General features: G+C 39.0%; 7 protein-coding genes across 17 annotated transcripts; 4 read left to right on the top strand and 3 right to left on the bottom strand.

The window, feature by feature from the left end:
• The first annotated feature begins 3,532 nt into the window (after positions 1-3,532).
• Positions 3,533-14,063, top strand: LOC306891236 (interleukin-6 receptor subunit beta). Of its 2 annotated transcripts, none has more exons than XM_079451323.1 (16): positions 3,533-3,619; positions 3,741-3,782; positions 4,000-4,056; positions 4,678-4,783; positions 4,882-5,045; positions 5,192-5,334; positions 7,655-7,790; positions 7,929-8,026; positions 8,427-8,628; positions 9,155-9,340; positions 9,645-9,773; positions 10,377-10,523; positions 11,914-12,057; positions 12,314-12,407; positions 12,514-12,595; positions 12,959-14,063. In XM_079451323.1, exons 1-16 carry the CDS (start codon positions 3,583-3,585, stop codon positions 13,502-13,504), a joined length of 2,313 nt encoding a protein of 770 aa, XP_079307449.1. In that variant the 5' UTR covers positions 3,533-3,582; the 3' UTR covers positions 13,505-14,063. The 2 variants fall into 2 exon arrangements, with proteins under 2 accessions (XP_079307449.1, XP_079307450.1); XM_079451324.1 differs by having other exon boundaries at positions 3,569-3,619; positions 7,658-7,790.
• A 4,954-nt stretch (positions 14,064-19,017) lies between these two features.
• On the bottom strand, positions 19,018-39,359 carry srek1 (splicing regulatory glutamine/lysine-rich protein 1). Of its 6 annotated transcripts, none has more exons than XM_079448235.1 (12): positions 38,867-39,359; positions 37,979-38,112; positions 32,045-32,160; positions 31,264-31,428; positions 28,414-28,592; positions 28,167-28,297; positions 27,981-28,080; positions 27,605-27,715; positions 27,393-27,524; positions 27,245-27,307; positions 27,048-27,162; positions 19,018-20,419 (listed from the first exon to the last, which is right to left on the bottom strand). In XM_079448235.1, exons 1-12 carry the CDS (start codon positions 38,983-38,985, stop codon positions 20,249-20,251), a joined length of 1,536 nt encoding a protein of 511 aa, XP_079304361.1. In that variant the 5' UTR covers positions 38,986-39,359; the 3' UTR covers positions 19,018-20,248. The 6 variants fall into 6 exon arrangements, with proteins under 6 accessions (XP_079304361.1, XP_079304362.1, XP_079304366.1 ...); XM_079448236.1 differs by having other exon boundaries at positions 19,018-20,404; XM_079448240.1 differs by lacking the exons at positions 37,979-38,112; positions 38,867-39,359 and adding exons at positions 32,637-32,765; positions 34,022-34,398 and having other exon boundaries at positions 19,018-20,404.
• Positions 39,360-40,723: 1,364 nt separating this feature from the next.
• Positions 40,724-53,236, top strand: tmc2a (transmembrane channel-like 2a; the record flags this gene model as incomplete). Its single annotated transcript, XM_079451360.1, has 20 exons — positions 40,724-40,760; positions 40,883-40,921; positions 41,294-41,645; positions 42,170-42,319; positions 42,463-42,553; positions 42,766-42,847; positions 42,979-43,085; positions 43,460-43,558; positions 43,897-44,039; positions 45,026-45,173; positions 45,357-45,545; positions 45,679-45,858; positions 45,976-46,134; positions 46,254-46,382; positions 46,477-46,544; positions 50,849-51,088; positions 51,255-51,380; positions 51,453-51,531; positions 52,168-52,291; positions 52,426-53,236. 20 exons carry the CDS (start codon positions 40,724-40,726, stop codon positions 52,617-52,619), a joined length of 2,736 nt encoding a protein of 911 aa, XP_079307486.1. The 3' UTR covers positions 52,620-53,236.
• A 353-nt stretch (positions 53,237-53,589) lies between these two features.
• Positions 53,590-64,742, top strand: LOC306890588 (annexin A6-like). The gene is made up of 24 exons (XM_079450421.1): positions 53,590-53,818; positions 53,984-54,095; positions 54,683-54,777; positions 55,071-55,184; positions 55,284-55,374; positions 55,461-55,540; positions 55,646-55,702; positions 58,229-58,322; positions 58,411-58,506; positions 59,007-59,065; positions 59,183-59,305; positions 59,429-59,471; positions 60,041-60,138; positions 60,321-60,429; positions 60,773-60,867; positions 60,993-61,106; positions 61,518-61,608; positions 61,699-61,778; positions 61,863-61,919; positions 62,123-62,216; positions 62,294-62,389; positions 62,662-62,720; positions 62,879-63,001; positions 64,005-64,742. Exons 1-24 carry the CDS (start codon positions 53,765-53,767, stop codon positions 64,059-64,061), a joined length of 2,091 nt encoding a protein of 696 aa, XP_079306547.1. The 5' UTR covers positions 53,590-53,764; the 3' UTR covers positions 64,062-64,742.
• A 400-nt stretch (positions 64,743-65,142) lies between these two features.
• Positions 65,143-91,859, top strand: pcsk5a (proprotein convertase subtilisin/kexin type 5a; the record flags this gene model as incomplete). The annotated part of the gene is made up of 37 exons (XM_079450411.1): positions 65,143-65,280; positions 66,419-66,523; positions 66,755-66,868; positions 66,963-67,097; positions 68,000-68,076; positions 68,192-68,280; positions 68,449-68,621; positions 69,881-70,093; positions 70,179-70,279; positions 70,394-70,497; positions 70,641-70,758; positions 70,898-71,086; positions 72,908-73,044; positions 73,289-73,408; positions 73,515-73,617; positions 73,699-73,889; positions 74,117-74,201; positions 74,300-74,403; positions 74,628-74,766; positions 74,850-74,965; positions 75,049-75,151; positions 75,564-75,700; positions 76,077-76,277; positions 76,491-76,559; positions 76,655-76,697; positions 80,626-80,768; positions 82,347-82,547; positions 82,893-82,976; positions 83,442-83,640; positions 84,014-84,228; positions 84,451-84,693; positions 84,971-85,204; positions 86,036-86,210; positions 89,792-90,009; positions 90,430-90,530; positions 90,787-90,982; positions 91,381-91,859. Exons 1-37 carry the CDS (start codon positions 65,182-65,184, stop codon positions 91,857-91,859), a joined length of 5,553 nt encoding a protein of 1,850 aa, XP_079306537.1. The 5' UTR covers positions 65,143-65,181.
• Positions 91,860-92,838: 979 nt separating this feature from the next.
• prune2 (prune homolog 2 with BCH domain) lies at positions 92,839-101,842 on the bottom strand (the record flags this gene model as incomplete). Of its 5 annotated transcripts, none has more annotated exons than XM_079483619.1 (12): positions 101,790-101,842; positions 97,482-97,595; positions 97,142-97,218; positions 96,733-96,933; positions 96,476-96,652; positions 96,016-96,118; positions 95,808-95,939; positions 95,532-95,618; positions 95,344-95,442; positions 94,775-94,813; positions 94,612-94,659; positions 92,839-94,234 (listed from the first exon to the last, which is right to left on the bottom strand). In XM_079483619.1, exons 3-12 carry the CDS (start codon positions 97,194-97,196, stop codon positions 94,207-94,209), a joined length of 969 nt encoding a protein of 322 aa, XP_079339745.1. In that variant the 5' UTR covers positions 97,197-97,218; positions 97,482-97,595; positions 101,790-101,842. The 5 variants fall into 5 exon arrangements, with proteins under 5 accessions (XP_079339745.1, XP_079339744.1, XP_079339747.1 ...); XM_079483618.1 differs by lacking the exon at positions 101,790-101,842 and adding an exon at positions 100,333-100,578; XM_079483621.1 differs by lacking the exons at positions 97,482-97,595; positions 101,790-101,842 and adding an exon at positions 100,333-100,578.
• A 156-nt stretch (positions 101,843-101,998) lies between these two features.
• LOC306904476 (guanine nucleotide-binding protein subunit alpha-14-like) lies at positions 101,999-109,870 on the bottom strand. Its single transcript, XM_079474416.1, has 7 exons — positions 109,610-109,870; positions 105,701-105,885; positions 104,504-104,658; positions 104,084-104,212; positions 103,884-104,013; positions 103,650-103,803; positions 101,999-103,351 (listed from the first exon to the last, which is right to left on the bottom strand). The coding sequence occupies exons 1-7, from the start codon at positions 109,728-109,730 to the stop codon at positions 103,161-103,163; spliced, it is 1,065 nt and encodes a 354-aa protein (XP_079330542.1). The 5' UTR covers positions 109,731-109,870; the 3' UTR covers positions 101,999-103,160.
• Between the last annotated feature and the right edge of the window lie 4,226 nt (positions 109,871-114,096).

Below are 114,096 nucleotides of genomic sequence, written 5' to 3'. Positions count from 1 at the left end.
TCGTATCCCTCAAATATGTTGATTGAAATGTTGTCCCAGGGCCAATTATGTTGACCCAAGAGCATCTGTCACTTGGCAAAATCAGGCAAGACTTTAGGCAGCTCTTACTTAGTAAACGCTCGTGTTTGCCTTATTTGAGGAAGGGACAAACGGTAAACGTACGTCATATGTTGCTTTCTCTGTAAATCCTCAGTGACAGTATTTTCATGTAGTCATGCAAAAAAAAACGATAAAAACTAAGAGATTATAATAAAGTTCCCGTGAACTGGAATTTACATCCAACTTTTTCAACTGAAAATTAATTGGATCTACAGTAGATACGGTATTTGTACAGTATCTGCTTACAAATGACTGGTTTACTCATATTTACAATAAGGCCTATCTCAGAGAATTTGTAACATTCTCGTTTGCACATGGTATTTTAACATAAATCGAGTACTACTAATAAAGTTATCTGTTTAAATATCTATGTTAAAAACAAAGGATGTAAATATGGAAAAATATCATTCATTCACCCAGTTACAAGTTTCCAATAAAATTATAGGTACTTATTTATTAAATACACCAGAGGGCGCTCATCTACAACAGTTATATTTATGTTTGTATGGTGGCAAAATTCGAAATTTCTGTGACGCGGATTATGTACTTTTACAGCTATTTGCAAATACCATTTTTAACACAGTGGGGTTTTTTTGTGAAAAATTTGATATTATGAAATCAATTAGCTTAAAGATCTAGCTGTTTACAGTATTTAGAAGCTAAATGAATCTCAAGGAATACATTTTTAACATTAAATACATTTTGTATGCAACAGTATGCTTTTTTAATGTTTAAAACACAAAGCAACACACATAAGACAAAGCCAAATCCCACACACTTTTATCTAAGCATCTACACCATCGTCACATTTCATGATTCATGATGAAAGAGTTGTGTGGCAGAAGTATTAATAAACATATAGGTGGGGGGTTTTAAAAGTGTGCAGTTCAGCGAGTTTCAATGTATGATCCATTTCCTGTATATGACACTTTAACTGCCCTATATATATATAGGCCTACACAAGTGTCCAGATCTACTTAAACATCAATGCTGGACAAAGCCATTGGCACATTTCCCGAAATAAATCAAAGACAAATTGTATAAAATTTGAACAATATTTTTTGCTCACCTATTTTTCTTTATAGTGAATAAGGCGTGCAAAGTGAAAAAATGTAAAGGATGTTCATGGTTTCAGTCCTTATCAAGGCAAATGATCAACACGTGGTGGGTGTTGTTCTCTCTGACTAAAAAACAGCGGTAGGAACTGGTTAGCCAATTACAAAATATGTTTTTTTAAATAGAATAATTAACGTGATCTAATTTAATTTAATAAACATTTAAAATGCACACTAAACATTTAATTTAAGTTGTGCAGTAATGGTTAGTTGAGGAAATACCTTCTGTGGATGAATGTACAGAAGAGAATATATGAAATGAAGTGTAGATGTTGTTAAGGCGTCACAAGTTTTATGTGTTTGCAATGTGTTTCCTAAGTTGGGCCTCCTAACGTTGAAGTCTTTCAAGTGTGAACATATGTCTTCCTGTGTGTATTTGAGAGAGAGAGAAAAATATTGTCAGATATGTCACAGCTCTTGACATGATGAATATGATAAGACCTAATATCGCAAAACTACCAAACCCATTGTTGTAGATTAAACAGTTTTTTCTTCTAAAACCATCCACCTCATTGTAAATATACACAATCCGTGTATAATGTAAATATACACTTTAACATAATGTCATAAGACAGTATTACATTTCAAACTGAAAAGATGTTTCCTTGAAAGACCTACAGAAAAGCTAATTTACTTGGCTTTGTCTTTTTGATATGTGTCATGTGAAACCGTGCTCTCATTTCTCAACAGTCTCAAAGACTTCGGAGTAATCTAAGAAAAGTGCTTGTTTCCTTTAAAAAAACACGTTCCCACAACACGATTTGCACTTGTAAGGCCACACTTCAACTGTGAAAACTGAGATCCTCATACATCTCGAAGGTATACGCCAAAAAATTGCTTAGAAAAATGTAATTTTAAATGTATTATTCACATACAGTGTATAACTAAACATCAATTCCGTTGAGGATTTTAGGCCACAAGTGACTGTAAGTTTAAAGACAGGCAGGGTGACATGTGAAATACAATAATAGGCATGTTAAATCTATTTTTAAATTGAAGAAGTGAAACTTATTTTTTTGCACTAGTTCTTGGCAAGTTTCAATTAATAAACTTCGAAGCACTACGGTGGCCGCACAGAACTAGATGTCATTCCGTTATTACTTCTTTGCCAACGGAGATAATGTATTTAGGGAACATGCTCCGTTTAGGGCTGCTGTAGAAACAACATGGTGAATTCCATGAGGGGGCCGCAGTGTATGCACATAGAAATAGGTCATTCCAAGGTAATACAAATATAACACTTCATTATGTAAGGTCTTCATACACCTCTGAAGACATAGTTATGTACAGTTTATTAAATAGCATTTCTGTCAATAGAGATTCCAAAAAACATCACACTGGACCATTAACTGAATTTGTCGTTAAAGTCCCTGTGAAACGAAAGTTGCTATCGCTTTTAATTTTAATTTGGATTTCCGAATGAAATTGAATTTTGGATGAGAAAATTGTTGGCGTGGCTTGTTTTTCACTGCAATTTGATTGGGGCATTTTGAAATGGAACTGGGAGCAGACTGACAGTTGAAGGGGAGGAGTTTACAGATGCTCCGCCCGATGCCTCATTCAGACCGCTATCGCTTGTCTCTTGCTACGAGGTCGTTAAGAAGGCGTTTATAGCTCTGGTTGTCCTAGAAACATTTATAAACAAAACCGTGCAGTAACAGATGCGAGATGGATGACGTGGGATCCGCTGCTGTACTCCTACTGGTAATCCTACTGGTAACTTTTAGTTGTTGTCGTGTGTTAGTGTAGTAGATATAATCTTTGGGTTTACAGATTAATAAATATGTTTAAATAATCAGCCACAGTCAGCTTGCTCTTGAGTATCAACGAACCGGCTTGCACCATTCCAATATGGCGTATAGCAGCCCTTAGAAAAGATGCTAATACGGCATCTAGTTATTTATAAATACAGTATGGGGGGGAAATGCATGTTCAGATTTTGATTAGAATTTAAAAAAGAGAATGACCCACACTGATAAGGTATTCACAATAAACAAGATTTTTTTTTATTTCACTGGGACTTTAAATCCATCCATGCTCCAATGTCCTTTATGCACTCGGGTGAGCTGTAGTCTATCCCCAAAATCTGAGTTAAACAATGGTAAAACCAAGTACTTAATCAAGGTTTTGCTTTACCGTCCATAGTTTAACCAGTGTATTTATAAATGTGGTTATACAAATGATACTTGGTCAATGGTATAGTTGCTGAAAACAAGAGAAACATATTAGGGCAATGTAGACGTACGAGAGCTAAAGTGACGCAAAACAGAACTTTCCTGAAAGGAGGGAATACCCCTCTCTGACTCTTCTGTCTGCTCGTGAGGCTCATGAGTTAATGTAGAGCAGCAGACGTTCAGAAGAGGCGACGATGCGCGAGCATTACGCTGCTTTGTTTTTTACTCTGGGTACCGTGTGTGTTAGATGTGCTTTTTACACCAGTGACTGCTACAGTAATCTGTGTTTTGTATTTTGTGTTGTTGTGTTGGTTTATTTCTTAAACTTAAAGTTGTTCATTTAATCTTTCAGGTTTGGTATCTCTCTGCACAGCGGTTCTTGAAGCGTCCCCAGGTCAGTACTAAATAACCCAAAACTAGTGCATCTGATGTACTATACTGTTTGTGTGTGTGTGAAAGAGCTTATGGCATTTATAGTCTTCAATAGAATTGTTATCTTTTGTCATTGACAAATATGTTATGTTGTTTTTTGGATGTTTTGTTATATTTCATTAAATTAGCTCATAGGTTTGTTAAATGCATGTATTGCTTTCTCATTTACTATTTTTCAGGATCCTGTGTCAGCAAAATAATGTTTCCATTGGTCCAAAACTGCACCTTCATAGAAGGTAGGACATTTCACAAGATGTTTGTGTTTTTCTCTCATATCAGTCGTCTTATGATTATTCCACTGTGGCTCTTTCAGCCTCTGAGCTGTTAGAATCTCAAATCTTGTTGTTTTTTATCTAGTTTTAGACAGATTTGATGTACATGGATGTTTTAAAAATGTTACTCAATTCTTCGTAGAAATATTCATATTGTTTATGGAGGTCGTACAGTAGTCACAAAGAGTCTTTCGAAATGGCACCTGTAAACAAACAACTCAAACGGACTCAAACTAGAAAGCAAGATGTCAGAGAAACTGGCATGGATAGATACTGATATGGTCATGAAGCAACTTGCATCTATAAAATAACCTTCTCAGAATGTTGGAGGGAGATCCTTTTTTAAATAACCCAACATAAGAGAATGTTTTGAGAACATATACTACGGTTACCAGAACGTTGCAAAATTATTTTTTTAATGACTTAAAAATAACTTAAACTGAATGTTCCCTGACAGTTATTTTTAGGTTATTTCTTGTTTTTGAATAAAAACTTGATTGATAGGGATTGAACTGTTCTCTAGAAAAAGTATTTTTAAGTGTTTTGAGATGCCATTTCTGATAAAATTTTTATCTCATGTCATAGGTGTCGATGATTTTAAATGCGTTATAAAAAAGAAATATCCTTATTACATCTGCGAGTGGAAACCTGAAGAAGATGTCTCAACTTCTTACAAAATCTGCATTAAACAGTGAGTGCACTTAAAGTCAAATTTAAAAGAGTTAGCCGGGAATGAGTGAGGAGTTGTGAAAAGACTGAATTTAACAATCCACACTATTTTCTGTGCAGGAGGTATTCCAAATGTGCAGAGGTACATCAGAAAAATAGGAATTCAGCCTCAGGTGATATCCGTGTAATAGAAACAACTGCTATGACAGCTTATATTATTGCAACACGGGAAGAGCAGAGGAGCTGTACATACAAATGCTTCAGTGGTATTCTATCACAGATGAGTACGATGACTAAGTTAATTGATAAATAATACACTTTAATATTAATAAACTGCTTCATATTTCACCTGTTGAGTTTTAACAGTAGAGTAATCAGTAATATACTGTAATTTTTTTAGTATATCTAAATCTTTTTTTGTTCAATTCAGCACTTTGTGGTCCTCCATCGGAAGTAACTTTCAAAAGAAGCTCTGGCCAAATGTCTGTTCAGGTGGACTGGGGAAATGTTAGCGAGTATATAAAGCAGTTCTTGATAAAGTACAGAGAGTTCAACTCAACAGGTTGGAAAGAGGTAAATATGAGTATCATGCAAACAAAAGGTATAACAACTGTAGCACGTTTTGCCCTTTCTGCGTCTGCTTCATTTACACTGTACAAAAATAGTAATATATAGCACTAAAAGTGTTTCTTGGCTCGTAATCATAGGGGAACACCTTTAGTGTGATATAGAACCATATTTTGGTGCTTCAGATGTTCTTCAGCGGTTCTTTGGGATGACTGAGGTGCTACATAGACGCACTGAAGAAACACGTAGGGGCTTAACAGGTTCTGTGCTATATAGCACCTTGGTCACCGCAAAGAACACCTGAACAACCACTGAAGCACCAAGATACTGTATATAGTAAGATATATAGCACCAACTTTTCGTGCTAAATAAAACAATAGTATATTGAATGTGGTTTGTTTGATGCAGCACAACGTCATAATTAAAAATGTTTATTAACAAAAAAGGTAGATGCCCTATAGTTTGAATACTGTAAGAGTGTGGGTTAGTCTATCAGATTCCAGTGAGGTCTGAGAGAACACCGTACACTGGGTGTGGTGTTGCTTTGTGGTGAAAGATCCGGGGCAATCTGTGGGTTTCCTAAAAGTAACAGAATATGCATACAAACAAAATATTTCTATTACCCAAACCAAAGTCTTTTAACCTTTAGAAAAAGGGAATAGGGCATACAGATGATGACTTTAAATGGAATGCCCCCTTGACCTTCAATATTGGTTTTTTTTGTGTCCTCTTTCATATGCATGTGTATCATTATATACATGTGTCCTCCGTAATTTACCTTGGCTATTGTTTGGCACATTCAAGATCTGGTGGAAATTTGTCCCACTATTTTAATTAAAGGCGGGGTGTCCGATTTCCCGAATTACACTTGTTTAGACAAAGTCTGGCCGAGTACCAAACAACCTTGTAGCCAATCAGCAGTATGGAGCACAGTGCACATGGCAGACATCAGTCGAGCCAAGCTCTGATGAAAGCAGAAGATGGGGTAGTGGTGTGTCATGATTCTGCCTCCTTTGGTCATGATTTTCTAGTCTAGTGGCAGGATCATGACAGCCCCACGTGTTTAATGTGGGGAGAAACATTGAATTGTTTGTTTTGGCATTCCATGCACTCTCTCTGGTTTCTTCATTGGCCCAGCCCCTCGTTTCCATTGTTATCTTCCCTTGTTAGTTCCCCTTTATAATATCCTTGTGTTTGCTGTCCTGTGCTTTTGCATTTTGCTTTGTATCCGTGCGATTTTTCCCTGAGACTACGATTCAGTGTATCCTGTCTTTGCCTTGTTTTTTATGCCTATTATTCTTTATCCTGTCCAAGACTTAGTTTAAATTAGTTATCCTGTCCTATATTTTGCACCCTCGTGAGAAGTCTCTTGTTTCTATTTTATATTCGTGCTCGTACTGTTTTTCTCCCCATCATGGGTTTTGTTATTAATATAGATTTAGTGTTTTCCCGTACAGCGTTCTACGCTGCGTTCCTGGCAGGCCCATCTATCGGCATCCGACAGAAGGACCCGGTGGTGAGGATTTTTGCTCTAGCGGGCATTCCGGCCGGCACTACTGCCAACTGTTTTCCCGTCATGCCCTCACCTCTGTTGGGTATTCCCCCAGGAACTGTCCCCCTTTGTTCGACCCCATCAAGCCTGCCCCTACCAAAAGCCCTGATAACCCTACCTGGACTTCTCATCCTCAAACTACCCTAACCAAGTAAACTTCCCCACCTGTAAACTCTGTGTTTCCCCCACCTCATCTCCTGTGTTTATTATTTTTATTGTGTAACCCCAACCTCTTTATTATTCTGTATATTCTGTATTATTCTCCATGTTTTGTTGGTTCATGTCTTTGTCCCAGTCAGTCCCATCTTGTCTGTCCCCTTGAGGAATGCCACGCTGTCGTTCCTTAAGGGGGTGTTCTGTCATGATTCTGACTCCTTTGGTCATGATTTTCTAGTCTAGTAGCAGGATCATGACAGCAACACCTGTTTAATGTGGGGAGAGCAATGGAATTGTTTGTTTGTTATTGTTGTTTTAATCATGCTCATCCTGTTTTGATTCCCATCGTGGGTTTTGTTTCTGTTATTAATAACGTTTTAGTGTCTTCCCGTACTGCTGCCTGCGCTTGGGTTCTTCCCGCCCCGTTTCGTGAGAGGGTGTGTTTGTTTTGGTGATTTGAACATTAACAACGGCTAAGAGAAATCGGACACCCCACCTTTAAGAGCAAATCTTTTTGGATAATTTCATAATTTGACTACCTGTGGAATGATACAAAGTTTAACTTTTGACAGTCAATAGAATTACAGTGGACTAACTTTGTTCTGTTTTCTTCTGTAGCAGTTATCTATAAATAACAGAGAATGTGCTATATGGAATTTGACATCTTCGCTGTACTATGAGATGCAAGTACAGTGTTCTGCCAATGAAGAGTGCTACCAGTGTCCTTTTGGTGAGCTCATCACAATCCCATGCGGTGAGTAAAAGATGAATTAAAAGTGAATTAAAAGATAAAATACAGAAAATCCCATCCCAGCTGTTGTTATATAGATCAATGCAACACAAATGACCTTGAATGTTTCATTAAACTGTGTTTACAAAATGCATTTCTCAGAACTTACAGAAACACCATCTGTCCGGCATGAGATTCAAGACCTTGTTCAAAATCCTCTCGTATCAGCAGCACAGAGAAAAGTGATTTTGGAGTGGAAGGTACTGGCATATTCCAGGGCCATTTTTCATTTTATAATCAATAACTGTTTGTTAATCACAAAATCCCAATTGTATGAGTGAAGCATTTATATTGAAATTGTATACATGTTTTTTAGCGATAAAGTTACTTTAATCATAATTCCAATTCATCCAATAGGATGTTATTTGATTATTAATTTGATAACATATGAGGTTTACCATTTTTAACTTGAACAAACTAAAGCTGCGAGAATAAAGACTGAATGTATAATTGTGCAATTAGTTGATTGCGGTGCTGGGAGGTAATGAACTAAAAGTAGGCCTACTGTGACAGAAACAACTACTACTTGTCAGTGGGTGTTGGTGTGTAGTATGACTGACAGTGTGTGAAGATCAGGAATTCTCTCGTTTATTCCTTCAGCACACAAACAGTGAGGCTGTAACTTCCTACAATGTGACAGTGAAAAAAGTAACTGGAGAGTACAGCAACTTTACAACCAAAGATTCATCCCTCACCCTTTTCCTATCTTACTCCGCATACAACATCAGGGTCAAGGGTCTCAACAGCGCTGGATCGTCCCCTGCTGCCACTATAACCATAGGGAACATGGGTGTTTGGAAAGGTATGGTTACATAGTCCCATACTATGAGTATCAAGCCACCGTAAAAAGCTGTTTTACTGTTATTCTATAGGATTTTCACATTAAAATGCTGTAAAAAAACAAAAATAGAATGCAAATGTACAGGTTGGGTGTAAGGTAACATGAGACAAATATGTAGTTTTACTGTAAACAGGCGATATTATTAAATGATATAACCATATTTTTACACATTTAAGTTACTGCAGTTTTGCAAATGTATGCATAAGGAATTCAGTAAAGGCAGCGAGAACATTACTGTGGGGTCAGCTGTGGCCTGATTGTTAGAGTTGGGCTTGTGATCAGAAGGTTGCCGGTTCTAATCTCAGTGTCAGCAGGTCATGACTGAAGTGCCCTTGAGCAAGGAACCTTACCCCTGATTGCTCTGCAGTAATGTGCCACTGTAAAAAAAACGACTTGTAAGTCGCTTTGGATAAAAGCGTCTGCCAAATGAATAAATGTAAATGTACTGTATCTGTAAGGTAAAGCTGCAGCGTTTCTTTGTTTTCAGATCGGTTTAGGCCACTCAATGTCAGCATAACCAGTAACAACAGCTTCAGTCTGTGGTGGAGCAGCTCTATTTCAAGAGTGTGTTTCTCTGTGGAGTGGTGGGCAAGCGGACAGACACCAGATTTCCGATCATTTTATGCGGACACACAGAAGACACGCAAAGACATAACGAAGATAACTGAGAGCAGTAATGTTCCTGTTATTTTTTCAAGTAGCACTATTTTATGTTTTGCTTGGCCATCTGCCCATATATTAACTGTAGCTACATCTACTGTAGTTACCTATTGTATTTATAGAATTAAAGAAACAGTTCACCTAAAGATGTGTGCTTCCTCGTTTGGTTTCAGCCTTTTTTAATGATACACAAACACGTTTTGGGTGAGTAAAAAGGCGATAAAGCAAGTACTTGCTTTGGGTGAACTATTCCTTTAAGAATCCCACCTGCTTTCCATTATAATATTATAATATGTTGGTCTTTCTTTGTGCTGAAGCTTTTCAGCCCTATACGAGATACCACTTCATCCTGCATACCAGACCATACAACGATACCTGCAACATGAAGAATGTCAATGACAGTGAATTGACCTATGGGACATCGCAAGCGTACCTCACTGAAGGAAGTCAGTGCAAACATTCATTTAACTCAAATGACTAATTTGTGAATTTCTTTGCTTGTCCAGTTTGGTTTGCTGCTGGTCAAACTGGACATGTACTTTTCGCATTAAAATACACAAACTACTAGCATGGTGTTATATTTACAATTGTACAATTTGTAAGAGACGAATGTCTCTTCTTATTAGGTAAGGAAGCACACATTTTAATGATGTGGTGTCCCCATCACCAGTTAGCAAAAAAGCCTGATTTGTCTCTTGATACTCTGTAGTACTACATCGCCATTTCTCATAAAGATACACCAGAAAGTGTAAAAAGAACATAGAAAACCCATATGTTGTCATGTACTCTGAATTTATTGGATTCATCCTTCAATAAGGTATTTTGTATATTGTCTATGTATTATGTAATCTCTGTCCGTCTTCTTTTGATTTACAGTCTTTTTTGTCCATTGCGCAAGCTGTTTCTTGTTTGCTCCTGCCTAATAAGTAGCGATCGGCTTGACATTGACTAGTTTCAAGAATAGCTGTAAACGGCACAAATGAACAAAGACGTACATTTGTCTCACATAATATTAAGCTTAAAGAAGGACTACTGTATTTGTGTTCCAGGTCCTATCAGTGCTCCTGGAAATGTGAACATTCTGAACATTACCCAGCATACGTCAGTGGTCACGTGGAGCCCTCTGTCTGAGGAGGACTTGCGTGGATTTCTGCTAGGCTACAAAATCTACTACACAGAGGACAACACTGAAGCATGTAAGTGTAAATTCTGGTATGCTACTGCCATTTAATGTACATTTCTGTGTGTCTGTTTGACAAGCTACGTGCTTAGTTGGAGCCTCCTGTAAACATGGTTAGACATGTAGGTTACACATAATCAGGACATATAAAGCGATCTATATTTATAAGATTCCGGTCGGATTCAGTATCGATGGCACAGCATTGCTTTTTAATCTCAGTCTCTCTGCAAATCCAGCAATTGACATGTGCCTTGTTTACAAAGCAATACGGTGAAATGTTTTTCCCACATGAGCTGGAATGTCTTTAGAATCAGGCGCTGCACAATATGTTGCATGTTTGTTGCTTGGTCGCTCTAAATAACATAACAGTAAAAGAAGTCCTCACTTTGGCACATATGACAAGGGGCTAGCTGCTGTAAAAATAAGTGTAAAAATAAGCACAAAAAAAACGAGACAAAAATATACCTTACAATGCCAATGGTCATATATTTTATGAGACCAAAAAATCTCAAAATCTGCAACTGACCATTTATTAAGACCCAAGTGCTGAGGCTTTTTGATCTAAGACTTAACAACAAGCATTAAAGTGCTTAATAGTGACGAACATGGCAACACAGCAAAAGAGTCTTTAGCCGAAAAATATGTCGCTACGGTTACCAGTTTGTCAATCATAGAGGTGTTGTCGTTGGTTCTGTGGAGACGAAGTTCAACCTATCAATGACTTTGCTGGGGCTGGTGTTGTCAATAACAGTTGTTATTTCAGTAACAAGGACGACTTCAGTTCTGAAACTTAAAGGATGTTCGTTTGAATACAATGAGCTTTTATATAACAAAAGCTCAGGTTAAAATTGGTTTCTTAATTCATAGTAAGTGTTTATTTGTGTATTACTATCGTTGTCATTTTTAAATAATGATGTCAAATTTCAGAAAAATTGCAAAGCGACACCCACATAGTGCTAGGCAATTGTCATGTTACGTTTGAATCATAACGTGTTCTATTGTATTTTGATCACATTGCGTCATTCACATCTGTGACAGGGTCTAGTACATGGAGATGCTATGTTGGTCACAATATCCTGTAAACAAATCTAGACCACCTGTGGGTAGAAGCGGTGATTGTTATTGATCTAGCACTAACATCATGCTAACAAGATTTAAATGTGAAGGTACACGAATATGAAAAGCCAATGTTTGAGTCACCCAGTGTTGATGTGCAAGCTGAGTAGTTTACAGATCTCAAGACTAGTGCTTCATGACTAAACTAGATCATGTAGTATTTTGAGGAAGCATGAATTAACAATAAGAAGCATGATTGTTCTTCAATTAAAATGGATCTCTACATAACAGAGTGCTTTAAAAATGTGGTTCATATTGTCTTGATAACACAAACTCTTACTTTTTGGCAGTCTACATAGTGGATCCCAGTCAAAACAGCTATGAGCTGCAGAATCTGAAGATCAACAGTGCATACAGTGTACAACTGGCTGCGTTTACTGCGGCTGGGGAAGGCGAACGCAGCGATCCCAAGCCATTTGTCACAAACCCACTGGGTAATAAACCCTTGTATCTTTGCCATGATTTTTCTTCTGCCATAAATCATTATTATAAGTCGCTCCTTATGTTTCTCGCTGGGTTTTGCAAATATCTCACCAATTAAAAGCTTGTCAAATTTGACAGTACAGCGAATTTGGACATACAAGGCTTCGGAAGGACAGCGACTCTATTTGTTTGAAATTGTCTTTGTTTAAGAGAGTAAAGTCTTAAATAGTTAAACATCTATTGACTGCATTTGTTTAATTGATACAGGATCCACAGCCTTGAACAGCATTATAGCCGGAGTCATTGCGGGAATAATCATCTTTTTACTAGCTTTTCACCTCAGCTGTCGAATTATGCAAAGGTAGACACATATGCACTCCTCTGATCTATAAGGACACTTACTAACCAAGCAATCTGTGCATATTTTCCACTAAATGTGCACAATGTATGTTATTTATTGTTTTCAGAGCCAAAAAGCTAATTTGGCCGAGTATACCAAACCCTGGGAACAGCAATGCAGTACAGAGAATCGAAATTGGCCATGAATTGGTATGCATAATAGAAATTTAAATTCTTTATAGTGATGCCATAGAATGACAATTATTGGTTTAAAATCAAAGGTTCTTAAATGTATTCTTTACAATTTTATAATATGAAGTTAAAGGTTCTTAATGAAACCATAAAGCAAAAGTTATTCTTGAATAGCATCCTTAGCACATTGTTCTATTGTACAATCTCCAAAAATACACAGTAATACATTGGTATGTTTTGGCCAAATAGAGATTCTTCGCAACAACCTCATGCTGGTATTGAATGGTGAAATAAAAGCAAGTTAGTCGATGTTAATTGGTTTTGTTTGTCAGTTAAAGCAAGGGTAACCTTTGGCCACCTTTTATTGTTTATCACCAACAGGATATCCTTGAGCCTCTCAAGAGACAGAAGATGGAGGAAAGTGAGGCGTGTGACTCGAGCATAGTGTGTGTTGTGGAGAGCAGGAAGGAGTCATCTCCTTTCAGCCTTTCTCCGACCCCTGAGGTCTTCCTCAGTGAAAATGAATGCAGCACATCCACTTTGGAGGAGACCACAGACAGCTCAACATTTGCACCCAATGAGGAGTCTGCTGAAACTGAAAACTCTGCTTTGAGTGCTTCAATGGACAATGAGAACAAAGACTCTGGAGATCTTTTTAAATCTCAAACTAACTTCAGTGTAATAGCTCCTGCCAATCCCGCTGTGGTTTTCATGAGTGATTACACCACCATGGAGTTTTTCCAGCAGGTTGCTATGACTGGGATTCAGGGTCCATCCATGCAAACAGGGAAACCAGGACTTGTTTCCGTACATCCAGGACAGGATTACGTGCGTCAGTCGTGTTTTCCAGGAAATGAACAGCCTATTGTCTCCTCGGGAGCTATTTATGTTACAGATGTCGTACACACAAATTTCACTGTTCTGTGAGGGGTTATAACATTTGCTTGATTCCCTTACATTTTGGCATGTGAATGTCAGTTAGTAGAAATTTGTCTCTGTTGACTGGAGAATGGTCTTTTGCACCAGAACATCACTTTCAACAATGGTTTTATGTTTCCTGGAAGCCATGATAATCTATACAGGTGTAAATGAACTCCAGCACATGTTGGATTTGCCAGCCAGGAAAGACAGGATTTCCTGAATGTTTGAGTTGCGGGCAATTTCTGAAGTGTTAAAGAAGAAGCGATGAAACACACAACAGCACTGGGCGCAGGGCTCGAGACAACAAAATCTATTAAGGAATGTGGAATAGTATCAAGTGTGTTTACATTTGTCCACAAATATAATAAACTGTCTATACTGTATATTTAAATGCAGTTGATAGCAGATTTTGGTTCTTAAAAAGAGGCAGAGAAGCTTTGTTATTGATTGATACTAAGACGACTGTTTAAACTCTGAATAAACCAGACCAAATTTGTACTCTGAATTTTAGTGTGTAATGACGAAATTTTGTTCACAACACAATATAAAGATAACTTAACCAGAGAATTTGCATGTCGTTTGTTCTTGTTTTAAACAGATCTAAAATGATACAGTGGTGTCTCATGCGGCGTATATACTACTGTGTTTTCCTTTAAAAACGCATTAGTTCGAAAACTCTGGGGTTGCGTTTCTGTGTAAACGGACGAAAAAGGAGGCTCTTGAATACGCTTACTGATTGCGTCGTCTGTATCATTGCGTTTTCTTCCCTTTTTTCGTTAAGCCTCAGTCATATGAGCTACCTGAAGGCGACAATGACCAACCTCGCAAGGAATGTGTAAACAACAGGCTTGCAGCACAGCTTGAAGTTAAACGTACACGAATCGTCAGGGTGACATTAAAGCAACGCTAGAGAGAGTCGAGAGCCGTATGCTTTTAAATAGCTCATTCAGTACTGTGATCTCACTGTCCAACAGTAAACAACTGTCATCAACAACCAACTTATGTATGCCCATACAACTGTTTACATTTACTGTATGTGCACATGCCCAGCGTGTCTGAATGGTCATGTGACATGGAAACGGCAGTATAAATGTTGAGTTATGCATAGAACTACTGTTCCCAGAAGGAGGGAAACGAGGTACAACACATGACTATGGGATATTGCCCTCTTGTGCCACCTATTGAAAACACCTATATTCACACCTGAAAAGGCAAATGACGCATGACGACGTGGCCAGGGATTGCCTGCCCACAGCTTAGAAATGCAGTCGCATGAGTCATTCCCTTTGTTCAGTGCAGCTTTTCGCCGAGCTTTCGACTGTGCGGGGAGTCATGTGTTTTACCTCGTTTCTCTCCTTCTGTGAACAGTAGTTATATGCAAAAATCAATGTTCCCATTCAGTCGGTTCACTCGGTACAACACATGACTATGGGACATGTATTCACGCCCCGCCAAGTCGTTGAACTAAAGTAAGGTATATCTCACGGAAGTGACGGCCCTTGGCCTGAAAACCGGTAAGTACAGATCGAGCCACTGTCGCCGCAGTGACATCCAGTTGGTTAAACCACACGAACGTGTGCAGTGATGCCCAACTGGTATCGCCCATGCGTTTCGTTGATGCCTGCATCTGCTGGCACAGAGCTCCAAATCCATGTAGTGCCGCATCTGTTTACCCAGCTGAAACCGAGCCAGGCAGCTGAGAAAAACCTTGACCCTTCGTACCTGTGTTCTGTCCGTAATATAATCTACACCAAGATATGAGATCTGCTGCTTTTGGACCAGGGAACTCTTTTCAAGAATCATTTGAAACCCCAGAGCCCTTGTCGTGGAAAGTTGTTCTTGTAGTTTCAAAAAATTGCTCTGACAAAGAGGGTCGAGGTGTCAAAAAGGTAACTTTTTTTGCACAGGCCAAACAAAGTGAGATCTTCCCAAAGCATCTGAAAATACAGTGTTCTTCAGCCCATATTTATAGTGAAACTGATGCAACTGATGTCTTCCGTTACACCAATCAGGTAAATTCCCGTTATCTCTTATTTTTAATAACCAATAACGCTGCTTCTGCCACCAAAAGATCCCAGGCAACAGGATACGCATTTAATCGTGGTTGTCGTCAACCAATAAAGAATGAGGATTTCACAAATATCTCATGTGCCCTTATTTGGACACTTTTCCGGGGACTTCCGACTAAACATGATTTATCATTGGCTTTATTAAAAATGAGCTCATGTTTGAGCAGCCTAGTGAACTCATGTTTAGCTGGCGTCCTTGGCTGGATTCGCTAAGGCTTTATTAAATTAAATGTGTCTACAAAAGTGTGTGTGATGTACGTGCAGGTGTTCAAGTATTCAAACAGTGTTTAAAAGTATTTTTTTGTAAATGATCATTAAACAGGTATACTGATTGTAACATTAAGTCATTAAATCATCTTTATAAGTCATTCGCTCACAATCATCTTAGAACAAATGTGGTTTCCTATTATATTATACTAATACTCCCACATATTCTGATGTCCCTATGAATACTTCTTAATACTAAAACAGGTAGATTATAACTCTGGTATAATACTGCACTTTGCATATGAAATACTGCACTTTGCATGTGAAAGCATCATCAAATCATCTCAAAACAACCCAGAAATTACACAATACCCTCAAATGATTAACAAGTGTCTTTAACACTGCTTGCTCTCTGTTGTCTGAGTCCAGGAGCATGTCATCCAAAAAGGTGAACACTCTTGCCCTGACGCCGCAACGGTACAAGCGCTGCCTCCACGCATTTTGTAAAATTGCATGGTGCTAGGGTCAGTCCAAACGGTGGGACTTGAAATTCGTACGCGGTCTCCTTGAAGGAAAACCTCAGACATTTTCTGTGCCACGATTGAATTGTGATGTGGAAGTATGCTATTTGTCTCAGGTCTAGAATAGACTGTACTCCCCCGCTCTTTTTCCGGAGTAGCAAGTAACAGCTGTAAAACCCCTCTTCCATGTGGAACCACTTGAAATGCTCCATTCCCGAGGAGAGCACGGATTTCCCCCAGAGCGCAGTGGAATCCTTTTTTGCGACTAATGTTATTACACCGCCGAAGCGGGGCGCAAAATCAACTGTAGATCCCCGTCATTGCTCTGGGAACCTCTGCATCCATCTGCCAACAATGCTGAGTATGAGACATCACTGCACCTTTCTCCTCCGTCGTCATGTGTCCTGACTGCGAGGTTAGTATTTAAAAAAATCTGTTTCTGGTGATAAAGCAACACATTGTATGCTGAACACAAAACAAATAAACAAAGCTAAACCCTCCCTTTTTCAGGGTCTTTTCTGCGCCAAGAGAGGAACACGGCTGCATCGAGATCGATATTCCTCTCTCACCTGCTGGTCAGACACAACTTCCCCTTCATTGCTGCAGCGGGGATCCCGCTATTCAGTGGGGGCGAGCCCCGTCTTCCAGGTCCTGCATGCTGTCTGGGCTGTGCACTCGTTCTGTGCATTCCCCAAGCATCGGGTCTTGGTGCTGTTACTGGAGCCGGTCTTTTGGCTGGTAGACTGTCGATATGGCCTCGCTCATCTCTCCCAGGCAGATTGCTTGATATGTCTGTAGAAAGAACATAGAGCTCAGAGCTCCGGCCATACATGCTTGCTCGCAGTAAACCCTGCCCAGTTACTTAAAAGCGAAGTGCCAAGGGCCCGTTGGAAGTGTGGGAGAGTTTGTTATACCCGTGTTTCTGGAGGGCGCTAGGTATGCCGCCAAGGAATGCTCCATTGGAGGGGCTGACATTAGTCCTTCTCCCTCTGCTCCTTCAAGCTCTGTGAACTTATTCGTGCCTGGCACCGGTGGAGGGGTGATGTGGGCTTCGTCCATGAAGACGTGAGCACTGCAAGACAGTCTGGGTAAAGTGGCAGGCAGGTTCTCAACACCGTTTGCATTGGGGACAGATAGAACCCTGTGAAGCGCACGTTCTTTTGCCCCACGACAACTTTTCACAAATGCAACCGTTTTAGTCGCAGTGTGCAGCCCTGACTGGGCGACAAACAATTTTTTTTTCTGTTAACGTTCTGTCTCGTTTCGTTAGGCTGCGCCCTTGTGTCCTCAAGAGGTATCGTCCTCTAAATGATGCGGTATACAGACGATTCTCAACTTGGAATTAAACGAGACGTCCTTAGTAGAACATTCTGGCAGAAAAGGAAACAGTAGTACCGCTTTGCTATGACAACACGTTGCACTCGCACACCTGTCAAATAGATGAAAATGATTTCTAAATGATTTTAAGAGGTAAAAAGTTGGTTACTTTATACCCTAAACAATGCCAAAAGAGTTAAAATTCAAAAATCACTGAACCATTATAAACTAATTTACTACATATGCCTGCTAAGATAGAAAAACGTGACAAAAATTGTAAACCGTTACATTTAAACACCACATATTTGATTGAAGGTGCAGATGCTGCAGTTTATTCAAATAACAGATGTCGACCGACGCAAAGAATTGTGAGTTATCTCTAGCAACAAAGGAAACACATTGTGTGTCCTCTGAATTCTCGTGAAAGTAGGTCGCATTAGAAGGAGGCATACGGAGTGTCCTACCTGCCTCGATTGACGTAGCTGGCTTCAAATGAGACCTCCGGAGGACGCAGCCTTCCTAAATGAGACGCAGCTTATAATTCAAGCATGTCTTCCCTCTTGAGCATCTTGTGTTCCTGTAGCTCCATCGATAAAGCATTGCCCATTTCCAAAATCACAAACCGTGACAGTACTGAATCAGATCAGTTAAAACTAAACATTTTATAGTATATGTGGCTGCAGTATGAAAACATTTCGGATATACAGTCATCAAAGTGTCTGCATATGTCAGTGTGGAAATCTTAAAACATGCCTCTAGTGCCTGGTTAGGACCACATTGATAAAAGTTGTTGGCTCTTTCAAAGCCCACCACGTCCTGGCTATGAGTCACAACAACTGCTGTAATGTTAAAAGGCATGTCAGTTATATCAAAACCAGACCCCAACATAGCTAATAGACCAAGCTGTTCCTTGAACATTCAACCACACATACAGTATATACATGTGATATATACTGTATATATTCATTTAATGTTAAGTTTAAATTATTTTTACATCCCAATTTAAAGTGTATCATACATTGGTCCTATCTACAATCTATTTGAGCACAATTTAATGTTATTCAATGTCATTCCTACTTTAAGTATGCATTTAACCTTGGCAAAATGAAGGTGCTACACAAAGACACAGAAGAGCCACTTCTGGCTTTATAGCTCCACGAGAAATCCTAGAAGAGATCCTTTAAGATCGGTTTCAGAAAAGGTGATATTAGGAACTTTTGCCTAAATGGTTCTTCGTGGAACCAAAAATGGTTCTTCTATGGTATTAATGCGAGGAACCTTTTAGCACCTTAGTGCGAACCGCACACTGTATAAGACATACAAAGATTATACTGCATTGTTACATACTGTAATAAATACTGTAAGAAATTGTACATGGTGAGAAAATACACGCTGCAGCAAAAAATCTTAGGTATATCTTTAATATCAATATTGTGTTAAGGAAATCTGTTTTATAGACGTAAAGAATGACACACCTTATAAATCAATGTCAAAGCATCAACTTCATCTTAATCATATCCCTGCTGCTAACAAGTATAGAGTTATATATAGTATATACCCACTCACTATTAGAATGAACAAAAATACTTCATATAAAAATAAATAATATTCAGAAGCTTAAATTGTAGTTGTATTGAATGAGACAGAAGTAATTGTTACTGTATTGTATTCACCAGAACAGATATATACCACATACCACATATTACTTTAGGTCTCCTTTTACTGATTTAAGCAAAATACTGTTAAAAATTAAGATAAATTATGCATTTCACACTATAATATTAAGGTGATAGCACAAGATAAATATTCTGACTTGATTTACAATGTTTTAAATATCTTGTTGCCTCACAATCTGTCTAGGCACTTTTAACATACACCGTGTATCTACACAGTTCACCATGAGTGTTCTTTCTACACATTTCACAATGCTTTTTCACGTATAAACAATAAAATAACGTTAAAACGGTTCATTTCTCAGTTCAAAATCAAAGAATAAAATAAGCCTTACTTTCTCAGGTTATTAAATTATTAATCTAAAGTTGAAGCGTGGACTGTAACATTGTTTATATGCAACACGGGATTTCTGTTTCCCGATTCACATTTCGTGTCTAAAACGACGTGGAAATTCTCTTCAAGTGACCGGCGGTTTGCGCGCAGCACTCCGAAAAGTTGAACTATTTCCATCTTGATGCGGCGCCGACGGGACTAGCAAAATGTATAAAATCGAAAACCGTCTCCACTGTATTACACGAGTAGTAAGAAAAAGCACAGTGCACACAAAAATAACTTAAAACAATAACTTTCCATTTAGGCTTAAACACATTACATGCAAATGCAAAAAATATTTTTTTAACGTGACCTCAACACACTCCTTTCAATACGCCATTGCTCTCACCATGCTAAAAATGTATACAAAACTTTACTTTTTCATCTATATGAATATCATATGACGGTTAGCATATTCACAGCAGCAAATAATGTTCTGTAAAAGTTTTAAGAAGCATACAATCACACACACCAATGAACACGAGGGAAAGCGTATTAAAAGGAGTGACAGCTGTTACAGTAAAATGCACTGATGCGCTGTCCACTACCGTTAATCACAGTTCTTGGCACTTCATGACAGTACACGAAGATCACTCGGCAGCAGAGAGGTCGTCCTCTTCTGCGTAAGTGCTCCTGTAGCTGCCGTTGTGATGAGCATGGGGAGATTTCTCATTACTGGCCATGGAGCCTGAGCCCTCAACGTCGCTGTAATACTCGTGGTCCACCTCCTCATAGCTTCTCTCCACCTGTAAGCAGGAATACTGTGAAAATGATGTGAAGTCAGATGACTAATTCAATTCAATTTTATTTATATAGCGCTTTTCACAAACTGCATTGTTCCAAAGCAGCTTTACAGGGGAAAAACGAAAATCCCAAGAAAGGGTAAAACACACTACATGGTGTTTTATATAATAAATCCAATTATTCTAGTAGATAATATCTAATGTCAGCATCTCCTGGTGGTTTATTTAGCATAATTCGCATTAAGTGAATGCTTGGCTGAAAAGATGCGTCTTTAATCTAGATTTAAATTGGGCGAGTGTGTCTGATCCTCGAATAGTGTCGGGAAGGCTATTCCAGAGTTTAGGTGCTACGTATGAGAAAGCTTGACCCCCTTTGGTGGATTTAGTTATTCTAGGTATTATCAAAAGTCGTGCGTTTAGAGATCTTAGAGAGCGTGACGGGTTGTTGTGTGATAGAAGCTCTGTTAGGTAGGTAGGGGCTAAACCCTTTAAGGCTTTATAAGTGATTAAAAGAACTTTAAAGTCAATATGATACTTAATGGGTAGCCAGTGAAGGGTTGATAACATTGGGGTTATGTGATCGTATTTTCTGGACCTGGTTAGAACTCTGGCAGCTGCGTTCTGAACTAACTGTAGTTTGTTTATTGATGATGCAGGACAACCACTAAGTAGCGCATTACAGTAGTCAAGTCTTGAGGTCATAAATGCATGAATACGCTTCTACGCGTCAGCAACACACAGAATATTACGTAACTTGGCAACATTTCTTAGGTGGAAAAAGGCTGTTTTTGTGACATTTGAGATGTGATTTCGAAATGACAGGTTGCCGTCTAATATAACGCATAGATCTTTTACTGTATTTGTTGGAGTAACAGTACATCCTTCAACTTGCAGTTTATAATCAGAAATATTTGGTTTGCGTGTCTTTGGTCCGATAAGTAATATTTCTGTTTTATTAGAATTTAAAAGGAAAAGGAAAGGAAATTACAGGTCATCCAATGTTTTATATCTTCAATGCACTCTGCCAATTTGGATAGCTGGGAGGAATCATCTGGTCTTGATGAGATATATAGCCGAGTATCATCTGCATAGCAATGGAAGCTAATTCCATGTTTTTTTTTAATGTTTCCGAGGGGAAGCATGTATATGGAGAACAGCACGGGTCCCAGAACCGATCCCTGAGGTAATCCATAATTTACTTGCGTAAGATTGGATGATTCCCCATTTAAATGGACAAATTGATGTCTGTCTGACAAGTAAGATCTAAACCATTGTAGTGCCTGTCCCTCAGTACTGGTATAATTGTGTAAGCGATCTAGAAGTATGTTATGGTCTACGGTATCGAACGCAGCACTAAGGTCAAGCAGGACCAGGAGTGAGATGTTACCTTTATCTGATGCTATAAGCAGGTCGTTTGTAATTGTAATGAGCGCAGTTTAAGTGCTATGATGCGGTCTAAAGCCTGACTGAAATTTTTCGTGCATGTCGTTATTTTGTAAGAAAGAGCACAACTGAGTGCACACTACTTTTTCTAGTATTTTAGACAGGTATGGAAGATTTGAAATCGGCTATAGTTTCCAAGTTCATTTGGATCTAAGTTTGGTTTCTTGATTAGAGGCTTAATGACGGCCATCTTAAAGGGTCCTGGGACATGGCCTAGATTAATTGACGAGTTGATAATGTTATAAATGGGCTCAATTGCAACAGGTAGTAACTATTTTAATAATTTAGTTGGTATGGGGTCTAGTAAGCAAGTTGTAGGTTTAGAAGTTGCGACAAGTTGAATTAAATCTTCCTGTTTTAAGGTGAAAAACGCTGGAGCCTTTGTTTTGGAGCGATGGTTGGTGCTAATTCATAGGACAGATTTGGAGGTTGAATTTTTACAATTTGTCACGAATGTTTTCGATTTTCTCTGTAAAAAATTTCATGAATTCATTGCTACTGAGGTGCGGCGGAATAGCCAGGTCAGGTGGTGTCTGTTTATTTGTTAATTTAGCGACTGTGCTAAATAGAAACCTTGGATTGTTTTTGTTGGTTTCTATGAGCTTACGAAGGTGCTCAGCCTTTGCTGCTTTTAGTGCCTTTTTATAACAATTTGCACTCTCTTTCCACGCCATTTTAAAGACTTCTAATTGCGATTTTATCCATTTGCGCTCTAGTTTGCGAGTATCTCTTTTAAGGGCGCGAGTGGTGCTATTGTACCATGGTGCAATATTTTTCTCATTAATCTTTTTTGACTTCGTAGGTGCAACAGCTTCTAATGTATTAGAGAAAATAGTAGCCAATTTCCTGGTCATGACATCGAGCGATTCTTTATTTATTGGTATGGTTATTAAAGGAGTCAGATCTGGCAAGCTCTTTGCGAAGCTATCTTTAGTAGCGGAGGTGATTGTTCTACCCTGTCGATAACGAATTAAAGGGCTGGTTCCTGACGTGCGCAAAGTACCCGTTATAAGATAGTGATCGGTGACATCGTCGCTTTGAGGCATAATATCTATATTTGTTAGATCGGCTCCGTGAGATATAATCAGGTCTAGTGTATGAGTGTACTAATACAATTCTCTTGTCACCCCACACTATAAAACGCACTTTCTACCCAAGTCTTCAGAAATGGTTTACAATAAAAGAACAGATAAAGATATAAATGCTTCAGATATAAATGTGGGCGTAGTAAAATGACTATAATTTCAATACACTGCACATTTGCAGTGCTATGAATTTAAACGGATCCAGTGTTTAGATGGCAAATCAAACGTTCTAGACACATCATATTTTGGGGGAATTACATAAGCCTTACAGTTGAAACAGGTCACACGCTGATGTTATCAGTATCAGGTAAGCATGAGCAAGCCTGCACCGCCAGTCTTCAAGAAGATCAGATGATCATTTGTTTCTGACCTAGAAAAACGATTGGGTCAGATGTACTCGTGCAATTTATTTAAAAGAACCTTACAGAGTTCACTGAGCTCTTTAAAGTGCGCGGGGAGCGACGACACCTGAACGAAACTCACGTGCAATGTGCAAGACAATAATTCCTGCCATACATAATTTCAATGCAAATGAGTGTTTTTTCAAAAACAAAACAAATTTTTTATTGATCCAGTATGGAAAATTCAGAGGGACCCAACATTGTTTGCTTGAGGAGATGAGTTATTCTTCCTCACTTAACTAACACCACATGTATCACTGCTCTAACCGTTAGCCTACCCGCCTCCAGAGATTGGCTGTTCCTGGCAATTGCGTAGTGGTTTGAAACCACAATATGAAATCAAATGACTGTGTTTACAAAATGAAAAGGCTGCTCAGCTAAAATTATATCAAATGCTTTAAAATGGCAACCAAAACCAGAAAGACGTGGAGAAAACGGAAAACAACCATTCGAATGGATCCAAGAATAGCCAAAATGGCGAAGACTAAGCCAATGATGCCAGGGTGATCAAAGAAAGTCTAATGTTACCTGTGAGTACTGTTACAATTAGAAGACGCCTGTGTAAACAGAGCTATCGGCAAGAAGCCCCCGCAAAGTCCCATTGCTGAAAAAACAACATCTGCTGAAGAGGTAACAATTTCCCAAAGAACACATTGACTGGCTTAAAGAAAAATGGCGCAATATTTTATGGATTATCCTTAATCCAATAGAAAACCTGTGAGCTGACATCAGAAACGCTGTTCCTAAGGCAAAACCAAGAAGTCTTTAGTGCAATCGTCCAGGGTTCAGAAGTTGGTCGACTCCATGCAACACAGATGTGAAGCAGTTCTCAGAAACCGTGGCTTTACAACTAAATATTAGTTCAGTGATTCACAAAAAACGCTAAATCTTCAAGCATTTTTAATTTTATACAGTAACGGTCTGACTTTGGAAAGAAAAATGAAGACACCGCTATTTTTATGAAAAGCCTAACATTTCTTTTTCTTCACTTTCTGTAGAGTAATAACAAATTTGAAACTTTTCTCTTCATGTTTTGATTAAGAATAGAATGTGCAGGGTCCCCATGCATTTGCGTATTGAAATAAAAGTTATTTTAAGGATTTTGAGCTTAACACACTGCTATTATTTTGAACAAGCTGTATATATAATCATTTAAGGCGGTTCAGCACAACATACAATTCGGCATGTGTTTTTGGCAGTCAATCTGTTGTGCGTTTTTGTGTGTGGATTGTAAAACGCAAAATCACGAAACATGTCTCCAAATCCAAATGCACAGAACAGGATGAATGCAGGTGCGTCGCCTGATCCACAAATGCCATTCTATTCTATTAGACATGCACAAATTATTATATATTTTATATATACAAATGAGAACATTTGCATTCGCAAATATATATCGGTTTGTACAAAGTGAGTAATATTCCTTCAGTTCTGAATTTCAGAGACACGAAATGAGAGACATTTATTAAAGACATATAACGCGTAGATGTCAGCTTATTTTTTTATACTTGTTTGTATGTGGGTCGTGTAATGCTGAAAACAGCGAAACGAAAGTATAAAAATTCAAATGCACAGAACAGGACGAATGCACGTGTGTTGCCTGATCCACAAATGCACAACTTGTCCTTGGTGCTTGCAAAATGTTTATATATTAACACAATTATGTTCAAATATCTGTTTCTAATTGTACAAATTGTATCATGTTTATAAAAATAAAAAAATTCACAGATTCTAATCATAAGGCATTTGTTTGTGGATAGTAAAAGACATTCGGAACATGTATCACATTCACGGATGACTACGCACGCATTTGTTTAAGATTTTGAGATGAAAATCATCCCATATACAGCGGGGTTAAATAAGAATTTGACACATCAGCATTTGTATCAGTAAGGGGATTTCTAAGTGGGCTATTGGCCCAATATTTCCACCAGATGTAGCCATCAAGCCAAATATTGAATTCATACAAAGAAATCAGAACATTTTAGTATATAAGTTGAGTCATTATAAATAAAGTGAAATGACACAGGTAATAAGTATTGAACACACTTTATTTAATACTTTGTAGAAAAGCCTTTGTTGGTTATTACAGCTTCTAGACGCCTCTTGTATGGAGAGACCAGTCGTCTGCATTGCTCATGAGTGATTCTGGCCCATTTTTCCACACAAATGGTCTTTAAATCTTGAAGGTTCCTTGGGCCTCTTTTAAGAACTTTGATCTTCAGTTCTCTCCGTAGATTTTCAATGGGATTTAGGTCAGGTGATTGACTGGGCCATTCAAGCAGCTTGGTTTTCTTTCTTTGAAACCAATTCATTGTGTCCTTGGCCTTGTGTTTGGGATCAATGTCTTGCTGAAATGTCCACCCTTTTTTCATTTACAGCTTTCTGGTAGATGGCAGCAGATTTTTATCCAGAATGTCCCGGACATTTCTCCATTCATCCTGCCTTCAATAATAAGGAGTCTGCCAGTACCCCTTGCTGAAAAGCAGCCACAAACCATGATGCTTCCACCCCCAAACTTAACTGTTGGTATGGTGTTCTTGGGGTGGTGGGCAGTGCCATTTCTTCTCCATATGTGGTGTGTAGAATGACTGCCAAAAAGTTCAATTTTGCTTTCATCTGACCATACTATAGTCTCCCAATGATCCACAGGCTTCTCCAAATGCTCTTTCGCAAACTTTAACCGAGCCTCAACATGCATTTTGTTCAGCAATGGAGTCTTGAGTGGTGAGAGTGCATGGATGCCATGGCGGTTCAGTGCATTGCTTATAGTTTTCTTTGAAACAACAGTACCTGCTGATGCAAGGTCTTCCTGAAGTTCTGCCCGAGTGGTTCTTGGCTCTTGGAGAACTCTCCAGATTATTCTTTGGACTCTTCGGACAGGGATCTTACGTGGAGCACCTGATCGTGGCACAGTTATGGTGAACTGATGCTCTTTCCATTTCCGGATAATGGCCCCTACAGCATTCTGGAAATGCGCCTATAACCATTCCCATCAAAATGCTTTTCAACGATAAGATTACGAAGATCTACAGAGAGTTCTTTGCTTTTACCCATCATGAAGTCTTTCCTGTGAGCCTCCTAGGTAATGAGAAGCCTTTATAGGCCATCGATTAGGACTAAAGCAGCTGATATAATTTAGTACTGATATGGGGCAGGGTTTCTCTCTCAATACTGACAGATTTCAGGTGATCTCCTGGCTTTCTATGCCATTTTGCACCTTGTTATCTTCATGTGTTCAATTCTTATTCCCTGTGTCATTTCACTTTATTTATTATGTCTCAACTTTTATACTTAAATATTCTGATTTCTTTGCATGAATTCAATATTTGGCTTGATGGCTACATCTGGTGGAAATTTTGTGTATATAGCCCACTTAGAAATACCCTTACTGATAAAAATGCTGATATGTCAATAGTTATTTTCCCCGCTGTATCTCCCGTTGCAATATTTTGTAAAAATAAGCGCTTGTTTTACATAAAAACATTGCTTGGCTTTTAAAATAAGTCACAGGCAGTCGTCCACTGTAATTGTATTCAATGAATTTAAATAAAATCGCTTATCATTTAATGCTCGATTAATGCACGCTGGTTGACAGTCAGTACAGAAAATTTAAAATAAGCATCCCTAATATCTATCGAACCGCTCTATACTATATTGTCCATCAGTTTTGAGTAATGATCCCAAAGATAAGCTATCAATTAATGCTAGATTCACCTGTGATCGATTCGTCTTGCGATCAGAATCTCTGGTTTTCCTCCTCAATCCTGAGCTCGCTCTTCTTTCCTTGCTAGCGTCCCACAATTTTGCTTTCTTTCTATCCTTCTTCCCTCTGGAAATGGACAGAAGATTAGAAACTTTCAGAGGTCTGAATGACTTCATAGACATAAAGAGGGTAATTAAAACAAGCAAACCTTCTTGGCGATGGCGATCTGGATCTCCGCCTTGGTGATCGAGATTTGCTTCTTTTGTTACCTCTTCGGCATAAAGTAGAAAGAATAAAAACTGTTGCTATCTAAACATCCTACAAACAAGAAATTTAGCCAGGCAATTTTAAATTACCTGCTTGTACTGCTGGACCGTCTTGATATGCTGTAACCTTTGTGAGGTGTTCTTCCTTTTTTATCCCTCTGTCTCTTTTCATCCCCATTGTCGTCTTTACGCATCTTTCCTTCTTTCTCCTTCCTCCTGTCCCTGTGTTGAGGAGAGGCACTGAGCTAAAAACCTTTCTTTTTTGATCATGTTTGTTGATCAGTTTGATGGTGTGAGTTTACCTAGAGTGAGATCGACTCCGGCTGTGTTTTTTTTCTCGGGACCGTGAGCATCTCTTGTGGGACCCGCGCAAGTCGTTCACCCTCTGTCGTGACCTTTGGGATAGGCGACCCCTTGAGAACCATACAAATCATACAGACATTAAAAAGGTCAGGGGTTTTATTAAATACAAAAAGCTGAGATAAATTTTTACTGAACTTTACTTTTCAACAGTGCTTTTTAGCAGCATATAAAAAGTTGACTATAATTGGCTATTTTGACTATACAGTAGTTAACAATTTTACACGACAATATACATGACAAGCTAAAGTTCAAGAGTAAATTCACTCACAGAAATGTACAGTATATGGCAAAAGGTATCAAATGTGTTTATGGTACCTGTGCTTGGATCTGGATCGCTTCCTTCGTGTGTGTGACTGGGAGCGAGATCTGGATCTTCTGGAACGCCTGGATCTGCTAGACGTCTGCATGTCATCCACTACACCAAAATCCAAAATAACTCAACAAATAAAAACTAAAGACTTTTGCATCACTTTGCCTGTGTTTGGATGGCCGAATACAGACCTGGCTCAATAGCAGCAGCGATTGTCGACTGAGCCTCTCTGACCTTCTTCATCACATCCTCCAGTTCTTTGGCTGCGGCCTGTGGTGTGAGCTCTGGAGGCTTCACTATGGCATTATTGGAGTGGTTAATCCTAAAGATGGGGATATGTTTATTATAAATTTTTATATTGATAGAATATTTATATGATTAAATGCTAACTGGTTACAGAATCATGATTTGTAAAGTTTCTAAAAGGACAACACTTACTTAAGTGGTCTGTCTCCGAACATGACCCCATTAAAGGTAAGAGCTCGTGTCACTGAATCCTGATCAGAAAATTCCACAAAGGCAAAACGTGTAGGTTGAGTTTCGTCTCCGGCCATTCTAACAAACTTTACATCTCCAACTTGCTTAAAGAACTCCAGTAGCTGTTCAGCCGTTGTGGTCTTAAGAAGAATAAACAATTACAAAACAGTATAAGTAAATAAATACACTGAACAAAATTAAAAACGCAACACTTTTGTTCCCCCCCCATCTTTGCCCCCCAAATTCAGGATTAAGCTTCCCTGTAGTTCAGTGGTTAGAGCATTGCACTAGAGGTCTTCACGGGTCCACTTAGATCAGAAAACCAGAGGTCCGACTAATCTAAAAGATTCAGGGGAGCTTCGGACATGGGAGGGGTATATTATTAGTGTTTGGGTCTCGGGTAATATAAAGTAAAAATGTTTTTTGCTGAATTGACCCGAGGAAGACCCAAACTATCCTGTACAATAATAGGGCGTCGCTCGTGTCCGTGCGTGTAGTTACCAACTCACCTCTTGCGACATCTTGTGGTTGGACAGTAGGCTAATTAACATTGAGCCAGACCTGACAATCAATTTTGAATGTATACTGTCGCGTTACTTTGGTCCTAATTGTGTCGTCAGATTAGCATGACATGGAGGCAATATCAGACATCGCTAAAAAGCTGAAAGATGATGCATATACAGAAGTAAAACATCCAGCGTCATCATAGGTACGGACAACATTTGTTGTTATTGTTTTTTGGGTCATAAAAATGGCACATTCGTGTAAAAGTATTTAAGGATATCTAAAGGATGGATCCGTGATAAACATTTATAACCTTGCACAAAATAATATTTATCGGGTTTTATAGCTGTGGGATTATTTAGGAAACTGGATTAAGCTGTGTCTTTATACTGTTTTGCGTAGGCTATTTAGCCTGAGTTTGCGCAATTTGCCAGAGCAAAACAAGAGGATCAACGTTTTCATTGCCATATCAATTTCATTTTCATTAATAAACGTCGGTTTACATTCAGGCCTAGTCGGGTGAACTTTGAGCTGACTTTTCCCACGTACACAAAAGGCCTATTTCTCTCAAATATTGTGCACAAATCTTTTCTTTGGTAAGGGTTCGACATACTACATTCGAAATCGAAAAACCGTCTGTGACCTGATTTCGAAACAAAATCGGGTCCAAACAACAATTCGTTTCACTAGTTCGCCGCAGCAAACCAAACAGAACTCTCCAGGAAAGTTTGTGTTGGCCCGTAAACACCCTTGAGCCACCATTGGTCCACGGCCATTACGTGATAAGTGGGTGTGTTACGTAGCACCACCCGGTCTGTGGGGTCATTTTATTAATCTGAGGTGAGGTCAGATAAGGTCTATATTTTTTTTAAAAGGCAGCGGCTATTTTCACAAAGTGAAAATAGGAGCAATTTACACTAACCAAAAATAGCTGCAGGGCCAAATTTCTTTGGATTAAGTAGATTTTTTACATATAAATAGTGGCAGATAACGTCACTATTTGCGTCTCAGTATTACTGTGCATTAAACATAATGCAATATTAACAGACAGTAAATCATTATATTTATAAAAATTATTAAAATGATGGCAACTTATTGAGATATTAAAGCCCTATACCTACCCCTAACATTACCCTAAACTTAAAGTTAAAGTCTTAAATTTGTTTTATTGAAAACAAAAGCCTTTATGATCTTTTAAGTAATAAAAAGGTTAAAAAAGGTATACAGCGGGATTAGAATTTAATACTTCATGCCACTCGAGTGGCTGTCAATATGCCACTCAAGTCTCTGCCAATAAGACAGGCTATTTGCACTCAGTGTAAATAGACACCACGTAAAAGAAAACGATAACATTTGAGCAGCATGAATGCATTTGCTTGTCTTTTTCCTTTAAAAAAACCAAACACACATCTATGCGCTTGCGATAGCGCTTGTTTGTCATTGCAGACATCTTTGGTGTTTGTGCTGCCACGCACGCAGAGGCTATATGCATACGTAATGTAAACCCACAATACAGGGTGGCCACAATACAAGGCCACTCAAAAATTTGCAGTTTTACTGTATTGGGGGGTCCGGGGGATCCGAAAACCAGTCAGTATCTGGTGTGACCACCATTTGCCTCACGCAGTGCAACACATCTCCTTCGCATAGAATTGTGGAATCAGGAATTGTGACAGATCCTTGCAACATGGGGGCATGCATTATCATTCTGCAACATGAGGTGATGGTCATGGATCAATGGCACAACAATGGTCTTCATGATCTTGTCACGGTATATATGTGCATTCAAAATGCCATCATTAAAATGCACCTGTGTTCGTTGTCCATAACATACGCCAGCCCATACCATAACCCACCGCCACCAGCAGTCAGCATGCCAATTGCATGCACCCTCAAAACTTGTGGCATCTGTGGCATTGTGCTGTGATTTTAGAGTGGTCTTGTATTGTTGCCAGCCTGAGGCACACCTGCTGTCAAATCAGCATCTTGATATGCCACACCCGTGAGGTGAATGGATTATCTCGGCAAAGGAGAAGTGCTCACTAACACAGACTTAGACAGATTTGTGTGACAAATTGGGGCAAAAACGAAAGTGTTCCGTTTATAATTTTGTTCAGTGTATATAAAAATGAACGAATAGAAAGAATTCAAAAGGGCAACATGGAGATTTCTGTGCCATTAAAGAAGTCAAGTTCAATGTTCAAGACACAACAGGGACAGTTATTGGCAGGTAACTTAGAACTGGTAGGGTTATTTGACAACTCAACCAGGAACTGAACTGTCGCTTCTAAATTCACTTACACATACCTGTGAATTCAAGTTGCCGACATAGACGGTCCTTCTGATCTCATTGATTTTCGAAGGATCAACATTGCCCATGAGTGGAGGCTGTGATGTCCCTCCACTGACAGCTGCCACAGATGTCTCCAAACTAGACTTTAAGACCCCCAGATTAGCTAAAGGGAGACTTCGCTGACAACAAACCAATGCAATACAATTACTGTCAGAAGAATTTGTTAGTAATAATGAATTGGTTACGTCCAGAGCCAATGAGAGAGAATTTTCAAGCGTCAAGTGATTCATGGAGCCTTCAGATAGTTCCAGGAAGTTACGTTTTTTCTTTATTCTTTATTCATTAAACAATTTACCTCTTTAAATGTGTCAACTGTTTACCTCAATTGGTCTGTTTAGCCGCAACTTCCGGGAACTATTGAGAGGCTCCATGAACCGCCATTGCTGTGAAAACACGGTTCAGTTGGAACCACTCTCTCTCAACGGCTCTGGTTACGTCAAAGTAACATTTTGACAGCCCAAATGTATTTTTGCCCACAATTTCAGCTTTTCAATGACATCTGTAATTTGTTTAAGCATCACCAATAAGCTAAATCATCACATACTAAATCTGCCATCGCTAATTTCCGCCTCTATATTGCCATCTTTGTTTGAAACATAAAATTGCAGGCTCAAATTATAAACCATTACTTGTTAGTTATTATTTTATTCATTTTTAACACAGACTTGTTTTATTTAGAAACTGTTCTTAGTAATCAAAGTAATGGTACTGTATGTGCAAGCATGTGTTTATTACGTTCTGTAGTGTTGCTGGGCTGGGGATAGGCAGAAGTCCACCTCCGCTCATCAGGCTTGCGACAGGCACGGCAGGGGCCAAAAGCGAGAGGGCCTTTGCCTCTTCTGGGATTTTTCCTGAGAAACAAGAGCACACGCATTAGAGAAGTCAATGGAGACATCTCCTGCTGCTTTTCCCAGGACTGCACCCAAGAATCAGAGGAGAGTCCTTCAGTACACTAAACCCCACCTGAACAACTCCATATCAGACCATCAAACATTATCAACTACTGTAGCATAGCTAACCTCCTTCATACTGTCTCCTAAAGAAACTGCTTCCCCATATTCTTACACATCTTAGGGAGTTTTCCTTCTTGCATTTGGCTTGCTCGCGTTGTAAAACTTTAATTCTCATTTATCCTATTTTTCGGTAGAACTGCTTTAGAACAATGTCTATAGAAATAAACTGAATCAACACAATACATACTGTAAACGGGATGACTTTTGCACAAAAAACTGGAAAGAACACACTGATTTGTCCTGTCCTCTTTAAAAAACAAAAGATCAGAACAAAACATGTAGAGAATGAGTTAACACTTTGTGGTATGGGTCACCTGTACTGGAAACATATTGGTCATGAACCATACGATATCAAGCATGGACGCTTTTCTCCCTGGGGCGATCGTTTCGCAGTGTTGGAAAGGGTGTGCAACACAAGACAACCGTTCATGTTGGCTGCATCACTAATAGCACACAGAACATCAGATACAGAAAAGAAGAACATTTTAAGTGCCTTTGAGAAATCCCCCCCCCCCAAATTGTCACCCCTAAAATGTTTTGCCTTTACAAGAAATTTGAGAGAGAAGTAACAACAAATTTCAATTTTCCAAATATGCATTTTTGCCAATGTTGGTACAAATATCTACGCATGCTCTGCGCTTACAGTCTAGTGAAATGGCGTACCAATGATGTTGTTTTAAAGGGATAGTTCAACTTTAACAAAAAATATACAAAATTCTCTCATAATTTACCCGCCCTCATGCCATTCCAGATGTCTTCCTTTCTTTAGGAAAACAAATGCTTTCATAGTAAAAGTGCATCATGTTATCTTCTCCAAAAAGCACATCCCTTATTAAAGAAATCCACATAACCCCAGGTTGATAAATACCTCCCGAAACAAATGTTTGTGACAAAAAAGGCTATTTTGGGCTTCTTTAGCAACCAATACGTCTTGTATCCATTTAAACTAGCAGATCATCCAGTATATATGCCAACACAACCTATACGAATCTTGTGGCGAAACACACAAATGACAAACAAAAGTCATCGACAAGCTTTAAATGCTTTTTGGACCTTTAACGTTTTAGATACCATACAAAATAAAATTATATATTTGTGTTTAAATTAAAAAAGGAGATCATATACAGCTGGAAAGGCAAATGGGGGAGTATATTATGAAAGCATTTTTCAGCATTTGGGTGATGGTAAAACCCTAAAAAACCTCTAAAGGTTGAGCCAAAATGTTCTCCCCAAAACTGTGCAATAAAGAAACACATGTGCAATGATGTGTGCCATTATTATAAAACGTGATTCAACTACAGTTTATAAATAGATTCACTCTATAGCATTCAGTTATTTTAGTGAATTACAGATCCTACATACATGATGTTTGTCACACTGATGCAACAATTGTGATTTGTCTGTGGCTGTCAAAATACTTAAATGTGGACATTAAATGTAAATGCACATATACCCGCTCTTAAAATTTGATCAGAATATTATCGCACATAAATCTCAACAATTTTAGCTTTACCTGTTCTAAATCTTTGAGAAAATCACTGTGGGGTTTGTAATAAAAAAATGGCAATGGTTCTGATACCATGTGGTTATTCTCCACAGGGTCCTTTAAGTTAAATTAAAATCGGTGCATAGGAACTAGAGAAAGAGAGATAGAGGAGATCTTTATACAACAGACATCCGTAATAGCTGCCCTTGGTACCGTTCAAACTTTCCTCCAATACTGGGCGCCAAGTCAACCTGGACAGCTTTCAAAGACAGGCAAAGGAGCAACTGTGGGGTTGGGGAACGAGGGACAAGGGGACAGAAAAAAAAGAAAAAGAAAAACAACACAATGAATATGCAACTCTTCTAAGAGGCAAAAAGGGACAACATGTGAGAGAAATAAAAACAAAGAAACAAAATAAAACAAAACAAAAAAAAGAGACAAGGTGTCCATCTCGGAAGGTTCAGCGGCTACGCTCCTGGTCACATTCCCCCCTTGAAGGCAGCGTGGGCCCCGGCGGGTATAGTGGCTTGGAAAACAAAGCCTTGAGTCAGGCTAGTGTAGTAGTGTAACGCCTGGGCCAGTCTAGTGATCTGATATGCACACATAATCAACACAGAAAAAACATACAAAATCCAAATTAATCAACGTAGTAAGCCATCCAGAACCAATTCACGAGGACAAGCATTTCAGGCAAGAGGGAAGGGCTCTTATACCATGTGTTGCATGAATACGGATGTTTAGAGTAAGACAAAAATGAACCAAAAATCATAAAAAGGGGAGAGAGAAACAAATGGTTAGCCAGTCGTTACACTGCAGACTTTAGAAGACCTCACCTCATAACCTCATAGCCTGGAGCTTACATACTCTAGAATTCTTAGTTCATAATCACTTTCCATTAAAAGGTACAAACTAGAAAACACAAAGTTACCCATCTCATGAGAAAATGTTGTTTGCCGACATCAGGAAGTGATTTCATAGTATATTTACTATGAGGTTTGCAACCGAAGTTTCACAGCCGTTTTAAACCCCGATTCGTAGAATTCCATTGCTGTAGCAATATAGAAAATGTTAAGAAATGGTAAGAGCGTTGCGAGCGACTATACGGGTACAATGTTAAAATACTCTAGTTTGGCACAAACCTTTTTGTTTTAAAAAAAAAAAGTCCCAAAAAAGAATAAGAATATGTGAATAAATATGTGACAAATTTTGTTTGACTAATTTAGCCGACATATTTACGAAGGAACTAAAAAGATTTCAAATGACAGAAATACAACGTGTGTATTGTTACAAAGCAAGCAAACTAGTTTGCAACCTGTTTATGGAAAGTGTCCATCTCTGTGACCAGCTAATCCTCACAAAAGTGTTATTGTGGGATGTTCCTGCGAGTTCGAGCCCTTAACTGTACATTTCTACTTCTACATTATCTATAACAGCTCTCAAAGTTTACATAGCGAGCTAATCTGCTAAACTGAACAAGCAAGCAAGGTTGAAGCAAGCAGAATATTAGAGCAGAAATACACTACACAGTGAGATACCATTTTGAACAGAGTTTGGTACTACTGAAATAAGAATCCCAATCTACTTGCAGACTATCTGAAATCTTCCGTTTTAAAAATGTTTATTCAACATCAATGTTTATTGACCTACAGTAAAATTAAAAACGACTATAGACCGTTTCACCGGACGCGCGCTCCGGGACTGCAGCTAACTTCCGGTCTGTGTTTGGCTAGTGTCTAATGATATAACTATTTATATGTAATTTAATTTATGATACTATTAATTTATATTATAATTGTATTGTATAATAACTGAATTAAATAAACAATTTGTTGGATTTAGTTGTATGTTTATTTTATTAAATAAACACAACCTTTCACAACCTTCAAAAAACTACTCAAAACACACCTCTTCTGTGAATACTTGACAAATGCTTTTTTTTTCAAATAAACACTAACCCTCTTCTCTCAACAGGTAGTTGTCTAGCTTTTGTTGGAACGAGTAACTTTGTATTAGCACCTAATGTACTGTTGCTCTTTTATGACATATCGCTTATTGCTCGCCAAACTCGGTGTAAGTCGCTTTGGATAAAAGCGTCTGATAAATGTAAATAATTTGTTAAATGGTCCTGTAGTGTTGTCGCATTTAAAGAAACTGTATGGAACACATTGACATCTAGCGGTAAAGCTTGGTATCGCACATTAAATTCAAGAAATTGTTTAGCCATCTTAAGGGGCGAGTATGGTCCGGCAGACCATACTGACGTGACGCATACAACAGCACATGCACGAGAAAAGTGCAGTAGTCCCCTAGGGATCAATAGGCAGCCGTTGTCAAAGAAGTACGATACAAAACCAACACGCTGAAACCAAGAACAGTAAGCTAAGAAGCAAATCCTTCTCCATTCTGTTTGGTTGTTGATCTATTTCACGGAATGAGTCATTTTATTTCACGATAACAATCTCCCTTTACAATTCGATATATTGTACCTTATTTTTCTTAAATTGACTTAATTTGTTTATTTATTACAGTTCATTTTAATGCTCACCAGTTTTTAGATATCAAATTAAGTTCTGATAATGAGATGTATTATATATTTATCTTCTGGCTATATCATATGTATAGACTAGGAAGATAGACAACAACATTAACAATGAAGTATGAATTTATGCACAAACAATGAGAGTACAGTTTATGACTGGTGTTATAAACTGGTGTTCATGGGGTCTGTAAAGTAGGTCTTCATCGCTCTTTACACCCTATTAGATGCGCACTTTTAGTGTATTGCAACTAACTGTCTTTAGGTTTGTTTATTCTAGCACTTGTCTTTGGACTGCGTGTCACTGGTGACTCAACAAGCGTCTCCTTAATTTTTGGGGTTAACGGCACGTCACGTCAATGCGTTCACGCTGTGAGCATCATCACGTATTTCAACGCAAGTTACGCATCGTCTCGCCTAAAGTGGAACTTGATTCAAACTATTAATAGCTTTACAACACAATCTGACTTCTGAAATACGGGAGAATTCCCTTTTTGATATGCATCTGCAGGTGAGAGAGAAGGCGCCGGACTGGAGCAAATCGTAAAAACTACAGAGCGAAAGAAGGTGAAAAGAGTATATGATTTGTTACTTTGTTATGGGTGCATTCATGGGAGCATGTGTTGAACTCAGACGTCCGCACTTAATCCGAAATGAGTATGCTCCGCTTCTCGGCTTCTTTTGCTTTGTTGTCAGAAAAAATCTACAGGCACTCTATTATTTGTAAATGTGTACCGGAAGTTAAGGGCAGTCCACGAATGCGCGCATGCACAGTAAAGTTTGTTTATGTTGTCACTTTAAAACCGTAGAAGTATAAATAGTAGAATGAAATATAGTAACAATGTATGGAGGACTAGGAGGACTGAAAAAGGCGGTCGTCTATTAAACATTTAATATAATTCAATTATTATGGATCTATTAAATGTAGATGTAGGACAGTGGATACCCATATTGTTCAATCAATACCACTTTTTGCTAAATGTTTTTGAATTGTTCAAATTAAAACCTTAATTTCGTTAACAATATTTAAACTATTTATTCTAAAAAAACATTTCATTTTAAGATTTACTTTTGATTTCTGAATTCATCATTAATGAATAATGGATTTATTTTATTTTTAAATGCCACTCCTAGTCCCTTATACACTCAGCTCCTCTACTGTAAAACAGTACGGACTCTGATTATGTGACTTTTTTAACCTCCTTTCACACTTCTTTTCCATTTTAAAGTTAATCGCACTAGCAAATCAACACATGAAACCGCATCCGTGCATTTACTGCATTAAATGTTACCATGTGCAGGATCCATTTATGAACTATAGGTAAATGACCTCGGGTTTAAAAAAACCCTGTAAGCATGTTCACACAGTCCTAACTCTGCAACAAAAGTATGATCTTATCACCTCCGCTCTATCCACATCCTTCAGCTCTGATAAACAAGAGCTGCCACAACTCTACTAAACACAACAAAACCTAAAACAGCTGATCTAAACGAACATACACACGATCATCACACACATCTAGGACACAAAGACAGAAAATAAAACCAATCTTGCTTGATTTAAAGTCAGATAGCTAGCCACTGTCTTCGAACGATACAACAGAAAAATTTAACACGCATGCAAACATACTAACCTTCTGCACATGGCACAACAATAAGAGCTCTGTCAATAAAAACAGTGTTGGTTAAATGCTGTGCCACCCCAACACTGGAAGGGTCTCGATACTTTATGTAACAAACTTTGGATGAAAAGGAAAGAGGTGCATTGCTGAAAGAGAAAAAACAATGTGTTATTTAATACTGCTTTAATATGTTTGATAGCAGGTTAAATGGTGTGTATAATAAAGAATGAAGTGAATTTTCTCTGCGGTTGGCAGTGCCCGTGATCAGCGAGACTGGCCTATGTCCATCAAAGCATTAAACCATATTAAAAAGCATGAAATAGAACCCCATACGTATGTCTGTTCGCCCTTATGAATGCTTAAACTACCCATGGTTTAACCAGAGATCCCTGGTTTATTTTGCAGTCACAACAAATTTACTCTAGTCTCATCACAATAACGAAAGTTTAACTGAGGTGTTTGTAAACAAAAAAACATAGTAATACAATTGGAAAAAAATCTTCACAAAACCTTGTTAATGGTTCAACCGGGTGTTATTCTAGAAGAACATAAAAAATGTAAAAGGGTGAATTAAACTATTATTAGCCTATTTCAAACGGACATTAAGTCATGAAGTCAATCCATCATCTATCTACAAGAAGTTTCGGTACCATGTAACGTTTAATGTGACACATGCATATGTCTCATTGTACATCCAAGTACTTTCTGTATTAGGAAACGTGTTAAATGTCTATGTACATCTCGTTCATCACTCCAAAGTGATCCGATGAGGGCGGTGTTTAGTGTACATGATGCTGTTTGAATCGCGTGTGCTGTCATTATCATTCTAAGGGGTCTCATATGTTTGTTTAGTGTGTAAGATGTGCTTATATGACGTGTGTCTGTGTTGTTGTGACTCACTCAGGCGGGTAGAGCCGCAGCTCCTCGATGTCTCCCAGGAAGCCGAAGAGAGTTCTCATCTGATCGCTGCTCACAGCCGACGACAGATTGGTGATCTGAATCACGTTCGTCCCAGGCATCCCACTATTATTACGCAAGACTGTGATTCAATCCTGGAAATAAAACGATACGGCCGAGCGATCAGCGGTCAGATAGCCGCTGACCTGATGGAACGGTAGTTAGCATTGAGCGCTGCAAACAGCCACGAGACAAGAGCGCCACCCGCTGGCCTGGAGGTTTAGGACTCTCATCCGCGTCTGCGTCTGAATTTGCTCACTTGTTCACTATAAAGCGAATGCCAAACACAAGTGTATAAACGTGCACTCTCCTCCAGCAGATTCTAGACGGTTGGTTCGCGCTGTAAGGGTAATATGAGTGAGGGAGTTACTTATACATCGGATATACACTTAAAATCAGAACGCATTGTGGGGAAAAAGTTGTTTTTTCAGACTACAAAATGGCGGCCACCCGATATAGTGCACTTTATAGGAGATAGGGGCGAATTCAGACACAGCCCCTGTGTTATGCAGAAACGTGACCAGTGTCCTGGACCCCCTGTGTGTTTCATTACATAATACTGAACCTTTTACGCAATTATTGTACGTTTTAACAAACAGACATAGGCCTACAGTACGTAACACCTGTATTCACATTTTCTACCCTCACATCTATATGATGTGTTCTAAATAGCAAATTTAACAAGACAGATGGAAACTGACCAATCCTCGTTTTCACCCGATAGGTGAAATAATATTGCTGAAATATTTTCTTTGCTTAATAAACGTATTCAGTTTCTCTTTTCTATTTCTATTAGGGTATCATAAACAGGCCAACAAATAACAGCTGATGTATACATGATTAATTATAGTAATTATGCATTGTTTTGTTTCCTTTCAGACAGATGGGCGGTGTTGTTCTGCATGTGTTCTTGACCAGGAATGCATGTCATGACGATGGACTTTGTCTTTGTCTATACCGGGTGTAATGTAATTGGTCACTTGTGAAAACTGAGATGCTGTGCCATCTACCAGGTGTTGTGGTGTAGACGAGACACAAGATCACGTGTCTGCAGAGTAAGATGTATTTGGGTGTCTATCAGGCACCGTCCCACCCTGGCTAAGACACTTTAAAACGTCTTTAAAAATAGTTGCAGGCCAGTTTTAAATTGTACTATTGGCAGTCCCATTTGATGTTGACAATTGTCTAAAACGGTAAATTGGAATCAACAAAATATGTTCGTCTTTATTTCTAAAGAAAGTACGTGTTTAAAAGCTCATTATGGTGTGTAATGTGTTTAATTGTCTTTGAAGGAAAGCATAAACCTTCATTAAATCTTTAAGGTGGCTCTTCTTGTGACATCAGAGCTAGGTGTCATATATCCCAATGAGTGAGAGTGCATCGAACAGTTTAAATGGATGGCCATACTGTCTGGCAGGTCATCTGGAATGTTTTCAGATCTTTTCTCCATGAAACATTGAGTTAAATTAAACATTCCCATTTAAGAGCTTGATGTGTTTGTTTATTTATTTATTTAATCTTAGCTTTAAGGTAATTCTAAAACCATCTGCTGTGTGTTTAACTTTTTAAACATAGAGATTTCTATCCAAAAGCTTTAACTAAATACAAATCATTAAGATGCTTGTTGTAGCTCATTTAATATACCAATATCAATCGATATTGCATATTTGAGGTCACGTGGTGTTGCTATGGCAATAGGGAGTCCGTCACGAGAGCCGCAGATTACCTGTGCAGTAATTTGTTAGACCACAGGTGCAAGAGAGGAAATTCTGATACCAACAGAGATCAGCAGGGAGCAAAATGCCAAAGAAAAGTGATACAAGAAAATTAGAAGACGGTAAGTTATAAACATTTATATTATACTGTGCTTTTATAGTTATTTTTTGTAATCCACTGTAACGGCCACTATTTCAGTAATACGTTGCTAAACTCTAGTTTTTGTTTATTTTTTCTTATTAGTGGGAATAGAAATTGATGGAGAGGGGGACAGTGCTGAAGGTAGGAACAGCACTATAACTGTTACTCATAACAACTAATCCTATTTGTTAAGTAAGTATTGACGTAAGTGTGTAACTCATTATTCAGCACTTGAGGTCGTCTATTGGTGGAATTGAGGAATCTGAGCGATTGGGGAATGCTGTGCTCTTGCTCTTCCAAGCAATGTGAATTTTGATTTCTTGCTTATGGGAAAACTTACCAGGAGAGGCTGATGCAATATCAAAATGAATATAATTTCTATGATGTGCCTGTGCGTCTATGTAAAATGCAGACATGGGCCATTATAGTCACATAGCAACTGCAACAAAGTGTATTGGTCTATGTTCATCAACAAGATGTTTTTAATGTGTGATACGCTTTTATTTTACTCAGAGAACAACAAACCCAAAGGGAAAGGTGCTAAAAAAACAGCAGTCGGCAAACGTGGCAAGGCTGCTGCAAGTGAGGATGACGAGGATGAGGATGATGCACCCCCTACAGCTCGTAGAGCGGCCAATAAAAAGAAACGGGCCCAGGCAGAGGCAGACGAGGAGGATAGCGACGATGATATTCCGCAGAGGAGGTGTGCAGGGAACAGGAGAAGAGGAAAAGTGAGAGACAAAGGGGGAGAAGGGGGAGAAAGCAAAAGGAAAGGGAAAGGCAGGAAAAAGCAGAAGAACGCTAAAGGCAAAGCAAAGGAAAATGAAAAAGACAGCAACGATGACAAGAAGAAAAAGGATAGTAGGTATGAAAACACAAATGAACCCAGGATAGATTGATTATTAATTTACTTCATTAACTGATCTTGACACCTACACCAAGAGATTGTTGAATGTAAGACAAAACTCTCTTGAAACTCCCATTACAGATACTTAACCCTTTTAGGGTAAATGATCATTTGTTTTTTTACTCTCGAATAAACATATTTGTTTTTGAGTCAAAGTGTAAAGGTGCACTTTAGTAACCCTAACTTTCATCAAACATTTTATTAAGCAGACTATTGAAACTATTGAAAAAAATGACTTTGTTTAAAGCTATGTACACTCAAATGAGCTGGTGTGGTATTAGAAAATATAACGTCTACTAGCTTCATTTTCCACCAGACTATCGTTTTAACTATTTAAAGCCATTGCATTTTTAATACCATGTCTCACGCTCTTTACATACTGTTCCTGAATGGGTTGTTCTAGACTGAAGAATACATTGACTACTGCATCAAAAAAAGCATGTTCCTTGGTAAATAAGCACTCCCCTTCCGTTCTGTTTTAGTGGAGACGATTCAAAATCCGATGAAGAAGAGGACTCCATGTCTGAAGGAGAAATGGCCAGATTAATGGAGGAGGTGGAGGAGAAGAAGAAACTGATAGCAAATATCAGAAACAAGCCCTGGAGAATGAGAAGACGACTCAAAGTTCTCAAGTATTGACACATCTAAAATGCGATTTTCTAAAGAATGCTTTCTATACTGTAGCTCAGTTGGTAGAGCACAGTGCAAAGATTGTGGGTTCCATTGCATTTTCTAACTATTTTATTATCTGATGGTGTGTTGGTTTTGTCTGCAGGGAGGCTCAGCAGTTTGTGGATAAATTTGAAGGAGCTCTGGGCAAAGGCAAAGGCAGGAAGCTATATGCTTATAAAGTCATGATGATGAAGGTACAAGAATCTCTATGTAAAATGTATAGGGTAATGCTATGTAAGTCGCTTTGGATAAAAGGCGTCTGCCAAATGCCTAAATGTAAATTTAATGTCAATGAAAGAAAATGCAACATGGGAAAATGTGGTAATGAGACCTTCTTCAGAAAATGTTAATAAAGTTTATTACAAATCTCTAAAATGTCCTGTAACATTTTCGCCTCATCATACAGAAATGGATCAAATTTCAACGAGATTTCGAAAATTTTAGAACTGCTTGCATACCTTGGGAACGGAAAATAAAGGAAGTTGAGAGTAAGTACTAATTATAAAAACAACCATAAATTGTATTACTATAAAGTTTATTCTAAATTGTCAAATATATCGTGCTCGAAATATTGCCTACTAGTGGCCAGCTCAGGAATTTTTTTGTGCTTGTTTTGCAGGTCACTTTGGCTCCTCTGTTGCTTCATATTTTATCTTCCTGCGTTGGATGTACGGCATGAACATGGTCCTCTTCGGCTTGACTTTTGGCCTGGTTGTGATACCAGAGGTCAGTTTTTAAACAGATAAAACAGATGTGTTTAGCAAAACAAAGTGAAACAGTCACAAGAGCATGCGACGCAGCCTGTTGCAATAGTTGCCTCTTATTGAAGAATAAACACCAATTATACTATACAACTCAAAAATGAATATTTAAAATGAAACATATTGAGGATTAGCAGACAGGCAGTCTTGTCTCTTTGTCAGGATCTTTTGAGTAACCCTGATGGGTTCCTCAAGGGAACTGGCTCTGATAACAAAACAATATGTATCATGTTGACACGCTTTTGAACTAAATATTCTCTTGGAGAATCAATGCGGTATTTTTACATCTCTATCTCTAAATTAAAGTAACTGATATTCTAATATGGCAATATCCACTAGGTTCTCATGGGACTTCCATATGGGTCCATTCCTCGGAAAACTGTGCCGAGGGTGGATCAAGACAGTGCGATGGACTACTCTGTACTTATGGACTTCAATGTAAGCTACCTTGCATATGTATTTTTTACTAGTGATAAAATATTTACTTGTTATATTTTTTTCACACATTCAGCAACTTTTTTATTGAATTACATTTTTAGTATGCTCTGTAAACATCAGCCAAGTAAATTTATCATAAATGCTTTCTGGATGTCATTCAATGTGTACGTTTGATAAAGCAGGTTTAAGAAAATTGAACACAATGTCAAATTATATAAATGGACTAATGGATTGTTTATTTAACTTCAGAGTTAAAGTAATAACTTTTTAAAATTAATGTTAGAAATACTTAATAATATGCTTCAAAATAAATTTTTCTGATGGCTTCTTATTAACAGGGTTACTGCAAGTACTCAGTACTTTTCTATGGCTACTACAATGACCAGAGAACCATTGGCTTCCTGAAGTTTCGTCTCCCTCTGTCCTACCTCCTGGTGGGCGTTGGGAGTTTTGGGTATAGCCTCATGGTTGTGATCAGAACGTGAGTCCCTCTTTCATCCATTGCTAGATGTTATAGCAATGGTATGAAATGTTCTTGAGAAGAGCATGTGTATGCCATATCTCCAATATTGCATTTCAAATAACTAAAAAGTATAATTGTGGATTCACAATAATCATTTTGAATACAAAAGGGTAATCCCTTCAAATTAAGGGTGAAGTGTGTGATTTTAGCACCAAATTAAATGATTAATTTAAAAAGCAGTTGCTATGGTTTTCTTGGTGGTTACAAGGCAGTTGCAGGCAGGGTAGTTATAAGGTGTTTCTAGGCTGTGGATAGCAGTGTTGGGTTTACCTCCAAAATGTAATAAATTAAACATTACTAGTTACTGTCTTTGAATTGTAATGCGTTACACTACTTTTGTGTTACTTTGCTCAAAATAACCACAAACGTATAAATACCCTGCTGGAAATACCCAACAGAAATTCTAATGGTTTCCAATTAAACTATTAGGTTTTATCAAATACATTTTTGTAGTGTGTTTTGGACATTATTTGAGTATGAATTAATGGCCTCATCAACAGAACCCAACCAGTAGAGGTCCATTTTCCATTACAACCACAAAAATTCCCATCAGTACCAATAAATCCAGAAGAATGTATGTGATGGTTTCTATCTCTTTTTCAGCAGTGTTCGGACAGGCTGCTTAGGATCCTAGACTTTTTGGGGTGATTACTATGGCTGTAGATAGGTAGTTTAGAAAGGTTGCTAGATGTTGGCTTGGTGGCTACTTGATAGAGAAAGAGATATGTTGATTAAGACAAATAAACTAGACAGACAGAGACACACTTCACCTTTAAATACTCAGCCATCCCCCCAACTTTACAAATGGAGGACTCTTTTTTTACTGTATGAAGTCTGTCAAAATGATTGTATTTCTAACTGCAATCGGAAAATGCGCTTCTGTTATCCTGCCGGCGAGAATGGATTCTCTACAAATGTTGAGTTAAGTCCACTCTCGCTGTTAGGATGGCTAAAAACGCAGATGTGGGGGGAGGGGACGGAGAGGACAATGAATTCACCTTTGCCTGGAAGATGTTCACCAGCTGGGATTATCTTATTGGAAATGCTGAGACAGCCGACAATAAATATGCCTCCATCACCACCAGCTTCAAAGTATGTGCTTGTGTTATTGTTTGCGAGTGGATGGGTGGGTGTGTTTGTGTGCTGACTCATACATTTCATTGACCTTCATGGTTGGGTGGTCCTTTCAGAAAACCAGGGACATTTTTATATTCCTCCTTCCCAAATGGCCATGCATTCGTTTTTCAGTCTTTAAGGCTGTAATGCATTTTGCAGGAGTCCATTGTTGATGAACAGGAGAACCAAAAGGATGAGAACATTCATCTCATAAGGTTCTTACGTGTCCTAGCCAACTTCCTCATCACCTGTACTCTAGGAGGAAGTGGCTATCTCATCTACTTTGTTGTCAAACGTTCCCAAGAGTTTGCTAACATGGACAACCTCTCCTGGTATGAGAAGAATGAGGTAAATATTAACTTAATACCAGATTCAAAATCATGTGCAATGTCCATCTTGTTTTGTTGTCACAAGTAAGATGAACATGAGTATGCCAGATGGATGATAAAAAGATGCTAATGATGTAATAACTGTGCTTCAGCTTGAGATCATCATGTCTCTTTTGGGTCTGGTGGGTCCAATGCTCTTTGAGACGATTGCTGAATTAGAAGAGTACCATCCACGTATTGCTCTCAAGTGGCAGCTGGGCCGTATATTTGCGCTTTTTCTTGGTAATCTCTACACATTCCTGCTCGCTCTGTTTGACGAGGTCAATAATAAAGTAAGGACTTTAATGACGGCCATTTTAACCTCCCTGCTTCTAGCAAATTTGTCTTCCACCTTGAAAATGATATGACAACTGACATGAAAATAATGGAAAATACTTTTTTTTATCAAGCTGGCAGAAGAGGAATCCATAAAGAATGCCAGCCTTTGGTACGTGAAGGAGTATTATGCCAACTACACAGCCAACAACCCAAATTACACGGGCACTCCACCTCCTATCTCCCCTGCTGATATCATCCGAGGACCATGTTGGGAGACCACAGTGGGAATAGTAAAGTGTTACAAACCTTTATTGTGATCTAAATGATTTAGCAATTTGTTCTGTATGCACGCTTGTGTGTTTTTCAACACAGTAAAATCCTTTCCATGAAATTCTCACTCCACTAACAGGAATTTGTGAAGCTGACAGTATCAGATATACAGGTTACTTATCTGACCATCCTGATTGGTGACTTTCTGAGAGCAGTGATTGTGCGTTTCCTAAACTACTGCTGGTGCTGGGACCTGGAAGCAGGCTGGGTGAGTCTGATATATGGGCCGGGTCATCACAATGCTTATGTATGTCCGTTCAGAGCCAATTCATGTTTTAACATCTAACAACCTCTCTCCTCAGCCTTCCTATGGTGAATTTGACATAAGTGGCAACGTGCTTGGTTTGGTTTTCAACCAAGGAATGATCTGGTAGGAGTGAATCCACAAACAACATAAACAGATCAAAATCAATAGCAATGAACTTAATGAAAATTTACAAAAATGCTGGTAAAGAAAAGTTAAATGCTACATATATTTGTAAATGCTACTTCTTAAGTCGACATTAACATAGATTATTCTAATTGTTTTACACAGTGGTGAAGTATGTATTATAAATTATTTATCCGTGTACAACATTATGTTTTGAAAATTAATTTGCACTTGTGTTCTTTAATCAAAAACGTTAACCTTCTCCCACTCTCGAAATGACCTCTCTTCACTTCTGGTCACAAGGCATTGTAACAGAATGCTTCCAGAGACAGATGGTAAGATTCGACTATACAATTTATTGAATTCTCATCGGTTGAAAATCTGACTTTTTCTGTGCTTCTACCAACTCAGAAAAAGTGAAAAACAAGAGTTTGTTTCAGTGTGCCTTTCCCTGCAAGCATGTGAGAAATCGAGCCGGTTGTGACGTAGAGGGAGGCTCTTATTATAATGTTACCGCACCTTAATCTACACAATTCCACCCATGGCGTTGCCGCCATTGTTGTTTTCGCAAGCGACAGCGGTGTGCGTGATGCCATGGCTAAAGTTGTGGACAAAATGCAACATGAACAGTCTTTGTTTAGAGTCCCAACCTCGGAAGAGACAAGACCGGAGTGTGTTTATTTGATTTTTAGTGGAAATCCCTCAGAAACCATGTGAATGTCAAGTGCTTAAATCCCTGTTATTCCCCTGAGATCTGCAGGTGCGCATTCCGTGGATTTTAGGCAAGCATATACGTACAACGTGAGTGCATTACTAGGATGCGCTGTTTCTGTGACAGATTTTTTAGTCTCAGGATGAATGATTTGACACTTTAAAAACTAAACTAACCGCGGAGGAGTTCAGGAAATATAATTTGGCTGAACGATTTCCATGACAGCACTACACGTGTGATGGGGTAAGCAGTAACTCATTATCACTTAAAGAGACATAGACCAAAACGAGTTGCTGTGAGCATAGCTGTTTATGACAAGGCAAAATGGGTTTTGTTTACACAGACATCAAGTGATTTTAAGCAAAATATGTTACAGACATTTCATAAAGACCCTAATAAATCATACCAATATGTTGAAAGTGCTCATACAATGAGTCCTTTAAAGCACACAGATGAAACAGGTGAGTATAGAGCAATATGACAGCTAATGAGATGATGAAATGAATAACACTGTCCTTGTGATGGTTGCATGAGATCGTGGATGATGGGCTGTGATACGTTCCGGGAGATGAAGAAGGGGTGCTACAATGACAATGGAGAGAACGGAGGAAGACTTGGACCATGTCTCAGATGACTGACGAAGATTACGATTTTGATGAGGGAGACTGTCACGGAACAGAAGGACTCAAATGCAGGGTTTTCTACAAAAGATTTACTTGATAGTTCACAGCACAAAAGTAAAAAAAAGAAGGAATCAGCACAACTGAATGAATGCCAGGGGAATTAGGGAGAACTGAAATCAACTTTGCGCTCCCCGTGCTAACGTCTGCTGGGATCAGTGGGCAGACAGGGGTGACCGAAAGGCTTTCATATGGGCTCTAAATCCTGCCTCACTGTATGAAGCCATGGGAAAATTATCTCTTCGACAGTGGATCCTGGACAGACTGTAAGAGAGTTTAGCCGAAAAACACAGGCAGGAAAATCACACATAGCACATACAAGAGATCCACAGGTAACGAAAAACAATAGCCAAGGTTAAATAAAAGACAGAGAACGAGTGATCGGTGCAGGCTGACAAGGGGCTGACAAGGCTGACCAAAACAAAACCCCACGTGCCTTCGGACCAGACAGCACACGGGTGAACAGGGGGGAGGAAAGCAAAACAAAAGGTACAGAACGGAACGTGACAGGAGACTAAAGGTTAGTACTTCAGGTAGGTAATCCGATTGAGAGTCTGCTTTTGTTTCGAGACCAGACGATGAGTGAGTGAAGGGTGAGTGTCTTCATAGAAGTGGGGATGAGTGTGATGATGAGGCCAATTAACCTGGGACATAATTTGTGGCATCATGTCCGGAGCCGGATGACCCTAGTGGATTTTCTCACGTCTGATGGCTCTCTGGGGGTGATGATGAGTGTTGTCCCAGACCCTCTCGCTTTCCTGGAAACAGTGGTTGATGGCAGGAACCTCAGACGGTTCCCCTGACCAGGGAAACAGGGGTGGCTGGTAGCCGAGTACACATTGGAATACATTTACATTTACATTTATTCATTTGGCAGACGCTTTTATCCAAAGCGACTTACAAGTAGTTTTATACAGTGGCACATTACTGCAGAGCAATCAGGGGTAAGGTGCCTTGCTCAAGGGCCCTTCAGTCATGACCTGCTGGCACTGAGATTAGAACCGGCAACCTTCTGATCACAAGCTCAACGCTCTAACCATTAGGCCACAGCTGACCCGGAATAGGGTTAACCAGGTGGTAGGCTGGCAGAGAGAGTTCTGCGCGTACCCGGCCCAGCAGAGGAACTGGCTCCAGGACTCCTGAAGGAATCTCCAGATATTCTGGATCTTACACTCGGTTTGTCCATTCGACTGAGGATGATAAGTTGAGGACACACTCATGGTCACACCCAGGAGAGAGAATATTGCACACCATATTCTTGATACGAACTGGGGTGCTCTGGCCGATACTATGTCCTCAGGGATGCCGAAGTACCGGAACACATGGTGTAAAAGTAGACTTGATAGGGATTACGCGGCATTATATATATAGTCTGTCTATAATGTCAAAAATACAAGTGTTACCAGAAGAAGATTGTAGGTCTGTGATGAAATCCACCCCAGGTGTGATCATGGCTGATGACAGATCTAGAGTTGGAGTTTACCTTCAGGCAGATGCCTTGAGCTCTTGGAGGTGGCACAAGCTCGACAGGCCTAGGCAATACCCCCTCACGTCCACTGCCATTCCGGACCACCAGAAGCTCTTCTTGAGAAGCGAGAGAGTTCCAGTTCGGGCCCGTGCCCAAAGAACTGTGTACGAAATCCATGACGATAATACGTTCAGCCCGTTACGTACATTTGGTCAAAAGGACACCCCAGCGGACAGTTGTTGGGGACTTTGGCAGAGGTGAAGGCTTCATTGAATTTATTTGGGATTAACGAAGATGGATTTAGGGAGTCTTCTCCGCACACATTTGTCAGATTTTATAGTCTGGATGTCCATGCTACTCCAGCCTCACACGTCCTGGAGTCTACATCCCAGAGTTACATATGATGCCTTCACTTGGCTTGTGCACACATACAACACAACCTTAGGGGTCCAGACACCTCCAGTGCGGCGGCGCAGAAATGCAGAACCGAGAGTAGCTTTTGATAGGGAACGTCTCGGGTTACTTGGCTGTAACCCTGAAAGAGCGGGAACGAGATGCTGCGCCTCAATGCCGCAGTGTAGGCGTGCTGGACGTCCTTTCAGACAAAATTGGAACCTGAAGACGCATTCGCGCCACGCGTATTTATAACCTGCATGTGCTGATGTGATTAGCCAAATCACCTGCCGAGGTTATTTAAAGCCAAATAATTTGGGCGTGTTTGACACACGTGCTTCACAACCGGTCGAACAAAGACGTTCTCCCATAGCGTTTGAAACGCAGCATCTCGTTCCCGCTTTTTCAGGGAACAGGGTTACAGCCAAGTAACCCGAGATGTTTTTTAGAATTCCGGTGATAGTGTTCGTGGAGGTGTTGTGGTGAGGGAGCCTGGTATCTCCTTTAAAGCAATGGCGCAATGGTTGGGGCTAAAATGACTGACAGATTGCTGGACGAAATTCAGTCCCGCCGTATTTTTTTTTCTAATTTCAGAAGTCGTTTCACTTGGGTAAACGTCACGATACGGAAAAAAGACAATCGCTACTTCCGTTTTCTTGCCGCATTTAATGGGACTATTCACCCCTAAAATAAACATAATATCACTTATTTAGCTTCACAGTTCAAAACCTGCTGTATAAAGGTGAGTACATGATGAAAGAAAAGTCATTTTGGGCCGAACTAATCCCTTTTATCAAGAATAGGCATCTCTGAAACAGAACTCCCCATGCTTCTCCAATGGTTTGCTGGTTAGCCTTAGCATTCGTCTCACCAAAGTAACGTATCTGCTGATGATTAAAATGTTTTTGGAAATATCGGTTATAATACATGTTTCACCCATATTTATTCTATGAAGGGCACTTACTGTAGATTAGTTTCTGTATTTAATCAGTCACCATATTGCACTGTACCGTACCTGCAAATATCATCTTATTTAACCTTTGTTTGTCAGGATGGGGGCGTTCTACGCACCTGGTCTGGTTGGAATCAATGTTCTACGTCTCCTGAGCTCTATGTACTACCAGTGCTGGGCTGTGATGGCCTGCAATGTCCCTCATGAGAGAGTCTTCAAAGCTTCCAAATCCAATAACTTCTACATGGGCCTGTTACTGCTCATCCTCTTTCTGAGTCTGCTTCCTGTGGTTTACACCATCATGTCTTTACCTCCTTCCTTTGACTGCGGACCTTTCAGGTAAGACACAGTTACATGCACTCACTTACAGTACTCACCCACCGTCTGACAAACTGTAATGGTATATTCACATTTCTTTTTACATTATACTTACTATAAACAGTGAAACGAAAATCAAATAATTTATAGTTACTCGAGCTTGGTGTGATATTTCTTGTTACCACAGTGGCAGGCAAAGAATGTTTGATGTCATCATGGAGACCATTGATCTGGATCTACCAGCATTTATGGGGACACTCTTCAGTTATGCTGCAAATCCTGGACTTATTATACCTGCAGTTCTACTCATGGTGTAAGTAAATGATTAGAAACTTCACACATTGTAAAACTTACAGGAAATGATTATTTTTATAATCTTTTACAGATTGGCAATTTATTATCTTAATTCAGTGTCAGAAGCCTACCAGAATGCCAACATGGAGCTAAAAAAGAAGATGCAGTTGGTAAGTGATATTTGTTGAAAGGAATAACCCTAACAAAAAATTGTATCCCGACGAACCCAGGAAACAAGTTTACAATTATTTATCTTTTGTTCATTTCTATGTATTGTGTTCCAGTTATAGTTCTTATGGCAGATTAAAAATAATGATCTATTGACAGCCCTAAAAAAATACAATGGTATTTAAAAGTGCCCCAGAACTGTCTTCTTTTATGTTCAACAGAAAAAAAATATTTTCCTACTATGGGAGTCAATGGGGGGCAATATCTATTTGGTTATCTATTATCAAATTATTGAAACTACAAACGGGACTCAAATATTTCAAATGACTCCGGCGTGTTTATAAATGTCTTTGAAAGTGAAACTATGTAAGAAATGTAATATTTTGAACTTATTAAACAAAGGACATTATAGACAAGAAATCCGAGCACTAAATTCTAATATGCCATTGGAAACTTCAAATTTCATTGGTTTTTGCGTGACAAAATATCACTAGTGACAAAGACATGACAAAATCTTGAAAGGAAATACGGTTCACCTGAGCAAGGGGAAGCACAACTGAAACATGCAAATTAGTTGTCACAACTTAAGAGTATTTGCAGGAGCAACTAATACAATTCTAACACAAACGCTTCTATAGGCAAGAGATGAAGAGAAGAACAGACGCAACAATAAAGACAGCACTAACCAAGTGATGAAGGATTTAGAAGATCTGCTCCCCAAGCGTTCTCTGGCACCCCCTACCCGTCCACAAAATAATGCAGGTGTGAACTTTGATGAATAATACAGAGACAACTTTGATGATTTTTTATTTTGGAGTAAAACTAGCACATCTGGCTTTTCTCAACGATCTAACGATTTTTGCCTTGTATCTCATGATTATTTGATTTTGCCTTAGAAACAAGACCTGGAGGTGGAAAATCTCCAAAAGTGAAACCAGGAACTGCTGGAGGTGGCGTGCATGTGCAGAAAGACGTGTCACTCGCATCAGCCAATCCTAACGCCAGGGGACCTGTGACTCGAGCACCAGGTCCCCGGAGACCTGGTCCACTACCTGGTCAACCAGGGGCAGGACCGCCTGGACGGCAGTAATGTGTAATGAATTTAGAATTGTGTGCACTAGTTGTCTATGTGCGTGATTCTGCTTTAGAAGTGGTATTGATTGTTTTTCTAAAGAATTTTATTAATATATGGTATATATTATATGGACACTCTTAAAAATAAAGGTGCTTAAAGTTTCTCCACAGTGATGCCATAGAAGAACCATTTTTGGTTCCACAAAGAACCATTCAGTCAAAGGTTCTTTAAAGAACCATCTCTTTTTTTACTTTTTTATAATCTGAGGAACCTTTTTCTGTTTTTTCGTGAAACAGAAAGGTTCTTCAAATGTTAAAGGTTCTCTATGGAACCGAAAGGTTCTTCTATGGCATCGAAGATTTCATCATTTTTTAAAGAGTGTATATAGCTAGAAACATTTGTGGAAATTTGTAAAACATGAAATATGGTGTATGTTTCATATACATTTAACATTTCTTTAAGTTAGGAAAAGATTAGAGATGTCACCTCGCTAAATGCTCTTGTGTTTAAGATGTGTAAATGATATCACTGCATATCTGATAAACATCTGAATAACTGATGCAACTCTTATTTATTCACTGGTGAATTATATATTCTGTTTTGTCTTTTATAATAAATCCATCATGTAATTTATTTTCATTTCTTTATTATATCAGTTATGTGTTATAACATTGTGATTGCATATTGCAAGTGAATTGCCTTGCACATTGACTGGTCATCCTTTTACTGCATGAAAAAGAGCAGTTTTAAAAAGAGAACTCTTTGTTCCTCTGAAAAAAAAGACATACATATTTAGAAAATCGTAACATTAATTCATTTTGTCACATGCAACTGTCTGTCCACTCATCCTACAGTACAGTTGAGGGCGTAGAAAACACAGTGCATGATGGATACCCAGTGCTAGAGACAGGTACAACCAGAACTACCTGATTTAACCCTTCCTCCAAGCCCAAAGTTGTCCCAATGGGTGTGCATTAAAGGCACCATTACTGAAAGCACATTTAAAGCTTTTCAACACTGAGGTAACAGGTAAGGTATATGTGTAAATTATTTAATGTAGATGGTTAGCTATGAAACATTATTGAGTCTCATTCACGAATTTGGGTCTGAAGTGATTGATTGCATCGATGGATAAAACTTTTTTTAGCTTCTTCTGAAAGATGGCTTTCTTTAAGAATTTTCTTGACAAAATCTGTAGTGATGACAGCTCCAAGGTAAGCAAACACTTGTTTACAAGATGTACAAGATTCACTTAAACGTGTATTTGAAATACTGTGCATGTAACCGAGCACATACATTGCGTTTATTAAAAGGCTGACATTTGCATGTGAAGTTTTCAGTAAATGAAGTTTTCAGTTAGTGTATATATTTTGTTATAGGGGTCTAAAGGTGGTCCTGGTGAGACTGCTTACTTTGGAACAATCAAAGCTGATCCTAACTTCAATGCCCAGAACGATGCTGAAATTTTAAAGAAAGCCATAGAGACCAAAGGTAAAGCACTGCCATCACGGTATACGTAAACAAGATTACTGCACACGATTTTGTTGATGTGTTCTGTCACATGTAGCAGACACACCCCTGCAGCACCTAGCAGAATGTGAGATTCTTTACAATGGATTATAAATCCATTACTCATGTATGTCAGAGTAAGGGCAACCATCATATTCAAGCTACTCTTAAATAATTGGACAAACAGACTTAAGGACAACAAAAACCTATATATATATATTTCTTGAGCATTCATGTTTCACTTTAAACCCATTAATGTTTCAATTGGCAATTTATATGAGATGGTTTGCTCTCACTTTATGTTGTAACTGTCTTTATCTATGATGTATTTAGGAAACAATTTATATAATGTACCTATTGACGATTTTGAGGAATTCTGCCTCAATGTTGACTGAGGTTTCATGTAAGAAGCTCATATGGGGTTTGGATCAACAATGACATTTTTATTTTGCGTGCACAACCATCCAATCCTCTTTCCAAACCATGTACACATCAACATACTGTATATCGGAATAATCTTGACACATGAAGGGGTGAACTGTTCAGTTCGTTTTTTTTCTTTCACAAAGATGTGAATGAAGCCACTATTGTGGAAGTGATAGCAAAGAGGACCAATGCACAGAGACAGCAGATCAAAGCAGCTTTCCAGCAGAGCACAGGAAAAGTGAGCTCACAAACTGCATTTAAATCTTCCAACAGATTTTCAATTTACAATAAATCTATTGTACGGTATAACAACGTTTGTCAACGTTTGTCAGATGTTTGAAACAAAACTGTAAATGCAGCACACATACTTGCAAACTGTCACACAGACGTGCTGTATTTCACATAAAAAATGTGTTTGCCTTTCTTGCAACCTTCTACTTGATTAGAATACTTAATTTTTCTGGAGTATTTCAGAAGGACATTTCTGTAAAACGCTGTTTTTCAAGTGATTTCTTTCTTATTGTTCTTTAGCCTCTTGTAGATGCATTGAAAAACGCTCTGAAGTCAGATTTTGAAGACGTGGTTCTGGCCTTGCTCATGACACCGCCTGAATATAATGCTTTTGAATTGAGAAGAGCCATGAAAGTACGAAGTGTTTCATAATTTTATTACACTTTTTGTTGTTTTTAATGATTGTTTTAAAATAATTAGATCTATTTTACATTTTTACCTGTTCACAATTAGGGTCTTGGGACAAGTGAGGTGGTCTTAAGTGAAATTTTGGGGACCAGATCGAACAAGGAGATTGAAGAATTAAAAAATGCTTTCAAAGAAGGTGACGAGGAAGAACATAGTTATTGTATGTGCATCTTCATCCTGTAATACAAATAAATGTGTAAACTGTTTACATCTCTTTTGTAGCGTATGGACAGCTGTTGGAGGAACAAATTAAACATGAAACTAGTGGAAATCTTGAGACAACCCTGCTTGCCCTTTGCAAGGTACAGTAATACATGTTCACTGTGTGTTCATGTCATAGCACAACAAAATCGAAATATGTGTGTGTATTGAAATGCGTAGTAAAATGTTATAACTAATATTTTCAGGCTACCAGGAATGAAAACTCTAAAATTGACGATGGGCTTGCAAAGAGTGATGCAAAGGTAATTAAATGTGTGACTGTAAATCAAAAACACATTCATTTAGTTTAGGCTAATACGTTTTCTGGGTGTAAATCATTTTGTAGTAACCTACTTCAAAAATGAATATGACATTTTTTCAACATTTCAGAAAGTATTTGGCCTAGGTGATGAATGAATTAATGATTTTGAACGATATATTTTTTTAAGATTTTGCCTAGGTGATGTCTTTATTGCTCAGATTTTGCTCATTGCTAGAAAAGTTAATGTCATTCCATTGGGCGAAAGCAGAAGGGTAGCCTTCTTGTCAAATTCCGAGCTCATGTTTGCAGAAAGAATTCGCAAGTTTTCTGAGGGAACGAAAGATATTCTTGGGGGAATGCAACAATGTTCTTAAGGAGAGCATAAGATTTTAAATATTTTCACTCCCTTTCCAATTTTTTCACCACCTACCGTATATGTCCCTTAAGTCGCTCAGTACAATGTGAGATAACATCGTACATAAAGACTTTCATATCAAAATTATAGTAACTGTTGAGTTTTAAGACACTTTGAGAGGATCCACACACTACACAGTACAACATCTCTGTCTGTACTGTGTGGCACGCTTGAGCATGCATGGATGTTTTAGATAAAACTGAGTCTAATGACATTTGGAAAAAAATATACAAAAGGGTTTTCTTTTCCATGATCATTTGACAAAAAATAATGTGGGGTTTTTCGTAGTCTAGTTTTAATGAAAAACCAGGGACCCCTCATCAGGTCTAAAATAATGAACTTGGGGTCCAGCACCACCCCAGCCGTCTCTCAATTAGAATTCTGCTCTTGTGGCGCATGCATGCGGGGGCAGATGCATTCGCCATAAGGCTGTCACAGGATTTGGTGTGTATAAAAGCATAGAAATCCAAAGTCTTCAATAAAACAACAGAGAGAAATACCAGCAACCGCCACAACCAAGCCTAACACTCAAATACAACCGGACAATGAACACTGGCAAACACAGGGCTTAAATACAATGGAGACCATAATAGAATGTAACTGTGACATTACGCCCCCCAACAACATCCCCTCCCCGGAGCGCCAAGTTCTCTTGCCAACAGGTCCTACAGAGGAGGGAGGGTGGGAGTTCAGGGGATGGATGTTGAGCAGGCAAGGGGCAAAAACAGAATAGTCTGGGTGTGATTCCATGGGGGTGATGACAGAGGGAGGAGCCAAGGTGGAGGCAGTGGTGGCAACACCAGGGGGCAGACTGTGGAAACGCAGCTGATGGAGGAGGAGCCCAGGGTGGAGATGAGCAGTCGGAGAGCCAGGGTGACACAAAGGATCCGGAAGGCCAAAGCAGGACCGATGGCTCAGGCAACTGAGGCCAGGATCCGGAAGAACGCGACGCAGCCAGAGCAACCGAGGATGAAGTAGGAGTGTGTAAACAAGTGGCTATAAGGCGCCGCTTCTGCAGCTCTCGTTGTGAAAGGGGCGAGACTCTTTAGATTTTAAAGCCTATTTGATTGCATGGGAACTTTGACGAGAGCTTTGAAGTGTAGCGTGCGTGGTGTCATGGAAGTTCTATATTGTTTGGAGCACATGTGCCAGACTGTCAGTTTGGAACGGTTATATCTTCTTAATGGGAATTTTGTCAGCACGCAGGAACATATCCGTTTATTGACGTCCTTAAGGCTATCTTATTTTAAATAAAAGGGAAAATTCGTTTTTATTTCACTGTTGCTTTAAAACGCGTAGAACGTCGTGTGAGTGAGTAAAAATTTCACATTTTGTATTTTTGGATGAACTATCCCTTTAACACAGCTATTATTAAATAAAGTCAGAATACTTGCATTGGCTTAGTAGTGCTGAGCAAGAGTCCCGACTGGTGTGGAGAGAAAGTTCAAAAGTACGTTCATCAAATTGTTCCGGAGATCAACAATCCCATTCTACCAGTTGGTGTGTGGGCTGAACCCTGAATATATGGGTGATGGTGTTATAGGCACATACATACCCCATCCGTTAAATGGCCCACATGCCAATGCATTGGGGATAATAAGTGTCTTGGTGCCTTATTTGCATAGCTCTGGCAGTATGGCTAATAAGCACCCAATAATTATAATTTATATACATTTGCTGTTATAGTATTATAACATTCATCATCAGGTGGACACTTGTAAGATGATCAGTTTGTTAGTAAACATGACAGGGTTTGAAATACTTAAATGGAAAAAAAGCTGTATTTTGATGTTCGTGACAGTGCCGTCTCGACGAAGCACTAGTTTGTATTTAGTTCCTTTGTGTCCTGTCCTTGCACTTGCCCAGTTACTTCCTGTTTTTTATTTGTTGTCACAGTTACCAAGGTTTTGTCACCTGTGAATAAGATGTCTCTTTTTCTACTTTGTCTTGTTATAACAAGTTAATAACACATATATAATAACATATTTTTCTGTGCTGGTGCATGTGTTCACATTTTTTGTAGTTTTGGGCCTGGATTCCTCTTATAGATTATTAATCATAATAAATACAATATAGACACAATACTAAGTCAAATCTATGCCATGGTGTTAGGCTCTGTTTGACGCAGGAGAGAATCGGATTGGCACCGTGTGTTCTGTCCTGGTTGATGTTCTGACTACCAGAAGTGAAGCCCAGTTGTGCAAAAGTAAGTGAGACAAGTTGGATGATGGAATACAGCCATACATTCCCAAGTTTTTGAGTTAGTGACAGTGTTATTTCTAATGTATCTTCAGTTTTCAAGTATTATGGCCAATACAGCAAAAACAGTTTTGCAAAAGACCTGGCGAGTGAGCTGCATGGAAGCCTTGAGGATTGTCTTATGACCCTCGGTGAGAAGTCTTTTATTTTTATTATGTGTATAAAATTACAGTCTGCATGTCCATGCCTGCGATGTATGTGGGTGTGTAAAAGAGACTCATGCAAGACAGGTAATGCTTTCATGGTGGCTCTACAGGAACATGCTCGAAACACTGTTCAATTGAATGCAGCATTTAGAAAAGGCCTGTTTTTCTTGCTTTGCGTGTTGAGGGCGGATCCAGTAGAACACAAAACCTTATCACAGCAAGATTGGGTACAAAGATACGAGAGTAACTAAATGAAGACATTCATTATATATTTGTGCACATTAAAAGACTGAGTCTTTTGTCTCTCAAAAGGACAGTTCACCTAAAACTAAAAATGTTGTCATCATTTATTCACCTAGAAAATGAAATGTTCAAAAAAATGTTGCAGTGTTTTTTTAGTCCATACAGTGTAAGGTAATGGGGCCAATGATGTTCGGTTACTTCAAAGAAATAAAATGCTATGTAAATGTTTCTCATTGTTTTAGTAAAGGCTGCATGGAACAAGCCGGCCCTGTTTGCAGAAAAGCTTCACCTTGCTATGAAGGTAAAGTAGCAGGAGGAATTCATGAAATGTATTCCCTTTTCTGGATTTCACCATGAATGCCACATAGGTTTTTGATATTTTTAGCATTTGACTGTAATGTGGATTTGGTTTCGATAGGGTTTGGGAACCAACACTGACACACTTACTAGAATCATTGTGGGTCGCTCAGAAATTGACTTGCTGAAAATCATTCAAGAGTACAAGAGGATGTACGGCAAAACGCTTCAGGAACAGATTCTGGTGAGTCTTGATATTCAGAATGTTTCGAATGATTGTATTATGAAAGTAAATAAAAAAAATTATGTTCGTGTTTCGTTTAATGAAATATTATATAATATCTTGTCAAATGTGTGTTACTTGCAGAAGGAAACTGCTGGAGATTATGAGAAGATCCTGCTGGCACTATGTGGCACTCAATAAACATTTCTTACTTATATTAAGGGTGTATTCATTACCTGTGTAAACAGTGCGTAATTCCATCATGCCTTGGCTGCTTAGAAGTCCTTCATTAAAATTGTGCACACTGTGAATCATTTTAATGTCAATGAATACTACATTATTCTCCTGGCTTAAAGTTTCTATAGATAATATAACAAATTAAAAATAAATATGTTTGGAGGCTTTTGTATGTGTGTTTTGTTGTCATGTTTGGGAAAAAGACAAATTCCACAAACCCACAGAAATAATGAATTCAGCTGAATCTGAATACGTTTGTGTCTGTACTAATGTTAGCATCTTGTTAACTATAGAATTTCATACGCATTTCTTGTTTTAAAGGGTTAGTTTAGCATAAGCATTCATTGTGCTCAAGACCACTCATTCTTCTTTTGACTTTTGAGGGTGTGTGTTGCAAATAGATTCCTGAATACAGGCACAACCAGAACTACATGGTTTAAACCCTCCACCCAACCCAATGTTTTCCAATGGGCGGGTGTAAGGGATAAAAGGCCGGTGCTATTACCAGAATTATTTCAGACCCATTCTTACAACCTGAAAAGTGGAACAGCTTCATATCTCACATCATGGACTTCCTAAAGAAATTCACCCAGCAAGTTAACGATGACAGCACCATGGTAAAAACTTCAAATATATATATTTACATTACTAAATGTGTATGCTTTGCATGGATATTTCTGTAAAAAGGTCCACAAATCTCAAAAGAATCCAAGAAGGTCATTGCTTTATTGACATTGCATTAATGGCTTTTTAATTTGCAAGCTCTTAAACAAAGCTCTTCGCTGTATCTTTATTGTAGGGCTTTAAAGGCCCTCCTGAGACAGGATACTTTGGAACAGTCAAAGCCGATCCTAACTTCAATGCCCAAAATGACGCTGCAAGATTGAAGAAAGCTATAGAGACCAAAGGTACAGAATAGACCTATACGGGTAAATAGGACATGCTTGACTAAAATACTGGCCTAGAAAACAAACATATGAATGAAACGGCTGTCAGTTTGTGGTGTTGTAGCATGCTTATGTAACTGCTGTTATGTGTAACAAAAAGGTGTGGAGGATACGCCACATTTTTAATGATGGCATAGTGAAAATGCAGGTCATTCACTTTGTTTGGACTTGTATTTCGTTTTTAACTGGATTGCCCATAACCATTTGTTATTCTGATCCATGAATCACATGGTACACCTGTTTACACACCAAAATGCATTATTTTGAGTGCTGATGACTTTAATAGGAGTTTTTTCTCGTGAAGGTGTGGATGAAGCCACTATTGTGGAGGTGATAGCAAAAAGAAACAATGCGCAGAGACAGAAGATCAAAGAAGCTTATCAGCAGAGCACAGGAAAGGTGAGCTCACAAACACATGTAGACCTTTTCCTTTCATTTGTATGTGCACAGAAAGTCTTAGAGGTGAATTGTATTGCTCATAGATTTGTTTATGCAAGAATTTCCTTAATCTCTACATTTTTTAGCCTTTGGCAGAAGCACTGAAAAAATCTCTAAAGTCAGATTTCGAAGAGGTGGTTCTGGCCCTTCTTATGACACCCCCGGAATATGATGCTTTTGAAATGAAAAGAGCCATGAAGGTACACCAAAGTGTTAATGAAAGTAATGAATGTTTATAATATATTAGTTGGTATACACTACCATGCAGTTGCTTTGTTCACCCAAAAAGGAACAAACTGTCATTATTTACTCATCCTTTTGTTATTTCAAACCTGTATGACTTACTTTCTTTTGCAGAACACAAAATATGATATTTTGAAGAATGCTGGGAACCGAACCACGGCGGTACCTAATAATTTCTATTGCATGGATACAGAATCAATGCAAGTCAATGGGCACCGTTGTTGGGTTACCAACTTTCTTCAAAATATCATATTTTGTGTTCTGCAGAAGAAAGTTTAAAATGACAAGAGGGTGAGTAAATGACGACATGATTTTCATTTTTAGGGGAACTACAGTATCAATTTAATGCAACTTTATTTGATCATTAGAATCTTGGGACAAATGAAGATGTCCTAAGTGAAATTCTGGGCACTAGAACAATAAACGAGATTGAAGCATTGAAGAGATCCTTCAAAGAAGGTAACAAGAAAGACCAACATAAATGCATCTTTTGGTGAAATGTAAATGTGTTCGTATGTGTTTGTTGCTGTAATTCTTTGTAATTTACAGTGAATGGAGAGCTGCTGGAGGATGAAATTAAATCGGAAATTAAAGGAGACCTGGAGACTACTCTGGTTGCCCTTTGCAAGGTACCAGTATGACATTTTGCCTTGTCTAAGCACTTCCAAGTGTTTAGAAGAGATATTTTATTAAAATATATTTCATGATTTCAGGGTACCAGGAGTGAAGACCCTAACATTGATGATGGTCTAGCTAAAAGTGATGCAAAGGTAAATAGATAAATTTTTTATTGCAATCAATTTAAGTGATTGAAGTGATCTAGAACCTCTAAGTTCTAAAGTTTGCCCAAAAATAAAAATTCATTTACTCACAACCCTGTCATTTCAAACCTGTAATTTTACTTTATGTGAACTATCCCTTTAAACATTAAAGAAACTATACTAGACACTGACTTAGTTGAGTTATTTTTTAGGCTCTGTTTGCGGCAGGTGAGAATCGAATCGGCACCGTGGTCTCCGTTTTGATCGACATTCTGACAACCCGTAGTGAAGCTCAGTTGCGCAAAGGTAAGTTGCTGATTCTTTTCAAGGCCTAGTTATAATATACAACTTCAAATAACAATGTTCTTTCAAAACATCTGCAGTTTTCAAGTATTACAGCGAGCTGAGTAAAGACGGTGTTGCAAAAGCCCTAGAGGGTGAGCTGACTGGAGACATTGAGGATTGTCTCATGACCCTCGGTGAGGATACAAATCTTTATTTTTGTTTGACTGTTTCTGGGTGGATCTTAATGAAAGCACAAAAGCATGTTTATAAAAAGCTTTTAGAAGGCTTGTTTTTCCAGTTTGCGGGTCGCACATTGTAACACGCAACCTAAGATAAGGTACAAAAATGCAAGAGTAACTAAGTGAAGATATTTACATTAATTTCCTCTTTGTACACTTTTGTACACAAAAAAAGGCAAGAAGGACAAGACAAACATTCATAACGTTCTATCTTCATTATGTTTCAGTGAAGGCTGCCTGCAACAAACCCGCCTACTTTGCAGAAAGGCTGTACTTGGCTATGAAGGTAAACTTGCAAAGAAATTCATGGAATGTATTACAGTTCGGTTTTGTATAATTGTGAAATCACTATAAGGGCTGCATATGTTATGATTTTTGTGTTCTTTACACAAATGAAACTATTATTCATTTTTGTTTAGTTAATTATATCATTTTGCATTCTAGGGTTTGGGAACCAACACTGACACACTGACTAGAATCATCGTGGGTCGTTCAGAAATTGACCTGCTGAAAATCACTCAAGAGTACAAGAGGATGTACGGCAAAAGTCTTCAGGAACAGATTTTGGTGAGTCTTCATAACTTGAAAAGCAACCTATAGTACTGTCCTCTCTGAACATCGAATCGAAACAAATGTACATTGCCTATATTAAATGATCCTATGGTAAGCACATTATGGAAAAATCTTTCTGTTGTTCTGGTGAATGCTGTAGATTTATAAAGCGGTTAATTCCAGTCCTTGATTCTAATTGGTCAATAGATGTGCTTTATAAATTTATCTATCCTATTCTGTCCTTAATACTGTAACAAAGATATTTTAGAAAAGCAAGAGGGTGTGGGTCTAAATGCAGTTTATTGAAACAAAATAAAAGAAACAAAGACGAAACACAACAAAGAAAGACTGACTACATTGCAATCTTAAAATCAAACAAGACCTGACACTTAACAAAAAAGAGCTTCAATATTCAGAGAGGAAACAGGAAAACGTCACATTCCATACACAATTGGGTTGGTTTTAAATTCCAAGGAATTAGTTTTCACAGCCCCTTGCATCTAAATGCTCAACTTTTATGAGCTTTAACCTGCAAATCTTTTCACCAATAAAAGCATAATTTCGTGACCTCTTTCAAAGGAAAACAAAGACATACATATCTCCCATTCCATCAGTGCCACCCATCTCAAACAGGTTTAATGGATTTAACAGGTTGAACAACTGTAGGACCTTTCCTCCCATGGGGTCCCGAAGTAATTTAACATGCTTAACCTTTAGTGTGACCTCCCATTTACATGAAGTGATGAAGATAGGGAAAATATAAAGAAACACACATTAGCAACCACCTAAATGTGAGTTATCTCCTTTAGCAAAAAAGCAAAAACCCATCAACCTCTTTGTCCAGTGAGAGCCACCGTAGGGCTGAGTGGAGTGATCCATTGGTTGCAATTAGCAACCTCACCACTAGATTAAACATTACCGCTTTTAACTTTGCATGAGAAAATGAATAAATCTGCTCTAGAAACAACAGTATTGTTGAATTTGCTCACTAATATGGATTCTGTGCTTGGTTTTACAGAAAGAAACCAGTGGAGATTATGAGAGGATTATGATGGCAATCTGTGGCGCTCCATAACCAAACTGTCACATTAAAACATTTATTTGTCCATCACAAAAGCCTACTGTACAACCTCTGTAAGCACCACTTAACCTTCCTGTGGTGTAATTTATAAGAAATGCTTTTAAAAATAAAACTACTTGTCTTTGTGTAATGTTATTTTGCTCAATAAATTCAGTTGATCACCTCAGTCTTGTTGTTTAAGTGTTTGGGTGAAACTGTATAATCATACTAGTGGCTCCAAATGAGCATTACAATTTGTAAGTCTTTCAGCTTCCTTTGTTTTAAGGGAAAAAATATTTTGTGTGTATATATGTGTGTGTGTATACAGCCAATGAGCTTGCTGCTCTACATTTAAATCCTGGCTAGTGATTGTTGCAGCAGTGCAGTGCGTTTCAGAACCCTCCTCCTTCCCCAGCTCCACCTGTATAGATCTGCTGCAAGGTGACCACGTAAGAATGGAGTTTATTCATATGGTATATGTGCAGCAGCAGCATTCCTTATATGCACACAGCAGTATTTTTTGTGGATGTATTGGCAGTTGCAAGTCTCCTTACTTGCTCCGCCGCAGCAGCAGTGTAGAAGATCTATTCCGCCAAGACCAAATACATTCATATGTCATGCACACTACCATGCAGATCACTCTGAGAGTTATCATGACAGAAATGTATATACATCTATTAAAAACAAACATGCATGAAACAAAATTAAATGTGAATGTGATTGATTTCTAACTACTTGAATGTCCATTAATTATGATCCGTTTAGCATTATGCTAGTATGCGCTAATGTTATAATCAAAAAGTAACACACTCCCAGTGTTTCCTATTTCCGGAAAGAACCCAGTGCACCTGAAGAAACTGATAGGTCTGTAATTGGAGATGAAGTGTCACAAGCAGTTGATGTAGTGGAGCCATCACCGTGGAGCAGATCTCACACGCTAAACTAGGTCCCGTATAAAATAGTTTAAGCATAGTGTATGTGCATAATGTTAGATCACTTTTTAAGAACTTTTTCCTAAGGATTTAACTAGACAAGCAGTTCTGCATGAAGCTGCGAACATAACCACCTGAAGATGACACCTCCGACTCTTTTTCCATATGCACTTTTTCTTGGGATTGGATTCCAATGTGTCCAGATGAGATTATACACAAACCATTGGGCTGTTAAAATTACAGGAGGTCCGGATGTTGCTGATGTTATTTCAGAAAAATATGGATTTGTGAATATGGGCCAGGTACGTACACTGTTCAAATGTTCTACCAGTTGCTTTATGAGCATAAAAATAACTGCTAAATCAAATATGTTTTTACCTGAATTAAGGGTGATATGTTTATTTTTTCCAGATTTAGTTGTTAATTCGTTGAGATGGTTATGTTACTTCAATTTTATATTTACAGTTCAGAAATAATTCTAGTTTATTATACATGTGTAAAATAATCCAAGTGTATATTAATAACAATGTACTGTGTGATCTGGAACCATACGTTTTCTCTCATCTCTAAAAAAAACATGGTATTTTGCCCTTCTCGTGTATGTAATGCCATTAGGATTACATACTCTACTAACTAAGAATTTACAGTCTAATTGAAATATTACTTCCAAGAATCACCCAAAAATACCAAAATATCATGATATTACCATGCTATTTTTTGGTAAAGCCAAGAAAGTGGCATATAAAACAAAGTCTGTACATTTGACACACATGACTGCTGCTTGTATATATCATGATTCAGTTTAGTGTTTAGTGTTTGTCCATGTCTCTGGGTCACTGGGTTTTGTCATGTAACTCATGTAAAACAAACCTGTTTGGAATTTTACACCATTTCAGAACCAACTGTTACAATTTTGGTGAGCAAATAGCATGAACTTACTATTGAAGTAAATATTTGTAATAATATACTGGTCAATTAAATATTTAAGGTAAAATTCATCTACTTGTTTTAGCCCCCAACATATTGCTTTGGTATAGGTTTTAGACCACTTTACATCCTGAGTGATTATTGTGCAATCCCTCCATTTGGGCTTTTTCTCAAACTTGATTTGCTTTGTCTTACAGTCTAAACTTTTTTCTGGTAAAGTTTAAGAATGCTTGTTTTTCCTATTATAATTCAGTGCAAGCACTGTTTAGTTGCTTCGTACAGCACGATATTGTACAGGGTGTTAAAGGAAAATCAGCAGCCAAAGTTTAAGCTCAACTAAATTGTACATTGGTGGCTCATGTTGCCTCTGGTAAGTCTATCAGCTGTGTAAGATAACCCCTTTGTTGTTTCAAAGGCCTACGTCAGTGATGAATACATAATTTATATCTTTGTAAGTCGAGGTTGAACAGTGGTGTGTCTTTAACACAAGCTGATCTTCTTCCCCATGTGCAGATTGGTGGACTGGTGGACCACTACCAATTCTTGCACACTGGAACAATGAAACGATCCACTATTGAAAGCAGAAAAAACCACAGTCTTATTTCCATGGAGACCAAGGTACAAGGATCATGTATCTCCAGTCAATGAGACACCATTGAATAGTTTATTAGATAGATAACATCACCTAAAAAACAAAACACACACCAAAACAGATTATAACAACGTGGACGCATCCTCAAACTTGATAATAAGACAATAAGTACACTCTTGATTATTTATTCCAATCCACTGGGGGTTTGTTAAGTGTGTATGAGGTAGAACATCATAAATATGTTTCTGCTCCTAAAGGTGAAGTGGATCCAACAACAGATGGTTCAGAAGAGAACAAAAAGGACAGACACAATGGAACAAACACACACCATCGGCTTCAATGACCCCAAATGGGACAGCATGTGGTATATTGTTAGTATACAATTCATTCAAGTATAAATTCAATAAAGACACATTTTCATTGAATAAAGCTGGAAAGATGAACAAGCACATTATATTGTAACAGCACTGTGATCACAACTGCCTGACTGACATGAACATCAAGGCAGCATGGCGCAGAGGTTACACTGGGAAAGGGGTTGTGGTGTCCATTCTGGATGATGGTATAGAAAGACAGCATCCAGACCTGAAACAAAACTATGTAAGTGCTTTCATGTGTGTTGGTTTTTTTCTATTGTGAATGAACCGGCTAATTTACAAATACAAATTACAAATGGGATAAATTAAAATTTAGAAATGTTTTTCTAAAGGCAATATAAATAGCATGGACAATGCATGCTATAATTTTAATACATTGCATAGTACAATGCAAAAGTCTTGGACCAGCACCATCTTTGTTGTTTGAGCACACTTTAATGTCCAACCATGTTTATTTTGTTTACGCTGTCTTTTTACAAACTGAAAATACAAGTAATATGTTCATACAATTTCAAAAGGGCTTCTTTAGGCCAATGTCTGTATTTACTGTGACCTTTAAAGCACTTTATTTGGGCGGACTGTCCTGAAGTCATTAGAATAGAATAGAAAATCAGGGTCTTGTTTCATTTGGCTTCAAGAGAGCTTTTTCTACAATCAAATTTCCTCTATTGTCTGGTTATATTTTAATTAAGAATGGCTGATAAATTATTATATAAAGTCCTTTTTTCCTTTAAGATCTATTTGTATCTATTCATGGCATGGTTTACACATTTACACTAAACTGTACGTGCATATTAAATACACACACATAGTAAAAGAGAGGAACAGGTGCGGGGCATGAAATCGTTAACAGTCGATGAGGAAACTAAATGGGCGAGACCGGAGAGAACGCATATTATGTCGTAACTGACACGTGGCTCTGTCATGATCCTGCCACTAGACTAGAAAATCAAAACAAAGAGAGGCAAAAGCATTATACTATTTAAACAATTTTGGCTGAATTTTAATATAATTAATGAAATATTGTCATTTAATTTATTTTTATATTTACTCAAAACATTTAAAAACTGAAAATGGGGGCTATCCATTGAGTACATTTTTAATGTGTTATTATGTTTTCATAAGGATGCACAAGCCAGCTACGATGTTAATGGCAATGATCCTGATCCAACACCCAGATATGATGCCACCAATGAAAATAAGTCAGTCCATTCCCTCTGTGACCCAATACATTCTTGTTCTATCCATTAGACTACTAATTCTTATACAGATTGCTTGGAATTCAAAAGTTAAAAGTTTTTTTTATTTTTATTATAGGCATGGGACGAGATGTGCTGGTGTGGTGGCTGCTTCTGCAAATAATTCCCTTTGTATAGTTGGGATTGCCTACAATGCAAAAATTGGTGGTGAGCTTTCGTTTTTATTGTGAATTTATGGGTGATATCATTCAGAGTTAAATCACTCCTTTTATGTAATAAGTTTGCGTACTCCTCATTTTACAGTTTATTGTATATACGACATGCTTTGCAAGTAGTGGTAGTATGCACTTTAAAAACACGTTCCTGCGTTCGTAGGTGTACGCATGTTGGATGGTGATATGACTGATCTATTGGAAGCTCAAGCGCTGAGTCTGAGGCTGCAGTATATTGACATCTACAGCTCTAGCTGGGGCCCAGAAGATGATGGCAGGACAGTGGATGGCCCCGGTCCCCTTGCCCGAATGGCTCTGGAGAGTGGGATCCGTAAAGTAAGTGTGTGATTGTGTGCACCATTTAGCCGAGAAAATTACCCAACAATTAGTTCCTGTGAACCGGACGTCGCAATCGTCTTTACTTCCTGAATAAACCAGAAATATAGAAACAGAAAAATTGAGGGCTTGGCTTATGTTTTCTACAGCAAATTTGATTGATAAAGAAAATGAAAGGTGTTTCATCTTGAAATGAAATTTGTAGCTGACTGATAGTTGAAGAGGAGGAGTGAACGGATGTTCTGCACAAGCCGTCAAACTGATGTCATCAGATAAATCCGATGGATTTTTTACACATAAATTGTAAAACTAGCAAAACGTAATGATAACATAAATAGAAAGTAAAATTGTCTAGAGTAGAATATTGTACACTGAAAGAAAATCCTGTAAAAACTTATTTTCCGTCATATGGGGCACCAGTAAAATACCTTAAAACTGTTTTTATTATTATCATGTTAAATGTCTTTCGTGTTATTTTAAACACAACTTATTAATTTCCACAGTCTCTTTGTGTAATTTCGTCACTGCATGGTTGTAAAAACACCTTGAAACTGTCACAAAATTGGTTGGACAGAACCCAGATGCAGGCAGATGAAGGGTTAATCAGAAACTTTTATTAAATAAAACACCCATAATATGGAAAACATGAACCAAAAAACAAGGCAAGCAAACACCTCCCACGAGGGGGACAAAACAAGGTCTTTAGAAAAGTGAAAAACGATATAAATCCACAAACTTAGAAACAGGAACAACAGGTAATCCAAAACACGAAGTCCAAAGAACAGCAAGGGCATAACCGCAAATACAAGACATCCTTGTTGAGAACAAACATAAACAATGCACCGACACTGAACAGAGGGACACTGGGGCTATATAAAGGAAGACACTAACGAGGAGTTATTACATGGGGATAGTGGCGACAGGTGATTGGAATGAACCACTAACAAGATTGAAACACAGCAGGTGATGGGAATGAGATCCTAACAGGAAAATTAAAGGAGATAGGAGGGCGGGCTGAGAGACATAACAGGAAGACACGTGGCGCTAAGTAACAACATAAATCCACGTGTCGCCACACATAACAGAAACCCGAAAAACATGGCAATGTCATGACTCTGCCCAGGGAGCTAGAAAGCTCGAGACAGGAAGGACAGAGTCCTTGCAGAAACTGATCAAATCATCCTAAAATGCCATCTGTTGAAAATTCAGAACAAACAAACAAGAAGATAATCATCCTTTGTGTCTTCTCGGTTTCTCAGGGCAGAAAGGGTCGTGGCTCCATCTATGTTTGGGCTTCAGGTAATGGAGGCCAAAGTCAAGACCACTGCTCATGTGACGGTTACACCACCAGCATTTACACCATTTCTATGAGCAGCACCACCCAAAGCGGACGAAAGCCGTGGTACCTGGAGGAGTGCGCCTCCACTCTCGCCACCACCTACAGCAGCGGGGACAGCCAGAGCCTGGGCATAGTGGGTCATTTCATGTTATGTCATTTAAATTATTAATGAATTGCCAGAAATTGATGGTTTACTGGCCCAATGCAAATATTTTCAGGTAACAACCGATTTGAGGCAGCGATGTACAGACGAGCACTCTGGCACCTCAGCATCGGCCCCCATGGCCGCAGGAATCATTGCTCTAACACTTGAAGCAAAGTAAGCAGTCTTATCACACCAGAGATGCTGTGCTGCTTGATCTGATATAACTTTGGATGAAACATGTAGGCCCCCAATCCTGATAAGCATGATTTCTCTCTACATTGTCATCAGCCCATCTTTGACCTGGAGGGACGTTCAGCACATCATAGTGAAAACATCTCGCCGCGGTCATCTGAGCGCATCAGACTGGCAGAGCAACGGTGCTGGATATGATGGTAAATCAACATCAGCTTATTCATTACACATTACTTACCTAGGTTTAACAACTACTGTATAGTGAATTTTTCCAATAAAGCACAATTTTAGTGTTTGGTTAAACAGTGGCTTTTAAAGTCTCTCATAATTGGCTCCAATGCAGTTAGTCACCTTTACGGGTTTGGGTTGATGGATGCTGAAGCCATGGTGAAAGAGGCAGAGACCTGGAAACAGGTGCCTCCTCAACACAAGTGTGAGGAGAACATGGTCCAAAATGTCAGGTAATGGTGCCACGGTTGATTTGTTCAATGATCTCTATGTTTAATGACCAATGGTCATTCATTATTGTTTAAAATGCTTTCACATACACTTGTACATACATTGGTTTGTGTTGAACTTACTCAGATTTTCTTTCTTAAGAGTCATAAGTCCAGACAGGGTGTTGAGGTCCGTGTATAAGTCCACAGGCTGCTCTGCTCAGCGTCTGCAGCATGTGGTCTATCTGGAGCACGTTGTTGTACGGATGACAGTCACTCATCCTCACCGTGGAGACCTGTCAATCACACTTACATCACCAGCCGGGACCCGCTCTCAGCTTCTCGCAAACAGGTACAAATACCTGTACACTGATGTCAGTCAGACAAAAAATAACATGATTTGAATATATACAGTAATGATAACAGGGGTCCACTAGAACAGGGGTATTCAATTAAAGTTCAAAGAGGTCCAGTCTATACAATTTTTTGCACAGTTAGGAGAGTACATTTTGATATTAAGTGTAAAAAGAGTTTTCGAAAGGAAAAAGCCTTGTTAATGACGAATGTTCATTTACCTTGAATATTGTTGTATTTTTTACTTTTGGGGTTACCATGGTTCAGAAGAGTAAAGATTATGCTCAGGTTGTGGAAGGTGCCGTGGCGATCACGTATGGTACGGCACTTTCTGTGAAGACGGTTTGTTACTTGTTAAAGTAGCTGAAATGTTAAGGTAGACATGATTATATATATATTTTATTTAACTGTTAAATAATTACCTTTCTAAATGTTCTAAATTAAAAGAAATTAACATGCACAAGTACAACAAACTCAAAACATACCAAACATACCAGTTCTGCACTACTGTTGTTAAAATAAGCACGTGTCTGCTGCTCTTCATCCTGAAATGCTAAAATTAAATGCGTTTGGGAGTAGATAAAGATTTAGGGGCAAAAGATCGGTCACATAAATGTTCCTGATAGCGCATGTGATGCGATTCTCGGTTGTGTAGATGCGTGGCTCAATTGAAACAGTTTTAATGGTTTATTAGGCTATGTCTAGCGGTCCGGATGGAAAGAAGCGAAGATCTGAATCCGGCCCACGGTCCGCGAATTGTGGATGACCGCACTATAGGCCTAATGTTTTTGAAATACGGTAAAAATTGACAATTACAGAGAGACTGTAACTTGAGCGTAATTCAGGCAGGAAGTGGTTCCACATGTAGGATAAGGTTTTATTAAACAAAAATAAAAAGTACCAAATGACAAAGGAAATCTAAACGGATCTAAAATAATTCTAAGTACAATGAGCAAAACCGGGAACAAGAACAAACATTTAACAACTGACAAAGACAAAGGAAACACCAGGGTTTAAATACACTGGCAACCAATAAGGGTACTACAAGATAACTAGACACACCTGTTGAAAACAATTAACAAGAACCAATGACTAGAAGAACTCCACAGGACTACACAGGAAACAGGAAAGCAAACAACCAGAACTACACAGGAAACAGGAAAGCAAAAAAACAAAATTACAAACTAAAAGTCCAAAAGACAGGGGAACACAGACTGAATCATGACAGGGGGGTTCAGGCAGGGCTAAATTCCAAGAAGGGGCAGGCAGGACTAGAGGCCATAAAGGTTAAGGCAGGACTGGAAGACCAGTGGTGGACATCTTTAACTTGGTAGGGAATTCAGTAGCGTCCATCTTGGACGAGGCAGGAAGCTCAGAAATTGCCATCCCATACGAGCCAGGGAGCTCAGAAGCAGCCATCCTGAACGAGGCAATAATCCCAGAAGCGCCCATCCCAAGCGAGGCAGGAAGCCCTGATTCGGCCACTCCGGACGAGGCAGGAAGCCCAGAAGCAGACATATTGAACAAGGCAAGAAACTTGGTTGGTTCGGAAACAGCCTCTGGTGCGGACGAACAGCGCATTGCCCAGACACACACAACAGGGCAACAGCCACCACTGTCAGAGTAGACTCCAAGAGAAGAACCTCTAGAACGGACACCTCCAGGACCACCGGACTTGGGACCTTGGGAAAAGCAGCCAACCGCACAGATGCCAGTGGACTGTCTGTCTAAAAAGAGACCAAACATTTTAAATTCACATTGTGAATTGAGCTCATGCAGGACTATTGTTTTAGTTATTCTGTGGTTATGTTGTGTCCAGACCAAATGATCACTCCAATGATGGGTTTATTAAGTGGGAATTCATGACAACTCACTGCTGGGGGGAAAGACCAACAGGAGACTGGACTTTGGACATCAGAGACACCCCCTCTCCAAGGATAAACAGCCGATTCCAAGGTACCCAAGTTCTCTGGCACTACAATGGAATAGTGAATGTATCATTCCAATGGTGTTTTATATACTGCAAAACAGTACTGACTAAAACCATTGTAATATTAGGTTTGGTACTCATGTGTATGCGATAACAGCTTTTTTTCACAAAGGATGCTTCTGAGTCTGTTTGTTGGAATGATTATGGTAGATTAAGATAATGTAAGTTTAAACTCCATGCAAACGTGCTTTTCTCCATTATCCACATAAGGGAAACTGATAGAGTGGTCTCTGGTGCTTTATGGAACGTCCACACATCCATACACTCGACATGAACAGCCTCGGTCTGCCCGGCTGCTGGCAGAAGATGAGACCACTGAGGAATATGATGGTGATTCTTTGTTGTTAAAAAGTGCAAAACTAGCAGTTAAAAAAGTACATATATACAGTATACATTTTGGGAGATGTATGCCACTCTTTTCTCTCTCGCAAATAAGGTTCGTGTGACCCAGAATGTAGTGAGGATGGTTGTGAAGGACCTGGACCACACCGATGTGTTTCCTGTTTGCACTTTTTCCTAAAGTTCAAAAACAATACACGGTCAGGCAGTTTTGCTTCTCATTTCTTTCAAAGAAAATCAAGCAGTGTGAGTAAAGGTCTTCTCTTGTCTGTGTTTTCCAGCACCTGTGTGCCTGACTGTCCAGTGGGGTACTGGGGTGATAGGAAGAGGTGTAAGAAGTGCTATTCCTCCTGTTTGACGTGTCTGGGTAGCCGCAGTGATCAGTGCACGAGCTGTAAGCCTGGGTATCATCTGGATGAAGAAAAGAACTCCTGCGTGACCAGCTGTGTGGATGGCTACTACCTAAACTATGGTAAATGTAACATTATTCAAATGGACAGATCCTGTCACACTCTCTCAAATATTCTATTTTAGGCCACAGTCACACTATTGCCAACAACCAACTAAAATGCAGGGGGTGGCAATCACACATTCTGTCTCTTGATAGAGTCAGAACATTCACAGAAATGTCACTGGTCTGAAATAAAGGCATTATTTTAAGCATATTTTAAGCATATCACTAGTGTTTATGTAATGCAGAGGACAACGTGTGCAGGAAGTGCAATGAGAATTGCATGAGATGCACCTCAGCCTCCATTTGCACAGAGTGCTCTGAGGGCACCAGGTAAAAGACTTTAATTACATTTTATTGGAGTGAATTAGATAATGTGTCAGTGCCTGGTCAGTCCGGTCGAGTATTGATTTTGTCTTCGTCTCGCTCAGTCTGGCGGGTAACCGATGTCAGAAGAGTTGTGAGGTGGGTCAGTACTACAGTGAGCTGAATAACTCATGTGACCCCTGCCATCCAGCTTGTGCTACATGTGCAGGTACAACACACATAAACACAACGCATCTCCCATATTCTGCTCTATATTGCGTTTTACATTCCTAGTAAAATAATTCTAATAGATGTGTTTCGATTGGAATTTGTATTTCACTTTGTCTTTAAGGACCCAAATACAAGTGTGCTCATGTGTGTTTTACTGATCGCTTAGGGTGTTTGTATCAGTCTTTATAGGATGTGATATTTCATGGACGTGACTTTGTACAGCTTCAGGTCTAGAGTCATGTAATCGATGCGCTGAAGGCTACCTGATGGAGAACTGGAGATGTGTGGCCACCTGCAGTGAAGGTTTCTATCCTGTACAGCTGAAGGCGAACAGCACAGAGACTCAGAGCACATGCAAAAGGTGCGTGAGCTATAACCTCTGACCTTTCCATCTGTTGTCATCATCTCTTACCACTATTTTATTTATGGTGTGTGAGTGCGCAGGTGTGACACACACTGTCTAGCATGTGTTGGGCCAGGTAAAGGGAACTGTAGCAAATGTGTGGATGGACACACACTACAGGATGGACAATGTGTTTTCAGCCACTACTGTGATGATGGTAAGTCGTGTTATGCTCATTTGACTTATAATATTTTAGATATGATTGTAGCAACAGGCACACATTTGGATTTATTGTTTTAGGTGAATATCAGGCTGAGAGTGGAGAGTGCCATGCGTGTGATGTGGCCTGTTCTAGATGTAAAGGTCCAAAGAATGATGAATGTCTGAGCTGCACCAACATACAGTAAGAAACTATTACTCATTTACTGTTCACACTACAGTACACATGTGATAATGTCTGCAGAGCAAGTACTGAGACGTGCTACTGCCAATACATTGCTGCTATGAGCATGTCATACATGTTGCTGCTGCTTCACATACAATAACCCCCATAGCAGATTTATACATGTGGAGTTGGGGAAGGTGGAGGGCTTCTGAAAGCACGCTGCAGACTGCTAGAGCAAATACTGCCAAGTATTTGAATGTTGAGCTGATGCGACAGCAAAGGCTGCGATAATGTATAACAACCCAATTTGCCTCACCATCTAGACATCCATGAAAATATTTTGTATTTTACCGTTTTGGACCATCATGAAACTATACATCCAGCAACCACTTGACTATAATGTACATTTTCTTATCTTCTGCTGAATTAGTTTGTTGGATGAGGGCCGTTGTGTAGTCAGTTGCTCGGATGGGAAGTATCCATCCAGTGGACAGTGTCATCTGTGTGATCATACCTGTGCCCAGTGTGTAGATGATGGACCTGATAACTGTACCAGCTGTGATACAGGTCAGGGCTCCTGTACCATCCTGATTTATTTTCAACTACATCTCATTCTTTCAAATTGTGTTGTTAATCTGAATGGTCTTAAAAATGTAAAATCATGCATAAGGTTGAAAATGCCAAATTCCAGTAACTCACTGTGGCAAGTAAATACGTAAAAACATTTTGAAACATTAGAATAATCTTACCATCACTGTTTTTTTTCTTTATTCTTCCTATATTAAATATCTTAACATAACATTAGTAACTGTGAGTGTTACTATATGTATCATTTATAACATTCAACATTTGTAAAATTGTAAATTATGGTTGATAAATCCCTTGTACTTGTATGCTTGTTATTATTAATGTATCACCGGTGTTTTATACATGTTTGTTATAGATAAGTTTGGGATGGACCGTTACCTGTATGGTGGTGAATGTGTGGATGCGTGTCCTCAGGCGTATTTCCACACAGAACTGAAGGCATGTGAGCCGTGTCCTTCACACTGCAAAGTCTGTTCATCATACACACACTGCATCAAGTGTGAGGACTCCTTCTACCTCAATGATGGCGTGTGTAATGCGCTCGAGTGTGGAGAAGGTACAACTTCTGTTATTGTGAAGTTGATCAAGTTCATTCACTTATCCGAGCCAGTATGATTTTTCGTAGCCTATGGAACACAATCGTAGTTATTTAGCAGAATGTACATGTTTTCTTTTCCACGTAATGTCAATCGATCAACTGACCAACCGATCCATCAACCAACCAACCAATAATAATACATATAATTGACTCTGTGTGCATCTATGTTAGGGGAGGTAGAAGATCCAGAATATGATGTCTGCATGTCATGTGAAGAGGGATGTAAGAAATGCGTTCTTTGTAAGTTCTGTTTAATATTTTATTTGACTTAAACTAGGAATTGGATTAACATGACCAAATGTGCTGTACTTGACAGTTTGCTACATATTTTACAGACAATCCCAAGCACTGTTTGTCCTGCATTGATGGATATTACAAGTAAGAATGTTTTGAATGAGTTACCAAAAGTGTCTACTGCACGTATGTGCATGTAAGTGCGCTTCCCGGACAGGGCTTAAGCCTAGTCCAAATACTAATTTAATAGAGGTGTCTTAATCGAAAACAACTTGCACTGACATATCTTAACCTGTTCCACGTCAGGGCCCTTTTTGAGCATTCACATGAAAACGCACTGTTGGAACTAAAATGGCTGTAACTCATGAAATCTTTGGAATAAAGACCTACGGTTGGTAGACAATTAGAAGATTAGTCCTAAAAAAAATCACACCAAATAATGTATTTTTGGAAAGGGATTTTGTTATGTTTATTATAAAAATAAATAAATAAAAGGTTTAGGGTAAAAAGCCGCCATACCACCTAAATCCTTTAGGGGGCCCATAGACTTCCATTGGTTTTAACTAGTGCTGTCAAATGATTAAAATTTTTAATCTAATTAATTACATGCTATGACGATTAATTAATCTAATTAATCGCACATACATACAGACTTTACAACTAGCTAATTTTTTTACCATTTATTATTGAATAGAAGCCTATAACTCAGGCTACAAAAATCTTGAAATTCTTACCACTGAATGAACACCAACCTATTAATTAGATTACAATGGTCATGACATTTTTAATAATTGTGAAAACAAACCAATGTCTCTAGGCTAATGACCATGACAATTTTGTTTGTAACTGAACACAATCTTATAAATTACATTTCAATGGACATGGCATTATTGAACAGAAGCCTGTCCCTTATGCTACAATGGTCAAAATGTAACAAATAACAAAAACTTCCCCTTAATTCTTATTTCTCTTTTAACCAGTTGCTAAGACAGACTAGCTTGTTAACATTTTCTGAGTTTAAAGATGCCCTTTTATTCTGCACAACAGTGCCAGCCAGGGAGAAAAGTCTTTCGCATGGAACTGTGGTTGCAGGAGTGGCCAAATATTTGCAAGCTATGGAAGACAGTGCAGCATGAGCTCCTGCATGAGCTGACCACCACTCTAGAGGACACTCATCCATTGCAATACTGGGCTCAGCTCTGTAACGGTGTAAAGCATTGCTATGGTAATTTTCTTCCTCTGAATCAGAGTCTGAACCCAGCAGGAGGATTCTCTTCTTCTTCTTAGCTGGCTCATGTTTCTCACAGGGTTGTGGAGTATCTGCGCGGAGTCCTCCTTCTTGTAGTATTTTCTCAAGGGTAGACCATACCTGCTCTCTCTCTCCTCTTGATAGGCACTTTAAGTCCTTGAAACGTGGGTCAAGTGCTGAAGCAAGTTTTAGCCATTCACCATTCATGTCAGCTTGGCGTTCTGCAAGATCTTTGCTGAAGGCAGTCTTGAACCTTGCCACATAGGCTGGATCTTCATCAGAGACCCTCATTACATGCTGAAGGTGGCAGAATGCAGGAAGCACTACAGAGCAGGAGACATAAGCCTCACCCCCAAGGAGTTCAGTGACACACCTGAAGTAGAAGATAAACATGAACCATAAATAAGTGTAATGCATTTAGTTTATTTAGCATCAGTTATAAAGGATGATTACTGTAAAATCCTTTCCATTTTTTTCATATGTTAATTTTATGAAGCTTTTAAAAATCTTAATCTTTTACGAATATTTTTGGTTTGTATTTCTTAGTAAGAGCATTTAAGCATGACATTCTATTTCATAGTCTATGACAACATGCAAAACACAACAATATAACATGGTTCTGATGTAACGTTACTCACTTGCATGGTTCAAGGAGGTTCTGTAACTTGTGCAGTTTATCCCACTCCGATGCAGTCAGCATGACTAACTTGTGTTTCTGTTGGGCCAGAGTAGTCTTAACAGCCTCTTCATTTTGTAAGAGACGGGTGATCATGTCGAGTGATGAGTTCCACCTCGTTGAAACGTCTTGTATCAGCTGCTCTCTCTTCTGATCCAATGCTGTTTGGTTTTGATGAAGTTCTTCTGTATTAGCAGGACTATGCTTAAAATGTCCAATAATCTTCCGACACTTTGTCAATGTGTCAGTGAATCCACTGTCAGAGAGACAAACCGTAATGGTTCTCTGTAGTATATGGGCAGCGCACGGCATGTGATGATACGGAAGCTTTCTTGCCGCTGCGACCATGTTGCGTGCGCTGTCAGTTCCGATGGTTGTCACATTTTCTCGAACGCCCCAGTCGTCGGCCACTGTTAGAAACTGTTCGGCACATGCATCGGAATAGTGCCGTGTGACTGACTTCAGCACGGTTAACGCGAATGATTTAAGTTTCCAGTCACAATCGATGACGTGCGCAGTAACACCTAGATAGTTATGATTGCTGATTGACGTCCAGTGATCTCCAGTTAGAGCCACATATTTAGCTTGAGCTAAATTGTCCCGTTTAGTTTTTTTTTCTGTGTCGTACAGCTGATTTATTCTCGAAAGTACTGTACCTCTTGACGGTGGTGTGTAGGTTGTATCGGAGGAAGCAATTCGAAATGCATCCATAAGCCCCTTGTCCTCCACAACATTAATAGGCCTACAGTCCATTGCAATCCACTTAGCTATCGCATTTGTTAACGATTGTGATGTAGACTTACTTAATTTTTGGCGACTCGTCTCAGGAAGCGTGGTTTGGCGGAGCTTGCTAACTGTCGCAGCCGGGGGTGAGGTGACCGCCAAGCTCGCTAAAACATGCTTCGAGTTTAGGTGGTATTTCAAGCTTGAACTGCTTCGATGATAGGCAAATTCCTTGCCACAGATAACGCAAATGACTTTGCTTTTGTCAATGGCTCCATTGAGATCTCGTTTGTACTTAAAATGGCCATTCAGCAAGCCATGCAGTTCTTCGTCCTTTTCGTTTTGCATCTTGATCGTTTTGTTACTAGAAGGCTGCAATTCTAAAAAGTGTACAGGTCTGTCGAAGGGCGGGGCAGGGCGGGGCGCGTTAATTGCGTTAAAAATATTAACGCGTTATTTTCCCCAGGGATTAATTAATCAAATTAACGCGTTAAATTCCCAGCCCTAGTTTTAACACTTGAACTAATATTTGACCACAAAGGTTTGCTTTTTTTACTCTCCCACATACCAGACACAATTAAAAACTACAAAAGCACAGAAACAACATAAAAACAAAAAAAATATGAATATTTTTGTATAATATGCTTTTGATGCACACTAATTTATGAATCAATTATCATTTATGTATCCATTTATCTTCCTAAATAGATTGTTCTTCTAAACACTGATCAAATGTGGTATCTAGTTTATTTTGCTTTTCCAACAATATAAAGTTTGTAATGATAAGATAAGAATTTACATGCACAGTATTGATGTAAATGTAAGTGTTCCACGGAATGTATTTATTTTTGATACACACTCTCGTCCTTTATGCATCAATTTCATTTCCTACATACTTTATTTTATAAAAAAATCATAAAGTATGTATTGTAGAGTCTCAGACCTTTCCGACGATATATAGTTTGTCATAATAAGATCAGAATTATCACAAAAATATGGAAGCAAACATGGGTGTTCCGTATACGGAACGGTGACAAGTGAAAGGACATTAACAAATCTAAGCACACTCTTCGTAAAAAAAGAAACAATTACTCTTCCTGAATAAATTATTTGAAAAAACACCAAAAAGAATTGTATTCTAGAGTCTTAGACCTTTCCAAAAATATATAGTTTGTCATGATTCGACTAGAAATTCCATGCACAATATTGAAGCAAACTCAGGTGTTCCATGTATGGAACAGTGACAGTTAACGGGTTAAAACATATCAGTGTGATTTTTGTTTAGTATAGTTTAAAAAACGAATTAAATATACTAATTTAACTAATGCCTATTCCTGTTTTAAACTAATCCCAGTCTGGGAAACCGCCCTTTAAAGTTTAAATACTATGTGACTAAACATTTGATTTGTCTTTGTATTGCACAGGTTTGAGGAGGGCTGCTATAAACACTGTCCTGCTAAGACGTACACTGTGGAGGAGACCATGAGCTGTGTGGCGTGTGATCATGACTGTGTCAGCTGTGATGAAGATGAGTGCTACTGGTGTGAAGCTGACTTGTTCCTGTCTGGTTAGTTATTACTTTTTTTAACTAATGTAGATTAAAATGTTGCGTAACACTTTCTACAAAGCCTGCATTTATTGTGCATTATAAGGGAATATTTAAATGTAAAATATATACCAGCTTATAAAGACTTTTGAATGTTTATAAGAAGAGTTTGCATTTTTCACTTTACTTTAAGCTGTAAAAGTCTATTCATAAGATATAGTAAGATATTGTACAATGTCAAGACAGTCTTAAAGTACATTGGTAATAACTATGGTAATTATGTGGAGTTTATCATGTGTTATAAATCGAGAAATAAACTTCAGTTTTAAGCACAAATAGGCAAGTATTTTTAACAGTTATAACAGTTATTTTACAAGGTATAATGCATATTTTATAATGCAATAAGACTACCATTATAATGCATTATAAATGCCAACCTTATTGTGTGTTATAGATTATATACAAGTTATATCCACAAATAGGTGTGTATATATATTGTAACTGTTGTTGTTATTATATATTAGACAGTATAACATATTATAATATTATTACATATCACATATGATACATATAATCAGGGCCAGCGCGGAATAGTAGGCCTACCGTGTAGGCCTATTTGATTGTTTAAACATCAAGTGCTCTGCTGTTTAGGGTTGCAATCTGATGATTTTATGGCGTGATCGATTCCAAAGACATCCACAGTCTACTTCTCAAGCGAATCTTATAGATCGTGATCGTTTCTAAAGTAGGCTACAGAACAAGCGAATATTACGTCACGCAAGCAAAAGTAAAATCCACTAATTAAACAGCCTGTGTATATAAATGTCCACACGATATGGTCGTCGTGTTCGTATTGCATCACGTGTTTTTGTTGATAAAAGCAAGTTTAGCCTACACATTATACTCGGGTTTAGAAGCGCTGCGTAATCAGACGCAGCAAACTCACACACAATGCAATGAGCGAATAAGTTAATGTTTTTTTCCACATTAATTCCTTTCTTCTTCATCTCGTGTGCTGAAACAGTATCACTGAAAGATTCATTAAAGTAGTCAAAAACACGACTGAGATCGTCATAGTTTAAAGCTGTGAACAGCGCACAATTACATGTATGGTCATCATTATAAAAATATGTCATTCTGCGTGTAAAGTGTATATTATAAATAAAGGTCTATATTCAATAATGGTGTTTATAAAACATGTTCATAATTTTAGGTTTAATTGCAATTTTGACAGCTGATTTGTAAATGCTTTTATTTTGTAATGTTTAAAGGCCCATTCTCTCAAATCTTTTAACACATTTAAAAAAAAATCTTTTTTATTTATAACACATTTCAAACAATTTAAATATTATTCCGCAGAATTCCGCATATTAAGAAAAACATTCTGCACAGAGTTAACAAAAAAAGTCAGCAGATTCCGTCTGGCCCTGCATATAATGCATTAAGAATGCCCTTATAATGCATTATAAATGCAGGCTTCATAGAAAGTGTTACCAAATGTTGTTTTGTAACACAATAAATAACTTAAATGAACAGAATCCCATAAAAGTATTACATTTAGAGAGTCAAAACATGTGTGCGATTATCATACTTTTGCAGATGGGAAGTGTGCGCGAGAATGTCCCGATGGTTTCTATGGTGATGAGGATTCTCAGGAGTGTGAAGATTGTCACACAGACTGCAGGACATGCAGTGGACCAGAAGACAGCGACTGTGACTCCTGCAGTGATGGACTTACACTTGAAAATGAAGCTTGTGTGCCTGAACAGGACACCTGCCCTCCCCAGACATACCTCACTGGTGAGATATTACATCCTCTGAAAGGCTTGTTTTTGATACCGTGCATAATGAGATTTTGATGTAAACCCCTTCATCACATGAGTAACAATTTACAAGCTGCTGATTTGAAGATGAATCTACAGTACATACTGTAGTTGCCATTGTCCTGTCATTTAATATAGCCTCTTTATAAAACGTGCATTAAGAAAAGATTACAATATAATGTGCTCTGAAATGTTCTCACATGCTTTCTCCGTGGCTATGTAATTTACAACTTTAAATTACGTAGGGACCTCAATTTCAGAACTTCCGTTACTTAGCCTTAACTTTAGGTTGTAACCTTTGTTTTCTACTGTTGCGTCTTAGATGATGGGGAATGTGATGACTGTCACTCTTCATGTGAGTCCTGCTGGGGAAGAACAAGGAATCAATGCAACACGTGTTTCAAAGGTCTGAGTTTGTCTTTTGTGATCCATTTTAATGTTTCTTCTAGCTCTCTGTCTCAACAGTTTTAAAATTTTCTGCCACTGTCTGTAAAGTGCCCTGTTTAGTCTGTCAAACTGCAACTAAAATCAATGAAAAGTGTAATAGATACATAGATGTTACGAATATTACAACGACCGGAAGAAGAATAAATGATGGGCATTTAAGTAAAACAATGGATGGCTGTGTGGATATTTATGGACAACTGGATGAAGGGATGGACACATTATAAAAAATTCTCGTAAAACAAAATTCCAGCAGCTGGGGCGCCAGAAATTAACCGTAAAATAACAGTTTTCCCTGTAAAAAAAAGACATTTTCTTGTAATTTTATGATTTTTGGCCGTATTTTTTAAATATATCAGAAATTCTGTAAAATTAAGTTTTTTTTACAGTGCAGATGTCACTTGTGTGCTTAACCTGTGTGTTACAGGTCGGTTTCTGAATGCAGATCAGATGTGTGTCCCGCGATGTTCCGTGGGCAGCTATGGCAGTAAGGAGACTGGCCATTGTGAGACATGTCCACAGGGTTGTGCCCAGTGCCAGGATGAGCAGCTCTGCACACGTTGCCAGTCGGCACGTAAAAGTCCTCTTTATTTGCAGGCCGGCCAATGTGTTGGCAAGTGTACTAGGTCAGAGCCATTTCCCTGTACATGTATGTTTTGTATAAACGTGGGAATGAAAAGTTGATTGTTATTTCATTACAGTTTATTTCAGATTCTTTATTTTTCCAGTGTAACAAATATTTAAAACAAACCAATGAGATTGATAAGATTTGGATTTTAAGGGGTTCATAATTTAATTATTATTAATATTTTTCTTTTCTATCTATTCTTTTTACTCTCTCTCTCTGTCTCCAAGTTAAATGTTTTTTACTACTACTTAAGTTAAAAATAGTTCATTTTTTATTAGCATTTTCAGAAACAGCAGCACAGCCTTTGACACTTTTTCTGCTTTTATGTAACAGTGTGTATTTATGTGTATATATTTACTGTCTGTATGTAGAGGATTTCCAGTGGGGCAGGTGTGTAAGAGCTGTGCTCCAGGTTGTTCTTCGTGCGAGAAGAATGCAACATACTGCCTGAGCTGTGAGGAGACATTTTTGCTCCACAAACAAGAGTGTTTGGTGAACTGTCCGTCTGGACATACTGCAAGAGATGGGGAGTGTGTGAAGTGTCCTGAAAACTGTGTGCTCTGCTCTAATGTAAATCTATGCACGGGTGAGAATTAGTATGACAATTATGGTTTGGGCTTTACATAATACACAGTCTTTAGGAATCAAATGTAAACATTTTACTTAGTGTTTCCTTTGTTGTATCTTGAATGTTTATATAATAATTTTTATTGTCTATATTAACATATTTTCACACACTGTCTTTAGTAATGTCTCTCATTTTTCATCCCTCCATTCCTCTCTGGCCTTTTCCATCCTGTAATCCCAGGCTGTCAGGACGAGTACTTCCTGAATGCAGGTCTTTGTGTAATGGTGTGTCCTGATGGGTTTTTTGAGGATACAGTTCTCACTATTTGCAAGCGTTGTCACTCAGACTGTGAATTATGTGATGGACCGGAAGCAAACAACTGTGATTCCTGCTCTGATCCTGACAGCATGCTGCACAACGGAGCATGTTTACCCCCCTGTCCCACACATACTTACAGGGAAAGCAGATCTGGAGAGTGTATGGGTATATACGTTTTTATTGAATTAATAAAATACAAGAAAATTAAAATGGGACATCCAAGTTTTGCAATAAAAAAATAAAAATGCTGGCACTGCCTGTTAACTTGTTTAACTGCTGGTGGATAAAGAGTTAATAACATTTAAAAAAGAATAATAACATTTAGAACATAATAAAGTATTAAAAATGATATTTTCATAATTCAACTACCCCATTTTAATGTTCAATAACTGTTCTTATGATGTTAATGGATTTGTCTGTCTGTTCTGTTGATGTTATGAAGCATGTGACAGCTCCTGCCTGACCTGTTCTGGCCCTCACGATACTTCCTGCACGAGCTGCTCTGAGGGGCTGGCGATGGATGCTCACAGTCGCTGTGTTACTCCCACCACCTGTCCGTCACACCATTACAGCAACCAGGACGGAGAATGTCACCTGTGTCACAAATATTGCCACGAATGCTCCGGTCCGCATTCCAACCAGTGTCTCAGCTGCAACCAGAAACACTTTCTTCTCAGTGAGTTCCAACCAGTACTGACTTCACAGTGACAACGACTTGGGGGACTGAAAACCTTTCGTTAAATATAGTAGTCGTTATGTTGGTTTATAAATTAAGAAATAACGTTGAAGGAATGAAGTTGTAAGAGGGAGCAATTTGGTTGCAGTGACTTGTGGTTGATTTATTATTATAGTTTTGATTTTAGGTTATTATAATATCTTAATAATATTGTATTTGTTTATTTTTAAATCTTTTGTTTTAATAATTTTGAATTTGTTAAATGTTTTTATACATTTTTGTTTTGTTAATACATTTTGTTTAATGCTTTTGTTATTTTATTATTATTCATTTTTTTTACGTGGCTATATAATTTATTTCTATTTAAGTTTTAGTTTAGTTTTTGTTTATTATTATCATTTTAGTGCCTAAAACCTATTTCAGTTCAGTTTACAATAATTGTTGTACAGCGATATTTTATTTAAATAGTTTTAATTTTAATAAACTTCATTTTCAGGTGAAAGCATGGGGATTAGCAGATACTTCATGTACATTTTCTGTTGCTTTCTAATAAGTTAAAAAGCCAATAATGCCAAAAAGAAATAGTTTGTGTTTCTTAATTTACAATGGTAAGCATAGTGATAGTCTCCGCATACTTTAAAAAATCATTAAGCGTTGACATTTATAGAGGGGTAATGGTATACTGTAATGTTGCTAAATAGCCCCCCATTTAATTGAACTTAATCTCTGCTTTATTAACACAGAACAGTATCATCCATATGCAATGCATTGTGATTTTAATGGCTAAAGATGTTTTACAAACCTTACAAAAAGGTTCCACTTCATCCACAGACAGCAGCTGTGTGGAGACGTGTCCAGAAGGTTTCTTCACTGGAGAAACCCAGCGTTGTGAACACTGTCACCCCAACTGTTTGAGCTGCATGGGACGACACAGCCACGAGTGTCTGAGCTGCAGAGAACACCTCTACAGAGATGCCAAAGAATGTGTGGACACCTGCCGCTCTGGGTAAACACTAAATTATATTGAATATCTGGAATACTGTACTACAATAATATATTGTTGGCCATTTCTAGCTTATAAGTGTCAGTAAGCATGCTTTACTATTAACAGAATGGTTGGTTTTGTGCCAATTCCAAAATGTAAAACTTGTCTTGTCAACTAATGAAAAAACATGTGTTCCCTTTCTGTCGGTCTCTCGACGTTGTGTCGAACCGACAGATGGGGTTTGACTTGAGAACCTATCATCTTCTGACTATTTTGAAAAGGCCAATGAAATTGGCGAATTAAATTTGCATGCCGGACTCCGCCCCCGGATATCCGGGTATAAAAGGGGAGACGGCGTGCTGCATTCATTCACCTTTTGTTCTTCGGAGCCTTCGCATCTGATGACAATACTTCTAAAAGAGCTGATTTCTCGACGTGGTGCAGCGGACTGTCCCTCATCAGTGACTTCCCCTGGCGTCTCAGCTGTGTTTTTCTCTCTAAAAGAGCAAATTTCTACAGCGCAGTATGTCTTGCTGTTCTCACGGGTGCAACACACTCATTGAGGAGGGGGAGGGACACGATGTCTGCCTCGCGTGCTTGGGGGTCCAACACGCTGACGCAGCCGTTGTGGATAAATCCTGCCAGCACTGCAGGCGGATAGCTATTCAGACGTTGCAGTCACGGGTGGCTGTGTTTTTTAAAGAGCCTGCCACCACGTTTGCTTCCCGTCCTGTGACCGCGGTGGCTCCGGCCACGCCGTCAGCGACGGCGAGCAGCGTGGGTGACATGGGGATTTCCGTGAGCGTTAATCCGTCAGCCACCGGCTCTGTCAGACTGACTCTGTCACTTTCTCTTCCCTCGATGGGGGGGCAGCTAGGGGCTACGTCGACGTACCCTGGGTGGCGCGTGATGTCACGGTGCACTTGTGCTGCAGACGCCGGCCACCTGGGGGGGCGATCTAGCCTCCCGTCCACGGCTTGTGGGTTCTCGGCACCCCGGTGTCAGGAGCTTGCAGTGCCGCGGACCAGGCTGCCCCCGCTCTTCACACCATGGCCGTCCTGCAGGTCCATCACTGAAAGAGTTACACGAGGGAAGACCGACCCAAAGGTAATGCAGGAACTCTGCGCCACCACCGACCTTGCCCTCCGGGGCGACGAAGGTGGTGGCGCGGGCCCTGGGTCGGACGATGTCCACGATGGTGGTCCAGGAGAGGCACCTCTGGCTCAATCTTGCCCAGATGCGGGACGCCGAGAAGGTCCGCTTTCTCGATGCTCCCATCTCGTAGGGTGGGCTGTTTGGTGAGCCCCACCGCGGGCCGGCTGTCGAGGTCCTGTTCGGGGTCTGCTCCTAAACAGCCCCGGCCACCTTTGTCGTCGTCCCCGGTTCCGGCGCCCCCTCCTCAGGCGGCCCCCTGGAGGAAGACGTCAAGGAAAGGTCCGCCGTCTCATCAGCAGCCGCCGCGGAAGCACAATCGCTCCTGATGAGGTGAACCCAAGGAGAACAAGATTGGGCCTGACCCCAGCCATTTCACCGCTGCCGGGTCGGACTGGGATGGTTCCTGCCCCATCCCAACATCTGCTGGGCCCCTTCGGGGGCCTGGTGCCCACATGTTCACAAGAGCTTTCGTTCCCCCTGGGTCTTTCTCACAGCCGCTCTCACCCTCTGCGGACGGTGTTCGGCGACTCGACATTGCATCACGGTGACGCGCAGTGTAGAGTATAAACATAGCCAGCCCTCAGCACTCTCACCTCGACGGTGCGTTGAGCTGCGCCATCGCCAGGGAGGAAACACAGCGGAGCTGGTCCCTTCCCGGGGGGGTCACCCCCGGCGGGGGACCGGCACTGCTGGCTGTCGAACCACCCCATCACGGGGGCGATGAAGCAGATCGTACCTCTAGTCCCCCTGTTTCGGTCTTTGGGTGCTTGGGTAGCACTTTCCAAGCCGTCACGGTGGCTACAGAATACGGTACGTCTCGGCTATGCGATCCTATTCGCCAGGCCTCCGCCCAGGTTTCGGGGCATCCTCTTCACCTCAGCAGAGGCAGAGATGCTCCTGTACTACGGGCCGAGATTGCCCGTCCCCCCGGCCGAGATGTCCAGCAGGCTTTACAGCCCGTACATCGTCGTCCCCAAGAAAGGCGGAGGGTTGCGCCCTATTCTTGATCTGCGTACCCTGAACAAGCACCTGCAGAAGCTGCCGTTCGGGATGCTCACGCAGAGGCGCATCTTGACGTCTGACAGACGTCAGGATTGGTTCATAGCCATCGACCTGAAGGACGCATACTTTCATGTCTCGATTCTCCCTTGTCATCGGCTGTTCCTACGGTTCGCTTTCGAGGGACGGGCATATCAGTACAGGGTCCTCCCATTCGGCCTGTCCCTGTCTCCACGGGCCTTTACGAAGGTCGTGGAAGCCGCCCTCGCACCCCTCAAGGAGAGCGGTGTGCGGGTACTCAAATTTCTCGACGACTGGCTTATCTTGGCCTGGGGAGGAAGACCCAGCCCTATCCGTGTTGCGGTACGCGCGTTGCGCCTCTACCTAAACCGCACGCAGAGCTTCAGAGCTCTGAGCAGCTCTTTGTCTGTTTCGGAGGTCAGCATAAGGAGGGCTGTCTCCAAGCAGAGGTTGGCGCACTGGATGGTGGACACCGTTACGACGGCATACTGATCACAGGACTGCCCGTGCCCACTGGCAGTGAGGGCACACACTGGCTCAGGGCGCCTCTCTGGTAGATATTTGTAGAGCTGCGGGTTGGGCTACGCCTTTGCGAGGTTCTATAACCTCCACGTAGAACCGGTGTCAGCCCGAGTCTTGCATGTTGCCAGCACGTGAGCCCGGTGGCCGGTAGGGTGTACGCCTGCGAAAGCGCCTTCCCCCCCTTTCCGGGCGGGTCAGTGCGCTAATTCAGCCTCACTTCTTTCCCCTTGGGCGAAGAACAGGCATTCCATCCATCACTAAGCACTCCATGGCGGCGGACTGTGCGAAGCAGCCTGCCTCCTATGGCCGGGTATCAGCTGAGTTATCACATAGCTCTAACCGGACCTAGTGCCCCACACGTAGTAACCCCCCAAAAGGGTGGTTCCGTCTGACGTTTTCCTCATGAGATGGTCCCCCTCGTGGTGACCCATGACCTCCTCCAGGTGGACATCCACCTAGCGCTACCTTGGTCCGCGCTTACCTCCCATGAGTTCTCCCCTGCGGGCGAGACCATGTTGGTGTCTCCACGCCGTCTCCCATTTATACCCGGATATCCGGGGGCGGAGTCCGGCATGCAAATTGAATTCGCCAATTTCATTGGCCTTTTCAAAATAGTCAGAAGATGATAGGTTCTCAAGTCAAACCCCATCAGGTAACGGAGGTTACAGACGTAACCGAGACGTTTTAAAGTAATTTGAAGCGTTACAAAAATGTTCTGAAAATGTGTGTTTGTAATTTGAAATGCTTCCCTTTTGCATCATTATATTCAGCATTTGAGCAGACCTTCTGCAATTCAGATATTCATTAAAAAAAACTTGAATTCATGAAATATTTTTCCACTTCATCGCAAAAACAAACTTTTTGACAGTATTTGGTGAACTATGATCTCATATACTGTCTCTCAGGCACTATTCTGCCGCTGGCTCCAGGACATGCGAGAGATGTGATGAGAGCTGCGGAGAGTGTACGCTGGCTGGAGCCGAGGGCTGCGTGAGCTGCAGAGAGGGGATGATATTTGTCAGGAAACAGGGCCGTTGTGTGTTTTCCTGTCCTGAAGCGCACTACCACGACAAACGCCACAAAACATGTGAACCCTGCCACACCAGCTGTAAAACATGCAGAGGTAGGAACAACTCAGGGTATCATTTCTACACAGCTAGGAGCACCAAACAAAGAGTTTTGCTCCAAGATGAGACTCCTTTTTTAACATTTAAAAAAAGAAAGCTTTTTATTATGTTATCATGTTTTTATTGTGTTTGATTGTATAGTTAGCTGTATTTCTTTTGTTATTATGGCTTAAATCTAAACAAACCAACTGCAGTTTGATTGATTTTAATTGTAATGCACAATAAAAAACATGATTTCATATATGGACACAGGGTTTTTAGATTTTACACAATGGAAATAAACATCTCTAAAGTAGATTATCATCTTGGATCATGTCCTCTTAGAGACACAGTATTTATACTTTTGTTTAATCAACATGCTTACGAAAAGATTAATAAAGTAACTGAAAATTTAAAATATTAATTCTGAATGATAGGCAGAGGACTTGAGGAGTGTGATTCATGTCGCCCAGGATATACACTGTCCCAAGGTCTGTGTGAGTCGCCTTGCATCATAGGAGAGTATTCTCTGTCTGAGGTAAATGTATTTTCCAGCTTAGTTTCCATATTAGAAGCTTGGTTTTATTTAGACATGCATCGATTCAGCATTGCTTTCCTTGATGTCAAAGTCTGCTTTATTGTCAATTCTGCCACATGTACAGTACATACATATAGGGTATTGAAATTGAAATTGTGATACTCTCACACCCATGCCGCATGTCTTAAACATATACCTAGTTTAAATCTTTCTTATTGGATGTGGTCATCAGATTGCTTTTAACATCTCTCTGAAGGAGCAGGACTATAGCTGTGAGCCATGTGATGTGTCCTGTTTGGAATGTAAAGGCCCTGGACCGCATAACTGCACCATGTGCCTACAACAGTTCATCCTGACAGCAGGGGGGCGCTGTTTGCCCTGTTGCAAAATAACAGGACAGGAAGATGCTGCTGATGTTCAGCAGGAGTGCTGTAATTGTACCGAGACCAGAGGTAAAGGGGACATTTAGTCACGGGTGTATTTTTGTGCAATAAGGTTATTTATTAAAAAACACCTCACACAAAAATGACTGTCACTCACCCTCATGCTGTTTCAAACCAAACAAAAGATATTTTTTGGTGGGACGCAAGGAATCCTGCATAATGCCCAGGTAGCTCTGTTTTATGCCGTAAAAGCAAATGGGAAAATAATAGAAATATACCAGCAGAAAAGAAGTCCATATGGCTGGTATATTATTAGAGGCCATCTGAAATCATACATTTTGTTTGGTAGAACACTTAAATATGGACTCTATAAAAAGCTCACGTGGGTTTGACACAGCAGTGATGGCAGAATTTTATTTTAGGTTTGGGTTAATTTTAGGTTTTAAAAGGATTTCTCTCTGTTGAAGGTGAGTGTGTCCTCAGCACAAACTTTGCCTTCCGTAACCATGAGGAAGAGGAAAACATAGGAAACCTTCCTCTCTTCATCACCACCTCAATTCTGCTCGTCCTCGCCTTAATTGCTACAGGCATCCTCATTAAGCGCTCCCTTTCCAAACGCTCCTTGCCGGACACCCCAGTCCCCCGCGGGTATGAGAAACTGGGCCACGGTGGCGGCAGAGAGAGCTTTCACCGAGGTACAACATCATCCACTTCCACCTACAGTGGTCACTCCAGTTCGGGACGCTTCCACGAAGCGCAGCTGGTGGACTTTGGCGATCACAAGGGAAGTCACCGTGACGATGACGAGGATGATGAAGATGAAGATGAAGATATCGTGTACATGGGGCAAGACGGCACAGTGTATCGTAAATTTAGATATGGGCAACTGGGAGACGAGCCAGAAGATGAGTTAGAATACGACGACGAGAGCTATAACTTCCGATAACACAGTGAAATGAAAAATGATAAAGTTGTCCATTAGGGGGGTACATTTTCAAGAAAGCATTGTTATATAAATAATTGGTCATTTTAGTCTGGCAAATTCTGCAATGTTTTGAACTAACTTACTTTTAGTAACTTTCTTAAAGTTACTTTACTTTTGATTATGCAATTGACACAGTATGTGTGCATAGGATGTTAATTGTGGTTTAAATGTGCTGTAAGTGATTTTTATGGCTGTTGTTAAAGCCGTGTCTCCACTGTTTTATGTGACTAGTGACGTCTGAAGCAACGTCATTTAATCTGACCATTCATTTTGCAGGTTGCTGTCATAGAGACAGGTCACCAATTTCAGTTATACCTGTCAGGTATTATAAATGTTTTATGTGTGCGTATTTAAAAGACATCACTGGCAGCACTTTTACATTTTTATGCAAGGATTTGTAAAAGAGTGATGCTTTTCCATGGTTGTTCATTTTTAACAGCGTTTTTTTTTGGCAGGTTTTTTGTTTTAACTGTGTTAGTGAACTTCATGGAACGTTTGCTGCATTTTTAACAGCCCCTGTGCAGTCATTACCTCCCTACTATGGACTTTTGTTTCTGGACATATTTTTGTTGTGAAAGTGTTGTGAAAGTGTGTGAACCATTAATTTCAAATTAAAGTATAAGATAATGAGACACATTATTAACCAACCGTTCATATCTCTGTATACAAAAAGGATATTTTGCACACGATGCAAAGTATGTAAATGAGCAATGTAGAGATTTGCGCAGCAGCTAGTGGTGAAGTTGAAAATTGCAACCAACGGCTCACTCTGTTTGCTCATTTTGTTGTTCATCATCGTGATGGCAGAATCTTTTAACAACAAATTCGTTTTTAGAGAACCAGACCATTTTGTAAAAGGCATTCTTTAAATGTAATTTTAGCAAAACAAATCTTACAGGTGTCAGAGGATATACATATACAACAATACCACACATAACTGTTGGATTTACATTTATTGATTTTCTTTGCATCCTGATATAACGCATCTTAATATTCTCTGCTACAGAAGGCCTCTGGATTTACGTTTTCATTAATGTTTCATTCATTTTCTTTGATAAAAATTCAGTCTAGAAGGATCAGATATTGACAACCACGGACACATGCAGTGATACAATCACCCACAAAATGTCTCTCACACAACTAGTATTTTCACACCAACACACTTGCACACATATTGTACAGCGTTCTTTTAAAATCTCTTTATGAACGCCTGTTTGCTGAGAGATCTTACAGCGAAAAAACATACATACAACAACAATCACACATACACACCCTCAGATACATCATTGACGGGAGAGGTGTTTAGAAGTGGACAGAGCGGTCACAATGAACTTTAAAAACTTCAGAAACAGCATGCTTGGTGACATTAACAGACCATTTTGATTGTTTCGACTGTTTTTATCTTTACACATGAAAAACACCTAAAACAGACATCAAAGTTCTTAAAGATCTATAGATTTGTAGTGCGTAGGGCACTAGATAAACTAATGGCTCACTATGGCTTCTGAATGCTAAAGGTAAAGTACAATTCACTACCGGCACCACATCGAATTGCAGAAGTAACCAGAAGAAAATATGAATGTTTTTGTCTGTAGAGTCACACTAGGGTGGTTGGTTGCCAGAGTGTTGTTGTCCGGTTGCTTAAGGGTTCTGAGTGGTTGCTAGGGTGAGTTTTCCGAATGTTTATTTAATTTATTTATGTGCAAATGAAATCCTGGTTCCTTAACGTGGCTTGGGCCCCTCTGTAAATGTAATTTACATTTGTAAGACTTTAAATGAGGCGTTGTATAAGTTTATCATGAGAATGTACTGAATTAGCATCAGCGCTAACAGGTTACTTAGCATCTTCCTTGCGTTAACAATAACCATGCATGCATTAATATAAATACAGCTCATGTGATGTGCAGCCTGGCAGACAGGAATCTTATGTCCAAGCACTGCCAACTTTATAACATGCGCCAATTGCAAAAATATCTGACATTGAATATTACTAACCTTAAGGGAAATATTACAACATGATTGTATTGCTAGTCTCTCATGCATAATTCAAGTAACAAGATAACCTTCTGCAAGACCATAAAAGACGATAAGGATGTTTAAAGCATTGGTTTGCTACTGTGGTACTGTGTCCTGTGGTGCAAATTCAGAAGTGGACGATTTATCTGAGGTGATTTGTGTTAACTGTGAGATACCAAAACTAAACGAAAATAAATGTTTTCCTTGTTTTAAAAGATTATTGCATCCACATCCATGTGCAACCGATACAATTCCGAATACTCAAAAGACAGATAAACATGTCCACTCATCCTTACGAACTGTTCGCATTGGGCTGAGCTCTGCAAAACATACGAAAATAACATTACTTATATACAGACGTGAATTTTACGAAAAATATTTTTAAGAATAAATGACAAACTACTAATTTCATATTGTTCATTGAAAACGATTCTTACTGGGGTCTTGTCATAAAAACCTATTGAACAAAAATGTTTAATCTACAATGCTAAACTGTCTTATTATCACATACAGTATGTGATTTTGTGACCTCAATGACCCTAACTTGGATCTACCAGAAAAATTGGAAAACAGTTGTGTAAAATACATTTCAAGGTTTTGGTGTTATAAAACTCAAGGTAAAAATAAAAGCAATGGACAAAAGACCCCTTAAACATACATTCACATGGGTCTGCTAAAATAATTAAAATAATCTTACATAGATGCATTTGTTGGAATCTCAGTCCCTTGGAGAAAGATGTTGATTCTTTGGAAAGATATGAAGAAGGTTATAAGTCATCAATTTATATGGTATATCATAAACACACAGCAAAGACAATGCTTTTCTTTTGTATCTTTTGTATCTGTGCTGCAATACTCACCTAGAGTTCTCTGCTGCTTCCCGTAACTCTTCATCCACTCTGCAGATACATCAGTTCATTTAAAATCATTCATTTAGATGCAAAAGATGTTAAATATATTCCACCAAACTAACAAGTGTTTAACAAACGCACTTTTCACTTCTTTTATGTGTTGACATAATTGTAAGTTATTAAATACATTACATTTATTGAGAATTTAAACCAGTTCTAATGCTATGAATATTTTAGACTGTATTGATCAGCAACACAGTTATAGCTCCTGGTACAGGAAAGCATACAGTATAAAGCAGTAAACAGTGTATTTTACCGCGGGTGTAAAAACGTCGGTTTCCATAGAAACGAGTATTCACAGGTTTTAAATTAAAAGGGCACAACTCCTGTGAAGAATCTCACTGAACACTTTTGACACCTCTTCAACACAGCTGTCAGTGATCTCTACATACATTATGCTTACTGCTCATAATCAATGTACATGCACGTACAGTATGTAGTTTTGATGGTTAGTCTGTTAACTCTCACACCAAAAAAACATCATAGATGAGTCACATAACTGAAATATATTTGCTTACCTGACGATGCACTCAGGTATGTGGACGTACTCCATGGGGATGAGCTCCTCTAGTTCTGCTAAACTGTTCACATACTCTATCTTACTGCTGAATTTTGAGCTGGAAAAGCAAAACTATTTTGATTAAATCCATTTTAAAAACAAAATGTTGAATAACCTTTATGATCATACTTTTGACCGTAAATGTACCTGATGAAAGGTTTAGTGATGGCTAGAATTGTCCTTATGAACCATGATGGGTGAACAATGATAAACGATTTTAGGTTCTTTCTGAGCCTAAAAAAATAAAATATTTATTATTATTAAAATTATTTATTTACTTTACATTTTTAAAGCCATACATATTCTACATATAACATACAAAATTATATTAACTAGACTTCTGATTTCTTGATAGAAAAGTCACACTTGGCTGTGCAAAGCATTTATAAAGAGAAAATAACACTGTATATTCAAATATATCACCTCCTGTCAATCATCTGATAGCATCTTTTGAGCCAATTGAGGCCCGGCATTCTCCGGTGTGGGGTGGCTCCATTCAGGTAAACGATCATATAGTCCTCTGCAACCATGAGCTCAAGAGTACTGATAACATACCTAAAGACCCAAGACCATTTATCTACTGTCAATACATATAATTGTTCTTTATCGAGGAAAAGTTTGTTTCACTTACAGGAAAAGATTTTCCATAATCTCGTGATAATCTTCTCTGTCACTGTCTGGTAGGAAACATGCAGCAAATACAATGATAGCATTGGTACCATTGCCATAGTAGCCTGTGGATGAAAGGAAAACCAATGGTTCTTAAATACAGGTAAAACAAAACTGGTTGGCAAAATCTTTCATATACCACATAATAATTGTGATTTGCAAATATGTCATAAAGCGCTTACAATAGGTGCATTTAGGGCAAGAGTTTTAAAAATATGCAACGGTCACACCATTATGAAAGAACAACCATGAAACCTTTCTAAACAGCAAATGAAAACTATTCAAGCTTCCCATTCCTATTTTTAAATCCCAGGACATTTACCCCACAGGCATCTATTATATGAGCTTTATTGTTCTCACATTTTTCCTTATCCTAGTTTATACAAATTATGTCATCATTTTTATCTGATTCATTCATTCACCGCCATGAGAGATGACTTTTTGGTAAGGTTCGATGCTTTTCATGTTGATGCGGTGCTCTTGCTCTCCAATGATGACTGTTCTCCACAGTTTGGAATCTTGACGCTCCTCTTCAGCACTGTATGTGGGAATGGGCTCAACTGTTTCTCTCACAGAATCCCTCTGAGCTTCTTTAGGCTCTGAAAGAGATCATGTGTTCATATTTCACATTTCATTACATTTTACACTGCTTGGCAGACAAACATTATTTGCTTCCTACCTTCCCAGTCTATTTCATGGTCAGTATAATCTGCCTCATCAGGTGTGTCCAGATCATCCACATTGATGTCGAGGTCATCCGGTGTGTCAAAAAGGTCATCCTCGCTTTGGTCCAATGATAGGCTAATACGAGGCGCGGATAGCTTCTTCCTCTGAGAGACCCCGCCCTCTTGACCCTGCAGTGGCAAGGATGTGGGTGGGACTAAATCGACAAAAAGACAGAGAAAAGAGAATTTATAAATGACTAATATAGTGATGCAATTTTGCCAGGTACTTTAAATTCCTAAACATAAACATAAAACATCCCTTCTTTCTCTGCTCTGTGAACTTTAAATCATCTTCGTAAATGTAAATAATCTTGTGATAATTTTGGTCAGATTATGTAGTCTCAAAATATTTGAAAGGTTCACCTGGTCGACCCTCTGCCCCCTCAACACTCATCTTGCGTTCTTGAGGGTGCTCCATCCCCACATCGCCAGAAGGGGAACTATCAGAAACACACAAAACAGAATAAATATCAGACATAACCACATTGATCACAAATTTAGATCAAACTCATTTGCATGGGTTTATTTTTAGATACTTGTTAGCATTTTATATTAAAAACTATCCAGAAATTTACACATCGTATTAATACAATAGTAATGATAACCTTAATGAGAACAAAATAGCCATAACAACAATAGACTATATAGCCATAATCTGTAATACACACTCTTGTATAAATTTAAGTTGCAAACAGGGACTCACAGACAAAGAGCTGTTTATATGTGCCTCAAGCAGAGTAGATGTAGATAATTGTGAAGACTCCGGAAATTTTGCAGCTTTTCAATGTGTTGTAACAGAATAGCACTCTTACATTTCCTGCAGCAGCAATACAACAGGACAGACATCAAACAGGAAGTATTGTGCATAGTCTTATCTGCACCTAAAATGTTGTTCTATCATTCCTACATCATCTTTGCATAGAATTTAAAAGAACTATGACTATACATGTGAATGAAGCCATGCACACACATTTCGTAGCCTTAGAATTATAAGGTTCTATTTGACGTTTTGGTCAAAATTTATTTACTCGCATATTCTTATTCTGTAACTTATGCCATGTCTTTTTTAAATGTGTGCATTTTGGGACTTTTTTACAATGGTTCTATCTACAAAATCAATTATAATTTGCTGCTATAAGGTTCTATCTGCAAGACCCAATCAGCACTTTAAATGCACACAAGAGGACCAATCAGGATCAGCTTTCTTTGTCATGTGACTCCTCAGTGACTGGAATATCTTGAGGAAACGGCTGAAACACAAAACAATGTTTTAAAGCAGCCTCAAGTTTGACTTTTTTATCGATACTCTTGTCAACTGGACATTTTTTGTTTTGTTGAGAAGATTAATTTTAAGTGTCATAAAAACGCTAGCTAGTGTCATAAAAACCATGTAAATGTACCTTTTAATACACATTATTATACACTAATGTCATGTTTTAACAAAAGTAAATTGTTTGTGTTTCTGGAAAATTTATTGCTTTAATGAATGTTTTGTACGGAAGCCGTAAAGTGCCAAACAAAACAACAAATCGCAAAACAAACAACAAATCTAAAAGCCAAAAAACGAATCCTGAATCACAATTACAAATCTGAAAACGCAACACCAAATCTGAAAACACATTAACAAACCATAAAGCACAACAACAATTCCGGAAACAAAATAACAAGTCAGAAAACACAACGACAAATCGGTCAAACCGGAAAAGGCAGGTCTTTTGTGTGACCGGGGTAGTTACTACTGATTGGACGGAACCCCTGGAACTACAATTTTGTAGTTTACAATTTTAGAAAGAAAATTTTTAATGCCCTCACACAAACCTTTCTGACATTTGACATTTTCATTTAAGTCACCATGAAATCAAAGTTTTTTATTTCAGGGTCCCTGGCTATCTTATTTTTGGTTTTTCAATGTTTTGTTTCATGTGAGCACATGGCCTGGTAAACAGCCTGCCATGTGCTTTCTTCTCATTGTGGTGTAACCCTGCCCTCTCATTATCTTTTCACTCTTCTCACCTGGTTTTGGTCGTTGTTTTCTCTCTCTCCCCTCCTGTTCCTTGTTGTGTTATGATTTTCTTCCCTTTATATTCCCTGTGTTTCTTTTGACCTTTGTCAGACCGTTTTTGATGTTTTATCTAACGTCGTCGCCCAAGTCTTGTAATATAATTCCTGCTTTGCACTGACTTCCATTAGTTCTAGTCATGTTCTCTTATAGTCTTGGTATTCTCGTCTCCCTAGCCTTTTTCCCAGTTTTAAGGTTAGTGTTTCTCTTTCCCCCCAGCCTAGTCACTACTCTCCATTGTCCTTAGCCTCTGTTGGTAGTTCTACCCTCTGCCTTGTTCCCCATTGGCGCTCTGGATCTCCTGCTCCTCCTGCTCAAGTTCACTCATAGTGAGTCTCTAGGATGGGTCGAGTCCTCTCCCTGTGGATTATTCTTACCCTGTGGGTCAAGCTCTCTCTGCGTGAGCCTACGACAGGTCGAGACCTCTCCCTGAGAATTATCTACTGCCAACGGGGTCTCCAAGGACTGTTATAAACTATTATGGAGGTCATTTTTCTAATTTCAAGTGCCCTCAAAATCTTTTCTACAAAACTTGAACATGTATATTAAGTGTCCAATGGTCGGGAATGAACTATCTAGTTGAATTTTCAACTATCCTATCAATTACAGCCCTTGTGTCTTGTTGTGTCCTGTGTCAAACTAGATGTCACATTTTATGGCAAAAAACACCATCACAACATCAAGCAAGGCCAAATGAGTAGGAACGCTTACCTTACAAGAGAATCTACAATAAGCTGCCAGATGGTTGTCAGCTCAACAGAGACTTTGAAATAGCATACTAAAATAAGTTTTTTCTGAATGTTTAGAATGCCCAGATAATAATCAACATGTTTCCATAATATATATGTTATTAACCCCATGCAACCCTTCTGAAATTTCAATTTTCAATGCATTCTGTTTTACATCATGTAAAAGATGTTTGCACTAATACTTCAGTACTGTACAGTGAGCACTCTACGGTAACAAACTAGAGTTCTAGAGCGATGCATTAGGTCAAAGTGGAAAGTTCCACAGATCTTTGCTTTTAATCCATCTGTCCATCCTCGCCAGCAGGAAACAGGAGCAGTGGGCGGGTGCTATGTCATTATCACGACATCAACCCCTTTTTACTTGCTCTCTCTCCTCCTCTTTGTAAATCCCTCTTCCGCTTCATTGTCAACATGCATTCGCTTGTACAAACATGCACACATAGGCAAATAAATCAGTGAATTTGAATAATGGCCAAAACAGGTGAGCTGTGCTTTGATGCTGAAGTCTCATTATGTTAAGAAAGAGTTGCATTCAACCATGACAACATGTTTCATTTCTGATGCACTCGCACACAAAAACAGCAATGATGCTGAAGCTAAACCTCTTCCGTTACCAAACACAGATGTAACAAACAGATGCCCAACCCTTTCTCCTGCCCCCATCCAATTGCACAAGGCTTCAAATAATAACATGTCTCAATTTGACCATCACATCCCTCTGATATAATCATCCCCAATGCACTCACCACAGACGAGGCACTGGTCTTTCTCTTCTGCTCTGGCTTTAAGATCACAGATCTGTGACCCTCAGCTTCAGGGATGCTCGGCTCTCCCACTGCCGAGAGGTTCCACCATTTTTGGTCATGTGACCCTCTCATGTACCAAATAAGGGCATGAGGATGATTTCTCCACCCTGAGATACAAATGAGCGAGAGAGACTCACTGCTGCGCAGCTAAGTGAAGCTGTTCAGGTCTATGACATGTACAGCTCTGAGTGGCTGTACAGATGGGGGAGGGAGAGAAATGCCCGAGGACAGATATTGAGCTGAATGGACATGAATGAATCTGTCTGTGAGTGACAAAGCTGATGAGTCAATTCAGGTTCAATCCAAAACTGAAATGGTGCAGTGAGCCATTTTATGTTCAGGAATAAATACTAGAAAATATACAGTTTAAAGTATTGAAATATAGAACAACAAATAAATAAAAAATCTACAAATGAAATACATTTTAAATTTAAATTTTCAACATTCAGTACATATTCTTAATTCTTTGCTGGAAACTGGACATTTTTTTAATTTGATATTGAACATTTTAATATAATTCCTTTTAATGTAAAAATGTAAACAAACAAATATTTTTATTTTTAAAATAAATATAAAAAATATAATGGTTTTAATTATTTTAAATAAACATTATTATTAGAAAAATTGTATAAAAAAGTCGAAATCTTTTGTTTGAACAGAACAATTCTTATTATTGTACAATGTGATTTTAGGTTAAAATGTTAAGCTTAATTGCTGTGACAAAACACTTTTTTGCTATTGTTAGTACTTTTTCATTCTAGGTTATAAAAGTATACATTTAAAAAAATAATAAGAATAATAATACTATGTACACTAACCCTCTCTCTTTCTCTTAATGGGAATTGTTCTTGCTTTTGTTGAAACTAGTAACTTTGTATTGTATTATTGCTCCTTGAACTCTTTGTAAGTCGCTTTGGATCAAAGCGTCTGCTAAATGACTAAATGTTAATGTAACATATTTGGTCAAAGAAGATTTAAACGCATTATATAACATTTGCATTAAGGCATTTGGCAGACGCTTTTATCCAAAGCGACTTACATGGCATTATCCTAAACATTTTACATAGGTATCTGCTATCGAACCCACAACCTTGCGTTGTTAACACAATGCTCTCACCACTGAGCTACAGGAAAGGTATAACACAATACCAACGTTATTACATGCCATGCAAAAATACACTTCCATTCACAGCATTATGCTCTCAATAGATCGCTGTTTATGAGTTGGTCTTTACGCACAGATAAGGAAGACTATGAGTGGGAAATGCACAGTCATACATTTGTAACTTTAGAAAAAAAGACAATTCAAGCCTCTAATGCTTTTTTGTTTCATTGTATTCGATCATGCTATTTTGATCATCGCCACGATGTTGAGAGAAGCGTCTTTAGCTACTCACCAGGTCTATGTTCCATGTGTCGTGCTATAAGGAAGCTAAAGGAGGTGCTCTCTGACCTCTTACTCATCAAGGGTTTGGTCCAATGTTCATTGCTATGGCAACTGTGCCACACCTGACCGAACTGAGTCTAAAGTATAAATCCCTGTTACCAAAAACCTGAAGACTGTAGGTGCATCTCATATACTGTACACTTTAAAAAACATAATTTTACGTATATATTTTTACAGTTTTTCACGTATAAACCTGTATTTTACTGTTTCATTTATTGTAAAAAAAAACTTAAAATTACAGAAAAAGACCACAAAGGGGGAAACCATGTAATTTTAGAGGGATAACCGGTTATTTTACAGTTTATTTTACATTTTTCCAGCTGCCGGAAAAATGCAGGCTTTTTTACAGTAGCAATTTGATATAATAAAGTACTATGTGGTTTATTGTTTCTTGCTTTGTGAAGCCTTGAAACCAATCATGTGATACATCAGTGTCTTGAAAAGAGGAGACTTTCCATTTGAAAACCTGGGAAACGCAATCAGGAAAGAAAGAACCAAAACCGTGTCAGCATGACTGATCATGAAAATGTGGTCAATTATTTTTTACTTTATTTCAGCAGACACCCCTCTCTCCGGATACTTACACTAGCTGTTCATGCTGTACATGTTTAAGAGCATGCCCCAGGATTCATAACTTTATAGTTTGGAGTATAGCGCTCTATCAGTTGAGTTAGGCCACAAGAACACATTTGCTCTCTGCGAATGAATCAGGGATCTTACACTCAGCTACAGTTCTAGAAAGTTTCAAGTTCCTGTTAACACACAATCAGTTGGGCAAAACAGGCTGACACTCTGTGTTATATTGACATTAAAGCCTCACCACACAGCATTAAAAATAATAATTAGTCATTTGTGATGTAAAAATTTCCCAAAGCTGTAGATAACTATAGAAGAACCTGTGAAAGAGAAATAGCATTTTAAATACATCAACTTTTAGCCTATTTTGGGATTAGCAGCAGGTTTTCTCTTGCATGAAAAGAGGTTCGGGACCTCCAAATATGCTGTGATCAGAGGTATCAGAATTAAAGTGTACATACAAATGGACGGACATTTTGTCCGTCAGTAATAAAGTAGGAAAGAGCGAAATAAAGTATTTCTGGCTGCATTTGAGTAGCAAAGAAAGTGGCTACATGTTGTTTGCATAGATTCAAAGTGTTGTCTGTTTTGTCACATCACGTCTGAATTCATATTTCATTGTATGCTAAATTCAATGCACATTGTCACAAACATGGATGGGTCTGAAGTGGCTCCTTGAGCAAATGTTTACTTAATCAGAAATTTTAACATTGAGGCAGTGTATCTGTGAGAGCCCATTTGTCACCTAACCCAAGTTAAACATCGAAAGGTTTTGCTTTAGAATAGTGTCCTTCACTGCATTGAAAACAAAGCGGATGTTCTCTGTGTCGGTTGCGCAAGTAAAATGTGCATAGATGGGTTTCTGTGTGTCCGTGTTCTGTTGCTCATACATAGACAGGATGAACTTCATTGCAGCATCTGCATCGTTTTCAGGACCTGCGAAGAGATCAGACAACACACAATTTAAAATGTAAACTAAATTCTGATATAAATAAACACTGTCCGAAAAGTTCATTTGGTACCCATATGTGAGGTACGTATAATGCATGTACTCTTTAGATTCAAAACTTTTTAAAAGGGTGCTGCCTCCGTGACAGCTTCTGTACCTTTTTTCTGAGAGTGAACAAGTGATAAAGACTAACTAGTAGTAATTGTTAAGAGTTTGAAGCTTCACAAGCTACAGTATAGTAGCTGTCGTATGTCCATAACGTTTGGTGCTTTTTATTTCTCCAACCTGTATATTCTGGAAAATAGTCTACAAGGTGGGAAGTTGAGATCTTCTCCTTCAGGATGTCTGTCTTATTGAGGAAAAGAATGATCGAGGACTCCTGAAACCAGTGGTAGGAGATGATGGTCTGGAAAAGTGCTTTACTTTCTACCATACGGTTCTGAGATAGTAAAACATAATATTATCATGAATGCAGTATTTATGAATCACAAACACCTGCTATGATGTAATAATGCTAACCTCTTGGTCGCACTCATATAAGACCTGATCGTACTCGCTCAGAGCCACCAGGAAGATAATGGAAGTAACATTTTCAAAACAATGGATCCACTTGCGTCTCTCTGACTTTTGGCCTCCGACATCAACCATTCTGCAGCAACAGGAGTGGTTTACCAACCAGAATAGATCAATAACTTACTTAAAAACCCAATAAAAGTCACCTGAATATCACCGTCTGGAGATCAAAGATGTACTCGATGATGCCTGTCGTCGGAACTCGGACACGTAGAATATCTTGCAGGTTAGGCAAGTAGAATGCTGCAGAGATTCTGTCAATGTCATTAAGGTAACTAGAAAACAAAAATACACATAAGTTTTCAAATAAATATGTTTCCAGTTAAAGGCAAGGTTTCCGATTTCTCTTAGCCGTTGTTGATGTTCAAATCACCAAAACAGAAATTCGCTTTCGTCGGCACTCAGCTCGACTAATGTCCGTCCTGTGCACTGTACACTTTACTGCTGATTCGATACGAGGTTGTTTTGATACTCGGCCCGACTTTGTCTAAACAAGCATATTTCAGAAATCGGACACCCCGCCTTTAAGTGGGACATTTAGTCAAGTAGAAGTGTGTTTCACTCACTATTTGGAAGAGTCTGAAAGTTGGAACTCTCTCCGGCGTTCATAGCATTTCTGCAGGCCACCGTCTCTCCAAACGCTCTTAATGGCTTCGGCATATTCAGAACTTATTGAGTGTACCGTACCTGCTGTTACCGCTGTAAGCATTGCAGCGTGAGCCTACATCACACAGACGGACAGACACACGCACGCACACAATTTTAGTTGTTCACCAGCATTGCTAGTGAGTTGCTTAGATTGTTGTGAAATGTTATACAATAAAAGTAAAATGTTAGCTAGCATTATAATATTATAAGTAATATAATGCTTATTTGTGTATAACGACATCATAATATTTGTGATCCTGTCCAATGTTTGTCTTTGTCCCAGAACAAATGTACAAAAATAACTTGTTTATTTTTCATAATGAAGGCTAAATATTGATGTAGTATACAGTTAGACTTAATCAGTATTATATCAATTTGAAATTCATCATTATTAAACTAAATGTTGGCAAGTATAGTCAAAATTTTGATTTCTGACTGATCTTACCGTCTCGAGGTCAAAGTCACATACCACAAAGTCTCTAACCTCTAACACATTACTCTTATCTAAATATTTTACTAGTGAGACTAAAGACAACTGTGAGGTTAACTTTAAGATGACATTAAAGACATTTCTGAGATTTTAAGAGGGTTTTTTCTCAAATAAGAATTTTAAAATAGCTGAGACAAACAATTCGAGTCAATTGAAAGCTTGAAAGAAATGTTGTTCTTAAGAATGTTTTGTAAACTATCTTAAGTTTAGTTCATCCAAAAATAAACATTCTGTTATCATCTGCCCACCCTCTTGTCGTTTCAAACCTGTATGACTTTCTTTCTTCCACAGAACACAAAAGAAGATATTTTGAGAAATTTAGTTAACTGGCCCCCATTCACTTGCATTGGTTTTGTGTCCATACCGTAAAAGTGAATGGGGCCAGTTACCAAGTTTCTCCAAATATCTTCTTTTGTGTTCTGCGGAAGGAAGGAAGTCATACAGGTTTCAAATGACAAGATGGTGGGTAGATGATGACAGAATTCTTAATTGTGGGTGAGGTTTCACTTTAACACGATTCATAGACAAATCAAAAACCACTAACCAGCAAATCCATCTTAGACAGCGTAAATTTTTTTGAAAGAGATTGAAAAGCATGTTTTGTTTCAGAATTCTAGCTGCTTACTGAATTTTTGGCATCAGCAAAAGGGATCTTCAGGTTCTCCATGGCTTGGATCAGGGTCTGAATGGCAACAAAGACATTCTGGAACACCAGGTTGGCATAGACCTTTCTGTCCTCCTCTGTGTAGCCTTTGCCATGTATGATTCTCATCTGCTTGATGAAGGTGCTCTTGCCACTTTCCCCTGTGCCTGTGGAAAGTATTAGCTGTGAATGCTTATGATTATCAAAGGGTTGTTTCAACTGAGTAATATGATAGAAGAATAGTCATACAGAAAATAGATCATTTGTCTAACCTCACTTAACCATTTGCTGTCAAGGTAAAGAAAAAGGGGGTAGCAAATAAAAATGTAATGACTTCATTTGATCCACTATAGATGTGTCTGAAAAAGCACTGTGAGCATTTATAACTCATTTTATGTTTCATGAGAGGGTGTAGAGGATGAAAGAATTAGCATTTTGGGGGAACTTTCAACAAGTCCAATACCACTTGTAAAGCTAAGTTTAAAAGTCCTCTAGTGGACAGCTGCTGTATTTCTCTTTATAAGCGATATCATAGAAACATTTATTTATTACAGTACAATGCAGTATTATTAAACTTTTCACTCATTATGTTTAGCCTTTGTATTTATGTATTATCCTTCATTTTATTTGGTTTTGTATGTAAACATTTATCTTTTTTCATTGTGTCTGTGTTTTTTGTTCTTATACGGTTAAAACAGTTACACACTTGCTTCTTATACTGTTAAAAAATAAAGCTAAACAGCCTTTCATTGTTTTTTAAATAATGACAATAAAGATCTTTTCCCTTATTATACCATTTGCTGTACACCTGTTAAACTAAATCTTTCTAAATTGTTTCTTTTAAAATGTTCAAAGGTTATGCATTTAACATCCCATGTTTATTATTAGACATATGATGGAATTACTAGTTTAAATGTTTGTTTTCAAGAGCAAAAGTCATGAATCATTTGTATATAATATGTTTTGATATGAAACCCCAGGTGAACATAAGCTCTATGTATATTAAAAAAAATACAATAGACACGCAAATGTAATCAATTTAGAGAGTTCTGTATGTGCCTTTCTGAGTTAAAATTATTTTATAATTATAATATATCCACTTTGCCTCTATTTGATCTAATTCATTCAGGCTTTTTGAATAAGACTTTGAAAATTAAGCATACATTTTTTGTACCATTATTCAAACTCTTAACTCTGATATTTTGAAAGTTCTAGCTTAGCCCCCCTTAACAGATGTGAGTAATTATGTAATTTTTACAGGAATTCGAGATCGCTTTATAGTCCTCTTTAAAACTCTTATTATGAAAACGGTGGCAAGCTGCAATATTTAGCACATTTTTCAGTTCACACAGCGGCACAGAGTGGAGTGAACGTCACAAGCGGGGGATAAAGCTGTGTGCATTAACATGACATCTGCATCTTTGCCAATATTAGTTATAAATGCAGCTTACATAATATGATGCGGGAGCGATGCAAGACACTTTCCCATCCACTTTAAAATGTTTTGTCTGCGTTCACCCCTCGTCACACTGTAATGCCGTGTTCAAACTAAATGCGAATTAAGCGATAGCGCTATGTATAAATACAAAGCAAATGATGGTGTGAACACAGTGTTACCATATCTACACTGGAGGCGACAGGCGCGACGCGACATTACACCCTGCTTGTTCATAATGGGTTGCAGTCATTAATATCTAGTGGCAAGGTTGCGAATTGCAACCAACCTCCAGGCAGCCCCCCATTCGAAACACTACGACGGCTGACTGAACATGCCGAATTTCATGCAAGGGGACATGCAGTGTATGTATATAGAAATTAGGGTTGGGCGATGTCAACCAAATTGACATTGTAAGATGGCTACATTAAAACATCGTGATGGACGATGACATCGGGGGACGGGGCTTGGGTCCGCAGTTCTATCCATCCATCCATCCATTTTCTACCGCTTATCCGGGGCCGGGTCGCGGGGGCAGCAGTCTAAGCAGAGATGCCCAGACATCCCTCACCCTAGACACTTCCTCTAGCTCTTCCGGGGGGACACCGAGGCGTTCCCAGGCCAGCCGGGAGACATAGTCCCACCAGCATGTCCTAGGTCTTCCCCGGGGGTCTCCTTCCGGTCGGACGGGCCCTGAACACCTTCCGGGGAAGGCGTCCAGTAGGCATCCGTAACAGATGCCTAAGCCACCTCAGCTGACCCCTCTCGATGTGGAGGAGCAGCGGCTCTACTCCGAGCTCCTCCCGGGTGACCGAGCTTCTCACCCTATCTCTAAGGGATCGCCCAGCCACCCTGCGGAGGAAGCTCATTTCAGCCGCCTGTATCCGGGATCTTGTCCTTTCGGTCATGACCCAAAGCTCATGACCATAGGTGAGAGTAGGAACGTAGATTGACCGGTAAATTGAGAGCTTCGCCTTGCGGCTCAGCTCTTTCTTCACCACGACGGACCGGTACATTGACCGCATTACTGCAGAAGCAGCACCGATCCGTCTGTCAATCTCCCGTTCCATCCTTCCCTCACTCGTGAACAAGACCCCGAGATACTTAAACTCCTCCACTTGAGGAAGGAACTCTCCACCAACCTGAAGTGGACAAGCCACCCTTTTCCGACTGAGGACCATGGCCTCGGATTTGGAGGTACTGATTTTCATGCCAGCCGCTTCACACTCTGCTGTAAACCGTCCCAGTGCATGCTGAAGGTCCTGGTTTGAAGGGGCCAACACGACAACGTCATCCGCAAATAGCAGAGACGAGATCGTGTGGTCCGCAGTTCTAAATAAAATAATGTTAAGTAAAACATTTCAAAAGTCAAAGCAAAATGAAGTCAAGTAGAAAGTAAAAGTTCTTTATATTTAGTATCTATTTTGTAAAGTATCTATTTTGGTACATTGATCAAAAGATCTAATGCCGAAAATTCAGTCGTGACTCAGGAGTTGTTAAATGTGTGGTGAAGTGGTCTGATGCAGTCATTATATATGTGCTCGTTTCTGACTCTCAAAGACTAGAATCTGTTCCAGACGAAAGAAAAACGTTATAAGTGTGTGGTGTCCAGTGTTATTATGTAAAAGCTGGTTGTTAAGTGTGTCCCCAGCACTTTTTTAAGCTAGTACGTCATCGTCCCGTGTGCATATACCCCATTGATGCAGCCTCCTGCATTACATTTACATTTATGCATGTTGGAGACGCTTTCTTACATAGCATTATCATATACATTTGTTGCTAAGTATGTGCAATTCCCTGGGATCTAACCCACCACATTGCCGTTGTTAGCACCAACCCCTGCACTGAGCTACAGGAAATTCTAATTACATGTGAAACCGAACATTTTTACAGAAAGACACCAGATTGTTATCACAACTGAAACAAGGAAACACCAGATAAAGCTGTCAATTCTTCTTTTAAGATGTTAAGTAGCTGCAAGTAGATTAATACTGAATCACGGCACAAATGGCAAATATGTAGGCAAAAAAAGGTCAAAAGTAACTAACACAGTTCTATACTTATAATGTGCATGCTGCAAGTGTAAACAATAAACATAAACAATACAGCTGAATTTATCAGTTCATGTTGTGATGGGGATCCGCTTTTCTGTTTTCCTGTTTGCATGCTTTTAACAAAAACAGTGACATGTGTCATTGTCACACAAACAAAGAAATGTTGTACTTTGTGATATCTGATTATTATACATGGACATCTTTTGCATGAATTTGCATGTGGCCAGTAACAGTAAAAGAGAATCTAAAAAAACTAAAGCCTTATAAAACATGAAATAATATAAATACACATCATCTGGCAATTTAATTGTGTGACGTCAATAGCAGAACTATTAGTTTTACAATGCTGAATGCCCAAAATGACTTGAATGTGACACAAGTTCACATGACATTTGTACTTACCCAACAGTAGGAGTTTCAGTTGTCTAGTTGTATCTTTTTTGTCCATTTTAAGCTGCCTTTCGATTTCTTGATGAATTCGGGAGCTTTCTTTGTCATATCCGGACATGCAGCAGTCCCCCATCCTGGAGAGCCTGTAACTCCTTCAGTATTCCTCACTTAATAAATTCAGCAAAGAACTTAACACGAGGTCAAAACAACAGTGAGCATGAATGGCTATGGGAAGACGCCTACCTCTAAAGCAGCTTGGTATCATATGCCAGTAAATTCCTTTACAGGTATTCTTCCTTATTCAGTGGATGGGCAGGGTAGTACGCTCACACTGCACGCATGAATGTGTTTGCTCATTGAACAACCAGTTTAACAAACAGTGAAAACTGAAGAAAAGTTTTCAAATTCAACATCAAGTTTAGTGTATTAAATATTTAACTGATGTAAAATGTTTTATTGAACTGTCCTTAGAAAATGATAATCAGCATGCGAGTCCAGCAATACCTACCTAACAAAACAATGATTTAAAAGTTGTTGTATTTATACACCTTGTTGATCTTCTGCAAGCAAGACTGCAATTTCAAACACTGGTGATTGAGTTATATGTGTAAGGAAATTGTTGTTGTTTTGTTGCAAAGAGAAATTAGACAGAGCAAAACCAAACGTTTTCTGCTAAGGTCCTGTCATATGATGAAAGGTTGCAAAACATTTTAGCCAAACTGTGACTCTGTTGTGTCCTCTTAACACTCTGGGACTAACACCGATTAAATCTACATTGAAATGCATGTTCACTATCAAAAGCTAATCTCGATGCTGCAAACGCTAAGGGAGAACATTCTTGTCATGATCCTGCCTCTCCTTGTCTTGGTTTTCGAGTGGCAGGATCATGTCAGACCCATGTGTTTTATGTGGAGAAAGGGCATTTTAGATTTTTGTCACGCCATGCTCTCTCTCCAGTGTTGCTTCCATTAGCCTCGCCCCCTTGTTTCTCCGTTAGTTCCGCATTAGTGTTAAGTCTTGTCACCTGCCCAGCCGTGGTTTTCGAGTCTTGTGACTTGGGTTCTGTCTGAATTCATGACAATTCTTGGTTTGACCGGTTGCGAAGCACATGTGTCAAACACACCAAGAATTGGCTTTAAATAACCTCGGCAGGTGCCCTCGGCATCCGGGTTCTCAGTGCTCGGCTTTCTGAGGGCTCTCCCCTTCTTTGAAGATCTTCACGGCGAGTGGTCACATTCGTGGCAAAAGCCCCATTCCTCCTGTGTGTTCGTGCCATCGATGTCAATTTAATCTACCATCGTTTGTGCAAGACCACGAGTGTACACAATGATGTCATGGGTGAAGAGATGCTGGCGAGCTATCTTCCCTTGGGACATCGTCGTCCCTGAAGAAGCCCTCTCTCCCCACCAAGCCTTGTAGAGTAACATCTGCGGTGGTGGGGAAGGCTTTTCAGGCAGCGGGTCAGGCTGGTGCTGTCCTGCACACCATGGCAGTTCTGCAGCTGGTCTCAAAAATGCTAAATATTCGGTCGTCTCCTTTAACACTTCAGGACGCCGAATGTCTGGCACAGGATTCAATTTGCATATCGCCCTCCGCATTGCAACGGTGTGGCCTCCCCTTCCGTGCAACTGGAGCGGGCACATCTGTTGACACAAGAATTACAAGCTCTGCTGGACAAAGGGGCCATAGAACAGAGAGTTCAGACAGAGAGTCAGGCTATTACAGCCGGTATTTTCTAGTTCCCAAGAAGGAACCTCGATTTCTGACTATAGGTCCCACTCTCGGTCCGTGTTGTCGTCACAAGATGCAAACGACAAACACATCCCTCACGGGTTGGGGTGCGGTCTTAGATGGCCGTTCTACCCAAGTGATCTGGAGAGGTCATCTTCTCGAATGGCATATACATGGCCTCGAAATGGTGGCTGTATTTCGGACCCTGAAAAACTCCCTCCGTTAGTTACAAGGCTACCATGTCCTAGTGCCGGTGGACAACACTTCAGTAGTCTCCTACATAAATCACCAGGGTGGGCTGCTGTCGCGCCAGCTGAACAAACTGGCCCAGCAGATGGCCCCACTTCCAATGCCCTAGCAAGAAGTGTCCCCTTGCAGCAAGTGTGTGATGCGGTGGGCTGGTCCTCAAATTTGTCAGATTTTGTAGTCAAGATATCCATGCTACTCCAGGCTCACACGTCCTGGAGTCTACTGTACATCCCAGAGTCACCTCTGAGGCCTCCTCTTGGCTTCTGCACACACACCATACAACCTTGGGGGGTCCAGACACCTCCAGTGGGGTGGCGTTGGTATTCTCGTTCCCATTCCAAAATCGTCGCTTTTTATGGTGATTTGTTAGAAGATGTCGCGTTAAATCAGAACTGACAATAGAAACAGACAATTTGTAAATGAAAACATCTTTATTGTTGTAAATATAATCTATAGGCTAAATTGGTTGTCTTTAAAATCTCAAAAGGTAAGAGTTTTTTACATGTATTTCTTCGACCAATAATGCATTTTTATATTATGTTGATTAGGTCTAACTGCCATACTTTACCAATTTTTTGCCTCAGTTATTCGAAAATCCATACATTGAAAATATTTACTAACACAGACATTTAAGAATATACTTGAAAACATCCTATGATTTATCTCAATAAAGTTCTTATATTTTCTCTTAAAAACTGTTTTGTTAATCCAGTGTGTGGATTATGGAAGAATCTGATAGAACTGAATTAATAGGTAGAGGCGAGGTAGTGTGTGCTTGCAAATGCCAGTGAGCTATGCACGGAAATGTCTTTATATTGTTGTTGCTGGTCCAGAAAAGCGTGGTTGTGTTGTAAATCCTATATGATGGAGAATGTGTACAGATGTTGATATTGTCCTTCAAGTTGTGATCATAATTTGTAATTTGGCAATTAAATCCTGTATAAGATACAGTAGAGGTGCTTCCTACACGTAGTAACCTATAGGCTATTTCAAAACTTGATTGTGTGCCCATGCGTATGGGGGGGGGGTCTACAAAACACTTGTGCCCAGGGGTCACTGAATTCTTAATCCTGGCCTGGACACTGTTGTCTCTGTCTCTATCTTTATAGTCAAGTAGTTTCTGCAAATCTTAAATTCCTGTTTACAATCAACAGCATTTATCTACAGCATGTAATTCCTGCTAAACAATATCGCACGTTAACAATCTACTTTCTTTATCTATAGATAGTTTCAACCTGATCCCTTAGGAATTCATAACTTTTTTACGAGGTGGCTAATTCGTATTAGCCCCTAAACCTAACATTACTTGCGCAAAACAAATCGTACTAAGATGTCACATACGCATACGAATTAGCCAAAATTACCCACCTTGTAAAAAAAATTTTTCTGAGATTGTGTTGCAAGTTCATTCTTATAATCTAAAAATGTTTGCAGTTTGTGGATTTGTGTCTTGCACACGATTGTTTGTGCTATCCTTGTTTAGTTTAATGTTGAGTCTTAAGTAACACACTTACGTTTTATCTCATTTTGTACTGTCCATGAAACAGAACAACACAACAGAAAAAGATAGGATCGTCATGCACCCATTTTTTGCACCCACAAAGGGCACAGTGTCAGTGTGCACAAAACAGAAACATATCCTGCCCGTACAAATACATAAATTTAAAGCAATATTATAGAGAATATCTCTTTAAATTACAAAACTACCTGATTGATATATGAATCTTCCCAGTAAAAAAATATGTAATTTTTTATGTAAATGCATTAGTCAGGTGTATTTTGAGAACAATTATTTTGTTTAAACTTTTGTGCTATAGTAGTAAAAGAGTCATTGTTTGCATAAAAATGAACACCAGGACATAATTACAAGCAAATAAAAATGAAGCAAAGTGGTTACCCATTAATACAGATTTATTATCCATTACAAAATTCCTTTCATTATACAACAAAAATATACAATGCAAATACATAATATAATAATTTAAGTGCATCTGTTATGAAAAGTGTAAATTCTTTATGTATTATTTAATATATTGTATATATTATTTTAACTAATATACCACGTATAACTCTACATATTTCCAAATCTATATTAAATGATTTAATATATTGATAGCTAATTTAATAATTTAGAGGAAATGTATTCTGTTTAAGAGTATTGTCCGTCTTTGCACCCTGAAATTGAACTGTAACATAAAAGATATTCAGTTTAAAAAATGCTACCTGTATGCAGACTACACCAACGTATCGCAAGTTTAAAGCATATGGAGAAGTGTGTTCTCACAGTAGTTTGTGACGTACACAAGTCGGGCTGGGTGGCGCCGCTTTTAAGCCAAAAACTAAAAAAGGTTGTGGGTCCAGTTCTCGCACCCACGTTTGGCGCGGGGTCTAAATGAAAGTGGGTGACAAATGCTTTGCCTAAACGACGGCGCATACTAGCGTGAAACGAGTCTGACAAGTCTTGTTTCGGGGATGCAGGTTCCGAGCTCCCAATCGTGCGCAGAGAGGAAGTGAAACAT

This window comes from Barbatula barbatula (genome assembly GCF_947034865.1).
Source record: "Barbatula barbatula genome assembly, chromosome: 2".
NCBI classification, from domain to species: Eukaryota; Metazoa; Chordata; class Actinopteri; order Cypriniformes; family Nemacheilidae; genus Barbatula; species Barbatula barbatula.
This window is presented reverse-complemented; position numbering and strand designations above follow the sequence as displayed.

Bases quoted from the DNA above. Each gene is read 5' to 3' on its own strand.
- LOC306891236 (XM_079451323.1), top strand. From the start codon at position 3,583: ATGCGCGAGCATTACGCTGCTTTGTTTTTTACTCTGG. The intron at 5,046-5,191 runs GTACGATGACTA...TGTTCAATTCAG, and splicing joins TGGTATTCTATCACAGATGA to CACTTTGTGGTCCTCCATCG. The intron at 7,791-7,928 runs GTGAGTAAAAGA...TGCATTTCTCAG, and splicing joins GCTCATCACAATCCCATGCG to AACTTACAGAAACACCATCT.
- srek1 (XM_079448235.1), bottom strand. From the start codon at position 38,985: ATGCCTGGGACGAACGTGATTCAGATCACCAATCTGTCGTCGGCTGTG. The intron at 31,429-32,044 runs GTAATAAACACA...GTTTGTTGTCAG, and splicing joins GCCCAGCAACACTACAGAAC to CGAAGTCTCCCTTTAGCTAA. The intron at 28,081-28,166 runs GTCTGTATTCGG...ATTTTGGTGTAG, and splicing joins CGCTGCTGCTATTGAGCCAG to TGGATGACATGCAGACGTCT.
- LOC306890588 (XM_079450421.1), top strand. From the start codon at position 53,765: ATGGCTTTCTTTAAGAATTTTCTTGACAAAATCTGTAGTGATGACAGC. The intron at 54,778-55,070 runs GTGAGCTCACAA...ATTGTTCTTTAG, and splicing joins TCCAGCAGAGCACAGGAAAA to CCTCTTGTAGATGCATTGAA. The intron at 59,306-59,428 runs GTGAGTCTTGAT...TGTTACTTGCAG, and splicing joins CGCTTCAGGAACAGATTCTG to AAGGAAACTGCTGGAGATTA.
- LOC306904476 (XM_079474416.1), bottom strand. From the start codon at position 109,730: ATGGGGGACTGCTGCATGTCCGGATATGACAAAGAAAGCTCCCGAATT. The intron at 104,213-104,503 runs GTGAGTGAAACA...TTTGTTTTCTAG, and splicing joins CTTTCAGACTCTTCCAAATA to TTACCTTAATGACATTGACA. The intron at 103,352-103,649 runs GTTGGAGAAATA...ATCTCTTCGCAG, and splicing joins CTATTTTCCAGAATATACAG to GTCCTGAAAACGATGCAGAT.